This window comes from Paramisgurnus dabryanus, chromosome 21 (genome assembly GCF_030506205.2).
Source record: "Paramisgurnus dabryanus chromosome 21, PD_genome_1.1, whole genome shotgun sequence".
NCBI lineage: Eukaryota > Metazoa > Chordata > Actinopteri > Cypriniformes > Cobitidae > Paramisgurnus > Paramisgurnus dabryanus.
Genome location: NC_133357.1, coordinates 4,724,016 through 4,868,194, shown reverse-complemented (window position 1 = coordinate 4,868,194; position 144,179 = coordinate 4,724,016). Strand labels below are relative to the sequence as shown.

Sequence of the window (144,179 nt, the reverse complement as noted above, 5' to 3'; positions counted from 1 at the left end):
GTTAATACTATTACAATTATATAATTAATTTCCTTTTCTATGTAGGTTAGCTTGTTTAAAATGTTCAGTCTCAACGTTGGAAATGTGTTTCTTAAATAAATACACCACGCGGGCTGCTCTTTCATGGGAAAAACAGCACGCGCCTCCCTCCTTCAGCTGAACTGACTCAAGCGCACGCACAGCAGAACGTTGTCTGACAGACCGCTCGTTTCTCTTAACTTCAACCCGGTTCAATTTCACAAAAACTTATTTTAGTTGCTTAAACAGAATTTAAACTTGACATTTAGGGTAAAGTCTCACAAAAACTCGTCTGACTCGTAAGCCACGTACTATTTCACAAATACACCAGTTTTAAGTCTAAAATTAAGTCTCTTTAGGTGTTCTTTAAACTTTATTTTCATTGTCTTTATTTTAAGGTTTTATGCAACACATTTGTAATGGTGATGGTTTATTGCAGCGTTACCATGATAACGAAGATGACAGTAACTGTGGTAAATCGTAGGAATGTGTGTGTAACTATTGTAAATGATTGTTGTCAAGCTGCTGTTGCGTCACGCTTCCGTCCAACAGATGGCGCAAACGCACTTCGTGTTACATAAAACTACAGATGCAGAAGAAAAGTTCACAATACGAGCAGCAGTAAGTGTTGTTTTGGTGTTGTTTTTGCTTTTTTTACCAGAAATTTTTTATTGAACTTCCCAGAGTTATTTCTGCACGCAGGAAGGTTTTGTTTCTTGATTTTCAAAGCTGCAGTCTTTTATAATCCTATTGAAATTGAGTTTTTGTGTGAATATTATAATGGTGATGTGTTTGTGTTCAGATGTTCATCATGAGAGATCAGATGAATGTGACGTGCTGTAAATCAGTAGGAACTGATCTGTCCATGCTGGATATTGATGATTTGATGACAGAAATCTCTCAGCTGAAGAAAGAGGTGGCGTTACTGGAGTCAAAGCTCAGACAGAGAGATGAACTCAACACAAAGGTTTGCAAAAGTTAAAACACTTAAACACTCTTTGTCATAATGATTGAGGTTTGTGTGTTCAGTGTTGATCCTATAGTAAAAGTACATCATCACTAGCCTGGTCCAACCAGACTCTCGTACATTCATTTCATTTGTACAGAGAGTCTGGCCACGCTCCATTGCAAAGCGTTACTTCCGTTAAGGAGGCTCCATTGTTGAAGTTTAAAACTATTGGATCTGCCCAGAGTCACTCAGGATCTGCCAAAGCCAATCGCTAACGTGTGGTCGTGACGTATATCATGCACCGAAACCATCCGGAAACAACAAGTCAGAATAATCAAACAAACAAAACTTAGCAAACCTGGTTCTTGCTCCGGCTTTAACTTCTGTATATTTGGCAGTTTTGCAACAATGGACCAAATAGCTTTTCTCACGTCTTTCTCCGCTGCCATTACTGAACTACAACACAAACTGACGCACGACCTCAACTTCATCATTCTTAGCCACCCCCATCTGTTCGCTGATTGGTCCTGCAGATTTTTGCAGGAGAAAACGAAACTCTATAGAGAAATCCCAGATGTACTGCTGAAGCAAAATGAAAATTAAGCGGACGCACGTAGGAGGGCGGAGCCAGGCTACATCATCACAGCTGTTTGTTTTAATATTATTTCCAGGATGTATCTGGTGTCTCTCTCTGTGGCTTTACTGATCAAACATCTACAGATCTTCTGGTTTCTGTCTGTAATGAAGACCAGAAGACATCAGTGAATCTGCTGGACTGTGGGGTAGAAGTGAAACAAGAAGACACAGAAGCAGATGAAGGTGATTTGATTTATGTATTTGATTTATTTTATAATTTTATTTTTTCCTGTGTCAAAATTGGTCTTTGGTGGTGGTTGATGAACATGTTTATACACTCACACACATTAAGAGAACCACCCATGTTAAAGTCACTATCTGTCACTCCGATTGGCCAGCTAATCTGTACGTTGTGAATACCTCACTACCATGTTTGAAAGATTCGCTCACAATGCAATGCTGACAGGAGTTAACTTACAGGCCATGAATCAAGACACAAACAAAATTATAGTTGCAGAAGTGCTGTCAAATTCTTCATAATGATTTTCTCTGTTCATTTCAGATCTGAAAGTGGTAAAGGAGGAAATTTTACAACTCAATGAATTGGAGGAGAAACCTCATCATTTGTTACCCAAGGAAGAATCTCTGAGCTGCTCGATTACTGTGAGGAATTTGTCACCTAAAAGGAACAACAACCAACAAGCAACAACCAATAATACTCTTATTTGCCCTCAGTGTGGAAAGACCTTCACATATAAATCTGGACTTAATGAACACATGAGAATTCACACTGGAGAAAAACCTCATAGATGTGATCAGTGTGGAGCGACCTTCACTCGCAAGTCTAACCTTAATGTTCACATGAGACTTCACACTGGAGAAACACCTTACAGCTGTGATCAGTGTGGAAAGACCTTCAAGAATAAATCAAACCATAATGTTCACATGAGAATTCACACTGGAGAAAAGCCTTACAGATGTGATCAGTGTGGAAAGAGTTTCATGCGTAAAATCAATCATAATGGGCAAATTAGTCTTCACACTGAAGAAAAGCCTTATAGATGTGATCGGTGTGAAAAAAGTTTCATGTGCAAGATCGATCATAATGGGCACATCAGAATTCACACTGGAGAAAAGCCTCATAGCTGTGATCAGTGTGGAAGAACGTTCACTCACAAGTATAGCCTTATTGTTCACATGCGAGTTCACACCGGAGAAAAACCTTACAGCTGTGAGCAGTGTGGAAAAACCTTCACTCGCAAGTCTGATCTAAGGAAGCATACGAAAATTCACACTGGAGAAAAACCTTACAGCTGTGCTCAGTGTGGAAGAAAGTTCACTCACAAGTATTGCCTCATTGTTCACATGAAAGTTCACACTGGAGAAAAACCTTACAGATGTGATCAGTGTGGAAGAAAGTTCACTCACAAGTATTGCCTCATTGTTCACATGAGACTTCACACTGGAGAAAAACCTTACAGATGTGATCAGTGTGGAAGAAAGTTCAATCGCAAGTCAGGCCTTCGTGTTCACATGAGAGTTCACACTGGAGAAAGACCTTACAGCTGTGATCAGTGTGAAAGAACCTTCACTCGCAAGTATTGCCTTAATGTTCACATGATAATTCACACTAGAGGAAACCCTTTTAGATGTGACCAATGTGGAAAGACCTTCAAGAATAAATGGCACCTTAATGGTCACATGAGAATCCACACTGGAGGAAAGCTTTAAAAAGCCTGTCAAATATGAGATAATGATATTAAGTGAATGCTCCTAGCATGTACTGTATTATATGATCATTAAACACTTTAGCTTCAAATCAGCTTAATCCCAGCCTCAGGTCATTCAGAAATACTGGTTTGTTGGCAGAATCCATTAAGAGTAAGATAAAAATGCTCATTGGCATTGTTAGGCCATTTTAAGGGGGGCTAATAAACCTGTTTGCATGGTTTATGGTAAAAATACATTATTTTCCATATACCGTACATTTTTGTAGCTTCAGATATCCTGGAAAGGATAAATCGTGCCATCGTTTACTTAGGGATTGTACTTTTTGCATATCGTTAATGTACTAATTCACACTTACAAACCAAAGAAAATGTAAATCATGAATTGGAGAATAGTTGCTCTTTAAAGTGCGCTATTGTTGGGTAGAAAGTGCCATGGCACGCATACAATGCGTATAGCTTTTATTCAAGGCGGCAGTTTGGTCCAACACAGTAAATCTCATCATCATACAGTAAGAAATTAACTTTAGAAATAAAAACATGGAGTTGAGTTTTGTTATAAAACAATAAAAAGTGAAAGAGAAAGCCAAATCTATAATCTTTATTCAGTCTATGCTCAGTCTATTCACATTTTTAGACTTTATTCAGGAAATGTAAAATCGTGAATCAGAGGATAGTTGCTCTGTAAAGAGGACCTATGGTCTGATTCACGTTTTACTTTGTCTTTTTTAGTACATGTTAATGATATGCAAAAATTTTTTAAACTGTAATAATTGCTCATTTTAAAGTAATATTATTTGTATTTAACATCAACTTAAATTTTTTTGTACGTTTCACGCTTAACTCTAACTATGATTTACTTAATATTTTTATTTCAGTTAATGTAAGCAATTTAAAAATCCCAAAAATCAAAGGAAACTGCGCATCGGACAACAAACACCTACAAAAATCCTGGTATGTGTTGAGTTTTTGACTACTTACACTTGTTTTAATGAAATATTGGTGTCCTTAAGGACTTACAATTTCCATTCAGTCATTTAAATGTAAAACTTATTTCACTAGCAGTTAATCATAGGTTAGTCTTACAGCCTAACATATGACAGAATCTGCCCACCTACATTTAAAGTCAGGTGCCACAACTGCAAATAACAGCATTTACCAAACATGTTAGATTTTCATCGATAAAAATAGTCAAGATTCACAGCCCCACTGAATCACTTCAACATTGCCGCCATATTGGGAAGGGCAACAACGCCCTGTTCAGTTCTCCGTAACCCACAACAATGCACAAACTTCTCAACAGATTTTTAAAGTTCACAATCTATGTAGTGTACAAAAGAGTTCTGTCTCTGTACTGTAAACCTAATGTACAATCTCGACAGGTAAAATTTTGAACAAGAGTAAACCTTAGAAAACAGAAGTGGGTGATTCTCACAAAATGTCCAGCTTCAGAATAAAAAAAAACTTGAAGCCAATTTCTTTTGTACATATAAGATTAAGTTCTGAACTTTACTATAACCATTATTTTTAGAGGATTTAAAAAACATATTTCCTATAAAATCATTTATATTTTTTTATATAATCATTATAAAAAATTATCATTACCGCAACATGATATTACATTACATATATGCATTTACAAACTCATGCTTCGGTTATGAGAACAAAGTTGTCGAGGTACTATGACAAAATTTAAATTTTTATTTGGAGAAAAAAATAAGAACTGCTAACCTGGTAGCCATCTTGAGTGTCACAGTCAATTATGTCCCTTCCAACTATTTTTTTTTGTTGAAAATGTTAGTTCTTTGAGGGCTTAAACAATGATTGAAAATTGTTGCGGAGGATGAGAAAATTGGTCTTAGACACATTTATATTCCTTATTATTGTCTCTACATTTACCAATGATCACCAAACACCACATGTTTCTTTACTGGAAATGTTTATAGTATAACATGCACTGAAGCTTTTTATTTTTCAGATTTTTTAATTATACCTTTTTCAAGTCAAAGAACCCAAATCCAGTCATGGACACGTTGCGGCAATGAAAATTTCCCCCTTAAATGTGGATGTAAGATGTCAAATCATGTGCAAAATAGTATGTGAAGAGATGTTTGTAACTGTATGCTTCCTATTTTGATACTCTTATTTTGCATTTAATTTTATGAGGTGTTTTCATGACACCTCATATGTCTAATTTCGTGAGAATCACCCACGTCTGTGTGATGCACATTCATAATTGATAGTATTTGATTGGATCATGTATTTTACACTACATTGATGAACTTGGTTATGCCTTTCTTTAGTGTTTATGCAAAAAATGTATTATGCCATTCTGGGAACCATTGACAAAGAAGAAATGAACCACATAATATTTTCATGTCAGATTTAATGGTAGTCATTAAGGAATGAATACAATCAATGTTTCCGTTTTATTGCTCATGGCCTCAACAAACAACATAAACATGTCCAAAGTCCAAACAACTTAGGTTAGACATGGCTAAGCAAAAACAAAACACGACTATATTCATGATAAGCTGATAAAATAAAAAATATAACTGGTCTCTCCTTTGGTACTGACATAATCTTATATTAATAATAAAAACACTTAAATGCAATCCGTCTACAGGCAGAATAAACTTTGGCAGTTCATATATTCCCAGAGCCTTGATTATAAGATATTAAATGGCATGAGAACAACTGATTCAGTTCATATAAATATTCGCTTCCTATTAAGACTGTTTGATTCTAAAAAATAAAATAATAGACACATTCTATACACATTTAATGTAATCTATTTACAATAAAGATAAAAGGTTTACATTCTGTTCTGGTGACGCCCACTGTACACTGAAAGAATGGCTCTGGAAATATAAGCATCAATCTTTTAACAGCGTGTTCCAATAGAATAGACAAATTTCAGACTTACAAATCAATTATTAATTTACTCCAATCTTCATTATTTTGCCAAAATTGCAAAGACGTATAAAAATATACTTGGCATTTTAAAGTGGGCAGGAATCCTTTCGAAAATGTTCCCAAAATTTAGATTTTTAACAACCACCATCTACACAAGCTAAAGCTTTTCATATCTGTTTGTTTGTTCCTTTCATTTATCCAATCGCTGTCAACTTGCATTCAATATTAGAAAGTAAACAACTGAAAACTGTTGTGTGTTGATAAACAAATCCAAAGACATATGTGGGGTAACTACTTTACACGCACGCGTCATAAAACCAAAGCTGATGTGTTAAAAAAGAATAAAAACATCAATGAGATGAAACAAAACTGTAATACATAAAAAAAAGAAAAACTGAACATTTCAAGTGCTTTGTATCTCTACACATGCAGAAAACAGATGGAATTGGTATGGACAAGATGATATACAATATTGAAAGATGTAGACCATATAGTACTAGTATGGCAAAATGACCCTTTCAGAACCTAAATGTAGTGCAATGCATTATGGGCTCTGGCACATGATTTATATATGATTTTTTTTTTGTGTGCGCTGTGTTAAGTTTTGGTAGCATTACGGTATTGTAAGTAAAGGCACAGAGGCTGACTTGTCAATAATTTTATTTACAAAAACAAATAGAAAAAAATCTTTGGTTTTTCATCACTAAATCACTACATGATAAAACTCTCACTTTGTATACAAAATATATAACTCACTGAGAAGAAGTGCATACCTTGCTTTTTGTTTTAAATGTCATTTAATAATGGTGCATTTGGCAATGGTTTGATTTTAAACATTTGTGTTTGCCTGTTTGAAAAACGATATTGAATGTTAGCAGTGGTACAGTGATCTAGTTTCCCTTCAAAAGTGCTAACTATTTGTTTTTGAGCATCTTGCAGACAGTAATGGTTTAGGATTTTGTTTAACAAGAGGATGAGGTTATTACTCCGAATACCATGATATGAGTGACTTCATTCATGTGAGCCGACATCTTATGAAATAAATATCCACAAGAGGGAATAAATTGACTTCACCTGTCCGATTCAAAAAGTGTTATGACGGCTCAAGAGCAAAAGTTTCTGATATCTTTGACACATGAGATCAACTTTGGACGAAATAGCTGGGAATACAATACTATTTACACATTGACTGAGATGGATGTCTGGTTTAATGTGGTCCATGATCCAGTTTTGCTCAGGAATCCAAAGGGGGCATTCAGTCGGACGGTGTTGGGATAAGGGCTCTTCCTGATGTGAGTTTTCCTTTATGTCTGACTTCTGCCATGCACTCCTGTCAGATCTTTTCTTATGATCTCATTCACTAAAGAAAGAGAAAAAACAAGATATTTAAGTGTTTGTGTAGCACAATTGATAAAGCATTGCTTTTTTAGGAAACAAACGTAATGGAAAGAATGTAGCGCTTAAAAATGCAATGCAAGTTGTTTTGGATAAAGATATCTGCCAAATGCATAAAAATGTAAATGTAAAAATAATAAAAAGAACTCTAGTGAAACATAAATATACACATTTGTCATGCATTTGGTATATTAATATTTTATACCTTGCATACAGGTTAAAATGTCATCTTATCTGTAATAAACAAAAGCCTCAGATGTAAATGTATAATTTCAGTCAAAACATGTTTATGTATTTAAGAATTAAATACATGCATGTGATCAAACATGACATCAAAATGTAAAATACAAAATATGAGTTTGAATCTTATAAATTTTATTAATTTTAACTGTTTAAATAAAACATAATTGTGCATGTGTTTTTCAAAGTAATTATTTTATAACATAAATATTTTCAAATGTATTATATTTTTATATTTGTCATTTAATTATTTATATATTTAGTACAAGCTAAGTAATAGTATAAAATATTATAATTACTAGTGTTTTTATTTTTCCCGTTTATAGTTGATGAGAATAAAATTATATTACATCAATATTTTTAAATGTATTATTTTGTATATTTGTCATTTAATAATTTATATATTCAGTACAAGCTAAGTTATAGTATAAAATTGTATAATTACTAGTGTTTTTATTTTTCCTGTTTATACTGGAAGTTGATAAGAATAAAATTATATTACATAAATATTTTCAAATGTATTATATTTGTATATTTGTCATTTAATAATTTATATATTCAGTACAAGCTAAGTTATAGAATAAAATATAATTACTAATGTTTTTATGTTTTCCCATTTATACTGGAAGTTGATGAGAATAAAATTATATTACATAAATATTTTTAAATGTATTATATTTGTATATTTGTCATTTAATAATTTATATATTCAGTACAAGCTAAGTTATAGAATAAAATATTATAATTACTAGTGTTTTTATTTTTCCCTTTTATATTGGAAGTTGCTGAGAATAAAATTATATTACATAAATATTTTTAAATGTATTATATTTGTATATTTGTCATTTAATAATTTGTATATTTAGTACAAGCTAATTTATAGTATAAAATATTATAATTACTACTGTTTTAATTTTTCCCGTTATACTGGAAGTTGATGAGAATAAAATTTTATTACATAAATATTTTCAAATGTATTATATTTGTCATTTAATAATTTATATATTTAGTACAAGCTAAGTTATAGTATAAAATATTATAATTACTACTGTTTTAATTTTTCCTGTTTATACTAGTTGCTGAGAAAAAAATGAATTAAGATCAAGGTGTCATGACATCAAGCATCCAGTAGGGGGAACAGCAGCATCTTTACATTGACCCAACAGATTAGGGTTATTGAAGCTGTGATATTGGACATGATCACTTCCTGTTGTTACTTTACATTTACAGGGGGCATAAATGGAAACTTTCACTCTAAAAATAGCTGCAGGATGCGTAGGGCTGTTAACACAATCACAACACCAAACTACTGCTTGACTAGCCGCAACTCTATTAACTATGATAAGATAAATTAACCTAAGATCACAGGTCATTCAAATCAATTTACACATGTAATACCAGGCTTTTTGATCAAAACCATTATAACCATTAGATCAAACTATGCCACAAAATGTTAGATCCTATAGATTTAAAGTTTAGTTGTCAATCCTTAAACTCACGTCATTGGTTGATCTAACGTTGCTGTGTCAGGATTTTCTTACAACCAGCAAAGCTTTATTACCGCAACGGTGCTTGCACTGGCACAAGGAATCAAAACTATGAGTGTTTTACTTAACTAAATAAAGTTAGCTTACAAGAAAGTATTATAACATTAAAACTCCATCCAAAATGAGACAAATATCACTCTTTTGAGAATAACACTGACAGGTTGAAGTGTCCGTTTGACAGCCGGTGAAGTGCAATCTACCCTCCTGCATGGTGTGAATAAAAGACGAGTAAATAACTTCACAGGAATATAATGTGGTCGGACCTGATTGGCCACATCCTTAACATCTTAGCGATTATCAGTGCAAGGTGCTTCAGTGACACACAGCACAGGACAGAGCAAAACAGACAATACACAGCACCATGCTGTTAATAATCGATAAGCTGAAATAACAGATGAACTGTATGTGTGTATTTTCTAAAGACTTGAAATAATAAACTGTTCGCCACACTGCAGTGTAATGGATACAATGCTGACTGAATTATTGATGTTCAGTCTAAATATTTTGTATAAAATAAACATTGCCCAACTGAGAGTAAAACCAAAACCCCAATCTGTATTAGATCGCTAACTATAAATAATGTGATACAACGCTAGCAAACGTGATAATGATATCAGACGGTACCGAAGACGATGAACTAAACTGAATCATACAGTGTTTGTTGTGGTAAGAGCTTGTGTTAGAAGAAGGAACTTAAAGTTTGACTGATTTCCCTTTTTCAGAAGTTTGATTGTGTAAGCAGAGAGAGGACACAGATATAAACTAAACATCCACTGAAAATACTGTGGAAATTAGGTTTTGTATATTTAGTACAAATAGTGTAAAAATATTAAAACTAGTTAATAGTGTAGTCTGCCTGCCTTTAAGGGCTGTACGATAGTGAGGGGAAAACTGACAATACAATGTATATTGCGATGTAAGAAACATTACTTGACTTTATCAGATTGCTTGAAAAGCTCTGTCTGAGAGGAATTAACTTCTGCCTAGCATTTTTTGTATAGCTCACAGATTTTTATCAGATACATTTTTGATTTGTCTCTGCTGTTTAAAACTGTTCTCATGTACGGCAAAACTGGCAAATGCATCCACAATAGTTTAACTTTTGAAATAAATGCTCTGGATATTCTGCGATTTGATAGATGTCGATTCTAAAACAATATATTTTGCAGCCCTGTCTATCTAAAGTGTCTGTCTATCTATCTACAATGTCTGTCTGTCTATCTATCTACAGTGTCTATCTATCTGTCTGTCTGTCTATCTATCTACAGTGTCTATCTACCCACAGTGTCTGTCTGTCTACAGTGTCTGTCTGTCTGTCTGTCTGTCTATCTATCTATCTATCTATCTACAGTGTTTATCTGTCTGTCTGTCTGTCTATCTATCTACCTACAGTGTCTATCTACCCACGGTGTCTGTCTGTCTGTCTGTCTGTCTGTCTACCCACAGTGTCTGTCTGTCAACAGTGTCTATTTATATGTCTGTCTGTCTGTCTGTCTGTCTGTCTGTCTGTCTATCTATCTATCTATCTATCTATCTACAGTGTCTATCTACCCACAGTGTCTGTCTGTCTGTCTGTCTGTCTGTCTGTCTGTCTGTCTATCTATCTATCTATCTATCTATCTATCTATCTATCTATCTATCTATCTATCTACCCACAGTGTCTGTCTGTCTGTCTGTCTGTCTGTCTGTCTGTCTGTCTGTCTGTCTGTCTGTCTTTCTATCTATCTATCTATCTATCTATCTATCTATCTATCTATCTATCTATCTATCTATCTATCTATCTATCTATCTATCTACAGTGTCTGTCTGTCTACAGTGTCTGTCTGTCTGTCTGTCTGTCTATCTATCTATCTATCTATCTATCTATCTATCTATCTATCTATCTATCTATCTATCTATCTATCTATCTATCTATCTATCTATCTATCTATCTATCTATCTATCTATCTATCTAGTGTCTATCTTTCTACCCACAGTGTCTATCTATCTATTTACAGTGTCTGTCTGTCTGTCTATCCACAGTGTCTGTCTATCTATCCAAATTGTCTGTCTGTCTACAATGTTTGTCTGTCTGTCTGTCTGTCTGTCTGTCTGTCTGTCTGTCTATCTATCTATCTATCTACCCACAGTGTCTATCTATCTATTTACAGTGTCTGTCTGTCTGTCTATCCACAGTGTCTGTCTGTCTGTCTGTCTGTCTATCTATCCAAATTGTCTGTCTGTCTACAATGTTTGTCTGTCTGTCTTTCTGCCTGCCTGCCTGTCTGTATGTCTGTCTACAGTCTGTCTATTTAAAGTGTCTGTTTGTCTGTCTGTCTACAGTGTCTGTTGGTATGTCTGTCTATCTATCTATCTATCTACAGTGTCTGTCTGTCTGTCTGTCTGTCTGTCTGTCTATCTATCTATCCATCTACAGCGCCTGTTGACTGACTGCCTGCCTGTATATCTGTCTACAGTCTTTCTATTGTCTGTCTACAGTGCCTGCCTGTCTGTCTGTCTGTCTATCTACAATGTCTGTCTGTCAATCAATCTACAGTGCCTGCCTGTCTGTCTGCTTATCTATCCATTTACAATTCTGTGATCAGTCTGATATGAAAACATATTAAAACATTCAAGAGAATCAATTCAGAACTGATCACACAACACTAAGTATGAGAGGTCTTCTCTCAACTAACAGCCTAAAGAAAATGAACAGCAGGGATACTGGATTTTACTACATGTAAAAGCAGTAAAACACTCCAAGTTTGCATTCTCATAAGAAAACGTGGGTGGTGATTGTCCATGCAAAACTCACTGCCATGATGCTCTGGTTAAGATTTGGCGCTGTCTTACCACCGCAGCCCGCGTTGATATAAATATGTAATATTTAGGGCCAGTCTTGGCCTAATGTTAGAGAAGCCCACTGCTCAGGTTTAGAGCGTGTGTTCACTACTCACTTGGATGAGTACAATGAAGAGGTCACATTTCAAGTATCGAAATTCTTGACAATCACTTCACTTTCAGGATGCCGTGGGCGATTGCTAGGGTGTTGCTAAGTGGGTGCTAGGTTGCACTACTGCAAGTCTGTATCACCTTCTGTCTTTTAAATATACAATAAAAACAGCTAATTTCTCTTCTTCAATTTAACTGAATAACCTAAAAATATACCCAATAATAATAATGATCTTTGCCTTGGCAAGCACCACTAAAACCTAAACGTAAAAACGATAATGTGAGAACGATATATGGATGGGCGAGTACACAGGAGTATAGTACAGAACAGGCATAGGAAAATTCATGAAGGGTTGGCACACGTCGGCAGTTTTTAAAAGCTGTCAAGGAAGTGCGCAGACTGGGCCGTATAATAGGTAAGTGTCTGACTGAGAATGCCTTAACCAATCAGAGAGCTTGTTTACAAACCACTGGCAAGCAAGACAGAGCAAAGCATTAGACTTAGTCTGTGAGGTTACTTATTGAAACGTTGGGGACAAAACTGTTGTCAGCAGTTAGCTAAATGTGACCAACCTTTATTAGATGTCTCCAAATGTAGAAATGAGAAACGAGATGACGATGCTTTCTGATGTCAAAAGTGAACAGATGTGGTCTAGCAGTGTGAATGTGTGGTTTGTGTGGTGGCTACCGGCTGGACTTGTGAGAATAATAAAGCTACAGTGCAAGAAACAGACAGAAATAGTTTACTGAGGTGATGGTCCACAGATGCTGCTCATTTCAACTTTCAAAGAAGCTGAAGCTTATCAAGACACTATTTTCACAGCCAACGGCTTGGCACACACGTGCATGGTGCAAAACTGGATGCAAGTGATCTGAAACTAATGTGCATGGCTTACGTGCTCTATCTACCTGTAAATTATTCCTGTTGCTCTCTCCAGCTGGAAGAAATGCAACTACTGTTGCCTCAGGCTTCAGTTTTAGTCTGGGAAGTCTATCTATGTTGAGCCAGTTCAACAAGGGAAGATTGAAGCCCTTACAACTCTCGAGAATAACATTTGGTTTAAATGGTGTGCAGTTAAGGGAAAGCTGTGCATTTAAGAACAAGACCTTCACTGCGTGACTGTTAACTGGTTGCTCTTCTGATTTATTACTTTCAGTTTTTATGGTCTAGACGGTTTACCAGCAAGGTAGGCTTGTTAAGAAAGCTTAAACAGCATACCCAAGAAAAGGTCCCATCCAACAGCCGCTGTTTAGATAAAAGTCTGCAATTCTTGCAAAAGAAATGCCCGCCTTCTGAAACTGTAGTTGATGTTGTGAAATGCAAAACTGCATGTTCATAATGAGATGGATGAAGGTACAGTTTTCTTACAGAAAGCCAGCCACAGAAACCCTGATACCCCTTTCAAAAGCCACCATCGAAATTCTGAGCAAGATGAACTCAAGTGTGACTCATACTACAACTAGTTAAGTGTTAATGTCTGGTGGAGGACATCAAACGTTGAGATGTTGGTGGGTGGATCAACACACCTTTACACCTCCGCATTGGGACTTTTTGCGGTTGTTGTCTTTCCTGTTCTCAGTGACCTGGGCTTCGTCTGCACCCCAACAGTTGCGCAGACACAATTTCGGCAGAATTTTTTACTTATCAAGTTAAAGATCTCTAGGTTAACTTGTTGATCTGTCAACAGTGTATGTAGTTATGGAATCAAAGGTAAAATAAGTGGTTAGGGGTGTCACGATTCTCCAAATCCTTAATACGATTACATCTTCGGTTCTAAAGTCACGATTCGATTAGATTCTCTTTTTTTTTCTCAAGATTTGTGAATCCAGTTCGGGGCGATTTCCAATCAACAGTGAAGATAAAAAACAATTTTTGATCATTCCACAGTCTTTCACAGAATAATAGCTGTGACTTTTTTGGTTTTTGTATGGTGCCATCTAGCGGTGAAAATGACATATTGTGCCTTTTAATAAATATATAATTTTATATGTACTGTATAAAAATTAACCATTGGTTATTAGCTTTGGGTGACCAAATCCTGCAACCGTTATCTCTGACCTTTAGACCTTTCTTAGTAGGTGTAGTGTGTTTTGTGCGACTGCTTCAATTCCATATGGTAGCGTTTAGTCATCTCAGCATTTGGTCTGGCTTTAGGAGCCTTAATGAGGGAATACGCTTGCACCTTTATGAGCTTACAAGAGTTGTGTTAAACTCTAATGACGCTACAAGAAAATCTTGGATATGAAAAGGGGGCCAACACATTCATTAGAGAGGTTCTAAACCAGCACCTTGTTATTACAAACATCAAAGCTTCTAAGCATCTCATAGTAACGCTCTATTAATGCAACCACGGTTATGGCGTTGCTGTTTACTCAGGGAAACCCTATTAAGAGTATCCAGAAGAAATTCCATCTTTGGCTCCCTATCCTATCCGCTTCAGTTTTTCCATCCAACATGGCCCTTTTCCCTTTCCTGCAGACTCCCGCCCATCAGTATCTTGTTCAGATCGCGCTGAAGAACAGCACCAGCTGCAAATAGGACTTCTGTGCTCCAGATTGGCAAGAGCGCGACGTGGAAAAAAGCAAATCCTCTCGCGGGATCTCCCCGCAGTATTGGGGGGCGCGGGGCCAAGGTGAAGCCCTGGCCAAGTATAACAAACAAAAAGGCTTTCCCCAGCTCTCCCAGGCAGCCCATTTCACTTTTTGACAATGGGTTACCATGGCACTTGTTTTGCAAATCATAACAGTGTCAACATGTCCAAGAAATTTTGGAGCTGCTTAGTTCTCTTTTCTTTTTTTATTCGCAAGGTCAAATATGTACCCATTTCCTTGTCAGATAAAAGGCGAAAGTAATGCACGGATGTGGAGTAATGAAGACCAAAGAGAAGTTACTGAAGTGAATCGTATTTTAAAACATGGTTTGGCAGAATAATGGCAAACAAAGTCATTATAATTTCTCAAGTTAAAAATGACAAAATAACAGCTTATTCATTCCTCCTTTACTGTTCCTGGGTACTGGAAAGAAGATGCAAAAGCCAAGCAAAGAGAATCAATCTTTCATTCATCCATCCAGATTTATATAACACCAATGCTTTCTGTTATCCAACAGTTCCTAATGAAAAATAATCAGGGAACTACTACAGTAAGACTCTAGTAACCAGTTTTTGGAATTTATTTGCATTTTATTTTTAGTGTTACTACAAAAAAAAAATCACATGTAAAATGTTGGTATAGTGAGACGAGGGTAAATTTGTGGTTATTCTGGTTTTACTAGAATACCACACTTTAACTAAAGTTACTGTAGTAAAGCATGTTCGGTGTGAGAATGTGAGTGAAAGGGAACTAAAGTAGCACTGACTTGACAATAAAACTCTTCCTGCCATTGTCCGAATGCAGTTTGAATGCGATAAAGACAATGAATCTGTTTGCTAGATATGACTGATGGATTTCTACACCTACGTATTTTACATCAATATGCGTTGACAGACATCTCTGCAGCTCGGTGTGGAGTGATTTGCAAATATTTTCTAACTTTTTAAGTTTGCATTTACTCATTTGGCAGACCAACGACAGTCCCAAAAACGTGATCTGTAACCAATCACGTCATGTGTTGACTGAGTGGATCAGAGTCTAAGCTGGTATGATTAAGTTGAGGTAGGGGCTAATTTGCATATTTATAGTTTGCATATAGTAAATTAAGCAAGGGTGTAGAGTTACACTGAAGCTACTTTAAAGACATAAATAACATTATTTTTATATGAAAAACATTTCTTTGATAAAAGATTAGTTAGATTTTTTGACTACAAGGGGACATTTAGTCCAATAATAACTTGAAGTCTATACTGTTACAAAATGTTTTGCTTAAAACCATTTTTGTGCAGTAAATGGCCAGGTTTACGAAATTAGCGTGAAATCACGATTCCAAACTAAATATTGCTGGGAGAGGTCTGCGGTTGGTTTACTGACAAGGCGCACGTTAAAGAAACCAGGTGCAACATCTCATTTCCATAATGAACCACACACTTTTTTGGCGTTAAATATTGGCACAATTTCCAGTAAATTCCCAAGCGCAAACTTTAGTACATCACGTTGCATAATTCATTTAAATTCTCGCCTCCCAAAATTTTGCGTCTGGGAGGGAAACTCCTACAAATACATAAACAACAAGGTCAGTCGCAAAAGCAACCATGTCCACGCCTTTACAGTGCTAATTTTTTACTGCATGTTTTTTTAGTAAATCCTGACAGTAGTTTTTTAACGCCCAAAGATAGTTTGTGTTGGCGCAAGCTGTTGGTAAATCTGGCCAAAATTACTAAACATAAAAGGAAAATCCAGTTCACTGTGATTACTTATACTAAGCAATTGTTTCCATACCGTCATCAAGGTAGGCCTGATCCAAGTTCTCTTCCTTCACCGTGACTCTTCCAGGAGAGCTGGTTCTCTCTTCTTCTGCGGAGGAACATCTTTGGGGCTCAGCCTGGACAGGAGGCGATCTCTCCTTGGCCACCCTTTGCACGAATGGCTGCTGTTGGATGACCGTGGGGTAATTCTGTGGCTGCTGGGGTGCCTGGGCTTGGGCAGGGGAGCGGTTTGCTGCTACACCTTGGTTGTAGCCCTCACAATAAATGATGTGCTGATGTTCTGGAGTTTGTGGTGCCGGAGGATCTCCTCCTCTGAGTAGGTGGTGGTTGGTGGGTGAGAACTGGATGATCGAGGGATGCTGGTTGTTGGGATGTTGGGCGCCCAGGTGAGAGGACTGAGCTGGGGAACCCGTATGAACCAGTACTGAACGATGGGAGTCGGGTATCATGGAGGCTCCTGTCTGTGGGTATACAGATGAATTGCTTGCCAAGCCCTTTACAAGACGGGGGTAGATTACTGGGCTCTGTTGCTGAAAGCGGTGGTCTGGAGGAGAGACGCCCAGACGAGCCTGCTGGCAGGGGACGAGGGCAGGCAACAGTCCGCTGTCTGGGCCGATGACCCCGCGTGGGTTAAAGTACGACTGCGGAGACACCCCGAGCATGTGTGTCATGGAGTATCTCACCTGCCGAGATTCATAGTCATCAACAGGCTCGGTCTTAATAGAAGGAACTGTGGAAGTGAAATGGGGAAATGACTATGAAGGAAATTCTAAATCGTCTGGACTTTAAAGTGTAGGTATAATGGCAATACAGGATTTCTATTGATCTTTTGAAATAAAATACTTTAATATGCAGGGCACTCATTAATGAACAGAAGGTAGATTAACATTTGTAACAACTTGTAACCAATCACGTCAACACAGTTGAACGAGTGGATCAGTATTTTGAGTCATAGCTATGCCACACAAGCTCAATGCTGAAACGTTTGCAGCACTGCTGTGATGCGAGAATGCTCTGCTTACACGTACAGTGGGAATGCTCTAACATCGGCATGAAAAATGAATACATGATGCAAACACGCAACTTGCGCATCCAGACATAGCAGCTACATCTATCTTCGTTTATATTGGCATGAGCTGGTGTGATTAGGTGGAGGCGGGAACTAATTCACATATTTATTTTATAGTCTGAACTGCCGTAATTGAGTGGAGACAGGGACTAATTGCATATTTTTATCTATGGTCCAATCTGGTGCAATTAACTCTTTCCCCACCATTGACGAGTTATCGCGTAAATTAAGAGAAAATGCTTCTTTGCCAATGACAATTCTTTCAACCAGGTGGCGCTCTTCCGCAACCCTGAACTATCACCCTAGAGCAAACAGGATCACTATGAATCTGATCTCTATCCAAAGTCCTTCACAAAAATGGTATTATCTCAGCTTTTTGCACAAAATTTGGTGTTTTTGAAGAAACCTACACATATTTGAGAGGTGATAAAAAAAGAACTAATAAAGGTAGGATAAAACTTTTTTGGTTGAAAGCAGAGTGTCTGTTCTTTCATTTGATATATTGTTTGTTTGTATATTTTAAGAAGAACATTTTCTGGAAGGCATTAAACTTTTGTGAAAATCATGAAAAATGTTGGCGCTGGCTAGCAACTAGCAAAAAAATGCTGGCGGCGACAAAAGTTAAGTGGAGGCGTGGACTAAATAGCATATTCATATATATGGTCCAAGCTGGTGGATTTAGTGGAGGTGGGGACTAATTAGCATATTCATATCTATAGTCCAAGCCAGTGTGGTTTAGTAGAGGCGGGGATTAATCAGCATATTCATATCTATAGTCCAAGCTGGTGCAGTTAAGTGGAGGCGGAGACTAATTAGCATATTCATATCTATAGTCCAAGCCGGTGCGGTTAAGTGAAGGTGGGGATTAATTAGCATATTCACATCTATAGTCCAAGCCGGTGCGATTAAGTGGAGGCGGGGACTAATTTGCATATTCATGCTTGGCGTATACTAAATGAAGCAAGGGTGTAGAGTTACATTCAAGCTATTCTAAAGGCATGAAAATGTATTATTACAAGAAAAACATACTGTATGCTATTTTGATGCTCAAAGATAAGTTTTAAGTGATCATATTATCGACTACAGGTACATCAATAATACGATGCATACCTGGTAAAGGTGTATAGGAGAAATGCTGAGGCTGACTGCGCTTCCGCTTTCCGTTTATCACATAGAAGTTCACTTTGGCTGGAAGGCAAATGGACGGGTCTCTGTATGGAGGCACCTCGATGAACAGCATGCTCTGTAAACAACATCGATTTTTATTATTAAATATATATAGGAAGTTAATTGACTACTTCAGTCATTCACCAAAAAGAAGTTGCTGGACTTACTGCCTGACTTTTATCTTTGTCCACTGTGGCTTCTAATTCCCAAATTTGCTGCCCGTCTGTAAAGATAAATGTTTGTAAAATTAAACAAATACACTTCTGAAATTCAATGATAACCAACCATACAGTAAACAGTCATACAACCTCAGCACTATTCAATTTTTAGGAAATGCTGGTACTTTCATATCTTTTGAGTCTTTCGCACATGCTCATGCCATAATATGTCAAAGTTATATGGGGAAATACGGGTTTGGCCAACTATCTCTTGTTCCCTTTATTTGTGATGTTTTGACCTTCTCACTGGCAAACATCGCATCTTCCCCTGTTCATAATGACTCAACACCGTGGCTTTGTTGTGACAGGTAAAAGTGGGCGATAACGTCTGTGTACATCAATCCTTGCCACAGGTCACCGTCGTACTTACATAATCTCTCGCCTACTGACTGGTTCCCATACAATAGAGACTGCACGTGGTATGAGCCAATTGCATCTCTATCCACACCCACTTCCTCAAACATCACTGCTTACCTCAGAACAGGATAGCCAAAGCACACTATACAGTACAATATATATAAAATTGGTGGTGGTTGAGGAGATTCCCCCATTCATATGTAAAGCGCTTTGAGTGCTGCAGAAAAGCGCTATATAAATGTAATGAATTGTTATTATTATTATTATTATTATTAATAATATATGCCCATACGGTGTCAGAGACAAGATTTGTTTAAAGTGCACATAATCAAGAAAGTTTCAAATGTCTGCCTTAAAAACAACCAGATAAAATTTTCCATTTACACACTTGGCGGATGCTTTAATCCAAAGGGAATTACAATGCATTCAAGCAATACATTTTATCAGTATGTATGTTTGAACTCATGATCTTCACATTGATAAAGCAATTCTCTACAAGTTGTGATCTCCTAGCTGAAGTCACTTTTGTAATTTACTGTTTTCTACATAAAATCATCACACATAACATAAAGAACATTGTGTGAAAATATAACCTAGATATCTTTAATTTTGACTAAGAAAGGTCATGTCAAAGATTGAAATCAAAGCTAAATTAATGGATGAAATCAAACTTCGATGTTTATTATGAGACATGGATTCACACACAGGGTCACAATTGAGAGACGGGAACAAAGATTTGTTGTGTCATTGCATCCCAAACGACTCAAAATAGAAGCCACAAATTTAACACTATGATGGAATATTACTATATCGTGTTGAAAGAGTGCTTTACTTCCTGTTTTCTTCAAAACAATCACATCCTAATGATGAGCTCATGCTTGGATCGATAAAGATACAATGTGACTGCAAGTTTATGGGGGAGTGGGGACAATCGTGCTTGAGCACGTTTAAGATGATGTTGTTGCCGGAAGCTAGTTATTACGGTTTATAAAGTTTGAAATATGGATATTTTTCATAAAAAAAATCACATCGATTACCCGCAGAAGACCTTTTTGAACCTCTTGGAGCTGTGTGGATTACTTCTGTGAAGGATGGATGCACTTTTTTGGGGTTTAAAGTCAGAAGTTGTTCCCTGAACCCTGTTTTCTACAGCGTGGAAGAGCAAGGACATTTAATTTAACATTAAAATAACTCCAAATGTGTTTTTTCTGAAAGATGATGGACCTGTGTATCTCAGATTGCGTACATCACTGGGTAGTTTTGATATTTTGCTGGAGTTTCCCTTTAATATCTGCTCAACGAACTGCACTCAGATTGAGACCCCGAGGAGGATGACGAGCATGCAGATGAGCTTCCCTGAGACGGTTTCTGAAAGTTTGTGCAGAAATTCTTGGGTTATGCAAACCGATTGTTGCAGCAGCTGTCCAGGTGGCTGGTCACAGATAATCTTGGAGATGAAGATGCTGGATGTGGATGTCCTGGGCTTGTGTGGTTACACATGGCCGGCGGTTGGATGTACTGCCAAATCCTCTGAAATGCCTTTGGAGACGGCTTATGGTAGAGAAATGAACATTTAAAGGCGCTCAAAGCGAATTGACGCGTTTTAGACCATAAATTTTTTTTTGTTATACACAGCAAACATCTCCTCACTATCTGCTTTCTGCCTGTCCGCTGATCAAACTGTAAAAAACGCGATCTCTGTAGACAGCCCAGGCTTCACAAACGGCAATAACAACATAGTGGGCAAACCTAGCACCACAAAACAAAACAAAGTGTTCCAGCCAAACGTCAAAAAGGATTTGGGGGTGTGGGTTGGGCGCGTTCATAAAAGCACGGAAGGGAGGGGAGGGGGAGGAGTTAGCTACGCTCCGTCTGTTTGAAAACAATTCAAACGTCAACAAAAACTAATGTCTCGCAGATTCGCTTAGAACGCCTTTAATTCACAGGCAACAGCTCTGGTGGATGCCAAATGCACTCTCCCTCAAAACTTGCAGCATATGTGCCATTGTGCTGTGTGATAAAACTGCAGATTTTCGAGTGGCCTTTTATTGTGGTCAGCCTAAGGCACACCTGTGCAATAATCTTGCTGTCTAATCAGCATCTTGATATGCAACACCTGTGAGGTTGGTGGATTATCTCGGCAAAGGAGAAGTGCTCACTAACACAGATTTAGACAGATTTGTGAACAATATTTGAATAGAAATAGGCCTTTTTGGTACATGACCTTGGAGTTCAGCTCATAAAAATGGGGCAAAAACAAAAGTGTTACATTTATAATTTTGTTCAGTGTAGCATTCCAACTGAATTAATCATTAAACAAGGAGCGATTTTGCATCGTATCTTAGCAACGAGTGGGAAACCCCTCATCAGGTTGAAAATGAGACACATGTGGCTAAAATGAGTCAGCAACAGAGAGGGGGATTCCACAAGCAGTGCCAGGATAACGTCTTAAAAACTGCTTTATGATCAAACTTCTCTGTTTCACCCGAGACAGGTGGCAAGAGCTTCTTCCTTGGCCGTTCTGTCCGATCGCAGTTCGTTCCAAAGCTCCTTCATGAGAATACCATAGGTTTGTGTTTGTTTTTTCTTATAATTGGCCAATGAGGCTTTGAGAGTAGAAGCTCTCGGCAGAGAGTCTCTCATTTAGAGCCAACAAAACTCTGGCCAAAGACAGCTGTCTCCCATTTTTTAAAGATTTCACAGTTAAACAGATCCAAAACAGCCTGTCAAGGAGAGAAACACTACAAAACAGCCATCCCCTTCTGTTTTTCATTATTTCCACATTTAGAGCAGAATTGCATAACAAAATCAAGTATTTTGACAGTTGAGTTATAAGAAGATTGAAGGATTTTCTGTACACTGATGCACAAAATATCAAACAGAAGATGCTGGATCGTTTTCCAAAACTAACATCAAGTAGTCTCCAGCCTTATTTACATTTACTCATTTGGCAGGGCTTTTAGTGTTAATTTTTTATCAACATGTGTGCGTTTACTATTGTAATGTGTGCATTCTACCACACTTTAGTACACACCAAAAAAGAATCTGGCTGATTTTCGGCCGATTTTCCCTCTTCCGACAATCCTAGCTATGTCCCGATTATCTTGATGGTTCTACAGATTATCTTATCAGATTTTCCCTTGGTGTGAGGTGTGTTAAGAGTGTCCGAACCTGATCGAAAGAACATTGGAGCCGCCCGATCGCGAACCTAAAATATTAAACATGTTTACGATCAGAAATCCTAATGTGTGTGGGGAACCTTGAGGACAAACGCACGCTCTTGAGATTATCACGTGAAATGAAACAATATTCAATCAGAAAGTGAGATGATAGAAGATGGAAGCAGTCATGGCACAGTACGGTGAAGTTGATGCAAAGTAAACATCAACAGTCCATGTTCCCGCTGTCTCTATGACTTCACCCAAACCCTTTTCTTTATTTCCCTTGAATTTTCTATGAAAATCATTCCAAACACTATCATTGAAATTTCTTCCTGCATATTGTCTGCCATGCGTATTCTGAAGTCTCGCAAGATTTTCTGTGTTCACAGTCGAGACTCTGGTTAAAAATCTGTTCTTGTTGTGTGCTGTATTTGACACATCATGGCACACCACACACTATAGGTGCAAAACGGTTAAATCTAGGATTTTTTATCCTCATGTTTGTGGTCTATCACATTTTGAAAATCTTATAAGATGTAAAAAATATTTTGGTGTGTACCCACCATTTGGTGTCTAAATGCTTTATAATGCACTGTATTTAAGGACACAAACCAGTAAATGTGTTAGTGATGAACAAAAAAGAGATAACGTATTTTCGTAGTCAAAACCCGGAAACGAGTTAACATTTTAGCACCTCTGGTTTGCTCTTCCTAAAGTCAGCACGTTTTTAAATGGGGTTTTTGGTAAATACCTCAAGTAAGATCTTGGTTGAAGATATTTTACACATTTAATACACAGCAGTAATACCCCACTCGCAATTTTTATGTTTTTAACTACCCAGTCTCATGTAGCTGTATTGCATATGATACGCCAGTTCTCCCCATTCACTTAAACAGCACATCTTTTTGTCGTTTTATTTATTGGTTTCTAATTTTTTTTTCTGTTTCTTAAACCATTTCTGCTTGGATTTAGGGTTAGATTTGAGATTTGCTTAAGAAAGTTATTTAATATACAGGTTTCTTCATGTTTTTGTCAATTTTTAAGCCATGGTCACTTGGAGTTGGGGTTGGAATTGGGGTTTTGGTTAGGATGTCATTTTTATGTAACAAAAAGTTTATTTAACCCTAAACCCAAGCGACAATGGTAAAAAAAGCAAAAAATTGAGAAACCGTTTAAGTGAATAGGGAAAACTGGCGTATTATATGCATGCTAAATTGAAATTTGGCGTATGTATGGCACGATTTTCACACTGCTATTTATACGCAACTCCGTGAGACTGGGTTGGTTTTTACTCATCTTAAAAAGGGAGGTTGGTAAAAGTTGCTACATGGAACTACAGACGTTGTCTGGAAATCTTAAAAACAATGCAACTTAGACACAATTCCCCAAAAATTTACTCTATTCACGTTTTCCTTATTTCCTTAACTCTTTCACCGCCAGCATTTTTAAAAAAAGTTGCCAGCCAGCGCCAGCGTTTTTCATGATTTTCACCAAAGTTTAATGCCTTCCAGAAAATGTTCTTCTTTAAATATATAAACATACAATATACCAAATGAAAGAACAGACCCTCTGCTTTCAAACAAAAAAATCGTTTCATCCTACCTTTAGTGGTCCTTTTGTAATCAGCTTTTGAATATGGGTAGGTTTCTGTAAAAACACCACATTTTGAGCAAAAAGCAGAGATAATTCCATTTTTGTGACGGACTTTTCATAGAGATCCCATTCAGAGCGATCTTTAAAACAGACACGGACATGCAGCAGCTTGACATAGGGCAATACTTCCGGGTTTAAAAAGTTGCGGAAGGGCGCCACCTGGTGGATAATAGCGGTATTGCGGAAAGACGGAAAATCTTGTCATTGGCGGGGAAGCGTTTTCTCTTAATTGACGCGATATCTCGTCAATGGCGGTGAAAGAGTTAAGGACTGTTTCCTTATCAGGGGATAATCTTTTAAATGATTTTAATAAAGTTTGAAAGAGTTGTCGGAAGCTTGGAGGTGATGATGGAGTCGAGCAACCATTTCGACCTGATTTTGCCAAGTAAAAAATGTCCTCAAAGCAACATGTGTTGTTAAACATTCTTAAATAAAACCTAATCCCACCCCAAACTCCAACCCTAACAATAACTGAACCCTAAAATCAAAGGGAATTTATACGTTATTGATTGGTTAATTGAAATGTTGCCCTGAGGACATCAACCACTTGGCAAAATTAGGAGAGCCGATGGTGTAGTTCGTTTAAGGCCTAAGGTTAGCTTCTAATTTCTAGTAAATGCAATTTAAATGTAAATGCATAGTAAACTTTAAAACTAATAAAGGTTGTGTTTAATTGTGAAGATTATCTTAATGGACAAACGGTAGATATTGTAACCTTTCTTCATCACAGAGCTCGTTTTTCACAATAAACCAAAAGCCTATGGAAAAATCCCATTGACTTTTGCAGATGGAAACCATGTGAAGCTAACTTCTGGGTTAGCCTACAAAAATTAGACACTGTGAAAAGGCCATGCAACCTGCCAGTACTTAAAGCACAACACAGATCAATAAACAGAGCCTAGCATTCTACCAAACAAACAAATTCTAGCCGACACATCACGTACATCAATAAAACAGACTCTAAACAACAGTAGACAAACAAACTACATTTGAATACGGTGAATGAAGTAGAGGACCCACAGCAAGGACTTTGATACAGACTTTGTAATCACACAGCTGTGACAGGATTTCATTTGCAAGCCGAACTGCTAGTTACCACCTGTTCACATCAGAAAAGCCTGTCAATAATAGAGAGCCATCACAGCCCATGCACAATTCATCTGCCGCTTAGCATGCATGAAAGAACACAATGTGTGACAGAGACATAACAATGGCACCTGCAGGCAACACGCACTACACAAACAAAACAATAATCTCTCCACACACATTCGATGAACGCGCTTCTCATAAACCTGTCAGTGACAAGCAAAAACAAATATGGTTTTTGGGGAAGCTAAACTTTTCAAGATATGAAAAACTGACATGAAAATTTAGGCTGACTATAAACAGTTTGCAAGCCATTAACTTTCGTAAAATGAATAAAACAGGATATTAAATATAGAAACATAAATGCCATTGGAAAATGACTGGATCTTAAAAAGTTGGCTCAACGTGACTGGTGAATGGAGGAGAGGGGGTGAAAATTGGTAGTATCGGTAATGTCAGCTTAATAGTAACGTTGTTACATTTTAACAAAGATACTAGATTTAACAATATTGCTGTTGCTTTGAATGGGGTGACGAAAGTTAAAAGAACCAATCATCAATCAATAAAGACTGGGGGAGGGGCTCTAGACAGATTCGTGTGAGGCAAGACTTTGAATAAAAGGTGTTTTTAGTTTTTAAAGTTGATGTCAGGTTTAATTGTTGGTCAGAAATATGATGTTTAATGTGATTTTAGCAAGCGACTTTAGAGTCAGTACGACTCAAGTCAAGTAGATACAACTTTAGTTGTGTAGTGGCACGACTTCTTTAAACAGACTATTATTTTAAAAAAATTTAATCGATTTTATTACAAGACAAACACGTAAATCAATCTGGTAACAGGGTTCCCACAACTTAGTTAACTTCAAATTCAAGGACCATTCAAGGACCTTTCAAGGACTTTCCAGGTCCAATACCCTCAAAGTCAAGGACTAAATGGGTGGACACATTTCAAGTGAAAGCAAGGTTACATCGTGTTACCTTTTAAGATACATTGTTACAGTTCCCTTTCGAGGGAACTCACGCTGCGTCACTGCGGTGACACTTTGGGGACGCCTCCAGTAAGTGCGTCTGAATGTGTAAATCAAATTCAACCAATGGTGAGGCTTAACCACAAAGACAGGGTGATGCAGGAGCCAGGAAGTATATCGCTATCTGAAATATTGCCAAAGACGGCGTTACAGGGATGCAGAAAGTATGGCAAGAGAGACGCAGCGCCTCGTTCCCTTCTCAGGGAACAACAGTTATTTTTTCCCCAGATTCACAAACTTTCAAAGATCTCAAGAACCTGTGGGAACCCTGAATCAAGAAAGTGAAATGGATCACCCACTGTCAGTATGTGAAGCTGACACTGTATTCAATCAAAAACTGAATTATAAAAATTTCACAATTCAAAATAAACTCGCCACAAAGTTCTGCTGAGGTCTCTGTCATTAATAAAGTTGCACTTGCAACTTGAGTTCATGTGTGTGTGTCCGTGATAATTATGTAATTATTAAGTTCTAGTAGTTGTTGAACTCAAGTACATATTGGTTAAAAGAATGACTCATAAATGCACACACAGAAAGAGAAAGCAATCAGCCGACTGTGTGATTTTGGTCCACTGTGCATTATTTTTAAACAATTGTGATAGACCACACTCGAGAGCTGTTTTACGTGTTTTTGCCGTTAAACACAAAGGCGGCACACTCATCGACGCTCGAAAGATAAAACAACACAAAGGAGGGACAGTGAGGCTTGGCCTCTTATCTCTAAAATAATGCAAATTGTTGATGGGTAAATTTGTGTGCAAGTCAAATAAAATAAACAGAATGCACAAAAGGAGGGGTCAAAAAAGACTCAAAAAAACTTGTACAATAAAAATACAACAGTGAAACCTAATAGTTTAAAGCATTTTAGCAGTCAACCTTAAAAAAATTAGAGACCATAAAAATCTAGAGATGCACCGATATTACATTTTTTCACCAGTGCCGATTATTAAGACTGATATCGGCCGATACAGATCGCTTGGTGGTTATATTAACTTGCATTAACTTAATTCTGAAGATTAAATTTTCTAAATGTTATTCATTCATATAATTCCTGTTCTTTTTTGATTGACAAGATATATCGGCCATGACTATCTGCTGTTTTAAAACTAGCTGTTATCTACACAAATCTTGAGTATGTCGAAAGAGTTACAGGTTGTCCTTAGTTCACTCTTTAAAAAACTTTCCCATTACAAGCAAATAATTTATACAGCTTAATATGAACCATAAATGCAAATTTGTTTTATAATAATTTCATCTACACTACATATAAATGCATATAAATGCATTTGACAGACGCTTTTATCCAAAGCATCTTACAGTTCATAACAAGATATAAATTGTTTGATCAGTATTTGTATCTTGTGTTTGAACCCATGACCTTTTGTGCTGTTAACACAATGCTTTAACAATGAGCTATACAAGAGCAATTCATCCATGTACTGTACTTGAAAATTAAAATAACCCAAAAACAAATATGCTGACGTGAACTTTATTCTGCCAAAGAACTATATAGTAAACTATAATAAATAATATTAAATATAATTTTTTTTAATGTGCTCTGAATACACTTGCTCTATTTTACTGCGTACATGAAGATCATTTAATGAAGACACCAAGTGCAAATATTTGCTTATGTTGACTCGACAGGAAGATGCAGTCAAATCAATCTAACTGATATTGCATTCATTCAGTTTAGATTCATAAGCACAATCTCTCTAAAATCGAGCCAATTTCACAGCACTTACCCTGAGTTTTCTCTGTAAAGATGACTTTTGAGTCTGAGCTGAAGTTCTGACCGCTGAGAATCATCTGCTGACCCCCGAGAACTGAACAGGAGTCCATGTCCTGCTTCTCCACCATGGGCAGCTCGTGAGCAGATCTCTGGGCTAAAGAGGAACAAAGTGATTCGTACTTGTGTTTAGTTACATAAAATGCATAAATGTTATTTTTACTTTGCTAGGTATTTTATTGAGCTAAATTTTAGATATGCTTGGCTGGTCAAGCCAGACGAATCATCTGATATTCAAAATAGTAATATTTTTGTCTTGCATATTTAAATATATGTGAATTTTGGGTGCAAAAATACCACATTTGTTTTGTAGGTGGTTAAGCAATAAAATATTTAGGTTCCCTAAACTAGTGACACTAGTATTTGAGACTAACATTACCATTACAATCCATTTATTTTTATTTACTTTAAAATTTTAAATAGGGATTTGCATTGCAGTTTAATAAGCTATTACCATATGAAAGTGGTTTGCTTTGGCCAAATTGACTTAGGCCCTGTTAACAAACAGACGGGATGATCCATCACCTCTTTATTTACTTTAGGTTGAGTGAGCATAAAATCCTGTTTTGCAAGAAGATTAAATTCATGTTATTAACATCTGCATGAAACTAATCTCCTAACAACTATGATTCAATATCCGCTATAGTAACTATGATAAAGACCAATAAGAGAGACCTTTGGACAGTTGTGCACAGACGTGCTATAGTTTAACGATAAGTTAATGAAGCGTTAGCCACAAATGAGGATATGTCCAAATAGAGAATGTGAAATTATCTGAAAAATCAAGTTCAAGAAGTCATAATTCAGAATAGGGTTGCGTAATATATAATATCAGCGTAGACGTTGCAATGTGCGCCTCTGCAAAAGTTACATGGCAGAACATCCAGAACAGTTATTTCTAAAGGAAAACTATTTGGGATGTCTTTGCCAGTGTTACACAACATAAAAATGGTTTCAAATGACAGAGAGAAATCACAAAATTCTCTGTAAACAAATCTGTAACCTATTCAAGAAATGCAAAGCAGAAGTTAAATCCTCTCAAACAGAGCTTCATCTGGTGAAGTCATCCAATATTTATCATATCACAATTTACATCTCAGAAAAAAACAAAACATGTCGAGTTCCCCACCAATATCGTGCAGGCTTAATTCAGAAACGGTTTTAATCTATTGAGTTCATATTTCATTTCAAATTTTTTTTTTTTTGCTTTGTTTACCCTGTGTGACATCAGAAAACACAAATCTGAATTCAAGATGGGATATCGAACACAGGCATATGATGCATCTAAAGAGCATTGCAAATAGTCATTCAAAGACCTTTCAGGAAACACTAACCTTTAAAAGGTGAAACACCTTTTGATAAAAGAAGATTATGTATACAAATGTTTTTTCTTTGCAGTAACATGCACTGATAAATCACTCATAATAAAACCAGAAACCTAAATGTCAGTTTCATTTTGAAGTTGACCTTATCATGAACGATCTGAATCTGTCATTTCAAAAATGTACTCACAGCACTCAATGGGATGTGAAGTCACCTGGAGAGACACATTTTGGCCGCCTGGCTGTGGAATATGAACACGGAACACCAGCCGAACACGAGTGTTTTTCCGGCCAATGTCCGTCTCCCCTTTCCGCAGCTCGATGTCTGCATTTCGAAGCTTCAGAATTCCGGCACAATCAATTCTGTGAGAGAAGAAAAACCATTGAGAATTTCTTGGCATAAAATAATCAAATCCCATAAAGAACGTGTTAAATAGATTGCTGCAGGGATGAGGTCCTTTTGTAGGCCAACCCGGAAGTTAGCTGGACACTGGTTCCTTCTTCAAAAAGCCCATTCATCTTTCCCATATGAATTATCTCAAAAAATAAGCTTTGTGTTTAACAAACATTTATGACACATACACGTTTTGTCCAACAATATAAATTTTACAGATTTTGTGATTACAGAACACAACTTTTATGAAGTCTAAATGCGATAAAAAGCTAACCTTACTGTGGGTTCACACCAGACGTGTTGAAGGCGTCAAATTCCCGTCTACCGTGCGTAGTTGGACGCTTGAACATTTTGAATGTACTCGCTTCATTCGCGCATAAAATTCTAGTCATCGGGACATTCACGTGAAAATTCGCGACCCATGGGAGGGGCTTCTGTGACTCTGCTTGCTTCCTGTAATCACTTCACTACTACAGTAAGCTCCTGATTGGTTAACGCAACACGTTTTTCCCCATAATTCAGATTTTTCAATTTGCGCATTTTACGCGGCAACGCTCAATTGGCGCCAATGAGGCGGAATCGCGTCTACCGTGCCTGGCTAAACGCATAATTCACGCCGCAAGACCTCCAGACGCGTGTCAACGCAACACTTCTTTACATTGAAATCACTCACGCTTGATGCCTCTCCCGCGGCTGGTGTGAACGCAGCATTAGGCTACAAGCGAACTACACCACGATCTCTTGACATCAACGTTATCACCACCAAGTTCCGACAGCTCTTTTAAAATTTATTAAACAAATTTAAAAACATGTTCCCTAATAAGAAAATTCTCCGTGAATAAATCTTTATTGGGAATTGTGCCTATGTTGCATTGTTTTTGAGATATTCATGCATGATGACTTTAAAAGTACCCAACAAAGTGTGTAGTCCCATGAAGCAACTTGTTAGCATCCGCCCTAACACACCAGTAACACTTTACAACAAGGTTGTATATGTTAACAATTAGTTTATGTTTTATTTAACATGAACTTACAATAAACAGTACTTCTACAGCATTTATTAATCTTAGTTCATGTTAATTTATTAATACATTTATAAAATCAAGCATCTGTTAACATTAATAAATGCACCATGAACTAACTTGAATAACTGTATTTACATTAACTAACATTAAGAAGAATTAAAGGTATAGCATCATATTTTTTTTCTGGGTGGATCATCAAGACTATTGGTCATCCCAGTTGTCAATCATTCTGATGATATGTTGACGTAAGGCCGTCGTACGTGCTCGTCCCTAGGTTCGCTTTCTGCACATGTGCACTTTCAGGTGTATATGTGTGATGGGCTACGGTTTCAACTATTTATTGAAGCTTGCGTTCTCACCGTGTTTTTTTTTTAAATGTCTGAGGGTCGCAAGAGAAAGTGTCTACGAATTATATGACAAGAAGTGAAAGGCCTCTGAAGAAAGAAACAAGATCAGAGTGTTTTTGGGAGACTATTTCACACGCTGGCGTGCACTAAAAGCACAGGTTGGGCTTGCCACGTGAAGTTTCTACTCAACGTGTAAAGTTTGGCATGCTAAATCACTGCTAGTAAAAGTTGATGTAAGCTATGATTAGCGATGCTAGCCCTGGCACAAGTCACGAATTTCTAACTAGAGTTATGCGCATGTGCATTTTTTAAAACAAGTGGAGGGGCGGTTCTTTTCAAAAATTCGGGAAAATCTTCTGCTATACTTTTAATACTGCTGAAAAATGGTATTGGTCATGTTAGTTAATGCATTTACTAATAAAACCTTATTGTTAAGTATCAATAAAGACACTTTAAAGCTTTAAAAAGTCACGAGTGGATGATTACTGTGATGTTTTTTTTTTGTCATAGAATAAATTATGTTTATTCTGGGCTTATATATTGAGCTTATGTTAACCCAAGATCTTATTTAAGGTTTAACCAAAACCCCATTCAAAAAACCCATTGTCTTTGGACGATGGAACCGGAAGTGTTAAAATGCAAAAACTCCCTTCTGGGTTTTGCCTACAAATATACTTTATCCCTGCGGCAATTTATACAACTAAATGGATCTAGAAAAATGTAAATCTGAATCGAAATCTTACTCACATTGCTTTCATGTTATTCTTCGGCTCCAGGGGAATTTCTAGGACTTTGGTGCCGTGGATGATCTTCTCGTAGCTGGTGGTTGTGACAGTTTTGCCGGTGATGCGATGAACCTGATAGAAAGCGTGAGGCTTCAGGATCCGCTCGTCTGCTGTGCCAATAAAGATCTGCAGACCCAGAGGTTCCTTGCCCCTATATCCACGAAGCTACACACGGGACAGAGCAAGAGAAAATGATGACGTCTTTAAATAGCTCTGTAGTTCACAATGCACATTACAAGGTATCATTGAGATTCTTGGACTTGCTGGTACATTATATAAGAAACCTGAGTCATAACATCAGAGGCATTTGTGGGCTTTTTGATTTGGGGCAACCACCCTAGCAACACCCTGGCAACCGCCATCTTTCCACTAACAAGAATTATGCACATTTTCTAAACATATTACAAAAGAGGCAAACTAGCAGTAAATACAGCACTAGCCAACCACTAGGACTTATTATGATAATAGACGAAAATCATGAGGTTCTCAGATGTTCAGATGGTCTGTCAGACTTTCCTCTCCCCTAAATGGAGAACAAAGTTTGTTCAGTTTAGACTGGGCTGTGCTGCCAGAGCAACTATTTTAGCAACGCTCTGCTCTCCTGGTTGGATACTTAAAGTACACACGCTGCTGGAAACATTAGCATCTCCAAAAACCTTGAACGCAGGCCAGGAGGGCGTGTGCAGTCGGTCTCAAAGTCTGCAAACATTTTCACCGATTCATCTCTGTCTCTCAGACGCTACCGGAAACCCATCAGTCACTCATGTGCTTAAAACTGTGCCAAAGTTCATGGATTGTGGGACCAACAGATTGATCATGAAAGATAACATTTCAAATTTGAAACAAAAGGTGGATCTAATGCTCCATTATGGGAATTACATCTGATTTCCTTAAATTAAGGCTTAGAAACATATTTATGTATGTAGATGAACACAAAATTGCTCAAATGTATCTTACTTTGCTGTCTGCGTTCCTGCGATGAAGGTTAATAATTCAAATCATATTCGACACAAAGGCAAATGGGTCACATTTTCATATGCAAAGCATGGCAGGGCCAATGAGAAAAACAACTGCGGCCTTGTCGTTTGGTTGTAGATGGGATAGATATGCTGAAAAACCAAACAAGGATTATATCTGAATTGTAAAAGAGACGTTTTGGAAATGTAAAGAGTCATTTATGGGGGAAATCGAGGATTTGACCCTGTGTGCAATAAAATACAAAATACTAATGTGATATGATTGCGTCAAGAAAATCAGAATTTTAATCACAGCAAAAGCTATTTGTATTTGTATTAAAGCTGAAACTTTTGTAACTACTGAAAGCTGCATGTATTCCAGCTTTCTATCTTGTGTTTAAGTATTTTCGACAACAACTGGCGATTTGATGGGACATATTAAAGCCTACATTACTTTTCCTTCCAAATAACTAATACACATTGGGCCCTATTTTAACGTTGTGCATTGTCTAAAGTGCACGGCGCACAGCCTAAATGGGCATGTCTGATGCCGCTTTGCTAATTTAACGACGGGAGAAATGGTTTGTGCGCCGAGCGGCGAGCGCACGGTCGAAAAGGGTTGTTCCTTTTTTCCCTAATGAGTAATGGGTGTGTTTTGGGCGTAACGTGCAATAAACCAATGAGAGTCTTATCACTCATCCCCTTTAAAAGCCAGTTGCGCTGACACTATGTCTAATCCCTATTTAGATGACGGACTTTGTAAACTGAAAAACTAAGCGGAGGAAGAAGACCCTCAGTTTAAGAATAATGTTAAAAATGTGTTGTTTTCATTTTTACTGAAATTAAAATTTTTTGTTTTAAAACCTTTAAAAGCCTTTTTCTTTCAGTCATAGAAGTACAAATAGCAGGCTTTTAATTGCTGTAAATGTATTGATATCCTACATAATCAATGTAATCTCATAAAATAATTTGCAAATATGGAAGAAAAGGTTTGTATTCTAAAAATACAAAGAAGAGATAAAGGATTTACAAACATGTAGAGAGCCAAAGCATTTCAGCACTCGGACAGCGCCGTGAGTTTTTTAAAGCATTACTTAAAATGTTTCTCATCTCACCATATCCACAGGTACAGAGTCATCATAAACAATAAATCCGTAAGATAGCATTTAAAAAAATTTAAAAATAGATGCATTTGTTTAAAGCAAAGCATTTTTACGCCGTCTAACATCTCATAATTAGTCCTCATTTATGTCCAAGAGACTCAATAATAATCTTTTACATTTCAATCCTTTAATCTTTCATATTTAAAAGCGTTTTTGTGCTGCTGTGCATTCATGTATGTGATAAGCAAATCTGCGTTGTCATCCCGTTTATAGGCGCATATTACTAACGAGCTCATTAAATAACAAAAAACATATTGCGTAGTCCATTGTAGTTGCCTCAAAATAGCAACGCACCAACAATGCGCCTGAACACACCTCGTTTTCAGACCAGAACGCCCATGGGCGCAACATTGGGCGCAAATGCATTTGCTATTTAAACAACGTGGCGCTAAACGTGAAAATGATCATTGCGCCGGGTTGAAACTAACATACAGTGACGTTGGCCACCTAAACATCCGTTTGTCTCAGTTTGGATGCAAGTGTGCAAACGAAGGTTTTCAAAATATTCACTTTTGGAGTTTTAAGAAAGAATCGGTTTCAGAGGCGAAATCTACGTTTACGTGTAAACTAGGTTTGCAAACGAATGTAAACGTTTTTCAAAATAACCATGTACATGTAAACGTAGCCTAAGTCATCGACAGCTTTTTAATTTGTCAGTGAAAGATACATTTTGAAGTACATTTGAAGATTTAAATCACAAAAATAGGCAAAAATTTAAATAATAATAATAATAATTACATTTACAAAACTCTTTTTTTTCATTGGCATTTCACAACAAATAGTCCAACACACAACTAGTAATCTTAGCACAAGGTAAAGCAGTATATTCTCTGAACTGTGCACAACAGTCTACAGACATTACAGTCTACACTACAGTCTACATTACGGCTGTATTCGATGACAAACAGAAATGCAACTAACAAATTAGATGTGTGCTGAAAAAAAGCAGAATGTACATGGGAAGGAAGTGTGCAGAAACCACAGAGCATGAAGATGCAGCTAAATTTACACGGAGTTCAAAAGCAAAGTGAGCAAGCCAAGTGTGAAGATTTCAAATCATGCACTTTAATGAATTGCATCAGATAAGTCGCCCGAATCCGTACGTTATCATCAGCAATGGTCAACATGTGATTTTTTCCTAGAATGAACCATATATAATACCACTTCATTTTAAAGAGGCTAATAATAGCAAATTATATTTAACTGGTTATTTACAAAAATCTAAATAGGAACTGAGATATGTCACACATGAGATTACGCCCATATCTAAATATCTTCTTTCTATAACCCCCACGACTACAGCCTTTATGTAAAAGCACCATTATCATAATGTTTAGTTGATTATGGCCACAAAATGTTATAAATGCTCTCTTTGTACATGAAATAAAGGTCTGCTATGTCTCTTTAAGACACAGGTGAATGAGTCAGGTATAAGAGCTGAGCCTCAAAAACTGTGTAAACACGGCTGTTTCCATGCGCCATCTGAGAACCTGATCGCCATGGCAACCGGCGAGCGGTGAGTCATTTGTGAGGTTGGAAAAGAAAAGTAGAGGAAGGAGCGAGAGATTCATCCCGATCCCGAGTAACTCCCCGCATGTGATTGGTCAACGAGGGACTGGACTGACCACAGCGAGCGCCGGGAATGGAAAGCATTAAACATTTTGGCTTCGCCAAGGCAGTCTGCGATCTATACCAGTGAGATGACATCGGAAGGAAGCCGGTAGGAAGACCATTAAAGATGGTTTACACCGAGTGAGCAAAAAGCAATACCAGGGCTTTTACATAAACTGTTACCCGGGAAACATCAAACTTAAAGTGGTAAACAAACAGAAATATCATGTGTCTACAGAAAACAGCTGCCATTACAGCGTCTGTAAAATCTCTGGGTGAACACAACTTCCTGAGTCAATTTAAGTGACGTCAAAGCAATTCAAAAGTCACGTTTATTCTCTAAATGATAAATTGCACAACCTTGTTCTAATTATTCACAGCTTGCTGTAAAAAACTACAGAAGGTTCACACTAGATTTGCTCATTTTGTGAAAATTATACAAAACTAGGGTGTCATGGGTGGTTGCCAGGGCGTACCTACTCATGATATTACGCAGTGCTGAAAATAGTACCCTGCTATTGAAAGATACTAAGGGGACTATTATCGGCTGTTGCGTAATATCATTGCGCCTCCTGTAGCCATGTTACGGCAGCAAAGTCCTTGATTATTACGCCAGAATGAGAGTATAGTTCCTAACCATATCTGTCTAGAAAAACACAACTTATAATTTTCTGTCGGTCTTAGTACACGATGTAACTACAGAAGAGTCAAGTTTTAGATAGGAAAAATATTTAAACTCTTTGGTTATTTTTGAGCGCGATGCTAATGGTCTAATCAGATTCAATGGATTATGCTAAGCTATGCTAAAAGTGGTAGCACCACCCAGAGATCGGCGGAATGGATTCAAAAACAGTAAAAATCAAATGTTTAGGGGAGCTGGAAAATTAGCATATTTTACCACAGTGTCCCTTAAAAGCAGTAGGTACTATATAGTATAAATAGCAAAGTGCCCATCAAATGAACACCTCGGGATCTTGCCGGAAGCAGTAGGTCATCCGGGTAATTTTCGCCTACTGTTTTTCAAATACTATGAATTTGGACATACTACTCGCCACGCCTATTGCTTTTTGCCTATTATATAGTATGGAAGTAGGAGGTTTCGGCAATAGGTGGTTTTGAGCATTCTGGAACCTATGTTCTCAATGGTTCCTTACTGGCCCCGCCCCCATTAAAAATACTGTTATATATTTTAGTATTTACTATAGTAAACTGTGCATTAACTGTAACTTATATAATTAACTATAATAAACAAACTGTAGTAAATACTGTAGTATACTTTAATATTTACTATAGTAAACTGTGGAAAATGTTTATATACTGTACTAACCTTTGTTAATGTATCCTATGGCATTCTGTAGCATTAACTACAATAAATAATTGTAGTAAATATTGTAGTATACTTTAGTATTTACTATAATGAACTGTGGTATAGTATAGTATACTGTACAACATTTTTTTAAGTATACTATACTATTCAGTAGCATTAACTAAGTATAATAAATAAATAAACTGTAGTAAATTATAGTTTACTGTACTACAGTTTTTTTAATGTATACTACAGCATTCTGTAGCATTAACTATGTATAATAAATAAATAAACTGTAGTAAATACTGTAGTATACTTTATTCATAATTACTACAGTAAACTGTGGTAAATTATAGTTTACTGTACTACACTTTTTAAATGTATACTACAGCATTCTGTAGCATTAACTGTGTCTAATAAATTAATAAACTGTAGTAAAAACTGTAGTATACTTTATTAATTACTACAGTAAACTGTGGTATATTATAGTATACTGTAGTACACTTTGTTAATGTATACTACAGCATTCTGTAACATTAACTATGTATAATAAATAAAGAAACTGTAGTAAAAACTGTAGTATACTTCATTAATTACTACAGTAAACTGTGGTACATTATAGTATACTGTAGTACACTTTGTTAATGTATACTACAGCATTCTGTAGCATTAACTAAGTATAATAAATAAATAAACTGTAGTAAATAATGTAGTATACTTTATCAATAATTACTACAGTAAACTGTGGTAAATTATAGTATACTGTACTACACTTTGTTAATGTATACTACAGCATTCTGTAGCATTAACTTTGTATAACAAATTAATAAACTGTAGTAAAAACTGTAGTATACTTTATCAATAATTACTACAGTAAACTGTGGTTAATTATAGTTTACTCTACTACACTTGGTTAATGTATACTACAGCATTCTGTAGCATTAACTATGTATAATAAATAACTATGTATAATAAATAAATAAACTGTAGTGAATACTGTAGTAAACTTTATCAATAATTACTACAGTAAACTGTGGTAAATTATAGTATACTGTACTACACTTTGTTAATGTATACTACAGCATTTTGTAGCATTAACTATGTATAATAATAAATTAATAAACTGTAGTAAATACTGTAGTATACTTTATCAATAATTACTACAGTAAACTGTGGTAAATTATCGTATACTGTACTACACTTTGTTAATGTATACTATCGCATTTTGTAGCATTAACTATGTATAATAATAAATGAATAAACTGTAGTGAATACTGTAGTACACTTTATTCATACTTACTACAGTAAACTGTGGTAAATTATAGTATACTGTACTAGACTTTTTTAAGTATACTATAATATTCAGTAGCATTAACTAAAATAAGTAATTGTAGTAAAAATAAACGTAGTATTATTCAGTACTGAAACTGTGGTAAATTATAGTATATTACACTTTGTTAAGGTATACTATAGCATTCTGTTGCATTAACTATTTATAATAATAATGGAATAAACTGTAGTGAATACTGTAATACACTTTATTAATAACTACAGTAAAATGTGGTAAATTATAGTATACTGTACTACACTTTTTTAACTATACTTTAATCTTTAGTAGCATTAACTATAATAAATAATTGTAGTAAACGGTGGTAAATTATAGTATACTACTACACTACACTGTTAATGTATACTATAGCATTCTGTAGAATTTACTATAATAATTTAATAAAATGTAATAACTGTAGTATACTTTCATATTTACACTGGTAATTTTCTAAACTATACAGTTTACTATAGTACATCCTAAAGTATCTTATCATATTTTTCATGTTTGGAACTCTGCATGTTTTTATATAAAGTATGTAATGTAAATATACATTGTGTGTGATTTTTATTATTTTCATTCTCTGCCAGTTGAAAATTGCTCACTTAGAAATGCAGTATCACATTTCTTATAACATGCTGCACGACAGGTACTTTTCATGTTCGTATCACAAACTCAGGGGGAAAACCCTTCATCTAAGCGATAGTTGTCTTCTCTAAAACTATTAATGAATGAAATCTGTATAAGTTCAGACGTACAAAGAAGTGTAGCTGGCCATTTTCATAGCCCTACCCTGGAGCAAAATGACCTCATGCTGCATAATGATTAGGAAATATCTTCACACGCGAGCCTAACTAGGTTAGAGAATATAAAAGCCACGCCCACCTGGACCACCGGGTGACCTCCAGTAGGGGCTTTAACCGCCCCTCTGCTCCCTTCGGTTTCATAGTGGGCTCTGTGGTGGGGTTTGGGCTGAACCTCAATGTGTAGCTCATATTGATCGGTGCGACTTGGTAGTGGCCACTCCAGAGGTGGCAGTGATGTCACAGGGATGCTGGAAGAGATGACAGATCAGACTCACATTCATTTGATTCACTTTTCTGATTCATAACATATAGAAGCATGCAGTGCACCAAACATTGAGAGGTTTGTAGTATATAACTCAAAAGAATTAAAGGTCTCATCTCCTATTCATAGTTATTTACAAAAAACTGACATTAATATTTACCTGCATATCCCAGGCACCAATTGTTTAGGCCAGATTTGTGGAATTACAAAGAAAGGTTCAGAACCAGGTTTGGTCTTTACATCTTGGTCACAGGACAACAGGTAGCTCTCACTATGGTTCTCTGTATAGAGAGGATAGGCCTGCTGATTGGTCTTTACAATTTTGGGAGGAATGGAGCTAGCCTGCCCAACATTGAACCCATTCAAGGCTCCGGACAGGTTGTTCAAACCATAATGGCCACCCTGATGGTCATCGTGGCCGCCATGGGGCGACGGGCTGCGCGAGCGGGATCCTGGCACCAGGTTGGGGTTCCTGTACATGTCGTAGGTGCGTTTGCATAGGGGGGAGGTGGAACGTGACCCCGGCCTGGAGGAAGGAGAGCGCGGCCTAACCGAGCCGTCCTCGGCCAGGCTGGAATGAGGGGAGGTACCCGGACTCGTACGAGGAGAACCCGTATGGATGCCCTGGAGTCGCGGGCAGAGTTCCCCAGCTGCCTGGCTGTTGCTGGGGGATACGCAGGGCGACGCCCAGGGCGAGAGGTTCTCAGAGTGCCAGGAGGTAGAGGAGTTACTGCTGGCGGGACTCAGGCACGTGGGCTCTCGGTAGGCTAAGGGATCTTGACCTGGCACCGTGAGCCCAGGACTGGGGCTGGTGTTCACGAGATTGGTCTGGAGAGATTCTCGACCATGACTATAGTGCTCACGTGAAGGGGTGATTTCAATCCTGGGGCTCAGGGCCTGGTTGTTTGGCCTGGTGTGATCCAGGTAGCCCTTCGCTTCCAGTTGCTCAAAACCACCGAGACCCTCGGCGCTGACCTCGTCGTAGGTGGGCACGCAAGGCTTGAAGCCGTAAGCCGGAGCTTCCTCCAATGGATAGGAGAGGCAGGACGGTGAGTTGAGGTCTTTGTGTGATGAGATACTTTGCTCATCTAGACAAACAACAACAAAGGATAAAAAACAAAGTAGGTAAGCACGCACAGCGTCAATCCAAAACGGTGCGAGGTGATGTCACGGGTTATGTTAGGACAGAATAAAATTGAAGCATGTGTGAAGCAATATGTTATACAGAAGACTAGACTTTATAAGCAGTATTTAGTTTTTTTATTTAGACACAATATGTTTACGGCACATTTTAAATAATTTGCAAGTGTCAAATTTCTGTATACAGAAAATAAAATCTTATTAAAATGTTTAGTTTAAAAAAAATATGTATTCACTCAAATGCTTGAAGCTATAGAGGCAGATTTTCAATTCAGTTCAGTTCAATTCAAAGATTTATGAGTAGATGTTATATTAAATATTAAATTAGATAGATATTAGTCATATATTTAAAGCACTTCTTAACAGACATAAGATTAATATTAACATTTACAACATTAAACTTAAACAACAAATATACAAACTATTTTATTGGATTAAAACAATATGCTTTTACATTTTGAAAGTTAAAGGATTTTGTAGGGAGAATATGCTGAATTGAATTTTAAAGACTTTTATTAAAATAGACGTCTATCACTGGCCGTTTTTCAATCCGAAGGCTGCAGCCTCCGAAGGTCGCATATGCAGGCTGCATACGTCATTAAGACTGTTTTATTTAAGTTAATTGAGGATTACATTTACAAATAATAAGAATATTACAACAATTTACGTTTGACTAAGAATAAAGGTCAACTTTATAATTGTTAATATTTTAAAATAAGACAGTCGTAATGACGTTTACAGCCTAGAAATGAGACCTCCGTAGGCTGCAGCCTTCGGATTGAGAAACGGACACTGTAGCTATAAAACGAACCACATCTTATAGTCCACAGCATAAAGGATTGTTTTCATTCAACCAATAATGTCCTGTAGTTTACACTTCACTATCCAAACCCTGCATAAAGTTAAATAGAAACATTAAAAGCCTTCAGCACATCTCATACACGAGTTTAGTGAAAACAAACCTTGATGTCCCGGAGGAAATTCATATTCAAAGAGATAGTCAAACTCCAGCTCATCCTGACAGTTCACCTGACGCAGCTCCTCCGCGAGCCCTAACTCACTTTTATCTTCGTAAAAAGAGCTCATCTGTCTCAGTTTTTGATTTGCACGCGCACCACAATAACTTCATAAACGCGTCGCGAGGGATCCGAGCGCACGCAAACGCTTGAATGAGCTCGAGTCACAGATGCTCGTGACATTCGAGCGCAACTTTAACTTCCGGCTTTAACTTCACTCACACCCCCATTTACATCGCGACGCGACACAACGCTCCCCTACCCAATCAAAACATACGCAAACTTGCGTTTACATATAGCGGAATGGAATAGGACGCGATTCGAAACCCAATGTTCAACTCGACTCGTCGCCTAACAAACGCAACGCTCTTGACGCGACGCAACCGGCAAAAACATCCGTCTAAACATATCCGAAATAGCCGGTAACGTACGCCGGGAGCGCTTTGTTGCGTCGCGTCGCTCGCGTGCAGAGTACGGGCTGTCATTTTGAAGGTTCATTCAGAGGTTACGCTATAAATTGATGACACGCGCCTCCTGTTGATAGTTAGCAGTTATGACGGAAACAACAAAAGTAACCCGAGTTACATAACAATGTTTAGCAGTGATGGGCGGGTGTTTAAATAAACTTAGTTATTTTAAGTTGTGGCTTGGTTCAGCAATCTATCTATCTATCTATCTATCTATCTATCTATCTATCTATCTATCTATCTATCTATCTATCTATCTATCTATCTATCTATCTATCTATCTATCTATCTATCTATCTATCTATCGTGTATTTGGTTACCATAATTAAACTCAACACTTACGCCCCCAGGAAATTATTATATTTGCATAGTGACAGTACTGTATATAGGGTTATAAAACATTATCTGGGTTTTCCATGGCTGCATGATCTATAAATAGCCAGGAAGCCTGAATTTAGCAATGTTCAATACTCTGACTTATGATGACGTTCTCATTTTTGTACACATTATACAGTATTTTTTACTGTATGTAATTAAAGTATTAAATCAGTATAATAAAATGTATGCTTAAAACGTCTGTTTAACACCTAAAATTGCATTTCCTCTTTCTGAGCAAAAATATAATATGGTGCATCTCTACTAAAAAGACCAACTTAAACCTTAAGCTGGTTGGCTGGTTTTAGTTTGTCTTCCAGCCTGGTTTTAGCTGTTGGTGTAGCAGGCTATGTTTAGAGAGGTTTGGCCAAGTTTTTAGCTGGTCAGGCTAGAAGACCAGCTGACATAGGCTGGAAGACCAGGCTGACTCGCTTTGCTAGGATGAGAGGACCATCTTAAACCAGGCTTCCAGCCTGGCCATGCTGGTTTAAGTCTTCCACCCTAAGATTAAAAGTGTCCAAAGCCCTTCTAAAACCAGCCTGCTACACCAGCTTAACCAGCTAAAACCAGGCTGGGAGACCAGCTAAAATCAGTCAATCGGCTTAGGCTGGTTTTAGTTGGAAAGTATTATATATAATATTATATACGTCAATTCACCAAAAGTAAGACATAAATCCGTTAGTCATAAGATGTTAACATTTGACCAGCACATTGGCACAAAAAATTAAGTCAAATCCTTTGCCAGGCATTTGAATATGATATAATTTGAATGGGCTTGAATACTTTTTAATATGTGTAATGTATAAAAAATAAACTGTTATATCAATTTGAACAATAAGAGCATCTAACACTAAAAACTATTGAACTATATGAAACTGTTCATTCATTCATTATATGATCAGTATACAGAAGCATGGTTAAAGTTTCACTATAATATTGGTTGCATCGATGTAACTGTAACTAAGCATGCCCTGATGACGTAAGTCCCCTTTACTGTACATACTGTAATATAATGTACAAAACTGTACAGACATAAAGTCAATTACTGTCCCATACTACTTTACACAGTAGGGGTTTGCATTAAATATTAGCAAAAATGACCATAAAAATCTTTAACAGTTCTGGCATGAAAAAGACGAATTAAAAATCAAATTATTGATTACCAGTAATTCACAACAGTTCAGCACGCGCCATCCATACCTTGATCCATCGACCTCATGCTGTGGTAATGCATCAGTCTCCAAGTCTCTCTAAACATTTGGAAAAAAACTAAACAAAACAAACAAAAAACGAATTCAGCAATCAAAAAACAGCTTTTCCTCAAAGTTCATAGCAAGTAAAAAAAAAACTTTGGACGAAAATACTCCGTTGTAAGTGCAAAAGAGAGCTGACTTTAATAGTAGTAAAGCTCTATGTGGTGTGAACTTCTTTGCTGAGCATTGACTTGAGTATCAAGAGTGGCTTCCTTCCCCGGCACAGGCTGTTTATAATGGTCCAATGCTGTAAAATAACGGGATTCCCACAGTGTTTCCTCCTGTTTGTGCGCTCTGCCATGGAAACCTGGAGCGGCTCCATGCCGGAGAATCAGGGCTTTCCTTTGGAGCGCGCGCGGAGGAATCCATGACGTCTCGAGACTGTGCGCGAGCGCATTTCTGCGGCTGCGTCCACACACTGGCGCACAAGAGCTTCATTGTGGCCTTGAAGAAATCACAGTAACGAGGAGGAGGGCGTAGAAAAATGAAAACAGGAGCGAGGTTTAAGGATATGCATGAAAGAAACGAGGTGCACACAGCAGGGTTTTAAGGCACGGGGCTCGTTAAGTTCAAGTGGCCTGTAGATTTATGAAACTGTATACTTGTGTGAAGTTTACTGTTATTTAAAAGCCTTTTTCAATAAAGAATATGTGTCATATAATATCAAATAGAGTTTCAAATATTAAATGTATAAATTGGTGTGGCCAACAAAAAATAACATTAAAATAAGCAAAACAATTTTTTAGTCTTTGGTTATTTTTTCTAAAAAATATATTCATCCTTCTACACTGAAAAAAAAAACATTCATTTAAGTGGCTGCACGCAGTTAAATTATCTAAGATATATATATCTTTAGATATATGCATTTAGTTGAACTTGCTCAATTTAGTTATGTTAACCAATGTTACTATTATCTAATCATATTAGCTCTACTTGAATTTTGAAATAAAGTTATTATACTGCACATTATATTGCACAAAGGTAACCATTTAAAAATCCAACAATAAAACAGAAACTCTATCAAAATGATTTTCAAGAAAACATTTTCTTAGTATTTTTGTCTTGTTTTCAGTAAAAATATCTAAAAATTCTTAAATAAAGATGCTTTTTCTTGATGAGCAAAATGACGCAAGAAAATAAGTCTAGTTTTTAAACCAAAAAGATCAAATTTAAGTGACTTTGTGCATAAAGCAAGCAAAAAATGTTTTTCTTGAATTTAGTGTTTTTCAAAAAAATTCAAGATTTTTTTTGCTTACCCCATTGGCGGATATTTTTGCTTGTTTAATCCACAAATTCACTTAAATTTGATTTTTTTTATATTTGGTCTAAAACTAGACTTATTTTCTTGGGTCGTTTTGCTCATCAAGAAAAAGCATCTTAATGTAAGAATTTTTTTGATATTTTTACTAAAAAAAAAGACAAAAATACTAATATTTTTTTTCTTGAAAATAATTTTTTGCAAAACAATAATCCTTTATTTTGTTATTTATTCAAATTATTCAATCTCATGCTTGGAACTGGAAATCCCCACCTAGTTTTAGCAAAATTGCTTTAATACAACATAAATTATTCATGTAGTCACAACTTAAATAAGTCAAATTCAAATAGATTAATGTAAAACACACGTGATATGCCTAGAAACCACTTAATATTTTTCATATAACCAAAAAACAATATTATAATGGATTAAATAAGAAATGTTAATTATGTTCAATTTAATTATAGGGTCAGAAACTCTTTTAAGAAATTGTGAGTTTGGGGCCTACAAATATGGGGGCCTTAAAGTCAAAGAGCTTGAGATCCAATACAGTATTTAGGACCAGGTGGTTAAAAGTATTTTTAAAAAGGCCAATTAAAGTATGCAATGTTTTTTATATTTTGTTTCTAAAAGCAAAGTCACACATTTAAGTACTTTTTTGAGATCACTGTGTATAGATGCAATATATAAAATACATTCGATAGTAAAATATGTCTCAAATATACAGCTGTAGCCTCACAGGCTTTCAACCATACATAACAGATGGGAAAATACATGCAGTTATGTCTTGAATGGATCTTTTTGCTAAGATTTCAGATTGAGGTTATTTTTCCGATGGAAATTTGTTATTTGACCCACCTGACATTCAAGAAAGTCTGTTAAAAACAACTGGACCAGGGTTATGGTTTTGGTTGAAGTAACATAGTTTATACTCAGATACCTTGAGGAACCATGGAAAATATTGCATGGTTTATTTATGAAGCTTTTCCTCTTCTAATCCCAAAAGTTTCAAAGTTTATTTGACATGCTTTACTTGGATGGCACTGAAATGCGTTTGAAAAGGTCTTATATGAATGCAAAAAAGGTCCATTTATTATAAAAAGATGATTTAAAGTATATTAAGGTGTAAATGTGGTCTAATAGTAATCTGATATGTATAAATAGTTCCACATTTAGATTTAGTTTTGCATATTAATAAAACAGCAGAAGCTAAGTGGAGCAAGGATTTGATTTGCATCAAATAAAACTATAAGCATTAAATGATACAATGTAGCACATTAGCGAGTTTTTCAAGTGCCCAGTTGAGAACAGTGCTGAATTCTGGGATGGCAATGAATGCCAAAATCAACTACAAGGCTGTGGACTGAGCCTGTTTGGCCAAACTCTGCTGTAAAGTTTTTTGCCAGAAAATTCAGTGATATGATACACTGACATAAATGTTTAAATGAATGAAGTATACCCACTGACCTCTGTGTAGGTCTGAGTAAATGTCTAGACACAACCAGTATAAGTGTCCATTCAGGTTCAGACTGGTGCATGATGGTTAGTGCAGGTCACCCAGTACAGACTTTCTGGTGAAGCTTAAGCAAACCAACATCTAATGCCGTGGATACAAAACACAACGTGCAAAAAAAGCATAGATCTAGCATAAAACTGCACGAAATCTTTTCTTTACACTGTAATTGCTGTAGACTTCAATAGCACCATCAGTGACGTAAGATCCAGAATGATGCATAGGAAACTGTGAGCATCAGACGCTGTAAATTGACCAATGGGAATGCAGTGGAAGATTACTGCAGAAAGACAGCTATCTGGAAAAAGTGTAAGTTTTTTCGGGGACCAAGACAGCGTTGTCTAACAGATGTACATTCCTTCACTGTTACAGCACTATTATGCAACTCAAATTATGAATGAGTAAATTAATACTCCACAAGTTGGAAAAAGGAAACTTGTCATTCCAGGCGACGGAATTGAATTTTAGTTAAAAGAACACATGCACTTTTTCCAAGTTCACGCAGCACTTTCCATCTACTTTATGCAACGCATGAGTTTGGCTGTCTGGGTTGGAGCGCTAAAACATTTGAGTTTTCCAATTGCAACATTTGTGTTTAAGCTGGCGACTGTAGATGATATGGAAATGGCATATTATATCATGTCCCGTGGAGAAGTTTTGGCATGTTTGGGAAAAGGGAAAGCCTTTGGGCTATGCGTTTGATCGCTTCCAACATTCTCTGCTAGTTTAGTCATATTTCCCATCTTGCCCGGTCACTTTATGCAAGATGGTGGATGCTGCGTATTTACGTCTGTGTTGTCACGTGTTTGTTTATTGTGTCACCAACAGCTCTGACGTCAGCTTCAGCTGAATTAGACGGAAGCAAAGCTACAGAACATTTAAGCTTTAAAGTTATCATGAAACAATTTTTGCCATTTACATATTACATTTATGCATTTGGCAGACGCATTTATTCAAAGCGACTTAAAGTGCATAACAAGATATATATTTTTTCATTATGTGAATTCCTTGGAATTGAACCCATTGCCTTTTGCACTCCTAATACAATGCACTGAGCTACAGGAACACAACTTACTTGACTTTTTTAGGGTATTTAATGAGGAAAAGTAAAACTTTGGGAACAGATTTGAAATAGACTGTAAACAAAATTTTTTAGTTGAATCAACTCAAATTTACAAGTCATTTCAATTTAATATTATTAATCCTGTCTAAATATAAGCTGCTACAAATCTGATTCAACAAAAAAAATTAAGTCAGCACATTTTTTAACAGTGAATGTTTTAATAAAAAGTAAAAAAGGAAACATATTTTCTCATTTGAAATATTAAATACTGATAAATGATGGTAAATAAGACCAGAAATGTACACTGTAAAAAAATTTAGTTGTTTTAACTTATAAACTTATAAAGTTCATCTCTTGTTAAATGACTTGTATGAAAGTTTTAGAGTTTATTAAACACAAAAATTTAAGGCAGCAAATATTTTTTAAAAGTGCATTTTAATAAAAAGTAAAAAAAGGCAAACATAATTTCTTATTTAAAATATTAAATACTTATAAATGATGGTAAATAAGACCAGAAATGTACACTGTAAAAAAATTGCTCCTGAATTGTTTTTGTTTAATCAACTCAGATTTACAAGTATTTATCTTGACTAGAGATCAGTTGTCATCTTAGCTTATAAAATATATTAAATAAGTTGTAGCAGTTCATCTCTTGTTAAAATGACTTGTAAATCTGTGTTAATTAAACACAAAAATTTAAGGCAGCAAAAAATTTTTAACTGTGCATTTTAATAAAAAGTAAAAAAGGCAAACATAATTTCTTGGAATTTTAAATACTTGGAATATTTTTTTTTTGGAATATGGAATAAAATGTTGTTAAATAAACTCAGATTTACAAGTCATGTCAACATAGATGAGTTGTCACAACTTATAAAATATAGTTGAGAAAAGTCAACTTAATTTTATAAGTTATAACAACTCACCTGTAGTTATAACAGCTCATCTCTAGTCAAGATAAATAATAGTAAATTGAAATGACTTTTAAATACGAGTTGATTCAAAAAAAAATTTGAAGGCAGCAAAGTATTTTTTACGTAAGGGATAATGTAGAGGCAGCCGGTAGTTATTGGGAAATAAGCCCCGAGAGTGTGATCAGGACCCGACGCGAAGCGGAGGGTCTTGTATCACACTGAAGGGGCTTATTTCCCAATAACTACCGGCTGCCTCTACATTATCCCGCTTATTACACGGCTACTTGCCACATAAGAAAAAAAACTGGACATGAATATGAATTTGAAACATTTTATTGGCATATTTGTTTTAAATTAACATTTTTATCCTTCCGCGAAACTTTGCACAGTTGCATAAAATGATCGTAATACCTTATTAAGATCCTCTGCTTCATACTTGTCTGTCTCCATTTTTTCTCTTTTAGCCAGTCTTTGAGAAGTTTTAATGCCCATTCTGTTTTTTTGTGTGTTGGCTTCATAGCTGTCATGCTCTATTTTGTCAAGTTCAGTCTCAGTAAGCTCTCTGTGTCTTGTTGTTGTTCGTTCTTCTATCCACTGTTTAAATGTTTTGTTTTTTCCGTACATGTTAAAATTAAAGGCGGAGTCCACGATGTTTGAAAAACGCGTTGGAAAAGGAGACGGGCCGACTACCAAAACACACTTATAGCCAATCAAATCAAATCAAATGCCGGGTTGCGTATGTGTGGGGCGGGTCTATCAACAGAAGGTCCAGATTCTATTGGGGTAGGGGCGTGTTTGTTTAGGTGATTTCAAATATCAACATTGGCTTTCAAACATCATGGACTCCGCCTTTAATGTCAAAATGTTGTGGTTGTCCAGTGTTTGTCACAAGATGGCGCCAAACAGTGTCCTTTATTGGCGAGGAGCGATTTTAATCGTACAAGTAGTACCGGCTATGCGTTATTACTTTGGAGCGGTTATTATTTGAAAAGAACGAACCTGCAAATGTCTCAACTGTCCAATCAGAATCAAGCATTCCAGAGAGCTGTGTAATAAAGTGTGATAAATTATGGGAAATAAAACCTGTAATGTACACTGTAAAAATATTTGCTCCTTAATTTTTTTGTTTAATCAACTCAGACCTACAAATCATTTTAACTTACTATTATTTATCTTGACTAGAGTTGTTATAACTTATAAAATATAGTTGAAATAGGTTGTAGCAACTCATCTCTTGTAAAAATTACTTGTAAATCTGAGTTTACTAAACAAAAAACATTAAGGCAGCAAATATTTTTTTACAGTGCATTACAAAAGTAAATGCGGTAAATTTAGATTGACTTTAAATAAATAAATAAAATCTTCCACTGACATGCTACTTGTATTTACAGGACAAAATGTATGCGTTATGTAAACGGTTTAGGAGTTTTTATACGCCCCTTGGAAAAAATGAAAAAGTGATTTCAGACACACTTAAAATAGCATCAGTTCTCTCACGTAAAAGGAATCCGTATAAAATTCCAAAATTTTCCAGTTGGAGCAGCGAAACTTGAACCGGTCAACATCACCCATTCCGGATTAACAAACAACAACTGTCAGGTTTTGGGATTTGTCTCCTAGGAAACCAATAGGAGTGGTGAGTGAGTTAATAAGACTCTGATATGAGTGACGTCTACATCCCCCTTAAACAACATCTGTGACAAAACACAAGCAAACATTTATGTCTTACACTCCAGTAAGCATTTTCATTTTACACACCAGTGGGCCACCAATACAGCATCTCTGCTGTTTCCTGTGATATAATCCAAACGAATAATAATGTACGTGATATAAATAGCAACGTCAACAGAAGATGTGTTGACCTAAATTGGATTGAGCTGAAGTAAGTGTGCAAGACACCTTTTATAACACAAGTAATGAGCCATTACATGCACTGTTAGAAAGAAATGGTCCCTAGCTGTCACTGGGGCAATAACCTTTAAAAATGTCCTAATATGTACCATTTAGGTAGATATGTATACCTTCTGTGGTACTAATATCCTTAGATGCAAAGTTTTACTTTTTTTTTTACAATTATTTTTCTGAGAGTGAACCCATTCATCATTTTCATAGTATTGACACCACACCCCCTTTCATTTGGACGCCATCCTCCATTTGTTTATTTTACATTTACATAAACAAAAAACTGGACGTCACACCCACTGTATTTTTCCTCGCTCACCGCGCCACAATACGTGCAAAAGTTTAACTGTGTTCAAAATGAATCCTGCCTAATGCATCTCTCAGTCATCATTGTACCTTGAGGTGTGCCTGTGATTACAATCGCAGGAGAAAATCTTTGTCAGCAGAGCTTTAAAAGGCAAATGAAAACATATTAGTCTGTTGTGTGTGCGTGTGTTTATAAATAGCTCTCCGCTGGGGTGTGAGATCAGCTCAACACAAATTCTCTAAGTGATTTATCATCATCTGTAGTCACTGTTAATGTACACAATGGAATACAAGCCTGGATCTGCGTTTCATGGTTCAATGATTTTACATTACATAGTGCACACTACACATTCAAAAGTCACAGCTACTGAAGATCTGTTCTTGTGATTTTAACCCCTCTGCAACCACATTTGTATATTAAGAACAACTTACATTTGCAATACTGTGGATTTAATGTATAGTTTTTTTTATTAGTATGCATGCTCCATGCGGACCGAACCCTATGATTTTTTTACATTTGAAAACACAACATTTCAACTGAGCCATTTTTGCAATTAATTTTAATTAACCGGTGTCAAGGTAATTTTCAGTAGCTGTTTAAAGTCATTTTCATTAGCTGAAGAGTACCTAAAAGTGTAATCCCTAGCTGTCACTGCAGCAGCACACCTTTGCACCTATAGAGTTCATATTAGTACCCCAGCTAGTACGTCAAAGTTTCATAATAGTACCTTAGTTTTATATTAGTACCTCATAGGTGCATAATAGTGCCTCAAAGTTTCATATTAGTACCTCAAAGTTTCATATTAGTACCTCAAATGTGCATATTAGTACCTAAAAGTTTAATATCAGTACCTCAAAGTTTAATATTAGTACATCAAAAGTTCATATCAGTACCTCAAAAGTTCATATTAGTACCTCAATTTCATATTAGTACCTCAAAGTTTTATATTAGTCCCTCAAAGGTTTATATTAGTACCTCAAAAGTTCATATTAGCACTTTAATTTCATATTAGTACCTCAAAGTTTTATATTAGAACCTCGAAGGTTCATATTAGTACCTCAATATCATATTTGTACCTCAAAGTTTTATATTAGTACCTTGAAGGTTCATATTAGTCCCTCAAAAGTTCATATTAGTACTTAATAGGTTCATATAAGTACCTCAAAAGTTTATATTAGTACCTCAAATATTAACATCAGTACCTCAAAGGTTCATATTCATACCTCAGTTTCATATTAGTACCTCAAAGGTTCATATTAGTTCCTCAATTTAATTTTAGTACCTCAAAAGTTCATATTAGTACTTCAAATGTGCATATTAGTACCATAAAGTTTCATATTAGTACCTCAAAAGTTTCATATTAGTACCTCAAAGCTTCATATTAGTCCCTCAAAAGTTCATATTAGTACTTAATATGTGCATATAAGTACCTCAAAAGTTTATATTAGTACCTCAAATATTAATATCAGTACCTCAAAGGTTCATATTTATACCTCAGTTTCATATTAGTACATCAAAGGTTCAGATTAGTTCCTCAATTTCATTTTAGTACCTCAAAAGTTCATATTAGTACTTCATTAGTACCTTAAAGTTCCATATTAGTACCTCAAAGTTCCATATTAGTACCTCAAAGGTTCACATTAGTATATCATATTTGTACCTCAAAGTTTTATATGAGTACCTCAAAGGTTCATATTAGTACCTCAAAAGTCCATATTAGTTCCTCAAAGGATCACATTAGTACCTCAATATCATATTTGTACCTCAAAGTTTTATATTAGTACCTTGAAGGTTCATATTAGTCCCTCAAAAGTTCATATTAGTACTTAATAGGTTCATATAAGTACCTCAAAAGTTTATATTAGTACCTCAAATATTAACATCAGTACCTCAAAGGTTCATATTCATACCTCAGTTTCATATTAGTACCTCAAAGGTTCATATTAGTTCCTCAATTTAATTTTAGTACCTCAAAAGTTTCATATTAGTACCTCAAAGCTTCATATTAGTCCCTCAAAAGTTCATATTAGTACTTAATATGTGCATATAAGTACCTCAAAAGTTTATATTAGTACCTCAAATATTAACATCAGTACCTCAAAGGTTCATATTCATACCTCAGTTTCATATTAGTACCTCAAAGCTTCATATTAGTCCCTCAAAAGTTAATATTAGTACCTCAAAAGTTCATATAAGTACCTCAAAAGTTTATATCAGTACCTCAAAGGTTCATATTTATACCTCAGTTTCATATTAGTACCTCAAAGGTTCAGATTAGTTCCTCAATTTCATTTTAGTACCTCAAAAGTTCATATTAGTACTTTATTAGTACCTTAAAGTTCCATATTAGTACCTCAAAGTTCCATATTAGTACCTCAAAAGTTCACATTAGTATATCATATTTGTACCTCAAAGTTTTATATGAGTACCTCAAAGGTTCATATTAGTACCTCAAAGGTTCACATTAGTATATCATATTTGTACCTCAAAGTTTTATATGAGTACCTCAAAGGTTCATATTAGTACCTCAAAGGTTCACATTAGTACCTCAATATCATATTAGTACCTCAAAGTTTTATATGAGTACCTCAAAGGTTCATATTAGTACCTCAAAAGTTCATATTAGTACCTCAAAGGTCCATATTAGTACCTCAAAAGTCCATATTAGTACTTAATATGTGCATATAAGTACCTCAAAAGTTTATATTAGTACCTCAAATATTAATATCAGTACCTCAAAAGTTCATATTCATACCTCAGTTTCATATTAGTACCTCAAAGGTTCAGATTAGTTCCTCAATTTCATTTTAGTACCTCAAAAGTTCATATTAGTACTTCAATGTGCATATTAGTATCTCAAAGTTTCACGTAAGTTCCTTCAAAAGTTTACATATAGTACCTTAAAGTTTCACATCAGGTCCTCAAAAGTTTATATATAGTACCTTAAAAGTTTCATATTAGTACCTCGAAGGTCTATAACAGCACCTCAAAAGTTTATATTTGTACCTCAAAGATTAATATTCATACCACAGTTTCATATTAGTACCTCAAAGGTGCATAATAGTACCAAATGTTTACATATCTAAATGTTACATAGTGAGAGCTTGGGAAAATTTTTGACCATTTTGTTCTGAGTGTGGTTATCACATTTTTCACTGTAATGTTTTAACTGACTAAACTCTGCAGTTATTGATCTTAAATATGAATGTGAGAACAATTTGATCGGATTACGCTCCGATTTCAGCCCAATTTACAGTCCCATTACATAGACGTGACCTTGCTAACATATCTGTTTTCCTTTGATTCTCACAGCAGCTCTTTCTCTGGGTCTCATCTGATCTGCAGCACACGTGTCTGATAATAAAGAAAATCTGTCTTAATGCTACGTGCACATGGGCACTCCAGCGTCTGGCACGCCGCAGAGTTCACCACATCAGAAGAAGAGGACCGTTTGTGATTATATGGGCTGTATGGGTTTACCCAAGGAGCTCATTTCAGCAAAAACAGCATTATAGATGTAAGAGATGGAGGAACCCGGGGAGAAATATGTGAGGCACAAAAGAAAGTTGATCAGATTACACACACGGGCTGAAAACAGAAGCGTAAGAGGCTTTCCACTGTGCAATAGAAAGCAATGTTCAGATTTTGTGGTTACCATTTCAGCCAAATGAAAAAAAGTTGTTATTACTTAATCATCTTTATTTTATCCGTGAATTTGTAATACTGTAAAATGCCACATTAAAACACGTATATGGAGGTGATTTTCCACTCGATAGTCTAATATTTGATTTAAAGTGGAAAATTCCCTTAGGATGCAATCATCCACTATGATGTATTTGTACTTGGCAGTGCACTATGAAGAAGTGTAGACTGTCACTCCTGCAGTAATGCACGGATTCAAAGTGTGCATTAATATTTAAGACTCCCCCTGCTGGTGAAATATGATTTATCTGTTTAAAACACACAGGCTAAGAATGCAATACCATACTAATGTACTAACATATTTATATCAGCAGGTCTTCTGTTTGGATATAAAATCCAGCTGATCTACATCAATTGTCAAAATGTGCAGCAACATAAGTATAAGCATGAGAAGATTTGATTTTTTTAAACGTCTTAACTTTAAAAAATACCAAAAACTTCAAAAGTCATTTTAACACAAAATTAAAGTGAAAAAATTGAGAATGAGGAGAGAAAACATTTATAAAAGATGATTTTTATTTTAACACCTTTAATCCTGAGCCACACGTCTCTTTTTTGTTCTGTAAATTTGTGCAAATTCCAACACAGGTAAGAAAAACAATAAATAAAAGCCATTTTTACAGTTCAGTAGGTTACAATACATTATTAAATGAATTAGTACCAATCATAAAAAACAGTCAACGACAAAGTAGTCAGATGAAATTCATGACAACGAGAGTCCACATCACATCTGTACAAATTCTCTTCCATGCAAAGAGACTTACAATAAATAAAATAAGCGCATTTACCAAAAGAACGGTGTGCAGATGAGCGAATATGGCACAATTACTGCAAACACAGACACATAGTGAGTAATGGTAAGTGCAGGTCACTTTTTTGAGGATCATTTACAAACACACATCAAGATGCACACTGGCTTATGTCTCATAAAGTCTCATAAAGACACATAAAAAAACATGGAACGCTAAGATGCATCATAAGATTTTGCCCTTTAATCCACCGACTGAATGTTTTATAAGACAACCCAACTGTGTGTAGGTGTAATGGTCAAAACCCCGGTCAACTGAGGAGGTCAGGGTACAAAAGTGACCATGTTTAACGTCAGAGGTCACCACAAAAGAGGACAAACGTTTTTGTACAAGCAGACGTTCATGCTTTTAAAGGGATACTCCAGCTAAAAATCGAAATTAGCCCATGATGTACTTACCCCTCAAGTAATCTGTGATATATGGTTTATTAATGGTAGCAAACAGGAATCAGTCAACTTCTGACTTCAAACCCTCAAAAAGTGCATTCATCCTTCACAAAGGTAATCCACATGGCTAAAAAGGGTAATACAGTGTTTTTGCAGGTAACCGATGCGATTTTATAAGAAAAATATTCATATTTGAAACTTTTTAAACTATAGACTGCAAAAAATGATTTAAAAAAAAGTATTTTTGTCTTGTTTTCAGTACAAATATCTAAAAATTCTTAAAGATCCTTTTCTTGATGAGCAAAACGACCAGAGAAAATAAGTCTAGTTTTTAGACAAAAAAATATAAAATTTAAGTGATTTTGTGCATAAAGCAAGCAAAAAAATCGTTCAATCGTGAAAATTTTTCTGAAACATTAAATTCAAGAAAAATTTGCTTACCCCATTCGCAGATTTTTTTGCCTTTTTTATGCACAAAATCACTTAAATTTGATTTTTTTTCTTGAAAATAATTTTTTGCAGTGTAATAACTAGCTTCCGGTAATGACGCCAATGAGTTTTTTGCATTATAAGCTTGGAAGAGGAAGGACATTTATTAAAATAACTCCAAATGTGTTCGTCTAAAGGTGATGGATTGCTTGATGGTAAGTAAATCATGGGCTACACTGCAAAAAATGATTTTCAAGAAAAAAAATTCTTCGTATTTTTGTCTTGTTTTCAGTAAAAATATCTAAAATAAAATAAAAAAAATCAAGAAAAATTCAAGAAAAATTAGCTTACCCCATTAGCAGATTTTTTTTGTTTGATTTTTGCACAAATTTTTTTAAATGTGATATTTTTGGATTAAAAACTAGACTTGTTTTCTTGGGTCGTTTTGCTCATCAAGAAAAAGCATCTTAATTTAAGAATTTTTTGATATTTTTACTGAAAACAAGACAAAAATACAAAGAAAATGTTTTCTTGAAAATAATTTTTTGCAGTGTAATTTTGATATTTGGCTGGAGTATCGGTTTAAGACGATCAAGACATCTGAATCTGATAATGGCTTCCAGTTAACCTAGTTAGTGAGGTTGTGCATGCACAAACACGCAGACACATAATGTTACATTATAATAATAATAATAATTATTATTATTATTACTACATTATAATATGTGTTTTGTGGAGCTGTACAATAGATAGTTTTTTTATTTCACCTAATCTGAAGACTTTTTAAAGTTATTAAATAATAATGTTCAGTAGTTTTAGAAAAATAAAAATAAAAATGTACCAAAAGACCATAAAATAACTTATTAATTTAATTCCAGTTTCCATATTCCCCTATCATTGTGCAAATTTCTCCTTTTCATGAGAATATAAATACAAAAGAAATAAACTTGAGATGCATAACAACAACAACACATGATTAATTATAGAAAACCGTCCCAGACTTCCCTTTATGTCGAGGATAAATCCCAAAGCAAACCAGTTTGTTTAGTCTTCCCTAGTGAGAGTGATTCACTGAAAGTTAAACTGTAGTGAAATGGGATGATTCAGACTGAATGACTCTCGGTGAGTCTGCTCTTTAACACTGACTATCAAGAATACGCCTAAATCCAAAAATCTAGTAAAACTTACTAGATAAATAAAACCACACCTGCATTTTTAGCTTTAGGGAGTTCCGATTAAATTACCAAAGCAGAAGTTTGGAGGTTGGAGATGCGAGGGCTGGTACGTTGGTCTTTAAGAGGTCAGTTTGGAGTAGCTGGGTGGGGAGAACCGTCGCCGCAGATATTTGAGGATGTAGAGAGGCAGGCAGCTGACCAAAGTGATAACCGTGACCTTCCAGACGAAAGACAGGGTGGTGATGAAATACACATCTGCACGTGTGAGAGAAAAAAAGAGATGTAGGAAAGATCTCATTACAAGCAGAAGGCTGACATCATGTAAAGCATTGACTTTCCAATGCACAGTCAGAATCTCACGACAACGTCTAGACATTTAAACGCGCTTATGTAAAAGTCGTTCCCATCAAAGTAATCCTGTTGAAATTTCTGCTGAATAAGCCGCTGGGTCTTTATTTAAACATTGATTCCCAGAAATGCAAAAACACCAGAACAGAGTTTGAGAAACACAAGCAGACCACAGTCAGGTCAGGGGAAGTAACTCAGATTGAATGCTGAAATGTAAGTAGGCCACAGTTTGTTTAGTGTTTTCTGGAAACCAGCGTCACACAGTGAGAAGCAGTCCCAGTCTTTGTTTAATGTGGTAACGCGCCACACACCAACAGATTTTGCTCTGCGGTGTCGGGATGCCTCATCGACACGACTGAAGGAACACTTGTTCATGTGCTGTGAACGTGAGCCCGGGATGGACACAAGTCATCTCCACCATCATGGATCCATCATCTTCTCTGCCAGGGTTATGCATCCAGACCTTAGCCACGGTAGGTGGGCAAAAGTAAAGCGGTTGTGTTGATGGCATGGGTTAGCGTAACAAGTGATGAAATATCAAGGCCACACAAAACTACACGAGGTAACTGACAGGCTGAGAACAAGGGGAAAACTACACAGCTTTTGTGCAATTGATCAATTCAATCCCAGCGTTGGGTCAAAAAGAGTGTTTTTGTTTCAACAAAAAACTGGGTTATTTTTACCAATTGTTGGGTCAAATATAAACATTTATTTGGTTAATTTAATCCAACTGCCTGGGTTCGTCCCTTTTGACCCAACGCTGGGTTAAAAATAACCCAGCACTTTTTAAAGTGTACACTCAGAAAAATGCTGGGTTATTTTCACCTCAGCATTGGGTCAAAAAGGCACAAACCCAGCCAAATGGGTTGTAATTTAACCTATGCTGGGTTGTTTTATCCCAAAATGCTGGGTTGTTTCAACCCATAATGCTGGGTTGTTTTTACCAATTTTTGGGTCAAATATAAGCATTAATTGGGGACAAATCCAGCCAATTGGTTTGTAATTTAACCTATGCTGTGTTGTTTCAACCCAAAATGCTGGGTTGTTTTTACCAATTGCTGGGTCAAATATAAACATCTATTGGGTTAATTTAACCCAACTGCATGGGTTGGTCTCTTTTTGACCCAACGCTGGGTTGAAAATAACCCAGTGTTTTTTAAAATGTACACTTTCAACCGAGCGTTTTGCCAAAAAGTGACAAACCCAAATCTTCAAAAATTAAATCCCAGCGTTGGGTCAAAAAAGGACAAACCCAGCCAAATGGTTTGTAATTTAACCTATGCTTGGTTGTTTCAACCCAAAATGCTGGGGTTTTTTACCAATTGTTGGGTCAAATATAAAAATTTATTGGGTTAATTTTTAAAAATAACCCAGCATTTTTAAAGTGTAGTTTTTAACCCAGCGCTTTGTCAAAAAGTGACAAACCAAAAACTTAAGTTGTAATTTAACCTATGCTAGATTGTTTTAACCCATTGTTGGTTTAAATATAAAGATTTTATTGGTTCATTTAACCAAACAGCTAGGTTTGTCACTTTTTGACCCAACTCTGGGTTGAAAATAACCCAGTGTTTTTTAAAATGTACACTTTCAACCGAGCGTTTTGCCAAAAAGTGACAAACCCAAATCTTGGGTTGTAATTTAACCTATGCTAGATTGTTTTAACCCATTGTTGGTTTAAATATAAACATGTTATTGGTTAATTTAACCCAACACTGGGATGAAAACTTTAGCATTATTTTTTAAACGTCAACTAAAAATATTGCAAAATGAATGTTTTCACTAACCGATGTTATGCGACTAAAACATCATTTCGTTGTCTCATGGAAACGGGTTTGTTTGACTTCATACAGTGCCGTGCAGACCAACATGCTGATGACATCAAAATACAGCAGCAGTCGATTGCTCTGTATGCTTTCTAGTCACGCTCAAGGTATTTTGATGTCTTTAACATGTTGGTCTGACTCTGCACGGGGCAGTATGAAGACTAACACACCCGTTTCCATAAGACAACAAAATTACGTTTTAGTCGCATAACATCAGTTGATGTCATGCGCTTGACGGTTCTTGTGACGCCACATGAAGTCAAACACACCTTTTCTGTCTTGTCCTCCAATCAAACATACCAAGCCATATTTAAAGAACGATCATGTGACTTTTACGCACGTCAGGTGACCTGTAAATGCAGTTTTGCGATTTTTCGAATTGCCTGAAAAATCACCTCAATTAACTTTGTTTGCGATATATGGGAGCTTAAGTGTTTTCATTGGAACAGTTTCAATTTGCCATTTAAATTTGCGCAGTTTGAAGGGTAACGAAAACGCTGCCTAAGAAACCCTTTTAGAAAGTTTATGTGTAGATCACAATTATGTAAAACCTTTTCTTACACTTTTTTAAATAAAGGTGCTTTATGATGTCATAGAAGAACCACTCTGTGACATCATGAAGCACCTTTATAGATCAATAGATCACTAAGATCCATTGATCCATTAAGAACCCAGTAACATTGGAAGAACCTTTCTTTAGATTATAAAATCACGATTACATTCATGCATTTGGCAGACTTACAGTGCATGACAAGGTATACATTTTTATCAGTATGTCTGTGTTCCTTGGGTTCGAACCTATGACCTTTTGCGCTGCTAATGCAATGCTTAACCACTGAGCTATACAGGAGCACATGTATGTATGTATAAATTGTATAAAAAACAAATGGTTCTTTTAAAAGGATCTGACCGAATGTTTCTTTGTGGAACCAAAAATGTTTCTTCTATGGCAGTGGTTCTCAAACTGGGGGACCGCTGTGAAGAACCTTTTAAGCACATTTATTTTTAAACGTGTACCCATTAAAGCGTTTTAAAATGCATGAATAAGAAATACCATATAAGCGTGTGAAAATCTCTTTTGCTAAACCAGGGACTTTCTAAACTGATAAACACAGAGACCTTGGCTAGCACCCCGCATCAGGACTGCAGGAAATGAGAACAGACTTGTGGTATTTCCCTCTGTAGCGCTGCGGGTCGCTCGCTGGCAGACCCGTCAGGTACATATATACATAAGACCGCAGGGGCAAAGCGCTTCTGGAATGCTGATTCAGGGAGATCGGGAGGTAAATTTTATTAGCTCAAATATAGCTCACCCTACGGACAACAGGAATGGGTTTGGTGGAATGTGGCCGCATGCTTCACCTGAACACATCCGATATTCTGACGTCAAACTAGTTACATGACAATAAGACATCATGAGAATAATAGGATACTAAACATTTTATTTACTACTGGGAATAAAGATCGAGGTTAATATATTGACCTTTAAAAGAATGCGTGACAGCAGAAAACGACAATGTGACTGGTATACTACAGTATATCTAAAACTGTTAAAAAGTAACATTTTAACAATAATTGCCCAATTATTAATTGACTATATGGAGTAATTGCCACTTCAATATTGATAATGACATGTAAATGTTTGTTATTTGCCATCTGCTATTGCAAGTCTGTGTACTCACCGATGAACTCGTGTAAGAAGACCAGAGAAGCGATATAGCAGGCCAGACTGAGGAGCTCGCCGACAATCATCAGCCAATGCCACGTCTGAATGGTCAGGGCCACCATCAGAAGCTCGGTCAGGATCAGAGAGGTGAAAGAGATCGCCACAATGTGCACAAACTCTGACTCGAACAGCAACAGAGCTCCATACATGATGATGCTTCCTGAGGAACCACAACATTGAGATGTTTCCATCAGAACTGAGATGAGATCAACCAGATCTACACCACAGATCTCACATCACGACATCTGTTCACTTCTCCAAAGAGACATACGGTGCATTTTATCGGTTTGGGTTGTCTAACCAAACTAATGAACTTGGCTTTGCTAAAATTTGGCTTTAAACAGTAGTTAGATATAAATGAAACGTCTTGTGTGATATATATGGGGTATATGAGAGTTGACTTCTAAGAGGTTTTCAGCAGATATATGGGTCAATGACGTGATGTTAATTATTTTGTGTCCGTATGGATAAATTAAATTTAAAGGGTTAAAATTTCTCAAAATAAATTGGCAGATAACTTGCATACATTCTGTTTTTTGAGGACCAAGTCTAAAATTTCTGTTTTTATTTCATTTTAAAAAGAATATTTGGGGGATAATTGCAAAAAATGTCAATGTGGTGTAACCGGTCTGTGTCAAATGGTGTAACTAGTATTTTTTTATTAAAATAAAAATATATTTATAAAAAACGTGGAATAAAATATAATCATCTAGTTTAGTGTAATATGATTTTTTGTACATACATTTTTATATAATTTCTCAAAGATTATTTAGAAAACAGAGCTATTTTCAGCATATGTCAGGACAAAAATTACAAAACGCATTAAAATATATATTTAGAAATAACTAATAAAATGATATTTCAAAATTACTATTTTTTTGATAATTATGCTACCATGCCATCAAGGTGGATAAAATATTTAATATTTCTCATTCTTTGGCACAATTGGCATTTACACCATTTGACATTTTCAGGTCCATTCAGTCTTAAAGGACAAGTTCGGTATTTTACACTTAAAGCCCTGTTTTCAGATGGTTTTGACTGAAATTTCGACAAATGATGCTGGTCCGAGAATTTTCGGGTGTTTGTTGTTTCACCTTCCACCTCTACAAAGGCTGCATAGGTACACTGGAACAATCCTTCCTAAAATGCATTAAACTTTCGTTTACAAAGACGTGAAACTCACCGAGTGGTCAGGGGTGTTCACTGATATGCTCACACAAAAATCGCTGCAAAAGATGCTTTCCAACAGGTTTTATCGTAGTTTTTGCCAACTCCATTGACTTGTATTAGATGTGCTGTGAGGTACCGTATAACTCCGCGCCGGGAACGTTGTTTGTATTCTTGCAATTGGCAAAGGCGGATTAGCGCCACCACCTGGGCTGGAGTGTTTATTATTCAAGCTCTCAGCGGAAGAATGTACGGATGTGAGGCGTTTGGAAAAATAGGTCCACAAGTTTACAACAAATGCTAAAACACCTGTTGGAAAGCATCTTTTGCAGCGATTTTTGTGTGAGCATATCAATGAACACCCCTGACCACTCGGTGAGTTTTACGTCTTTGTAAACGAAAGTTTAATGCATTTTAGGAAGGATTGTTCCAGTGCACCATTAAACCCATTGTAGAGGTGGGAGGTGAAACAACAAACACCCGAAAATTCTCGGGGCAGCATCATATGTCGAAATTTCAGTCAAAACCGTTCAATTTCATCATAAACAATCTGAAAACAGGGCTTTAAGTGTAAAATACAGAACTTGTCCTTTAACTTTCATGAAAATGGTGCAAATGTAATTTTTTATTGGATAAAATTAACATAAACACACTATGTGCATTGAAATATACCTGATGCATGTTTTTAAAACAAGTAAAAAATTCTCATCTTGCCAAACCATTTTTTTCACTGACCCATATAAACTTTAAAACACAGTGGATTATTTACAACCCAGCATTGGGTCAAAAATGGACCAACACCAGCCATTGGGTTAAATTACTCAGAAAATGTTTGTATGTGTCCATGAATCACAAAACCAGTAAGAAGGGTCATTTTTATCCATTGATGTAGGATTTGTTAGGACAATAGTTGGTCAAGATACAACTACTTGCAAATCTGGAATCTGAGGGTGCAAGGAAAAAACATTGAAATATGGAAAAAAACGCCATTAAAATAGTCTAATAATGATTAATACATTTTTATATATTTACGTTAGAAAATTAAAAAAATATATGGAAGATAATCTTTACTTAATATCCTGATGATTTTTTGCATAAAAAATCTATAATTTAACCTATACAATGTATTATTGGCTAGTGATAGGAAAATAAATCGCTGAGGTCGTTATATCGGCCAATATTTAGATTTGTTTTATTGGCATTGGTCGATACATTTTTTTTCAATTGGTCAGTAAATTTCTCTAGTACATAAATTTAATGTTTGTAATAAAAAAAAGACACTCAGTGTCACTCAATGTAAAGCCAAAGTCTGACAGAGAGTTAAATGACCAATCATTATTCACTTTTTGAACATGACACAACACAACACTTATTCAAACAGTACTATGCCAGATCCACATTAATTATGTCTTGTAAATAATTCAAATACATTTAATTGAAATATGTTTTAAGTACTTTAAAATGGTATATTTATAAATGTTTTGCATAACTAATGTTTTTTTTAGTTTTCTGTTCGTCTCTTATTTACTGTGATAACATTTGTGTTATATTAGCCTTATATTGACCACACAGCTTTCTTAAAAAAAAAACCATATCGGTCGACCTCTATTCAGGGTTCCCACACCTCAGTTAACTTCAAATTCAAGGACCTTTCAAGGACTTTCCAGGTGCAATACCCTCAAATTCAAGGACTAAATATGGGGACACATTTCAAGTGAGAGCAAGGTTACATCGTGTTACTTTTTAAGATACATTGTTACAGTTCCCTTTCGAGGGAACTCGCGCTGCGTCACTGCGGTGACACTTTGGGGACGCCTCCAAAGGTAAGTGCGTCTACATGTGTATATCAAATTCAACCAATGGTAAAGCTTAACGACAAAGACAGGGTGATGCAGGATCTAGGAAGTATATCGCTATCTGAAATATTGCCAAAGACGGCGTTACAGGGATCTAGGAAGTATGGCAAGGGAGATGCAGCGTCTCGTTCCCTTCTCAGGATACAACAGTTACATAGGTAACCCGAGACGTTTTCATGTGTCAAACTCAACAAAATGCAAAAAAGCATTTTGGTATGAATCAACATTCACATACAGAAGATTAAGCATATAAAGCGAACAGTTCAGCACGTGTGTCTAGAATTTTTATGATTTTATGACTTCTTGCATAAAATAGATTCAAGCACTTTCTATGACCTGTATCTATGTTATATATTTTCAAAAACTTCCCCCAGATTCACAAACTTTCAAGGATTTTAAGGACCCGTGGGAACCCTGTCTATTGTTGGCTATTGCTACAAATACCCAGTGCTACTTATGACTGATTTTGTTGTCCAGGGTTACATATTTGATCCAACAATGGATTAATACAACCCAGCAGCACTTAAAAAGATAAACTGATATTAACTTTTACCCCAAAACTGAGGATTCACTTAACAAGTAAATAAGAGCAGTGACAGGAAGTGTAAAAGCCCTTCCTTATATTGATGTTTTTTTTAATGGAGCTTCCTGTCCTGAAGTGTTTTGTTGACCTCTGCACTTAAACACGAAATACTACAACCTTTAAAAACGTCATTAATTCATACATAACATCTGAAATGCTTTGACCTTGACGGCACCATATAAAGCACACATGTAAACATGCTACAGAAAAACAAATGCAAAGAAAGATCCAGAATAACCTGCATGTAGGTGAAAACAGCTCCTGGGCAGAGACTAATGAGGGATACCTGAGGTTTCTTTTGGAAACAAGCTATCAATAAAGGTAAAAAGTGCACTATAAATACTAAAACAAACAGAATCACCTTACAAACGAAAGGAATGCCCATGTGTGACGCGAAAAGATTTACACACAAAGAGCTTAGGGTGGAGCGCTGTGGCCATCCAGTTTCGTCTCAAACAGTAGTTGTGGAAAAGCACCCTGGCTTATTCGGCTTTTGCAGCCACAGACACAAATAAACCATTCAGAACGGCTGAGGAGAAACCTGTGCGTGGGTTTGTTTGGATGAAACAACATTCAGCACACACAACTCAATTTCGGATCTTTCCTGTTTTCTTAACAAGAGACTGTAAACCGAGTTACGCTTCGGTCAGACGAAGACGATGATTAACTCAATTTTGATCACGATTACCTGTTGAATTTAAGGTCATGGAGTAAAACAGTCTGGTTGGTTTATTGTACTGCATAAGAGTTTGCTTACCTTGGTAGATACTGATCAACACCCATATTAAAAAGGTTTTGAACGAGAGAGGTCGACCCTAAAAAAATAAAAATGGCAATTAATATTTACAAGTAAACAATAAGTAACTCAACTTTTAAGGATTTACATTTGCCAATAGGTTTTATGCTTAATGTCACATGAACAAACCAGAAAACATTTCATCACATCCAACAAGTGTTACTCGTGATACCTTTTAAGGTATTCAGCTAACTAAGTTGCTTTTATTTGTGGCTTTTTATTCTATTTTAGTATCTAAATGTAAGTAAGATCTACATATGCGATGGATATCAGTCATGTTTATCTTTGGTGCCTTCTTTAAATGCAACTTAAGTTAAACATCTTCATCTCATAAAGAACAAGCAAAAGACCTAAACTGGAAGTGATGTGACCTGTTGTACTGAATACGGTGGTTTGTTGTGCAAAACCCCTCATTGTAGATTGATGAATACCTTCAGAAGATCTTTATAAAGTTCAGGATACAACATGGCCACCTCAGATTTGACATCCTTATCCAAAACCAGAGAGAATACAGGAAACATTGTGTAGATAGTGGAGTACCTGTTAGACAGTGACGTACACATTTGAAAATATTATTAAAGGAACAGTATGTAAGAAATTTATATCAATTAATCATTAAATGGCCCTGAAATGTCACTAGACATTAAGAAATCCTTTTCATTTCAAATACTTATATCACTGACAACACCAGTCCGGCCAGGATATTGTCATTTAAAAAGTGGAGTTGCAGCCCTCAACTGATGTTTATGTTGTCGTTTGGTATATTGGCCACCAGCTGTGTGATTGCAGCACCAGTTTCAGCCACACGTTTTGTGATTGCAATACCAGTTTTGGCCACAATCCTACATAATGTTCCTTTAATATGAAGCTTTGAATGCAAATAGCTAATAGACATATTTTATTTAATCGCACAATTAGAAATAATAACTTTGTTGAATAATTATTTGGAAAACTGAAATTTAATCTGAAACTGAATTTTGGACACCCCTGTGCTACAGGGTGACCATGCGTGCCATTTTCCCGGGGTGCGACCAGGCCAGGATTTCAGGTGCGTCTTGCGGAATTCGTATTTGTCGACTGCATACGACTTTCAGAAAATGCACCCGAAATCCTGGCCTGGACGCCTCCCGAGAAAATGGCACGTATGGTCACCCTAGCTTATGCATTAAATAATGTTAACATATACAAACTTATTGTAAAATGTTAATAGCTGCGTTTCCATTACCCTTTAAATTTGCAAATTGAAAATGCGCCCAATGGAAACATGGCAATTTCGCATAAACTCCCATATAGTGCAAAAAAGTTGTTAAACACGGGTGAGGTGGTTTTTCAGGCACTTCGAACAAAAAAGTGCGTAAAGGTCAAATGATTGTTCTTTAAATATGGCGTGGTTTGTTTGATATGGCGTGGTTTGTTTCCATTACTCTTTAAATTGCGCAAATTGAAAATGCGCCCAATGGAAACATGGCAATTTCGCATAAACTCCCATATAGTGCAAAAAAGTTGTTAAACACGGGTGAGGTGGTTTTTCAGGCACTTCGAACAAGAAAGTGCGTAAAGGTCAAATGATTGTTCTTTAAATATGGCGTGGTTTGTTTGATATGGCGTGGTTTGTTTCCATTACTCTTTAAATTGCGCAAATTGAAAATGCGCCCAATGGAAACATGGCAATTTCGCATAAACTCCCATATAGTGCAAAAAAGTTGTTAAACACGGGTGAGGTGGTTTTTCAGGCACTTCGAACAAGAAAGTGCGTAAAGGTCAAATGATTGTTCTTTAAATATGGCGTGGTTTGTTTGATATGGCGTGGTTTGTTTCCATTACTCTTTAAATTGCGCAAATTGAAAATGCGCCCAATGAAAACATGGCAATTTCGCATAAACTCCCATATAGTGCAAAAAAGTTGTTAAACACGGGTGAGGTGGTTTTTCAGGCACTTCGAACAAGAAAGTGCGTAAAGGTCAAATGATTGTTCTTTAAATATGGTGTGGTTTGTTTGATATGGTGTGGTTTGTTTCCATTACTCTTTAAATTGCGCAAATTGAAAATGCGCCCAATGGAAACATGGCAATTTCGCATAAACTCCCATATAGTGCAAAAAAGTTGTTAAACACGGGTGAGGTGGTTTTTCAGGCACTTCGAACAAGAAAGTGCGTAAAGGTCAAATAATTGTTCTTTAAATATGACGTGGTTTGTTTGATATGGCGTGGTTTGTTTCCATTACTCTTTAAATTGTGCAAATTGAAAATGCGCCCAATGAAAACATGGCAATTTCGCATAAACTCCCATATAGTGCAAAAAAGTTGTTAAACACGGGTGAGGTGGTTTTTCAGGCACTTCGAACAAGAAAGTGCGTAAAGGTCAAATGATTGTTCTTTAAATATGGTGTGGTTTGTTTGATATGGTGTGGTTTGTTTCCATTACTCTTTAAATTGCGCAAATTGAAAATGCGCCCAATGGAAACATGGCAATTTCGCATAAACTCCCATATAGTGCAAAAAAGTTGTTAAACACGGGTGAGGTGGTTTTTCAGGCACTTCGAACAAGAAAGTGCGTAAAGGTCAAATGATTGTTCTTTAAATATGGTGTGGTTTGTTTGATATGGTGTGGTTTGTTTCCATTACTCTTTAAATTGCGCAAATTGAAAATGCGCCCAATGGAAACATGGCAATTTCGCATAAACTCCCATATAGTGCAAAAAAGTTGTTAAACACGGGTGAGGTGGTTTTTCAGGCACTTCGAACAAGAAAGTGCGTAAAGGTCAAATGATTGTTCTTTAAATATGGCGTGGTTTGTTTGATATGGCGTGGTTTGTTTCCATTACTCTTTAAATTGCGCAAATTGAAAATGCGCCCAATGAAAACATGGCAATTTCGCATAAACTCCCATATAGTGCAAAAAAGTTGTTAAACACGGGTGAGGTGGTTTTTCAGGCACTTCGAACAAGAAAGTGCGTAAAGGTCAAATGATTGTTCTTTAAATATGGCGTGGTTTGTTTGATATGGCGTGGTTTGTTTCCATTACTCTTTAAATTGCGCAAATTGAAAATGCGCCCAATGGAAACATGGCAATTTCGCATAAACTCCCATATAGTGCAAAAAAGTTGTTAAACACGGGTGAGGTGGTTTTTCAGGCACTTCGAACAAGAAAGTGCGTAAAGGTCAAATGATTGTTCTTTAAATATGGCGTGGTTTGTTTGATATGGCGTGGTTTGTTTCCATTACTCTTTAAATTGCGCAAATTGAAAATGCGCCCAATGAAAACATGGCAATTTCGCATAAACTCCCATATAGTGCAAAAAAGTTGTTAAACACGGGTGAGGTGGTTTTTCAGGCACTTCGAACAAGAAAGTGCGTAAAGGTCAAATGATTGTTCTTTAAATATGGCGTGGTTTGTTTGATATGGCGTGGTTTGTTTCCATTACTCTTTAAATTGCGCAAATTGAAAATGCGCCCAATGAAAACATGGCAATTTCGCATAAACTCCCATATAGTGCAAAAAAGTTGTTAAACACGGGTGAGGTGGTTTTTCAGGCACTTCGAACAAGAAAGTGCGTAAAGGTCAAATGATTGTTCTTTAAATATGGCGTGGTTTGTTTGATATGGCGTGGTTTGTTTCCATTACTCTTTAAATTGCGCAAATTGAAAATGCGCCCAATGAAAACATGGCAATTTCGCATAAACTCCCATATAGTGCAAAAAAGTTGTTAAACACGGGTGAGGTGGTTTTCCAGGCACTTCGAACAAGAAAGTGCGTAAAGGTCAAATGATTGTTCTTTAAATATGGCGTGGTTTGTTTGATATGGCGTGGTTTGTTTCCATTACTCTTTAAATTGCGCAAATTGAAAATGCGCCCAATGAAAACATGGCAATTTCGCATAAACTCCCATATAGTGCAAAAAAGTTGTTAAACACGGGTGAGGTGGTTTTTCAGGCACTTCGAACAAGAAAGTGCGTAAAGGTCAAATGATTGTTCTTTAAATATGGCGTGGTTTGTTTGATATGGCGTGGTTTGTTTCCATTACTCTTTAAATTGCGCAAATTGAAAATGCGCCCAATGGAAACATGGCAATTTCGCATAAACTCCCATATAGTGCAAAAAAGTTGTTAAACACGGGTGAGGTGGTTTTTCAGGCACTTCGAACAAGAAAGTGCGTAAAGGTCAAATGATTGTTCTTTAAATATGGCGTGGTTTGTTTGATATGGCGTGGTTTGTTTCCATTACTCTTTAAATTGCGCAAATTGAAAATGCGCCCAATGGAAACATGGCAATTTCGCATAAACTCCCATATAGTGCAAAAAAGTTGTTAAACACGGGTGAGGTGGTTTTTCAGGCACTTCGAACAAGAAAGTGCGTAAAGGTCAAATGATTGTTCTTTAAATATGGTGTGGTTTGTTTGATATGGTGTGGTTTGTTTCCATTACTCTTTAAATTGCGCAAATTGAAAATGCGCCCAATGGAAACATGGCAATTTCGCATAAACTCCCATATAGTGCAAAAAAGTTGTTAAACACGGGTGAGGTGGTTTTTCAGGCACTTCGAACAAGAAAGTGCGTAAAGGTCAAATGATTGTTCTTTAAATATGGCGTGGTTTGTTTGATATGGCGTGGTTTGTTTCCATTACTCTTTAAATTGTGCAAATTGAAAATGCGCCCAATGAAAACATGGCAATTTCGCATAAACTCCCATATAGTGCAAAAAAGTTGTTAAACACAGGTGAGGTGGTTTTTCAGGCACTTCGAACAAGAAAGTGCGTAAAGGTCAAATGATTGTTCTTTAAATATGGTGTGGTTTGTTTGATATGGTGTGGTTTGTTTCCATTACTCTTTAAATTGCGCAAATTGAAAATGCGCCCAATGGAAACATGGCAATTTCGCATAAACTCCCATATAGTGCAAAAAAGTTGTTAAACACGGGTGAGGTGGTTTTTCAGGCACTTCGAACAAGAAAGTGCGTAAAGGTCAAATGATTGTTCTTTAAATATGGTGTGGTTTGTTTGATATGGTGTGGTTTGTTTCCATTACTCTTTAAATTGCGCAAATTGAAAATGCGCCCAATGGAAACATGGCAATTTCGCATAAACTCCCATATAGTGCAAAAAAGTTGTTAAACACGGGTGAGGTGGTTTTTCAGGCACTTCGAACAAGAAAGTGCGTAAAGGTCAAATGATTGTTCTTTAAATATGGCGTGGTTTGTTTGATATGGCGTGGTTTGTTTCCATTACTCTTTAAATTGCGCAAATTGAAAATGCGCCCAATGAAAACATGGCAATTTCGCATAAACTCCCATATAGTGCAAAAAAGTTGTTAAACACGGGTGAGGTGGTTTTTCAGGCACTTCGAACAAGAAAGTGCGTAAAGGTCAAATGATTGTTCTTTAAATATGGTGTGGTTTGTTTGATATGGTGTGGTTTGTTTCCATTACTCTTTAAATTGCGCAAATTGAAAATGCGCCCAATGGAAACATGGCAATTTCGCATAAACTCCCATATAGTGCAAAAAAGTTGTTAAACACGGGTGAGGTGGTTTTTCAGGCACTTCGAACAAGAAAGTGCGTAAAGGTCAAATGATTGTTCTTTAAATATGGTGTGGTTTGTTTGATATGGTGTGGTTTGTTTCCATTACTCTTTAAATTGCGCAAATTGAAAATGCGCCCAATGGAAACATGGCAATTTCGCATAAACTCCCATATAGTGCAAAAAAGTTGTTAAACACGGGTGAGGTGGTTTTTCAGGCACTTCGAACAAGAAAGTGCGTAAAGGTCAAATGATTGTTCTTTAAATATGGCGTGGTTTGTTTGATATGGCGTGGTTTGTTTCCATTACTCTTTAAATTGCGCAAATTGAAAATGCGCCCAATGAAAACATGGCAATTTCGCATAAACTCCCATATAGTGCAAAAAAGTTGTTAAACACGGGTGAGGTGGTTTTTCAGGCACTTCGAACAAGAAAGTGCGTAAAGGTCAAATGATTGTTCTTTAAATATGGCGTGGTTTGTTTGATATGGCGTGGTTTGTTTCCATTACTCTTTAAATTGCGCAAATTGAAAATGCGCCCAATGAAAACATGGCAATTTCGCATAAACTCCCATATAGTGCAAAAAAGTTGTTAAACACGGGTGAGGTGGTTTTTCAGGCACTTCGAACAAGAAAGTGCGTAAAGGTCAAATGATTGTTCTTTAAATATGGCGTGGTTTGTTTGATATGGCGTGGTTTGTTTCCATTACTCTTTAAATTGCGCAAATTGAAAATGCGCCCAATGAAAACATGGCAATTTCGCATAAACTCCCATATAGTGCAAAAAAGTTGTTAAACACGGGTGAGGTGGTTTTTCAGGCACTTCGAACAAGAAAGTGCGTAAAGGTCAAATGATTGTTCTTTAAATATGGCGTGGTTTGTTTGATATGGCGTGGTTTGTTTCCATTACTCTTTAAATTGCGCAAATTGAAAATGCGCCCAATGGAAACATGGCAATTTCGCATAAACTCCCATATAGTGCAAAAAAGTTGTTAAACACGGGTGAGGTGGTTTTTCAGGCACTTCGAACAAGAAAGTGCGTAAAGGTCAAATGATTGTTCTTTAAATATGGTGTGGTTTGTTTGATATGGTGTGGTTTGTTTCCATTACTCTTTAAATTGCGCAAATTGAAAATGCGCCCAATGGAAACATGGCAATTTCGCATAAACTCCCATATAGTGCAAAAAAGTTGTTAAACACGGGTGAGGTGGTTTTTCAGGCACCTCGAACAAGAAAGTGCGTAAAGGTCAAATGATTGTTCTTTAAATATGGCGTGGTTTGTTTGATATGGCGTGGTTTGTTTCCATTACTCTTTAAATTGCGCAAATTGAAAATGCGCCCAATGAAAACATGGCAATTTCGCATAAACTCCCATATAGTGCAAAAAAGTTGTTAAACACGGGTGAGGTGGTTTTTCAGGCACTTCGAACAAGAAAGTGCGTAAAGGTCAAATGATTGTTCTTTAAATATGGCGTGGTTTGTTTGATATGGCGTGGTTTGTTTCCATTACTCTTTAAATTGTGCAAATTGAAAATGCGCCCAATGAAAACATGGCAATTTCGCATAAACTCCCATATAGTGCAAAAAAGTTGTTAAACACGGGTGAGGTGGTTTTTCAGGCACTTCGAACAAGAAAGTGCGTAAAGGTCAAATGATTGTTCTTTAAATATGGCGTGGTTTGTTTGATATGGCGTGGTTTGTTTCCATTACTCTTTAAATTGCGCAAATTGAAAATGCGCCCAATGGAAACATGGCAATTTCGCATAAACTCCCATATAGTGCAAAAAAGTTGTTAAACACGGGTGAGGTGGTTTTTCAGGCACTTCGAACAAGAAAGTGCGTAAAGGTCAAATGATTGTTCTTTAAATATGGCGTGGTTTGTTTGATATGGCGTGGTTTGTTTCCATTACTCTTTAAATTGCGCAAATTGAAAATGCGCCCAATGGAAACATGGCAATTTCGCATAAACTCCCATATATTGCAAAAACTTTGTTACACACGGGTGAGGTGGTTTTTCAGGCACTTCGAACAAGAAAGTGCGTAAAGGTCAAATGATTGTTCTTTAAATATGGCGTGGTTTGTTTGATTGGAGGACAAGACAGAAGAGGTGTGTTCAACTTCATGCGAAATCAACAAGCGCAAGACATCAAAATAATAATAATAATAATAATAATAATAATACGAGATAATAATACGTTTTAGTCATATAAAATTTTTTGTCAACTTTTTGTAATTTCGCAACAGATTTTTGTGAACATTTAGAAAGTAACGCTAAACCGTTTTTCTATATTTTACTGTATTTAACCATGTTCTTCCCAACCTCGGTCGCAGGAACATCATCACTCCTGACTTCGGAAATTGATGATGTTACTGTGCCCGAGGTCGAAGTGCTACAAACTAAGTGCTCTTCCACCATACAATATAGTTAGCATTTTTTATACGCTTAGAAAATTGCCACGATTTATTTTGTGTCACCATACTTACTCGTGTAACTACCGTATATACCCGAATATAAGACAAGGTTTTTGTACTAAAAATAGACTGAAAATGGGGGGGGGGGTCGTCTTATATTCGCGATATAGACAAAATCACGGGCGAACAGTAGAGGGCGCCAACACGATAGGTAAGATGTGTTTGATTAAAAGCAGATGTTTTTTTTCTATCTATCTTCACATTACCACAGATACATACATAAATGGGCCTAAATAATTATTGCATTTTTGGGGAAAGGTCATTCATTTTTGTCACTCATTCATTCATTTCTTAACTCATTCATTGACAGAGTGCACTTTATTTTGTGACAAATTAATCCAAATATTTAAAGTAACAGTATGTAAGAAATTTATATCAATTAATCATAAAATGGCCCCGATATGTCACTAGACATTAAGAAATCATTTTCATTTCAAATACTTATATCACTGACAACAGTGGTCGGGCTAGGATATTGTCATTTAAAAAGTAGAGTTGCAGCCCTCAACTGATGTTTATGTTGTCATGTTGTGTATTGGCCACCAGTTGTGTGATTGCAGTACCAGTTTTGGCCACAATCCTACATACTGTTCCTTTAATGAATGTGTTAAAATGTTTTTCCAATTAAGTATCACTAGAATTTTCAAATTAACTTATTTTCTGTTGAAAACCAGATTTTTTCCACAAAATCTATTTTTCTCCCCAAAATAATTCTGGAAATGGGGGGTCGTCTTATATTCAGGTATATACGGTACTCATGTAACAGTCTTTAAATAGGAAAACAGGGAAGTGTTTTGTGGCTTCTAAATTCATCCCTGTTTGGATCCTAAGGAATGAATGGGGCTAGGCTAAATGCTAACACATTCACGATGCGCTGTGGAAAGATTAAGTGCACGCATTGAAAAAAGAGAGATATGTATTGATTTGTTAAAGTTAAGGGAAGAACATAGTAACATTTTGAAAAATGGTGGTGTTTTCCTTTAATGGAAACACAGTTATTGATAAAATTATACAAAAAAAACCCTAATAACCAACACTGAAAACTACTAAAGAAAAGTTTTCTCTAATATACAACCTGTAACAGTTTGTTTAAGTTCAATTTAACTGGTTTGTAAAAGCTGGTGCAAAATTAACCACACATATGTTTTATTCACCATAGCATGAACAGATTTGGATAAAATTTCCGAACTCTTGGCAACGACTTTAATCAAGCAAGTTCAGTTTAACCGCTCTCATCTAATTTCAGACATCACAAAGAATCTTTTGATATTGGTCGGCTTTGGTGCTCTGATATTTGTGACTTCTGGATGGAACAAATCCCTAAATGTCAAAACTGACTAAAACACATGGCTGGAATGCCAATGAAATTTCACTGAGAGCAAATGAGTCACGCTGAGACTCACCCGATAATGAGGAAACCTTGATAAAGTGGAACGGATGCAAAGTAGAAGACCGAGGAGAACACAGCCTGTCGGACACAAAATGCAAGAACATCAGGCAATGCGAACCATTTCATACATAGAGATATACAGTCATGAGATTTTAATATTTACCACACTACTAGACATACCGATAAATACCATTATAAGTATAATACTACGTGACACTGTCTGTGAAATCTTGGTCTCATGATGAGATTTGGAGCATTAAAGTTTGACATGATCGTCATTATTAAAGATATCAAGGTTATTTTCACATTATGTTCTTTATGTAGGATGATTTTATGTAGAAAACAGTAAATCACAAAATAACTTTTGCTGGGTTTTCACAGGCAGGGTCACACTTACACTTACAACATATATCAAGGATGACATTTTAATACCATACTTTTCCTATGGGCTACCACAATGGATAAAACATGGAGGGATACTTTTTATACTGCAAAAAATGACTTTCTTACTTAGTATTTTTGTCTTGTTTTCAGTAGAAATTTCTAAAAATTCTTAAATCAAGATGTATGATCTTGATGAGCAAAATTACCTAAGAAAATAGGTCTAGTTTTTAGACAAAATATACACAATTTAAGTGAATTTGTGCTTAAAACGAGCAAAATTATCTGCCAACGGAATGAGAAAATTTTTCATAAAATTAAATGTTTAAGAAACCCCATTGGCAGATATTTTTGCTTGTTTTAAGCACAAATTCACTTAAATTGTTTATTTTTTTGTCTATAAACTAGACTTATTTTCTTAGGTCATTTTGCTCATCAAGAAAAAGCATCTAAATGTAAGAATTTTTAGATATTTGTACTGAAAACAAGACAAAAAATACTAAGTAAGAAAGTCATGTTTTGCATTGTATTTTCAAGAAAAATAATTCTTAGTATTTTTGTCTTGTTTTTTAGTAAAAAATATCTAAAAATTCTTAAATTAAGATGCTTTTTCTTGACGAGCAAATGGCCCAATAAAATAAGTCTAGTTTTTAGACCAAAAATATCAAATTTAAGTGATTTTGTGCATAAAACAAGCCAAAAAAATGCCAATGGGGTAAGCTAACACAGTCTCACCCCATTTCGTCAATATTTGACGACACTTGACCATTCGTCATATGTTGACGTGAAGGGTATACCTTTCGCGTCATTTTTTGACGAACTGGGGACTTCAATACTATTACGTCCGTTGCATTCTCTTTCCTATTTTATTACCATTTGCGCGTCGGTTTAGGGTTAGATTACGCAAAATTAAACAGTGTACGCGAAATTAAACAGTTTAAACAGTTGTCACCTGGCGTTGGGGTTAGAAACAGTTGTCACCTGGCGTTGGGGTTAGAGTTAGGTTTGGGTAGGGATGTCATTATGTAAATCTAACCCTAAACCGACGCGCAAATGGTAATAAAATAGGAAAGAGAATGCAACGGACGTAATAGTATTGAAGTCCCCAGTTCGTCAAAAAATGACGCGAAAGGTATACCCTTCACGTCAACATATGACGAATGGTCAAGTGTCGTCAAATATTGACGAAATGGGGTGAGACTGGGTTGGGTAAGCACATTTTTCTTGATTTTTTTCTTGAATTTAATGTTTAAGAAACATTTTCAAGATTTTTTGCTTACCCCATTGGCAGATTTTTTGCTTGTTTTATGGACAAAATCACTTAAATTTTATATTTTTGGTCTAAAAACTAGACTTATTTTCTTGGGTCGTTTTGCTCATCAAGAAAAAGCATCTAATTTTAGAATTTTTTGATATTTTACTGAAAACAAGACAAAAATACTAAGTAATTATTTTCTTAAAAATTATTTTTTGCAGTATACTGTAGTCTACTCAATTTTTTTTGTTTTACTTGTTTATTTATTTTATTTTATTTGTTGATATGTTTTAGTATTGTTTAAAATGTTAACATGAATAAAAGAAGCCAAGCTAATATAAAAATATGCAATAAATAAATATTACAACTGAGACTATTAATAAAATGTGCTTTGGCGGGCACCTTGCAGGCACCACGTTGGAGACCCCTGCTATAGGGCATGCAAAAAAACAAACATGCGACCCTGGACCAGAAAACCAGTCAAAAGTAGCACAGGCATTATTTTGTAGCATTAGTCAACAATACATTGTATTGGATCAAAATTATAATTTTTGTCAAAAACCATTATTTTGTTAAGTAGATATTGTGTACATTTACTACCATAAATATATAAAAATGATTTATCATTAGTAATATGTTTTGCTAAGGACTTGGACACAACTTTAAGGGCGATTTTGTCAATATTTAGATTTTTTTGCACCCTCAGATTCAAGATTTTGAAATATTGTCCTATCCTAACAAACCATACATCAATTGAAAGCTTATTTTGATCAGAAATTGACCCTTATGACTGGTCATAATTTGTGGTCCAGGGTCACACATTACTAAGGCATGTAAAAATGTCAAGTAAAATAATATGTAATACCAACAATACATTTCAAAAATAAGGTTTTAAAACTGCATCACATCCAAATAATGTTTCTTGTCTATGGTACATGCACAAAGAACTGTGGCATTATCATGGTACTTATGTGAATTTATAACACTTGCAGAGAAAACATCTGCATACAACATGTAATAATTTTCCAAACGTTAATAAAAATATGATTGCATTTATTATAATAAAAGCATCATACAAACTTTAATGGGTGTCGTGGGAACATGATGGGAGTTTAGCCAGGCACAAGTCGTTCTTTTGAAAAACACTAAGCCCTTGACATGACACTGCGCTTATTTGCAGGTACTGAACATGATTCACGTTTCTGATGGATAATAACACGCTGTACCTGCATGGTGCTGATGCAGAGACTGCGATGAATGACGAATTGGCTCAGGGCCGCCGAACGCTTGTAGCTGTTACGGCCGTGTACCATCAGCAGTCTGCCCAAGTGCTTAAACTGAGTGATGGAGAAATCTGCAGCTAGAGACGCCTGCTTCCCTTCCTGAAACACAGACAAATCAACAAACACCGGCACTTTTTTAGACCATGAGAAAGAGCGTGTTTTCTAAATTAAGACGGCTATAATAAGCATCTTATAGTTGGGGGTGACGGAGTGAACGCAGAGCGTAAAAAACCAACAGCCCACATTACCACGGCAATTCAATCAAGGTTTAAAGCATGTTAGTCACGAGTGACTCAATATCAATTAACCATGTCATAACGTCTCATTTTGATGACCTACAAAGAGCGCCTGGCACACCACAACTGGGTCAATCTTGGTTTTGTAGTATTTAGGCTGCGTTTAGACGCCACGTCGTAAAACCGGTAAAAGTTTCTGAAGATTTCTAAAAAGATTCCTGACCATCCAGAATTATCCATTATTTTGAAATATACTGTGGTCTAGGTCTAACTAAAAATGACTTACAGTGCTTTCTTGTACTTTCTAGAACTCAATTCTCAGTTTAAATTAAAAGATGTTCAATGTTACATTGTTTCAAAGAAGCTTAATAACACAACAATGAAATAAAATAAAAAAAACAGGAAAACTACAGAAAACTCTTAAATCCTTCTAGAGAAACAGGAAATTCAATGAGAAAAAATGTAGGGACTTTTTGGAATGTGAAGGGCTACTCACATCCTGAAATACCATTAGACTAACAAGCACTGATAAAATACCAAGCAACATATAAACATATATATTTTGTTTCAGGGGCGTATTTCAGAAAGATTGTATTTTTAAGATCTTTTCTTTTCTGTTTAGTAACCATGGTGATTTTAGTAAGGTCCTCATTTAAGACAAAAGCTATAACAACACCTAGGGCTCTATCTTGCACCCAGCGCAATTGACTTTGTCCGTGACGCATGTATCATTCGTATTTTGCCCCGGCGCACTGCGGGTTTTTCCCGTCACAGAAGCACGTCGGCAAACTAGGGAATGAACTTGCGCTCCCTGGGTGGTTCAGCGCAAAAAAAGAGGTGTGTTCCGGCGCAAACCATCCCTGATGCTATTTTCCAGTTTCAAAAAACAATTGCGCCACTGACCAGAAAAAAAAGTTTAAAGTCAGTGGCGCGTTGTTCATTATGCTATTTTAAGGGCACATGCTTGACCATAATGTATAGCGTGCACAACGCGCATACACTTTGCTTATCTAATCTACACAGATGCAACAGTTATTTTTGCAAATCATAAATTGTTACACTTAAAAATATTAATACACGAGATAAGGGGAATCATAGTGGTGAGCATTGTGGTGATAGTTTTTATTTATTCTCATGCAAATAACGATTAAAATATTTTCATAACTTTGTTGTGTGGCTGTATTACGTTTATTTTATGTAAATAATAATTAAAATGTTTTCATAAGAAACCTTAATGTATATGAACTTGATTTGTAAGAGTACTTTGGGGTTGGACCTTGCTTGCGTTTCTTGGGTCCGATTTCAAAGCCCACAAACCCTTTCAGCGGTGAGGGTGGACGCAGCGATGTCCTCTGCTGGCGTCAAGTCCTGAGGCAGATCCACCTCCCGTTACACGGCGTGCCCGATTTATGCTGGCAAGCGTGGGATTCCCCCGTACAAGGACGTCGGTCTCCTCGGCTGTGAACCGCTCCTGGCGTGCGTCTGGTAAATCCGTCATAATAATAGCAACCCGCCATGGAACTTGCGCCCTTGCGTTTAAAGGGAATGTTGGCTAGCGTTCTGATTGGTTTATTTGACGTTACGCCCAAACCACACCTATGAATAATGAACCTACTTCAGACCAACCCCTTATTGATTTGCGCCCGGCGCAAGAGTTATTTCTCACGCCGGGAAAATAGCAACAGCGCCCAAGATCCGCCCACAAACTCACTTGCGCGTTGCGCTTCGCACTTGCGTTTCAGATCGTTAAAATAGGGCCCCTAATGTTTCCTAAGTGCATTATCTTATCTTAACTGTAGATATGAAAGGGGTATTTCAGAAGCATCATTCATAACTTGACAAAACATCTTAAAAACGTGCTTAACTTTAGGGTAACCCCACAGGTGTCGTAACTAAAAACTTAAATGAAAGCCAGCTGAAACAATCACATTATGATAGACCTGCAGGAGAATGACATTGCATTTTTTAAAGGGGACATCTCATGAAAATCTAACTTTTTCCATGTTTAAGAGCTATAATTTGGCTTCTATCAACCTAGAAAATGTGAAAAAGATCAACCCAGAAACGTAGTTTTGGTAAACCATTCTCTGCAAGCATGTGAAAAAATAGCTCATTGACGCCGGTTTCACACCGCATGCGTGAGCAGCGCGTGTTTTTTTCGGCGCCCATGTTAACAAGTTAAAGGATGTACACCGCACGCGTGAGCAGTGCGTGCCTGCGTGGCAGGAGCGTTGCTGAAGCAGCAGTGCTGCTATCGTTTCGGCGTCGGCTCTATTTTTGCTGCGCTGCTCACGCTCAATTAAAGTGACAGGGCATTGTTTATAGTTTAAATGGTCGTGGATTGACGCGAAAAAGGGTAATTTTACAATAAAATCACGAATGTGAAGCTAAGTGTGTTTGAAACAGTCATGACTTTGAGCAATTTAAAAGAAAGCAATGAAATATTAACACACTGTTGCCAGAAGACTGGGTTCATTCACTTTCTGCCCAGCAAATGAGTCCTCATCTATCTTAATAATCTTCAGAGAAATAGATTAATCTATAAATTTAAATCTTATTCTTAAACTGTTGAAGGGAAACACGATCGACTGCTATATGCTGTCAATCACTGAGTGAATTCTTTATTTTATCGTAAAACTTCAGAGAAACAGATTTTATAATGTGCCATGGGCTTTTTATGTCTATAATTGTGTTTTGTGTCTATATCTGTCGTTACACGGACCAGAACAGCACGAAAACAATGTGGATTAAACAAATCACAGTTATATAAATTACACTGACCTTCAAAAAGCGTCTTAAAGAGGTTTTGCTCATAAATGCATGTAAAATAAAGTAATGTGAACTTGAGATTTTTATACTGTTATTTAAACTGCACAGTATGCGCTGCAAACGCAGCCGGTGTGAATGCACAATGGCCACGCGCAGCAAACGCTCTCCTCAAGCGCTGCTCACGCTACGCATACGCGTTGCTCACGCATGCGGTGTGAAACAGGCGTGAAATTTGTCTCCCCTTGTGATGTCAGAAGGGGATAATACCGCCCCTTAATCTGCACTATCCAAACACAGCGCTGCCATTTAGTGCAGAGATCAGCTCATTTGCATTTTAAAGGACACACACAAAAACAGCACATTTTTGCTCACACTTACAAGGTGGCAATTTTCACACGCTTTTAAAAAATTATCTATATGGTACTTTGAGCTACGTACTCTGGAGACACCATAGATTTATTTGACATCTTAAAAATGTCTTGTGAAATGTCCCCTTTAACAATGTGCAGGATGAAAAACAGCAACCTTCACAAATGGCAAATTCAATGTTTCTCACTATGGAGCGATCTTCTAATCTCTGTCATTCCTCATTTTAAAAAAACAGTTAAGTTATCTTATCTGTGAGCACTTGATGGGATCATAAGAATACACTGCAAAAAATTATTTTCAAGAAAAAAAATTCTTAGATATTTTTACTGAAAACAAGACAAAAATACTAAGTTAATTTTTCTTGAATTTAGTGTTTAGGAAAAATGTTCAAGAGTTTTTTGCTTACCTCATTGGCAGATTTTTTTGCTTGTTTTATGCACAAAATCACCTAAATTTGATATTTATTGGTCTAAAAACTAGACTTGATTTCTTTGGTCATTTTGCTCACCAAGAAAAAGTGTCTTAATTTAAGAATTTTTAGATATTTTACTGAAAACAAGACAAAAATACTAAGAATTATTTCCCTTGAAAATAATTTTTTTTCAGTGTACAGTAAACGCTCAACCCTAGCACTTATATCCATCCCTAATTTTTGTAATCACATTTGCTAAATGTTTAAATTAAATGGATGTGCACAGATGATGTGCAGCGCATTGACGCTTAAAAAAAAACATACTATGATTGCTATGAATGGAGGAGAACTGGGGCGAAAGTAACGCAGGACGAAAGTAACAAAGCGATTTTTTCTAAACCCTGATTACATTTGCATTTCAAACTATGACAGCATCTTTAGCACGCAAACCTTGACAGAGCTGACAAATATTGCATTATTTCGTCACATTTTCCGCTTGTAGGTCCGGAAAGCTGTTTTAGACCATGAAAAGTAAATTCCTAAAGGGGTCTTTTTTTCTTATAACGCATGGGGTTTTGTTTTACACTGCAAAAAATTATTTTCAAGAAGAAAATTCTTAGTATTTTTGTCTTGTTTTAAGTAAAAATATCTAAAAATTCTTAAATTAAGATGCCTTTTCTTGATGAGCAAAACGGCCCAAGAAAATTTGTCTAGTTTTTAGACCAAAAATATCACATTTAAGTGATTTTGCCAATCTGCCAATGGGGTAAGAAAAAAAATCTTGAAAATTTTTCTTAAACACTAAATTCAAGAAAAATTCAAGAAAAAATTGCTTACCCCATTGGCAGATTTTTTGCTTGTTTTATGTAACAAAAAAAAAAATCACTTTTGGCCTTAAAACTAGACTGATTTTCTCGGGTCGTTTTGAGAATTTTTATATATTTTTACTGAAAACAAGACAAAAATACTAAGACATTTTTTTCTTGAAAATCTTTCTTAGTATTTTTGTCTTGTTTTCAGTACAAATATCTAAAAATTATTAAATCAAAATTTTCTTGATGAGCAAAATGACCTAAGAAAATAAGTCTAGTTTTTAGACAAAACATATACAATTTAAGTAAATTTGTGCTTAAAACACGCAAAAATATCTGCCAATGGGGTGAGAAAATTTAGCTTGAATTAAGTGTATTTCAAGATTTTTTTCTCACCCCATTGGCAGATATTTTTGGTTGTTTTAAGCACAAATTCACTTAAATTGTTAATTGTTTCTTTAAAAACTATACTTATTTTCTTAGGTCATTTTACTTATCGAAAAAATGTATCTTAATACTAGATAAGAAAGTCATTTTTTTGCAGTGTACCGTACAGTACCGATCAATCTACAGGTTTATTAGTACTATAACACATCCTGAAGTTTGCCTTCTCAGTGTTTTTTAAAATAAAAGTAAATTGGGTATTAAAGTATAAAAGTAACACTTCTTACTTTTGTCCCGCAGCTAATATTGTTGTTAAGATCAGATGAGAATCCTAATGCTGGGTACACACCAAAAGATTTTTTACGTCTTATAAGATTTTCAAAATGTGATAGACCACAAACATGAGGATAAAAAATCCTAGATTTAACCATTTTGCTCCTACAGTGTGTGGTGTGCCATGATGTGTCAAAGACAGCACACAACACAAACAGATTTTCAATCAGAATCTTGACTGTGAACACAGGAAATCTCGCGAGACTTTAGAATAAGCACGGCGAAAGATATGCAGGAAGAAATTTCCATGATAGTGTTTGCAATGATTTTCACAGAAAATTCAAGGAAAAATAAAAGGGTTTGGGTGAAGTCATGGAGACAGCGGGAACATGGTCCATCTCTGCTGTCCACATCAATTTCACTTTGTGCTGCACCATGACTGCTTCCGTCTTTTATCATCTTGCTTTCTGATTGGATATTGTTTCGTTTCACGTGATAATCTCAAGAGCGTCCGCCAATTTGTCCACACATCAGGATTTCTGATCGGCCCGATTATCTTTTGGTGTATACCCAGCATTAATCAACTTAAGATTTGCTTCAGTAATATGAATTTGTAAAAAATCCTAATTTAACATATCATATCTTTAGATAGAAAGTTTCTGTAATATGCCCCATGGTCTCTACGGGGAAGTTACAGCATGCATGTGTGTGGGAAATGTTTTACATGAGAATATCCCTGAGCATTCAGTGTCTGTAATGTAAGAAATGTGTGAATCTTTAGGATGAATTAAAATGAGACTCTGGTTGGTGTGTGTTTGACAAAGTGATAGAGCAGATGGACAGAACCATCCGGAAGCAGGCGACAGGGTATATGATAGTGTATGTGACAGGATCGTGTGCAGGGAAGTGGTAGCTCTTACTTTGCCCTCCACTCCCACGCCACAGTCTGCTTCCTGGATCATGCTGACATCATTTCCTCCGTCCCCTGAGAGAAAGCAAACACTGTGAGATAAGCCAGTGACAGCCGGTGCCATGACCCAAATGCAGACCTTATGACAGGGTCAATAAAACACATCTACACGTTCTTTGTCACCTTAGGTAAAACCCTGAAACTTATATTTTAGCAATGCATAATGTAATGCTGGACACATCGTCATGTTACTAGTTACAAACAATGACCTGAATTGACCAACCTTAAATGCAGATAAAATCAGTATCATTTTGAGGATGTTTCAAAAATAATAAAAATCAAGTCAAATAGCTACCTGATCAGAGAAACGCATGAAGTGACCAGGTTTATAATGTCTGCTGTAATGTTTTTTTTTTTTTTTGTTTTTTTAGTTTTAGTTAGTATTAAAAAGCACATTCTGAAACGTAACTAATGCAACGGTTAAAAAATTTGCAAATAATTAGGTAAAATGAATTTAAAAAAAAAATGCTTGATTGTCCGGTACTCGGCCCTCGGCTGAGTGTTTCATTATATTTGGTTTCCGCTTTTGACAAGAATTTTTTTTGATGCATCCAAAAAAATATATTAATATTTTCTTATTAATATTATAATAATTGGTTGCTAAAAGCTAATACAATCCTATAATACATTTAAATATATTCATTTAGCAGATACGTTTATCAAAAGAAACTTACAAATGAGAAAGCTTTTATAAGTTGGTCAAAGTGTGATATGTCACAAAGTATAAAAATATGCAAGATACTATAGACATACATCCTTCATTGTATCTCACCTGTCAGCCACAAGTTAAAATAATTATTAATTTGCCTAATGTACTGTCTTTAAAAAGAAAAGCAAGAGTAAATTAATAACAAATGTGACCCTGGACGATAAAACCATAAGGGTAATTTTGTCTCAAAAAGCTTTCTGTTGATGTATAGTTTGTTAGGATAAGTCAATATTTGGTCGAGATACAACTGTTTGAAATCTGGAATCCTTGACAAAATCACCTTTAATTCATTTTTTTTTCATGAAACATAATATCCTAATGATTTTTGTCATAAAAAAAAATCTATAATTTTTACCCAATACAATGGATTTTTGGCTTTTGCTGCAAATATACCCATGCGATTTTGTGGTCCAGGGTCACAAATAGGATTTATGATACACCACATAATTTTAAATGCACATTTGCATTATTTTAATAATTTTGATTTATAAAAAAACACACAAGCCAAAACACAATACACAATCCAAAAATCACGTGCCTGCCTTTTAGTAGAATTATGTAATAAAATGCAAAAGCAAAATTATTTTAATTAATCGAATACAATACAAAATAAAAGTGATTTTTTGCATAATATATGTGCGTGTACTGTGTTTACAATAAATAAATAAATAAATGAATAAATAAATAAATAAATATATAAATGAGTATGTATACATATCCGTTTTTCTGCTATTACCTACCTGGAAGCAACCCCTTTAGAACAAATAGTAAGAACTCTGTGTATGTTTTGATCATCGCTCTGAATCTGATCTCTATCAAAAGTCCTTCACAAAAATTCAATTAACTAAACTTTTTGCTCAAAATGTGCTATTTTTGAAGGAACCTACCCAAATTTGGAAGGTGATAAAAAGAAAACAAATGATGGTAGGATGAAACTGGCAGGGAAAGAGTTAAAGTCCCTGCAAAGTCAATCTTGAAAATAGTTTTTAATCACATTAAAAAATGTAAAAATGTATTCCTGAAACACACCATTTCTGAGTTAAGGATTTTTAGGCGGGACTAAAACGGTGGCTCAAGTGTGTCATCGAGTCACCATTTAGGCCACGCCCCTAACACAAACCATTCATAAATCCATTCAGGCTGTAGTGTTACTTAAAAAGTTGATAGAAACAGCAGCTTTCCTACGAGTGGGCGTGGTTTCAGCACCAAAAGTGGACACGCCCCCACCGCTTGAGAGCCATGAATGCTGCCTATTTTCCAACATTTTGGCATTTTTACCATTATTCAAATTTGCTTGGGTGGATAATAACACACTTTTCTGTGGTGTGACAAAAATAATATCTGATTTAACAAGGACTTTAACAAAAGTCTGAGAAGTTTAAAATAAAAAAGACATTTCATCAAAAATAAAAGTTTAACTTGCCGATGGTTCTGCTTTTCTGTCTGTCATATTGATTAATCCTATATAAGGCTTAGACCAGTATTGTGTTTTGAATCATACACGAATGAATATAAGAGATAAAGATACAATACAAATACAAACCCAGTTTCTTTTAGTAATGTAAGTTTTGAAAAGGCCTGTATGAAGATTGGAGACTCACCAACAGCACAGGCGAGTTTGCCAGTGCGTTCCTGCAGCAGGCGAACTATCTGAGCTTTCTGTGTCGGGGCGCAGCGGCAACACACGACGGCCGGACACTGGCACGCCAACTCCATAAACTCATACTCGTAATACTTAAGACAGACCTGCCAAATAACAACAGCACTGTAAACAGACTGATCAATGCTAAAAGAAACAGTCGACTAAATAACAAAATTATAAGAGGAAAATCCAGCAGAGCACTTTTCAAGCAGCCAATTTATTAATCATATCTTGATTTCTATATCTGATTCATATATGTCAAAAATAAATATGTGTGGTGCTTCCATGCGTAAACTCTCCAGCCGTCTTGTTGAGCTTACTCAACAGCATGCATATCGTACACTCACACCTGACATTTCCTTTCATTATTAGGCCTTATGAAGCATCAGAATTAGGTCTTCATATTGGCATATTGAGGTTTTGTGCATGCTGGCGCCTGAAAATGGCATGCATGCGTTACCTCTAAAGAGTCTCCTGATATCACCAGAGCACAGTCGTGTTTCCTCCTGAAGGCGTTGAGCTCAAGGTGAGCTTCACTTCGAGTGGTTACCTGCAAGACAGAGGAGATGTCACTGTCAGGAGAAGTTTTCTCACACGAGCAGTCGCTCAGATACTGATCTCAGATAGGTCGACCACAGCAGAAATGAGATACTAACTTCAACCGTCAGTTGCGTGGCAGACCGTGTTAGCCCGAGTTAGCTATCTGCTTAACCGTCAAGAGCGTAAGGCTCACTTCGCCTGCTGCCTCGAAGACCATAAAAGAGTTTCACACAGGAAATTCACTATTAGTTGCTTTTGTTGGTTCTTACAGACTGTTTAGATGGCTTTGGGCAGATGTAGGCTTGCAGGGCAGCACAATTTTGGGGGGTGGGGGTTATGCCGCGCAATATTGATGAAACTGCGATAACTTGTTAAATAATGCTATAGATGACATGCTATACAATAATGATTTAATCTGTAAAATCTATTTAATTATATTAAAATGTCTTTCTGGATAAAAACATCACTCTCTACATCTCACCAGCTTCTGTGCTACCTACATCCACCTAAAACTTTGATTATTTGTAACTTTTTGATGTTTTAAAACCATTTAGTTAATGCAAAACATTGCAATATTTATATTGCAATATAAATAGTCACAATATTTTCGATAGTTTCATTTTGTTTTAATATATACACTGGCCTATTCTTTTGTCAAAACTTTGATTTTATAAAAACTTTGATTACTTGTAACTTTTCTAAGTTTTAAAATCATTCAGTTAACGCAAACCATTGCAATATACATATTGTGATATGTATATTTGCAGTATTGCAATGATTTTACTTTTATTCGGCATATTCCCTGGCCTATTGTTTTGTCAGGTTGTCAAAACTTTGATTTTGTCAAAACTTTGATTATTTGTAACTTTTTAAAGTTTTAATATTATTTAGTTAACGCAAACCATTGCAATATTCATTTTGGAATATGCATATTTGCAATATATTCGATAGTTTCAATTTGTTTTAATATATTCCCTGGCCTATTGTTTTGTCACGGTGTCAAAACTTTGATTTTGTCAAAACTTTGATTATTTGTAACTTTAAAATCATTTAGTTAACGCAAACCATTGCAATATTCATATTGCGATATAAATGTTTGCAATATTCACGTTCCTTTTAATTAAGTTATTTGGAATTTTTTAAAGATTTAATATAATTTAGTTAATGCAAACCATTGCAAATTTCATATTGCGATATGCAAAATTTGCAATATTTGCGGCCATTTTAATTAATTTAGTTGGAAATTTTAAAGATTTAATATAATTTAGTTAACACAAACCATTGCAATATTCATATTGTGATAGGCATATTTGCAATATTGCGATAATTTTACTTTCTTCTGCTTATTCGCTGGCCTATTGTTTTGTCAGGTTGTCAAAACTTTGATATTTGAAACTTTTTTTAAAGTTTTAATATAATTTAGTTAACGCAAACCATTGCAATATTCATATTGGAATATGCATATTTGCAATATATTCGATAGTTTCAATTTGTTTTAACATATTCACTGGCCTATTGTTTTGTCACGGTGTCAAAACTTTGATTTTATCAAAACTTTGATTATTTGTAACTTTTCTAAGTTTTAAAACCATTTAGTTAACGCAAACCATTGCAATATTCATATTGCGATTTGCATATTTGTGGTCGTTTTAATTAATTTATTTGGATCTTTTTAAAGATTTAATATAATTTAGTTCATGCAAATCATTGCAATATTCATATTGGAATATGCATATTTGCAATATTTTCTATAATTTCAATATATTCACTGGCCTATTGTATTGTCAGGTTGTCAACAATTTTTAACTTTTTCAAAATTTTAAATAATTTAGTTAATGCAAACCATATTTCTTAGATTGTTTCTTTTAGGTTTATTTTCTGGCCTATTGCTGTCTCAGGTTGGCAAAACTTTTATTATTTGTAACTTCTCTAAGTTTAAAATCATTTAGTTAACGAAAACCATTGCAATTTTCATATTTAGCGATATATGCGTATTTGCAATATTGCGGTTGTTTCAATTCATTTCGGTTTATTCACTGGCCTATTGTTGACGCCAACCATTGCAATATTCATATTGTGATATGCATATTTGCAATATAACGATTGTTTCAATTCATTTCGGCTTATTCACTGGCCTATTGTTTTGTCAGGTTGTCAAAACTTTTATTATTTGTAACTTTTCCAAGTTTAAAAATCAATCAAGTTAACGCAAACCATTGCTATATTCATAATGCAATATGCATATTTAGCAATATTTTGATTGTTTAGATTTCTTTTGGTATATTTGCTGGACTACTGTTTTGTCAGGTTATCAAAACTTTTATTATTTGTAACTTTTCAAAGTTTTAAAATAATTTAGTTAACGCAAACCATTTTGCATATTTGCAATGTTTCTATTTATTTCGATATATCTGCTGGCCTATTGTTTTGTCAAGATGTTTTAAAGCTTAAAGTAATAGTTTACCTAAAAATGACAATTGTGTCATCATTTATTCATTTGTTGCATTAAATCTTCAGGACTTTATAATTTATTATACATAATATTTAGAATTTGACATAGAAAGCAGTTGATATGAATATGAATGACACACTGGTAAAGAAATTGTTTCAGAATGGTCATTTTTGGGTAAACAAATTCTTAAAAAAAAAAAACTTAAATTTTACACGTATAAATTCAACTAAAACTCCATGCCAGCAGACAGTAATCTCTGACTGGTGGATATTTGGACCTCAGCAATTCATCTGTCAATTTCAAACACAAGAGAGCCTCAAACTGGATGCCGTTTGCGTCCAGGAGGAAGTCAATGCAGATGCCGATTGAATCTGCAGGGAATGAAGCGACTGGTTTTATGTTGTGCCAGCCATTGTGTTTTGTTTCCAGGAACTCCAGCAACGGGGAGACATTCAACCTTCCTCAGAGCGGCTGATCTTTCTATGGCATCGTGCCATAGGGGAACTCCACAAGAGCTTCTAAAGTCCAATTTCAGATATAGTGGACATATGGAGGCTTCAGGAAGACACTTTCCCCGTCTGGTTCACAAAAAGGTACCACTAAACTTTGAAGAACCATCTGCACGAAAGATTAGATTCACTGAGACTATGTATATATTTAGGCAATAAGGTACGGGAGGGCTATAATGTGAATATAACCGTGGCTAAAAATGACACACAAAGGAGTGCCTGCAATTCTTCAGTCATGACTATATCAACAATGAAGTGTTAGATGAAGTGTTGAAGACCCTGACATGCATGTCCAAAACCGCTACTTTTTAGGAAATGGAAAAAATGGTATTTCTATAAAGTTAAACACTGTGTGGTCAAAGTTTATATATTTGGTTTTATACAGGGTCCGATAATTCCATTTATAACATTTGAGCAAAATCAAACTCAGATGAAGTTACTAGGTTTTTGAACAGCAAATGAGGGATATACATGTACAAGTGAAGTAGTAAATGAATTACATTTATCAACCACAGTATTCAGAAACTTACAGGCCTAAACACATGGATGTCCTGGTTGCGGGTCACAAGGTGGGCGTTCTTGGCTGTGCAGGTCGCCGTCTCCAATTTGTCCCCAGTCAGCATCCAAACCTGGATGAGGAACAGGTTCTCTTAAAATACATTCTACATAAGACAACATCGCATTTATTTGATCAATAATACAGTTTGGGCAAATAATGTGCACTTTAATGAAGTCAGCAATTCTGACATAGATCATGGGTATGAAAAAGTGTCGCAAGCCCCATCCTTGATCACTTTATGCACTCAACTGTTGCGGCAATGGTGAAGCTATGAGATGCCGTTACTAAGGGTGTCACAATTTCGATTTTAAATGCACGTTGGGTGCCCGAGACCCCATTTCGCGTGGAGGTGTGCACAGCATTTTTTGTAACTTTACGCGCGGCTCCGCATCTGAAAATGACCGAACTCGAGGCGATTCTGTCCGAGCAGGCAAGCCTGTGACGTATCTCTTTGATCAATCCAAGCAAAACAATGTATATATTTATCTGACACTGTGGAAGTAAAGTGTGGAAACATTGCAGTTTAAAACACAAATTCTTCTACATGATTCAGAATGTTTGGCTTATATTTGTATTGAATGAACCACTGGACGAGAAATAAAATACAAACCTTAAGATGTCTGTACTGTTTGTTTAGTAAAAACGTTAATGAAATGATAATGTTTAAAGGGGAGGTTTAATGCTATTTCATGCATTCTGACTTATTAACACAGTTTAAGAGTTGTAGTCCTCATGCTAAACATAAGCAAAGTGTCAAAAAAGCAGTTGAGCTTGTAACAGAGTATTTCTGAGCCAAAATCACGCCTCCTTTTTCCTACAAGTTTCAGAAAGTTTTTTTCAAATGGGGGTATCTGTTACGACTGATTGACCCCATATTCCTTTTATGGGCCTTTACCCCCAGAAAAGCACGCCTGCCCTCCACGTCAAGTGAGAGCGAGAACGCGCATTAGCATTGCTCCGTCGAATAGAAGTCACCGGTATCATTGCACATCACGCAACAACTTTGTTTTAGCAAGATAGTTCGACAAAAGAAATGTGTTTTTGGATGTAATGAGAAGAAAACCATATTTAGCTTTCCCTGTCGTAAGACAACAGTGGATGCAGTTCGTTTTTCCCGGACAGCAACGTAATTGTGAATGAGTTTGTTTGTTCCCTGGCTGCATTTCGGAGAGGACTGCTTTACAAACAAGGCTCAGTTTGACGCCGGATTTTACACTTTTTTACAACTATTGGAGCGGTCAAAACTTTAAAAAGACCCTGTTTAGGAGTCACAACCACAGGCGTAAGTAATTCAAAATCTCACGGGTTTTGTTTGCAATCGCGCATACGTGCATGTAATGTAAACTACACCAACAACAGCACATTGTACTGCATTTACAACATTTACACCTTTTAAAACCGGCAAATGCAGTTAAAAACTGGATTATGTTGCTTTTTTATTAAAATAGCGGATAAACAAGCAAGGATTAATTACCTGATAGAGACGTCCTGGTGTAATCGTTGCTGCTATATTGTTCCTGTTCGTCCATTACTGACTAAGTATCCGATTCTGGATCATATTTATAATATAAGGCTGGTTATTTTTAAAAAAAGTTTTTTTTTAAAGTTTGATTTCTATCTATGTCGGCTGTAAATCCAAAATTTTTATCCCAAGCTGCGCGTACTCGTAACTCTTCAGCTCCGCCTACCGCACGCCTTCAAGTGTTCGTGCTTTTACGCCAAAAATCGGAAAGGCTGTTTTTTCTTTTATAAATCTGACTAAACGAAAGACTCTTTGGACATATGAATGATGAAATACTACTCTATATATAAGCAAGATTAACATTAGATTGGCAAAAACGTCTTGTGTTATGTCAGATTAAAAGCACCAGGGTTGTTCCAGCGGACGATGACTTCTATTCTCTTCTTTGTGTTTCTGTTTTAATTTGATTGCTCGCGTCGCCCCCTGACGGTTCAAAAAATAGTGCAACAGCGAGCGCGTCAACTATAAATGCCTCGTCCATTTGGTGAGACGCGCGCGCGATCCACGGAGGCTTGCGTTGCGGACCAAAGCGTGAGTATAAACAAAGCTTTATTGGGTTATAGTATCACAATCTCGTCTGACGGTAATAAAAGTGCCTTTTTAAGGTGCAAAGTACTGACCAGAATGTTCATCAGACAGGAAGTTTCGTTTTATCAGATATGTGTGTGTACCATATTTTCCACTGGCAGCACGACAAACATGGCAGGGCATCTCCGGGTTCAAGGTCAGATATTATATTTCATAAAAGTCTAGTCTAAAAATAGCATAGCATTTTTTGTGCTTTCAAACCGAGAAGAATCAAAAATGTAATCGAATCGAGGATTTGGAGATCCGTGACAGCAAAGTTTACCTGTGTAGACGTTACAACTTATTTTCTGCTTACTGAAGTCATGTTGAACAAAACAAACAAACAAAATAAATAAATAAAGGAAAACACCACAGTTTTTCAATATTTTGCTATGTTTTTACATCAATTGGACGATTCTACTCTTATGACATTCATTCACTAAATGGGTAGGTACACAGGGCCTAGTTTCTTTTTTCTTTCTTTCTTCTTCATGCCATTCCATCATCTAAGGCTATTTTCATGGCAAAAACCGGTATCCATACACAGATTAGTGATGGGGCAATTTGGTATCTCCAATTCACCTAACTTGCATGTTTTTGGCCTGTGTGAGGAAACCGGAGCACTTGGAGTAAACCCACACTGACACAGGGAGAACATGCAAACTCTTAAAGCAACACTATAGAGTTTTTGCTCTTTGCTCCCCCTACAGGTTAGAAGCGTAATTGTTCATTACCACTGTCATAAATACTGCAGCATAGCTGGCTCTGATTGCAGGGCTCCAGACTAACTTTTTTCACAAGGAGCACAGTGGCCCCCAACTGAAAATTTTAGGGGCACAACCAGAAAATTTAGGGGCACACACCATAAATCAACACGCTAACCAAATATTCACATTTCTACTAATTTCCACTGTATTACTAATAAATACTTTAATGATAGATGCAGAAAGTACAATGTGCTGTTTCAAATTTAGTGTCACATTTTATTGTGCACTTTTGGAAAAAAAGTCAAATTTACTGGTTGCACATGTGCGACTGGATGCAAAATTCAGTGGCACACTCTCAAATTTTAGGGGCAAAATGCCACCATTTGGGGGCAGTCTGGAGGCCTGGATTGGATTGTAGGTCTGTCGTAAAGCAAGTTTTTGTAGTTTTCACTCGAACTACAGGACCACGACCCGACGGTTGGAAACTTCTTTAGTGCGGTTTTGGCCGATAGAGAGCTGCAAAGCGAATGTGAAAGTGCCATTCACCCTGTTTCGAGTGGATGAACGACAAACTTTTTTGGAGACTTTATTTTAAGTTAAAAAAACTCTTTGGTGTTGCTTTAACAGGAAAGTCACCTGACATAGCCGAGGCTCGAACCGGAGACCTTCTTGCTGTGAGGCAACAGTGCTAACCACTGAGCCACCCCAGTGCCTAGTTTAAGTCATTTGGGACACAGCTACAGTCCAAAATAAAGATAACCTGCATTTTGGTTTGAAAAGACGACATGCCAGGTTAAGAGCAGTGTAAAAAGCCCTTGTGTGTAGGGTGTGACTCTGACTTTGATGCCAGCGTTGCGCAGTATCTCCAGTGTGGGTCTGACATCGGCCTGCAGTTGGTCCTCCACTCCAGTAAGACACAGAAGCTCCATCTCCATCTCCAAACTCTCAATCACAGTGGCAACCTTCAGCGAGCGATCGTGCACGCTCAGCTTGGCCTGGACGTAGCGAGACTGCAACACACATGAACACCAAACAGTTTATCAGAAATCTGTGATATACAATTTTGCATGCAACATCACATGCAAAACTATAACTTCTGGTATAAATATACAGTAAGTTTGGGGTTTTTATGCAACTGATTTAGACCACTTTAAAAAGCCAATTGTGCATGAGTCATGAATCATGCACGTACTCTATAGGCCCGCTCATGTGTCAATAACTACACACTGCAAAAACGCTTTTCATCTGATGCAGTGAAACACTGTGTTTTACATTCAGTATTTCATAGATGCTGGTACACAACAGATGCACCGAGTGAGAAAGTTCAGACCTCTAAATACTTCATCAGCAGAAAAAAATAATCCTCTGCACTGTCAACTTTACTACTTCATAAATCACACACCCTTATATTGACCCGTGAAGCGCTCGATGCCACGCTGCTGAAGGAAACCAGTGTGCTGTCCTGAGGGTACGGCCCACGGTCCGAGCGAGATAAAGTGCAAACAATGTGCGAGTCTCAAACAGGAACACACTCTCATTGCATGAGTCAGTCTCTGAGTCACCACTACCACCCACCCGCTTACACACAATTACACTGACAGTCCGAGACTATGAGAAGAAACAACTCTTTCTCTATGCGAGTGCATGTGTGTGTATGTGTGTGTGGGAGGGGTAACTGATACACTCTTTCATTTTTAGGGGTGCTCCCGGTGGAAAACATGCTGTTAAATTTCGTTTTTTCAATCACTGTTGACGACGGACGGCTGCTTGGCAACCGTTTAATCCATCTAAATATAGATTTGCACCTGGATATTGTAGCTATAAACACCCAAAGTTCACCGTCTGTGTCATCGGGCCCAGATTTTACATTGGACGTGTACTGGAGAACCGACACTGTACCAAAATTATATATTGTACAAAGCAACAAAATGATCTTTAAATACCTTCCCAGGCCCAACATTACGTAACACTAGATTTTTTAATCCGAATAATGCAAGCAAACCTGATGCTAGGATCATCTTTTTATATTAGTTTATTAAATTATATTGAATTACACTGGAAAATATGACGTTCTTATTTAGTATTTTTTGTCTTGTTTTACGTACAAATATATAAATATGTCTTTATTCATAAATATTAAGAACTTTTAGATATTTTTACTAAAAAAAACAAGACATAAATACTCAGAATTTTTTTTCAGCTTACACTGCAAAAAATTATTTAAGAAAAAAAGATTCTTAGTACTTTTTTTTTGTTTTCAGTAAAAATATCAAAAAATTCTTAAATTAAGATGCTTTTTCTTTATGAGCAAAACGACCCAAGAAAAGTCTAGTTTTAAGATCAAAAATATAAAATTTAAGTGATTTTGTGCATAAAACAAGCAAAAAAAATCTGCCAATGGGGTAAGCAAAAAAATCTTGAAATTTTTTAACACTAAATTCAAGAAAATTTCAAGAAAAAAATAGCTTACCCCATTGTCAGATTTTTTTGCTTGTTTTATGCACAAAATCACTTAAATTTGATATTTTGGGTCTAAAAACTAGACTTATTTTCTTTCGTCGTTTTGCTCATTAAGAAAAAGCATCTTAATTTAAATATATATTATTTTTACTTAAAACATGACATCATAAGGAGAGCCAAATTTCAACGACCTATTTTTTCATGTGCTTGTAGAGAATGGTTTACCAAAACTAAGTTACTGGGTTGATGTTTTTAAAATTTTCTAGGTTGATAGAAGCACTGGGGACCCAATCATAGCACTTAAACATGGAAAAAGTCAGATTTTCATGCCATGGCCCCTTTAACTTGCACCTTGGTTTTCTCGTAAAGCTCCGGGAAAATCATTTTGTTATATGCATGCAAAACTCAAGAACCTGTAAAATCAAAATAAATTACGCCATATAAGAAATAACACCATGTCTGTAGTTTTTTATTAGGTTTATTATTACCAAGCCATATCAATAAAGGCTTTTATACTGTTTTAAGAGAGTGCCTTGGAGTTTTTTTGGTTTGGTATACTAAGAAATAACACTAGTTTATAAAATGAATCAATGTATATATTTTATACACATTGCATACATTATATATTACACACCAATAATATACAGTATATTTTAGACTGATATATGTTTGATATATGCAATGCGACTATTGTGGATGCAAACATTGCGAAGTTAACTCTATGTTGCTTTATATAAATGCAATGCAAATGTTATTTCAGTTTTAGTTTTGTTTTAATGAAGTATCAGTTTATAATTGTACTACTGATAATTGTTTAACTCATATTTAGTCCTATATTTTATTTGATTTCAGTAGTTTTTTTTTATATACATAAAAAACCCTGTAATGTGGTTAGTTACATGGTCAAAAGCACACAGTTTTATTGTCTTCCAGGTAAAAATTGTACGTCTGATCGCATATTTCACTCATTTATGTCTGTTACACAAACAGTGTGAATGAGTTACGTGCTAAAGTTTAACCCTTCATTATTATATAAGCATAACAAAAGTTCTCGTCTCAATGTCAATCTCAAGTCATCTGAGAGTCAAATGGCTGCCAGCCAAGCTGTAACTTCCTGATGTGTAAACCATCTGTGAAATCCTCAAGGACATATCATACAGCTCGACTAGATCTTCAACCCAGGGTACATATGTATTTTTATTGTATTTGTAGGTCTGTGTTGCCGGCACCAGGGCTCCATGTGTAACAGAATTATTGTGCATGTAACATTTATAAAAGGCATAAAGATAGAGACGCACAACATTCCATTTTCCACCGATACGATACCGATGATGATAATACCGATAGTTTGATGATTATATTAACTAAATTCCAAAGATTACATTTTCTAAATGTTATTCATGTTATACTTTTAAACATTAAACTAGTGATGTTTCTTTACATTGTTTATACACAGAGCTCAAATTCATTACATTTTCTTTTGATTGACAGGATATACCGAACATGACTATCAGGTGTTTTTGTGTGAAAAATTGCTTATGTCGGCCTCTGCACTGTATCAGTCGTTATATCATGCATCTCTACATAAAGGGCCTAACTTTTATGTTCTATTTTTCATGCCACGCTCAAAATTGCTTAAATCACTTTCTTTCCCATTATGACATCCAGTTTGGAGTTCAGGAGATTGTCTTGACCAGGACCACACCCCTAAATGCATTGAAGCAACTGCCATGTGATTGGTTAATTAGATAATTGCATTAACGAGAAATTGAACAGGTGTTCCTAATAATCCTTTAGGTGACTGTATATAACACTGGCCTAATGGTTTTTGGATATTTTACTGCAAATATCCTATCCTCATAGATAGATTCACACTTTTTTTTCATATGAAACCCCCAACAACTTCTAAAATCTCCATCATTTTTCAAAAAATAAAGCTAGCATAAATATTTAATTTGTTTAGAGATAAACAAATCAGAAATGTTTTCATTATCTTAATGACTAATCGCTGGCAACTTACCTCAAAATCTTGGTATTGTTCTTCTGTAAGTGATTTCTTGGCCACCACCAACACCCGCAGGCCTTCCCTGGCCATATTTCCACACTGATAAAGACGACAAAAAACAAATTCTCAACGTCAAGCTGACGTCAACGTCATTCGAATTACATTTTGCATTTGTTTATGTTTGAGAAAGCGTTTGGTCACCTCTTCCTCCAGCCAGTCATTGTATTGAACGATTCCGGCCATCACGACGTCTGCACCCTTCATGTAAAACGTGATCTCTCCGGTGGATTCATCCTGTCCCAAACAAAAAAATATATATCATTAGGTTTATTGTTATGACTACAGTACACTCGGTTGTCCAAAACACATTATTTCAGACATTGAAGAATATCAGGCCCGTGTCAAGAATAATGTGTTCCCAAATATTTTATGATACTCATTCCATCATGGTAAACAGGAAAACTTCACAGGTATGCAGGACAGTCTATGCCCGTTTCCATAGCAATGTGGGAAATTAATTTTGGCTTTTCTCGATGGTCCTTAAAGGTGTTTTAAAAGGATTCTAGAGAGGAAACTAGGTTCGGTTACTGGTTTCCTGAGACACATTTACAGGCTTCACTCCAAGCCAACAACAATAGCACACAGCTCATACGGGGAGAGAGTTAGTCATCCAGCCCAGGGCAGGGTCACAACTTTCTCAGATAACAGCAAGTCTAGTCATGTAATCTTTAGGCTGATCTTCAATTTTGATATACTGCATTCAAGCATTGTTGACGAACTATATTTTTTACATTTTCTAGGAATGTGAGTATTGCTCACCAGTGCAAAACTCGTAGCCGTTCTGCTAGGGTGTTTTTAAATAATTATGGTATCTAAAAGTGTTATCAAAGATGTTGCTATGGTGTTATGGGTAGTTGCTGACCATCAAATAAGCCCTTCACAAATCTTAATGATATTCTGGGCTTTAAACATGACTCAGGTGCAACTTTATTAATTATTTATTTATATAGAGCTTGTTTGCATGAAAGAAGAAGACACCACAGAAAATGGAAAATTGTTAAATATTTGTGATCCTTGACCACAAAGCGTTTTTTTTTTAATTGATACATTTTTTGAAAGTTGAATAAATAAGCTTGATGTATGGTTTGTTAGGATAAGTCAATATTTGGCAGAGATACAACCATTTGAAAATCTTAAATTTGAGGGTGCAAAATCAAAATATATATATATAAAAAATACTTTTAAAGTTGTCCAAATGACACATATGACTAATGATAAATAAATTTTTATATATTTACAGTAGGAAATGTAAAAAAATATCTTAATATCCTAAAGATTTTTGGCATTAAAAATATAAAATTTATAATTTTGACCCATACAATGTATTGTTGGCTATTGCTACAAATATACCTATGCAACTTATGACTGGTTTTGTGGTCCAAGATTACATACAATATACACACTGCAAAAAATGATTTTCAAGAAAAAAAAATCTTAGTATTTTTATCTTGTTTTCAGTAACTGCTTAAATTAAGATGCTTTTTCTTGATGAGCAAAACGACCCAGTTTTTAGGCAATTGTTTGCTTGTTTTATGCACAAAATCACTTAAATGTAATATTTTTGGTCTAAAAACTAGACTTATTTTCTTGGGTCGTTTTGCTCATCAAGAAAAAGCATCTTAATTTTTACATATTTTTACTGAAAACAAGACAAAAATACAAATACATTTTTTTCTTGAAAATAATTTTTTTTGCAGTGCACAGCAAAAAATGACTTTCTTACTTAGTATTTTTGTCTTGTTTTTAGTACAAATATTTAAAAATTCTTATATTAAGATGCTTTTTCTTGATGGGTAAAACGACCCAAGAAAATTTTAGACCAAAAATATCAAATTTAAGTGATTTTGTGCATAAAACATAAAACATAGGCAGATTTTTTTGCTTGTTTTAGGCACAAAATCACTTGATATTTTTGGTCGAAAAACTAGACTTATTTTCTTTCGTCGCTTCGCTCATCAAGAAAAAGCATCTTAATATAAGAATTTTTAGATATTTTTACTGAAAACAAGACAAAAATACTAAGAATTTTTTTTCTTGAAAATAATTTTTTGCAGTGTGACATTATGTACTCGGGCTGCATAGCCCTTACGAAAATGAACCACGGTTTTACTACAAATAAAAAAACCAAAATCATGATGACCACACTTTTACTATAATAAAACAAAGATTAGGGAAGCGTACAGGTCCATTAGAAACCTGATGATCCATGTCATTCCGAGTGATTTAATGTAAGCCAGAAAGACTAAATTTTATATTTTTAAACAAAGGAGTTAACATGTACAATGCAGTAGTTTGCTTATGGCTGGTTCACACGGCAGGATAATTAGGCCGATTTTAGCCCCGATTCAGCCCTTCCGACAATCTTAAGGATGCTCCGATAATCGTAAAATAAACTGATCAGATATTCTTGCCGTGTGTGGTGTGTTTAGACTGCTCTCGTCTACTCGGAAGCACCTCGGGACCGCTCCGATCTTAAATCGGTGATATCCAACATGTTGGATTTTTTTGGCCCGATTTCTTCTCGTGTGTGGTGTCTCCCGGGGACAAACGAGCACGCAGCCTGTGGACTGTGACGTGTAGCCAATCAGAAAGCGAGGTGACGAGGCAGCGAGGATGTACCGGGAAACAAAATCACGGGTCACAACAACTCACATCCATATCACGATGTAGCAAGTATAGTCCATGCTCCCGTTGTCTTGTCTCCGCTTCTTTGACCATCGCCTTTTCTTTTGAGAACGTTTTTTGTCGGTTAAAAACAAACTGCAAACTATCGCCACTGCATCCTCTTCGTCCGCCATGATTGTTTACTCTGAAATCACGTTTGATCTCGAGAGATTTTGCGAGATTTCCCGTCTGACCTGGGACTGCTCGGGAGTCAAATCGGTTCGTGTGTGATGTGTTGATTTTGCCATGTGGTGGCGCACCACTAACTGTACGACCAAAACTGTTAGACCCGCGATGTTTTATCGCCGTGTGTGGGGTCTGTCAGGGTTGGAAAATCGGCCGACGATTTAAAATTCGTACCGTCTGAACCAGCCTTTATATGTGACCCTGGACCACAAAACCAGTCATAAGTAGCACAGGTATATTTGTAGCAATGGCCGAAAATTCAATGTATGATAGATTTTTGGGGTGAGCTTTTGTTTTATTTGCAGGTGTGATCAAAAATGTGCAGTTTTTTGGTGTGTCCTTTAAAATGCAAATGAGCTGATCTCTGCACTAAATGGCAGTGCCGTGGTTCTGACATCACAAGGGGAGCCAAATTTCAATGAGCTATTTTTTCACATGCTTGCAGAAAATTGTTTACCAAAACTAAGTTACTGGGTTGATCTTTTTCACATTTTCTAATTCGATAGAAGCAATGGGGACCAAAATATAGAGAAAAGTCAGATTTTTGAGATGTCCCCTTTAAGATATTTTGCAAATTCCTACCACACATATATAAGAAATGTATTTATCATTAGTAATATGTGCTGATAAGGTCTTCTATTGGACAACTTTAAAGGACAATTTTCTCAATATTTTTTTATATTTTTTTGCGCCATGAGGTTCCAGATTTTCAAATAGTTGTATCTCAGCCAAATACTGTCCAATCCTAACAAACCATACATTAAGCTTCTTTATTCAGCTTTCAGATAATGTATGAATAAAAATGTACCCTTATGACAGGTTTTGTGGTCCAGGGTCACAAAACTTGACTAGTGACCTAAACAATTTTTACCTAGTATAGTGAAAAAGTATAGTTGGGTTCTCCAGCAAGTCTTTCCAGATACATTTATGTATGTGGAATAAGCTATATAGAGACGTACATCGCATTTTAAAATACAAAATTGATTATCTACCGGCATACCTTTGGAATCAAACCCACAACATAGCTGTTGCAAGCACAGCGCTCTACCAGTGGAGCTAAACCCAAATTAAGGAGGCTTTGTGTTGTGATACTCACACGCACTATGATGCCCATGCGTTTGCTTTCGTATGTGAAAGGAAAAATCTGCAGTATAGTGAAGTTGAGGATTTGTCCACTAGGTGTCCTCAGCTGCATGGACGACTGATCTCTCCCAACCAGAGTCAGACCTACACTTTCTGTCCACTGAACCAGAGAAACCTAGACAGAGAAAGAAATCAAAATGTTCTCAACTTCTCCTCAGTTTCATAAACAAATGTTTTTGAATAACCGGATGTGCAACAACAGGATGCGATTTGTGCGGTCTCATTTGTCAACGCCATAAGAAAATTACTTAAACATGTCGCATAGAAAACAAAACAGCAAAACAAAGTGGAAATCAAACAGGCGTTTTGCTTTACATCCTGAGCTGTTTCCTGTGAAAGCAAACTGTTTTGGATGTGCGGTGCAGAAAATACAAGTATGCAACACAGGAGCAATTATAAGTGCGTCTCTTCTGGGAACACGTGAAGATAAAGGGAAACCACATGCCATCCATTAGTGCAATGCCAAAGGGGGGTATATCTGGGAGGCAAAAGTTATTGCCCAATAACTTCCAGACCAAGGGTTACAGAGATCAAAAACCCCGATTTCTAATGCCCTCTCTTACTAGCTGCTAATAACACATCTCTCTCACAATATCCAGATGGGCAGACCGCTGACGGACCTCGCTTTTATAAAATAATGAATGAGGCTTATCTATGGAGCATAAAGAAATGTTGACGCTACATTTAAACTATTTGATAAGAACCTGAAAAGTTTAAAAGTCACATTAGCCTTTGATAAAGGAAAGAAATATGTTTGCGTCAACGATTTCATGCTTTATTCAGGGCTCGAAATTGCAACCATTTTGGTCGCATATGCTCCTGAAATTTAATTGCCGCGACCTCAATATATATTTGGGAGCATTTCTGCGAGTGCAAATGATTGTTGTGGTGCTTTTAATTTCTTTACGAAAAATTTAACAATTTAACTTGAGACGGATGACTCAGTTTCGTGTTGTTTTTAGCACACGAATACATGGAGTTCATATTCAGAGGCTAAGCTGCTGTCAGTGTTCAAGCACATTTCATTGTTTCCTTGAGAAATGCGATCGTCAAATACACAACGACAACACATCAAAATAAACGTCCGTGAAACGTAATGAGGTTGACATAAATATAATAACTACTGTATTGTAAAATCTACTTTTAAAATAATAAGAAATAACACCCACAAAATATTTGTAAGTTAGTTTTTTATGTAAACAAAGTTTTGTTATGCAGCACTGTGACAAAAACTAAAAGTGCAATGTTTTACTGAAAATTATTTATTTATTTATTTTTTTGAGTATTTTAATTAGTATGCTGAAGTTGTAATGCTCCTATAATTTTCAATAAATGCTCCTTAATTTTTGCTGGTGCTCCTAATTTTTTAATTGGGAGGACCAGTACTTAAAAAGTTAATTTTGAGCCCTGTTTATAAAACTATTATGAATATTTTTCCTAAGCACTGTGACTTTTTCTACTTCACACACTGAAAAAAATGATTTTCAAGAAAAATATTTCTTAGTACTATCGTCTTGTTTTCAGTACAAATATCTAAAAAATCTTAAATAAAGATGGTTTTTCTTGATGAGCAAAATGACCCAAGAAAATTACTTAAATTTGATATTTTTGGTCTAAAAACTAGACTTCTTTTTTGTGTCGTTTTGCTCATCAAAAAAAAGCATCTTAATTTAAGCATTTTTAGATATTTTTACTGAAAACAAGACAAAAATACTATGATTTTTTACTATAATTTTTTTCTTGAAAATAAATTTTTGCCGTGCACTAAATAAAAAAATCAAGAAAAATTTGCTTACCCTATTGGCAGATTTTTTTGCTTGTTTTATGCACAAAATCACTTAAATTTGATATTTTTGGTCTAAAAACTAGACTTATTTTTTTTCGTCGTTTTGCTCATCAAGAAAAGCATCTTAATTTAAGAATTTTTTGATATTTTTACTGAAAACAAGAAAAAAAAACTAAAAAATTTTTTTCTTGAAAATAATTTTTTGCAGTGTAGCTTTTGATAAAAAAGAATGTTTGCGTCAACGATCTTATGCTCATTTTTGTGCCAGTCTTTATAAAACTATTATGAATATTTTTACGAAGCACAGTGACCTTTTCTACTTTACACAATAAAAATGCATTTGTTTTTAATCGTATGACACGCCTAGTAACACAACAAAACTACAGCAGATTAGTTCACCGATCATGTCCTAAAATGGTTTAGTTGTGGTGGGCTACAGAACGTGTGTTTAGTCACACAGTCAGTCTGGTGGCTTTCAGTGATTCAAAGCAAACCAATAATAAAGCAAACCATGATGCCTGCATAACCACAGCACTGATCATAGCGTGAGTCACGTGAAACCGCTCGCTCCTGGCACATGTGAATCTGGATTCGGCGTCCAGACGGTATCAAATGTGAGGCGGCACATCTGCCAAAGTGATCGACTATGATCTGGCCCCTGTGATTCAAACCTATTTTTGCTGTGACATCATTTATGAGGAATAAAAGTCATGAGTCATTTGAGAGTTGAATCAGTTTAAAATAAAACAAGAAACAAAAAATTATATGAGTATAGTAGTACCTCATCTGGACTGGATGCTTGATAAACCCTACAGGTGTCTTCATAATGTTGTTCGGCCTCGGCCTGGTCTGTCACACCGTTGGATTCGTACACCGGGGTCACGTTGTGCACCAGCGCGATGGCCTTCACTGCCTCGTGCACTCGACTGCTGATGGTCTTCCTCACTTTGGTGGCAGCTGGGGCACGGGAAGCCTGGTCTTGGGGAGGCTGTGAAGATCAAATGTAATGTGATGGTCTATACCAGGGGTCTCCAACCTCCAACAGATAAAACAATCTGGAGGGCTACTTTTTGATATTTATCTACTCAAAATGTTTTTGTTTTACTAGTTGATTTTATTTTATTTTACTTATTGATATGTTTTATCATTGTTTAAAATGTTAACATACATGGAAGAAGTCAAGCAAATATAAAAATATGCATTAAATAAATATTACAATTTAGACTATTAATAGAATGTGCTTTGGCGGGCACCTCACAGAGTCTTTGTGGGCAAACTGGTACCTGCGGGCATCATGTTGGAGACCACTGGTCTATACATTTAAAGGACAATCACGATAAAGGAAAAAGCTAAACATTCTACTTTGTTAAATGAGACTATGATTAAAGGTTGGCTAAATAATTTGTGATTGGGTGTCTCTAGCTGTGTTACCATTAAATATTTAGCATTATTTTCTAAATGTCTACTTCTCCATCTACCCATAAAATGACCCTTGTCTATCTATATGTCGACTAATAAACACTACCAGATGTGATACATATATGAACAACCACCTTAACATTTTGCTTCTATTTATATAGCACATATTTCCGAAGGCTAATGACAGAGTTCATAAGTTCGTATATTAGCGATTAACCTCTGCTTCCTGTCTGAATGCCCTCTGGTGTCAAATGAACAATACATGTCAGTCAGAGGTGAAAAAGACCGGTTTTATAAGGACTACGGGAAAAAATAACATGAGTGCACAAGCAAATAACACAGTGATGCCTACACGTGTGATGCTAAAGATGTCAATTAACAAATTTAGCTAGTGGCTAATCCTTACATGAACAAAGGAGCAACGTATAATTTTGTGATCCATGTCCAAATACTAATCTCATAGTACACACTTATCACTCGTGAAATACACACTTGCAAGTATGCAGTGATAGTCAATGGAAGTCAATGAATGCATGAAATACCTGAGTATAAGCACTGAACACGTGGCTCTGCACTTCATCCATTGAGTCCATCCCGTACGCCACGGTCCCAAGATGAAGTCGCCTGAACACCATCTCATTCTGAGTAAGGGTCCCTGTGAAAAATATTAACATTAATCTTATCCTGACGAAACCGACAGATCTGCTAATACAATTTCATTTCTTTTTTTAATGCCTTTACAGGTTTGGTTGAAATTTGCTGAAGGATATCCTGACCGGAATTGACTGTTATAAAACTGTGATGCCTTTGGTTGGACTGCTGTGGGCTTTGGTAAGCCTTATGGCAAAAACTGTAGACAAAAATTCATGCCAAAATGGATGCAACCAAATGCAATGCAAACAATTCGACAAAGTTGATTTAAAAAGTGTTTTATTTTTCTTTATGTTAATAAATGGATTGTCATATCCGAAGTTTATTTTTGGACTTTTGAAAGTTTATTAATTATTTTAAGCCAAAAGGAAACTGTACGTCGCAATACATGCGTGCAAAACGACTTAAATGTGCGCCAACAACAATATGGTTATGTTAATTCTTAAAGGGACACTCAACTTTTTTTGAAAATATGCTCATTTTCCAGCTCCCCTAAAGTTAAACATTTGATTTTTACTGTTTTGGAATCCATTCAGCTGATCTCCGGGTCTGGCTCTTCCACTTTTAGCATAGCTTAGCATAATCTATTGAATCTGATTAGAGCATTAGCATCGCTTGATATTTTTCCTCTTTAAAACTTGACTCTTCTGTAGTTACATCGTGTATTAAGACTGACGGAAAATTAAAGTTGTGATTTTCTAGGCCGATAGGACAAGGAGCTATACTCTCATTCTGGCATAATAATCAAGGACTTTGCTGCCGTAACATGACTGCAGGAGGCGCAATGATATTACACAGTGCCCGAAAATAGTCCCCTGCCATTGAAAGTTACCAAGGGGATGTAACTACAGAAGAGTCAGGTTTAAATACAAAAAATATCGAAACTCTTTGGTTATTTTTGAGCGCGATGCTAATGGTCTAATCGGATTTAATGGATTATGCTAAGCTATGCTAAAAGTGGTAGCGCCAGACCCAGAGATCGGCTGATTGGATTCCAAAACGTTAAAAAATAAAAAATGTTAACTCTAGGGGAGCTGGAAAATGAGCCTATTTTGAAAAAAAGTGGAGTGTCCCTTTAACTCACACGCTGCGGTTTACAGTCATGAAAACAAATGTACATGACCTTATCGTCATCTTTGCTGAGGCACAATCTAAAATATCTAAACAACATTCATGAATCCACCAGAGATTATATTTGGCAGCATGTTTTAACGTTCAACAGCTAAAAACAAATTGTTCTGAAACTGAAAAATATTATTGTTCTTAATTTTTTTATTGTTATAGTTGAGGTGTTAACTCCACTATTCTCGGCCACACCACCGAATGTTATCTTAGCGAAAACGTTGTTTTAACGATAACATAATTTTGGCAATACCACATTTTAAACGGTATCGTAAATTTAACGATACCATGGTTTTAACAATAACATAATTTTGCCGGTAACATGATTTTAACGATAGCATATATTTGACGTTAACATGATTTGAATGACAACTACTTTTTTTGACGATAACATGATCCCCCTTTTTGGACGGTAACATGGTTTTAACGATAACTTTTTTTATCGTTAACGTTATTTTAATGATAACATTATTTAAACAAAAACTATTTTAATTTGCACGTGTATCGCAGTATTCACAAAAACTTTAACCTTTAATGGCATTAACCTATTCTGTAGTTTTTCTTTAAAAATAAAATAAGTGAAAAAATTTAACTCCATAGTGTCATCTGCCTTTTCAAATATTTGAGCACTTTAAATTTGATTGGCTGTCAATGGTTTATCGTTCATCAGTTAGAAAAAAATACAAAGAATACCGTTCTTTGTATCTTTATCCTAATAGTTGTGGTATGAACTTCAATTTTCTTTTTATTTAGGACAATTTTTAAAAGGATATTTTTAAAATATATCCTAGAGCCATTAACACTTTAATGATAACATTAACTACATCAATAACTATATTTGCGTCCACACCACCGTAACAATAACGTTATTTTAATTTGCTCACATGATGCCGCAGTACTCACGAAAAACATTAACCTTTAAATGTCATTCATTATTTCTGCAGATTTCCTTTGATAAAAACTTTTGCAATTGTTTAATGTCAGTTACATCACTTTTCCAATATGTGAGCACTTTAAATTCAAATAGATTAGATTGGCTGTCAATGGTTAATCTTCTTCAGTAAGAAAAAAATCTCTTTAAAATCTTTTCAAAAAATATTGTTTATCGTTGTAGTTGTGGTGTGAACTCCGCTACTCTTTTTAAATTAAAACGACTTAAGTTAAAAATCATTGTCTATTGTAAACAACTCTTTAAACAAAGAACGCATGTTCTGTAATGAACACTACCATATCCTTATTAAGAAAAGCATCACAAACTCAGAAACAGACTGCTCAGAGGGTTAACTGTTCTGTTAACCCCTAACAATATTTCCAGATCGACATGAACTTCCTCTAGCCAAAAACACAAGGGAAACAATATTAACACTAATGGCTTGTTAATGACAAAGAGCTTTGGGTTCGTTTCCTTACACCTCATGCTCTTGCCGCTCTTAAACTGAGCCTTCTCCTAGTATATCATTCCGGCGTCGCTGGTCTACCTCGTACATTACGACGACCTCTGACCCCTTTCATTCACTGGATCAGTCAAGCTATATCAGCATCCATGCAGGAACAGGGCTATAATTTTGCAGACGGTCAAACGCATAAATTTGGGAGGGGGGAACGCTGAAGGTTTTCTTTATTAAATCTGTATGGTTAACGGAGGCGTGTATGTTAGGATGGGAACCTTCAGATCATCTCTGATTTAGGGCTTTAATAAGTGGCATGTCTGGGCTCACGGCACACAGCTTTAAGACCCTCGACGATATGTGTGCTACTGGTTCAAATCATAAAAACACACTTCAACGCCATCAGCTCTCTTCAATTCTGCATCTGTCTATTCAGAAAAACCCTGCGTATCATGGATAATAAATTTTACCATAGCAAACACTTAATTCATAAAAAAATTAAAATTCCTTTACTTAAAGGAACAGTATGTAAGAAATTTATATCAATTAATCATAAAATGGCCCTGATATGTCACTAGACATTAAGAAATCATTTTCATTTCAAATACTTATATCACTGACAACAGTGGTCTGGCCAGGATATTGTCATTTAAAAAGTGGAGTTGCAGCCCTCAACTGATGTTGATGTTGTCATTTTGTGTATTGGCCACCAGTTGTGTTATTGCAGTACCAGCTTTAGCCACAAGTTTTGTGATTGCAGTACCAGTTTTGGCCACAATCCTACATACTGTTCCTTTAAGTCACTGTATGATGAAGTTCTTACACAAGCTGTTACAGTTTGTTAGACACAATACGTTTTTGGTTACTGTCCATAGAAAAATAATAGAAATGGTTATAATACCAGTTTTGTCTGTAAGGAGATAAGAGATACGGCCCAGCTGTTCTGGTATGGTGCTTGCTCTCACGACCGTCCCCGGGATCTTTGAATCTTTCTTGATCATCCAGCTGAACACCATTTTCCCCATGTCCAAATTCACACGCAAACTAAAAAAAAAACATGACAAGTGTAGCATTACATGGTTGTTTTACCAGAAAATGATTCAGAACTTTGCCACCCATCTGAGCATCAGAGCTCAACACTTCACAGCACATGCCCTAGACACCAGCTATGAAAACTGGCATGGATTGTTCAAAAGATAGAAAGAAGTCTTACCTGATGGGCACGATGTTGGAAAAAAGCAGAACGAAGCGGAAGATTTGGAGATACCAGCGGCCGGCAAAATGCTGAAGAGCCACCATGACCAGCGACACTACGACCAAAGCACCGAACAGGATCTTCGTCAAGCAGTTCACCTCCAGATCAAACAGTCCAATCTAGAAAATATACATTCACATTTTTAGTTTTATTGTGTGACACAGTACTTATTGCAAGAGGCTGTCGTGTGCTAAAAAACATTACCTTATGTCTCGGGTTTGAGGTGTTCATCACACTCCTCAGCTCTTTACCGGTGTAAATCACCACTCCGACCACGGTGCCTTTGAATATGCAATTCAAATTATAATTATTAAATGTTGCAATATATCAAGAGCAGTGTTACACAACTGATGCCACTTTTATTATGCAAAAATGATACGATGTACAGTTTTATTACTATTGCAAGTGTTATAATTTGCAGGTTACCAGATGCAACGACAGTACTGGCCCAAAGAGTGTTTTCAATGCTGAGACTCTCATTGACCGGAGGATCTCCATCTTCCTTTCAGGTCAAAACAGTGAACATTACCTTTTGATCATTTTAAGGTCAGATAAATATTTATGTATGCGGTTCTGTCAGCACAAATTGACAAACTTACTCTGGTGAAGGTACCAATAAAGTTGTGGATGTCAATGTTTGGCTCTTCAGCATAAATGTACGATCTGATCTGCAGTAGATCCTGAGAAAACATAACATTGTGTTTTAAAGATGTAATTAGTCACAAAAAATACAACAATATTGTATTTATTAAACATTTCAAAGTACAATACTTGGGTGTGCATTATTTTCTTATAATTCATCAATTATTACTTACATGGGTCAATGACGTGACGTTAATTATTTTGTGTCCGAATGGTTCAATTAAATGTTAAAAAGGGTTAAAATTTCAAAATAAATTTGCAGATTACTTGCATACATTCACTTTTTCGTGGACCAAGTCTAAAATTTCTGTTTTATTTCATTTTAAAAGAATATTTGGGGGATATATGAAAAAATGTCAATGTGGTGTAACCAGTCTGTGTCAATTGGTGTAACTAGTATTTTTTTAAATTAAAATATAAATTTATTTATAAAAATGTGGAATAAATCAAGTTTAGTGTAATATGATTTTTTTTTAAATACCTTTTTTTACATCATTTGTCAAAGATTATTTAGAAATCAGAGCTGTTTTCAGCATATGTCAGGACAAATATTACAAAAACGCATATGTAGAAATAACTAATAAAATGATATTTTAAAAATATATATTTTTAAGATTTGATGATTACGCTTACATGCCGTCAACGTGGATAAAATATTTAAAATTTCTCATTCTTTGGCGCAATTGGCGGTTACACCATTTGACATCTTAGGTCCATTCAGTCTTTACCTTCATAAAAATGGTGCAAATGTAATTTTTTATTGCATAAAATCAATAAAAATGTCCATTGAAATAAGCCTGATGTGTGCTTTTAAAACAAGTTTTTTTTTTGATTTTTGAATTTCTCATCTTGTCAAACGTTTTTGTCACTGACCCACATAATAAACACCCCCTTCCCACCGTGCCGCATTACCACCTTGGGTGTGCATTATTTTCGAATATTCAACAGCCCGTCATCAATTATTCCTTACACATTTGTGTTTTTTTTTTTTATAATGCATACCCATGAAACATTTCCCAACCAATCAGAATAAAGCATTCAACAGCCCTGTGGTACAAAGCTGTATATTTTCAAACAGAGAGGAAATATTTAATTCATCATACGTATGATTGCCTCGTAACCCTTGTGTGATTGTGACATTTCACACAAGGCTTTGACTTGCAAACATTAATTCCACTTTCTAAAAAATACATATTTCTTTTTATTCAACACTATCAACAAGATATTCATCGTATAACCCAATTCATTCTAAAATGACAAAGATATGAATTTTGGCCAACATCGCTCACCCCTACTTTAAAATAATGTGCACTTATTAATTGGGCACAATAAAATCATCAGAAAAATCAAAGTAAATTAGCAAGTATATAGTCTTTTTAAGTAAAGGACTAATAAATAAACTCACTGCGGCTGTGGGTAATCTCTGCGTACAGGCTACTGGGAGGCGCAGTTTCCAATCCGTCTCTCCATCCAATTGATCAGTCCTCAAAAAGCAGGAGCCTTTATGACAAAAATAAATCTTAATATATTTTTAAAGCTTTAAAGACAGGCCAAAAGTCAGCTTTTGATTTTATATTCCTACGCAATCTATTTGAAAGCATTTCTAAACACAAAATTGTACTGTAATCCCTCTCCTGAGCTCTAGAGGGCGCAACAGTTCCATTCACATTTGTTTATTTAAATTTATTAGGCATTTCTGATAAAGCTAGTGTATCTCAATGTGCTGTATATAGACAAATAATTGCATAAAATAAATCAAAAAGTAAAATACCGAAGTTTAGTCTTCTAAACTCAAATATGTTAATATTAGAGTAGTTTTGATTTGCTACATACTAAAACAAAACTAATATGATATAGCCGTATGTTAAATCAACTAACAATATCTACCACATTTTTGGTGTTTAAACTAGTTATGCACCTTTAATTAAATCGGTTCTTTGGACAAATAGCACAATAACAAAACAGTTTAGTATTTTTTTTTACCAGCAAGCACAGCTTAACCCCTGAAGCAGCTGTACTGCTATTAAAACATGTCACCCACCCCCGCCCATTTAAAGATATGTCCCTCTGCTTTAGCCATTCAACCCTGGACTCTTAATAATTGCCTAATGGTGTCCATCTGCGGGGCAGATAACAATGCTCCCCTTCCCGGAAAACTAACACATCAACTACTGCCGGCTACTTCCAACCCCCAAGAAATGAAATCTCAACCAGGCGGAATTCCAGTGTTTCTACAGAAGCCCTTAACGGACAAACTTTTTTTACTAAATTGTCTCTGTCAACTACCATAACTTCTCAATGCTTTTCAAAAGCGAGGGGTGAGCAGTGGACTGAGCCGTTGGTTGTAATTCACAACCTCACCACTGGATGCCGCTAAAATTTACACACTGCATCTTTAAAGGACTCCACTTTCTTAAAAAAATCTCAATATTTGCCTCACCCCCATGTCATCCAAAATGTTGATGTCTTTCTTTGTTCAGTTGAGAACAAATAAATTTTTTTTAAGAAAAACATTCCATGATTTTTTTCAATTTAATAGACATTTATTCCAAAAATTTACAGTTTCAATGCAGTTTAATTAGCCGTTTCAACGCAACTTTTTCAGGGGACTCTAAACAATCCCAAACGAGGCATAAGGGTCTTATCTTTCAAAACGATTGTCATTTTTGACAAGAAAAAAAAAGTACATTTATTGTACTTGTAAGCGCGATCTCACGAAATGCGTAATCACATTGAAAGAGCACGCATGACGTATGCGAATCTACCGCCTTATTGTTTGCAAGTGTGGAGAAAGAGGACTGTTCAGACATTGTTGTGCGTGGAATGATACTAATTAATTTCTTTGTGTCAGTTATTGTTTAAAATGGTCCTCAAGTGTGAGTTTCATATATTTAAAGCATGACCTTTCCACGTAACCCATAATGATGCATTACGTTAGCGCGATACAAGGCTGGTGCAAGACACGAATTTGTGGTTTAAAAGTGCATATTTTTTATTTTTCTTGTAAAAAATGACAATCGTTTTGCTAGAAAAGACCCTTATGCCTCGTTTGGAGTTCTTTGAAGCTGCATTGAAACGGCAATTTTAAACTGCATTTAAACTGTTGAGGACCAGGATTTTTCTTGTGTGGATTAATCTTTTAATAAAAATTTAATGCTTAAATGTTACTGCGTGTTCACACCAGACGCGGTAGAGGCGGCAAAAATGCGCTATTCGCGTGTAGTTGGACAATTGAACATTTTGAGTTTACTCGCTTCATTCGCGCGTGAAAGCCACGCGTGAAATTCTAGTCATCTGAGACATTCACATGGAAATTCAAGTAATAGGAGGGGCTTCTGTGACTCCGCTCGCTTCATGTAATCACATCACTACTAGAGCAAGCTCCTGATTCCTTATCGCGGCGCAAATATCCGCAAAAGTTCAGATTTTTCAACTCGCGTTTTACTTACGGCAACGCACAATTTGCACATACCGCACCGCAGGATGCCTTTTTGCGTCTTTGTATTGACTTAACATGTAAATCACTCGCGCTTGGTGCCTCTTCCGCGTCTGGTGTGAACGCACACTTAAGCTTGATTTCTGACTTCTGAGAAAAGTTGAATGTGCCGACTAAAATTTAGGTATAAAACACAAATTCAATTTGACATTCATCCCTACTGTTTAAAATTACGAACTCTCTAAAAAAGAAAAAGTCTGCATTAAATCACTTCACAATGTTGGATGATATTTCAGACAAACAGAAGTTGCTAAAAGTATATACATATATATATATATTTTTTTTTTTTTTCAGATTAAGTTCAGTTATTTAAAAAATAAACCAAATAAACTTAGTTAATGTTTCTTACTTAATATAATAATAACACTCCTACCATTACTAATAATTCTATTTGTTTATTAAGTTTTCTTCATTCCTGAAAGTCCTGTGAATTTGTTTGTTTTGGGCATTCCTTTGATTTTCTGGGACAGTCTGCATGCCTTTAAATTTGAAAGACAAAAAGAATGTCATTCCAGATAAGATTAGATTATTCCCTGACACAGGATCAAAAAGAAAAAATTCCCAAAATCACAATGCATGCCATCTTTCTGGGCAATTTAAGCGTAGCTCATTAAATGACCCAAGATTTAGACTAATCCCTCCATCTCCACACAGTCGCCCTCGTGCTCGTATCGTTTCCCCTGTGTTTTTGTTTAGGAACTTTGGATGAATGACCGACAGATGTTTACCATTTCTTTCAGAAGTCCTCAGAAAAATCATGTCAGCTGGAACACGCTGGTTCTGCAAAGAGTTTGAAGGGAGAGATAGAGAGTTAAAACAAGATAAAATATAAAGACACAAACCCAAGTATGCCGTCAACAACGATCACCTCGGTTTAGTTGTACAGGCTCTATTTGGCTTTAATCTAGTCAATTACCAGTATTTGGCCTGTTTAAAGAGGACAGCCGACAGCAAATCATTGGGTGGTGCCCCGTGGCAGCTCTGACCGGGACTTCCACTCGACCTGACCCTCGCTTCACTCCCGGCTCTGTTTGTAGTTATTCGAAGGTGAATTCGCTACGCTATTAAACTCGGCAGATGTTTCAAAACATCGGATGTGACTTTGGTATCTCAAACGTTGGCCCCGCTTTTAATCATTTCAACTTTTACTACAGTATATATATATGCAACACATAACCCACGCATAACCTTTGAATATTCGAGCCAATTGGATTCTCCACAGATTATGGATATTATAGATCAAACGTATTACACCGAAAGTCTGACGTCATGCCAGAAATCACATACGTTGCAATTTCTTGTCAGAGTCGCATTTCACCCCTAAATTATATTAATATTATTTATCAGGAGTAAAACTATCAGTTCTAGATCTTTTAATTAATGCTTTTTTAACAAAACCACATTGAGCGCAACATGTGCAAATCGTCTCTCTGTGCAAAATCAACATATTTAAGAAAATTGGCCGGTGGGTAATTGGAGACCGAGGAGGTGTCTCGAATTTCATGCTCTCAGACTTTGTAGTGGGAAACGAGCATCGCAATTCCCTCACAATAGGCTTCAGTCTGCCCGGTAAAGAGGCAACTGTTGAACAAAAGGCAACACTAAATACCAGAATGGAATTAGGAAGGATTACTAATAACCAACCATTGGCCTCAGGTCACATGCTTCAGTCATTCAACATGATTGACAGCTAGTCTCTGCATTAAATCCTCATAGACACTACTCATCCATTATGTTAATAAAACATAACCTGCGTATGACTGGTAGATCCATTAGAAACAGGGCAAAGACTTATGCATGAACCATATTGTATAACGTTTTATTTTGAACATAGTATGCATGAGGAACTCATTTAAATTTTACATATAAAGCATGTTATGTCTTACAGGTCTGATCAGAGGTCAGATTGCCGTAATCTCAAGGGAAGATAAACAGCTGAAGCATTGAGAGAGAGATGAGAAGCCGTTTGTCTAAAGATCTCAATTCTTAACAATGACTGAGCTTATTAGCAAACCAACCTTTTCAACAAGGATAAGATCTCCAACCTGGATGCCACTGCTTTTTACCTTCACCGTTCCTGCAGAGAGAAAGAGAGAGAGAGAAGATTGACTGATGCATTTCAAAAAAAGTGTGAACAATGAGGTTGTTTCATACATGAAGATTTAAGCGTGAACACATTATTGTTAAATATCAGACAATCACGCTCTCAAAAAAAAAAAAAAAAAAACACTCAGGCCCTAAATCCTGAGAGCTGCATTCTGATGATCTGTCTCATCGACTGATAACTGGGGACAAATTTTTATTTTTATTTTACAGTCATATTTCTTAAAATTATCTACAGAAATAAAATACAAGTAGAAAAATAATAATACATTTTTTTTTTTACAAAAATTCACATTTCAAAGACAATGGGGATGCAAAAAAATCTAAATATTGAGAAAATTGCCTTTAAAAGTTGTCCAAATGAAGTCCTTAACAACATATATTATTAACAATAAATACATTTTTTTATATATTTACGGTAGGAAATGTACAAAATATCTTTATGGAGCATAATCTTTACGTAATATCCTATTGGTGTTTGGCATAAAAAACAATAATTTTGACCCATAAGAAATAAAATACAAGTCTTTTTTTTACAAAAATACAAATTTCAAAGACACTGAGGATGCAAAAAAAATCTACATTTTGAGAAAATCGCCTTTAAAATTGTCCAAATAAAGTCCTTAACAACACATATTATTAACGATAAATAAATTTTTTATATATTTACGTAGGAAATGAACAAAATATCTTTATGGATCATAATCTTTACGTAATATCCTAATGTTTTTGGCATAAAAAAAACAATAATTTGACCCATACGAAAAAATATACAAGTAAAATTTTTTTTACAAAAATACAAATTTCAAAGACATTGAGGATGCAAAAAAATCTAAATATTGAGAAAATCGCCTTGAAAATTGTCCAAATAAAGTCCTTAACAACACATATTATTCACAATAAAAGCATTTTTTATATATTTACGGTAGGAAATGTACAAAATATCTTTATGGAGTATAACCTTTACCTAATATCCTAATGTTTTTGGCATAAAAACAATAAATGTGACCCATAAAAAATAAAATACAAGTAGAATATTTTTGACAAAAAACAAATTTCAAAGACATTGAGGATGCAAAAAATCTAAATATTTAGAAAATCACCTTTAAAGTTGTCCAAATGAAGTCCTTAACAACACATATTATTAACAATAAATACATTTTTGATATATTTACAAAATGTACATAATATCTTTATGGAGCATAATCTTTAAGTAATATCCTAATGTTTTTGGCATAAAAAAACAATAATGTATTTTTGGCTACAGCTACAAATATAGCTTTGCAACTTGTGACTGGTTTTGTGGTCCAGGGTCACAAATGTTTTATAATCCCCTATAAAAGTCTAACATAAAACAAATCAACTCAAAGGATCATCTATTGTTCTCCACCGATGGCCCCGCATCTGCATATTTCATGACAAACCTCCAGTGAAGATTCAAATATTTAAGCCTCCTTTAAATCCCCATTCAGATTTGTGAAAAGCTCTGAGTGCATATGAGATTTCATTTGTTTTTAGACAATACCCTCCTCCTCAGCTTTACAAGAACACAGGAGAACCATCTCTCATTCCATTGAGAATGACAGGCTAAAATTGTTTGGAAAAGGTCAGGGACCTTTCACCCCTGCAGAGACCTTTACCAATGCATATGTAAGGCATTAGCACGTATGTATATGTGCATTCTTTTGGGGATAAATGACATTTCAATTCCTGCAATAATGTTCCAGATCCATGCCTGACATATATAAAGTGTATAAATCACATTTGGTGGCATTATCATTATCATCACTGTCTAAAGACAACCAGCAGTTGTGTTTACTCAATAACATGTAAAGCTTTATCCCCCCCAAAATAATTTAAATCTGTAGCAGGTAGAGAGGTTGGTCATTTGCTAACTTCCAGAATCCGGGAAACACCAATATTCCTTTCCGGAAGGTGTGACCTGTGACCGTAAATCCCACACCCAGCTTTAATGGTGCAGGTCTTAAAAAAGGAGTGAAGGAGAGGTTTAAATATGATGAACTTTGATGTTTTTATCCCTGTTGGTCTGGCCATGGCAATCATCGGCCCTCCCAGGCTGCTAACAAATGCCACAGCTCTGCTCCATAAGCCTTATATGGAGGCTGTTAGAGAGACGCATGCATACACAGAGTTTATGAGTAAAGAGAGACCGCAAGATCAAAGGAAAATGTGTGATGGAAACGACAGGAGGTTCTCTTGGTTTTTATTGTCACATGCTTTTCATCCCCCACTATATGATACAGTTTACATCCTTACTTCAAATTAAAGACAAACAGTAGCCTCCTTAAGGCCGTGTTTACACCGGGTATTAAGATGCGCTTTGGTCGATTGGATCACAAGTGGATGACGGTAAATACAGGTGTATACAGGGTGTGAAACGTTTTGAGCTCGTTCACTTTCGACCACGTTCAGAGGTAAACATACCGTATTGCATTTATGGTGTAGACGCTCATGTGGTCGAATGTGTTCGAGCAGCCACAAAAGATGGCCTACTCTCCACCTACTGATCCAATGTCTGATATTTCAATACAATGTTTTAACATCGGTCTTTAGGCTTTTATTGATAAAACTAAAGCGGCCGCTCTACGCTTCGAGCATGTCAAAGTTGTGCAAGCTTATTTCATCAATTAGGGGGCGTGCACACCAAAGCTTTAACGCTGGTGGCCAGCGTTTGTTTCCAATTGTTTCCAGTGGAAGCACAGCGTTTTTTAAAAAAACCAGCAGCTGGCGGGTTTTTTCGCGCAGAAAGCCAGCACTCAGCGTTTTTCCATGCTCAGCACTGAGCGGCGAAAGTTGAAAACTATTTAAATTTGAGTGAAAAGCTCAGCCCATCAATGTCAGTTCTCACACGGCCGACCAATAACAGTGGAGGAGGTGGCGGGACAAATATCAATATCAAAAATACAAGCGGCGCATCGTACAACAACGAAGAAAGCTGGTAAAACTGGCATTTTTTGCTGCGTTTAAAAGCTTTGGTGTGCACACCCCCTTAGTCTAAATGTCTGAGAAAACCCTTACATATACATGTAAGCGGTACTCTTACATGATATTTTAACAACTCGCCCATAGACCATCCCCTCAAAGTAATCAGGACAGAAATGGTTAAAAGTGGACAAAAGAGACGGATTAGAACTAGTGGTGTAACAATACATTGTGCGATTTTGCTTGCTATGCTTCTCAACAGATGGCGCTCTCGTGCAGAAACTCAATATGCGATACAGAAGAAGTACCAAAGAATATTTATAATGATTATGTTTGACGAGTGTTGCTCAAACCCACAGTGATTTTAGATTGATAAGGACTTTCTAATGATCAAATTAGGGCTGTTCCGAATACCATTTTTTGAGCTTCGAAGCTCTAGTAGAAATTAAATCGAATATTCGAAGCTTCGGAAGGAGGGGCTGAACATATTTTTCTCTTTAATAAAGGCAGGAATCTCTGTGTGTGTGTGTGTCTGTCTGTCTACAGTTTTATGTGGCGGATGTGTTGCTGAGGACCCAAGGGAGTGTAGTGCCTTTTTTTTTCGTGCAATATGGACATGTGACACGTTTCGAATTAATAAACTTTAAAAATACTACAGAACAGCGCAAGCCGGAAGCGGCGTGCCTGTCACGCGTCCTGCGAGAACAGCATTAGTGAAACAAAACACAAGAGCAATACTTTTAATAAGGTAGCCTAACATTTTTCCAACAAACAAACATTCCCGTATCAGAAATAAGCAGCACAGTTATTACTGACAACGTAAAGGGTAGGCTATTTAAATAAAACAATGAAAATAAATGAACGAAGTTCAACAAACTGTAATAAAACTAGCATACTTTCGAAATCAAGTTTATTCATACCACTTACACCATCCAATATGTTATTTTATCAGTAGAACAATAAAGAAGATATTTTGCAGAAACCCCAGAACTCTGTCATGCAAGTCAACCGATCCGCACACTTTAAGAGCTTAAGCATATATATCCAATCAAAAATAATCCCCCATAACTCTGTGTGACATATTGACGTCTTGTGAAGCAAATCAATCAGTTTTTGCAAGAAACTGAACGTTATTTACAACACTATTAGCGTGAATGCCAAAGCAGGAAGCGTGCTTTCTGTTCGAGGCGATCTCTTCAACTGGTGGCGTTTGGTGGCTGTTGGCTATGGATGTTGGTCTCTCTGTGCCACCTATAGAGCGGGAGCGTGAAGCGCACTTCCTGCTTGGCAAAAGCTCCGCATTAACACTGTAAAATATTTAAATATATATTCGAATCTCAAAACTGAAAATCAGTCAACCCACGGAACGAATATTCGAATATTCTGGTCCAGCCCTAGATCAAATAGACGTAATACACGAAAGAGCAGTACATATTATCACCCTGGTGATTCAGAATCAATATGGGCCAGGTATTACAGTGTGAAATATGGTTACACCCCTAGTTAAAACACAATGTATAAAGGGATCAGATTGATCAAAACGCATCCTAATACTAGGTGTAAACAAGCTCTTAGATGATTTTGCATGCTTTAACAGCCTTCATTTAAATAAAATAGCACCCAAATTGTAATTGGGCTGCTTTTGTAAAATGTGCAATGATGCGGCAGTATAGTATAGTTACATTTTTACACATTACACAAATTTTGTCAACAGAATATTACACGCCTACTGTATGTGCACCATGGGATTTTTGTAACCCAGCATACTTTGTACACACAGGTCGCGCATACCGAAGTATGTAGTATGTAGGCCAGGAGAGCTATGCCCCATTCAGATAACAAGCAACACACAGCAACAAAGTGTTATGGCCGCACAAGCGACAGTGACCTTTGGCGACCGGATGGAGCGCAAACAGCACAACGTTCACGCAGTAAAGTGGACAGTACTCATTTGTATATAACAACCAGAATTAGAAACAACCTCAATGAAAGAGACGTGCGACACACAGTGAGTGACAAATGTACCTGAATTGCTATTTGTCGCAATGCACATGAGTCTAATGCCCGTGTACGCGTGCGAGTCAAATTAACTATGCTTTGCAAGGCTGTGTATTCGTGTACAAAAAAAAAGGAACTATACTTCCAGCTTTCTTCCAGTATAAAAATAAAAAACGTTCTGCCTTTACATTATGAGAAATTACAAAAAATATAAACAACATATTTAGGGGTGCACCGATAAATGCCGATATACAATAATAATACGTGTCCGATAACTATTCTGAATTGCACAGCCGATATTATTCACACCTATTTCACGTACTACGGCTTTTGATCAGTAAGTCCTTATCGATCTGAAATCACTGTTAGTTTAAGTCGTTTATAACATGCATTTGAAAAAGCAAACATAATTATTATACATATTATTTATTATCATGAAAATACCTGAAAAGGTTTGAAGAACAGCAATATAAATATATCCTTAAGCCATTTTCTGGAGCTGCGCGTGTATGGTTCTTTGACTGCAGCGCATATTGAGTTTCTGCACAAGAGCGCCCTCTGGCATTGGATGTAACGGCATTTTACTGTAATTCATTGAGAAGCATAGCAAGCATCATCAGCACCCCTAAAAATATTTTGACTCCTCATTGCAAAAAATTTTCAAAACACATAATCAGGCCCGGTGCTAAAGAAAGTAAGCATGAGGTACACATTACACATAAACCAATAAGTTATTTATGTGTTGCCGTTTTTGAAATTACAGTGCTAATTTGTATGTTTACAATAACACAAGACAAACAGAATGTTAAGTAATTCATTGTTTTTTTCTCACAAACCTATTGTTTCACTCTAAAAGACATTTAACATTTATATTAACCCACTAGAGTCATTTGGATTACTTTAATGGTGGACGTTTTTGCTTTTTAAAGCTTCTCTTAAGTAGATAACATGACGGCACATTAATATAAAATTGTTGTGTTCAACTTAAGAAGAAAGTGACATACATTTGGAATGGCATGTGGTTAAGTAAATTATGAGAGAATTTTAAATATTTGGTTGAACTATTATTTTAAGAAATTAGCATAAAACCCATTAAGATCTACAAACAATGAGCGCCAAAGGAAAGTACAAAACAATTCACAAGAGCTTGAGAAAACCATCACTCACCTCTTGTGGACAGTTTGCTGTAGATCTGTGAATTGACCTCTTTGTCTCGCAGATAACATCGGATCTCTTCGACGGCTTCCCTCACAATTGTAATAATCAATACAAACCCCTAGGATCAAACAAACAAACATAAAAATCCATTACAATTTGATGGTGAAAATTAAGTTTAAGGCAGAAATATCATGCCGTGACGTACCAGAGGAACCCAGTATGTGTAGAGCGGACCCAGTCTGAGCTCATTGACAAACTGAGAGCAAGCCAACAGCAGAAAATAAAGGTTGAAGAAGTATTTGAACTGGTTGAATAACACCTTAACACAAAAGCACACAATCATTAGTCAAGCAGAAACAATTTTGTCTTACTTTGAAAAAAAACCCCACTTTGCTCTATTGTCAGACAATAACAAAGAAAAAACTGTGCTACAGAGATGATTTTTGAAGCTTATACAATAGTACTTTGATATATAAATGTACTTTCAATACTATACAATGTTGTCAAAACTATGATACTACTACAAAACATGTTTGCTTTTAATAATGCCTTAATAGGATTTTAAACTACACTTCATCATATTATTGCATTTTTTAAAGGATTCGACCTTGAAGTGCATAAAGATCAACTGAGGACAAGACATTTTTTTTGCATAACCACACATGCCTTCAAGTTTATGATGATGAGAGTTCTGGGTACTCATTTACAAAACACTGATCATTTTGTCCTTCAAATAGTTCAAAATAACTAGAAACTATTTGCAATGCAAATTATTTTTTTCCATACACCAATCTGGTCAAGGTTGTTTGTGATGCCTGCATGACAAGGAAAATAGATTTTTACATTTTTGGCACTTTTCCAAAGCAAATCCCACCTCCCAGATTCTGTGTATGCTGTGGCTGGTTTTGTGGGTTGCTAGGCTGTTATGGGTGGTTGTTATTGGGTTGTTTATTTGCCCAGGTCATAATCTTTGTAATATTACAAGCTGTAGATATGGTATTGGTGGCTAGCTCTTTAAAAACATGCATGGCCTCAACAAGGTGCACAATTTAAAAAAACAATCATTCATTTTCGTAACACAAATGGTGCAGGACGAGTTACATAGTGAAAAAAACGAAAAAACACAGATTTTAAAACTGAATTGGATAGTGCTGCCTCACGATTAGTCACGACTAATCGTTTGCAGAATAAAAGTTTTTGTTTACGTAATATATGTGTGTGTACTGTGTATAATAATTATGTATAAATACACACACATGTATATAATTAAGAAAAATTTGCATGTGTATATACATGTTTATATTTATAAATTTATATTTACATGTTCATTTGGCTATGTGTGACTAATAAGCACAATCAGTGAATAATTCAAAAATAAAAACCGCATGTAAACAGAAGTGAAGAGACATGTAAACATCTTACTATGATTAAGTCCTTAGCTGGAAAATGAGCTTATTTTCAAAAAGAGTGGGGTTTCCCTTTAATCTGACTTTTGGAAGTTATCACATTATTTATTAGTCATTTTTACATCGTGAAGATATTGAGCAACAAGGTATAAAGCATGCTGAATCATAATGTGTACATAAGGACGTGTTTGTCATTTAACGTAAGTAAATTAAAACAGTGGACAGTATACGTGAGTTCATAGTTTGTGCTCTGCATTGGGCTATGTGTGACTAATAATCACAATCATTGAATAATTCAAAAATAAAAACGGCATGTAAACAAAAGTGAAGAGACATGTAAACATCTTACTGTGTTTAAGTCCTTAAAGGGACACTCCACTTTTTTGAAAATATGCTCCCCTATGGTTAAAACATTTGATTCTTACAGTTTTGGAATCCATTTAGCTGATCTCCGGGTCTGGCGGTACCACTTTTAGCATAGCTTAGCATAATCCATTGAATCTGATTAGACCATTAGCATCGCGCTAAAAAAAATAACCAACGAGTTTAGATATTTTTCCTATTTAAAACTTGCAATGATATTATGCAGCGCCTGAAAATAGTCCCCTTGGTTACTTTCACTATTTTCAGGCACTGCGTAATATCATTGCGCCTCCTGCAGCCATGTTACAGCAGCAAAGTCCTTGATTATTACGCCAGAACGAGAGTATAGTTCCTAGCTATATCTGCCTAGAAAATCACAACTTTTAATTTTCCATCGGTCTTAGTACACAATGAAACTACAGAAGAGTCAAGTTTTAAATAGGAAAAATATTGAAACTCTTTGCTAATTTTTGAGTGCCATGCTAATGGTCTAATCAGATTCAATGGATTATGCTAAGCTATGCTAAAAGTGGTACTGCCAGAGCCAAAAATCAGCTGAATGGATTCCAAAACAGTAAAAATCAAATGTTTAACTCTAGGGGAGCTGGAAAATGAGCATATTTTCAAAAAAGAGTGGAGTGTCCATTTAATCTGACTATTGGAAATAATCACATTATTCATTAGTCATTTTTACATCGTGAAGATATTGAGCAACAAGGTATAAAGCATGCTGAATCATTCTTACCCCAGGCAAGAAGGTGAAGAAATTGTATTTTTGGTTGTTTATGACGTTTCTTGGGTACCTCTGTTCTCTCTTTTCCGGATGGCCTAACCAGACGGTCCGAGGTCGAAAATCGCCGCCACCACAGCATCGCGACCATGGGCAGCACCTGTCATCACAAATATTACAATGTCTAGCCATTTCTGAGCATTTGAAAACATTTGACATAAACATGCTCAAACTGACACTAACTTTAACCATAGAAATACTTTCAAACAGGCTACAGTTAATATTTGCCTTTAACATTCAGCTCCTACCAACACCTTAATCAAACAATCTCTTATCCAAAGCTACATCGACCTTACACCTGTAGATACTCAAGCTGAATGAAAGCATAGGAAATAACACAGCACTGACATAAACAAATAAGTCAAATGTATGTATGATGTAAATACATGATGTATGGAAGTTAATAAAATGTACAAGAAAAAAAAGATTTTACACATCATTATATGTCAGATGTATCTGCCCTGAAAGAATATAGCCTATTATTATGGTGTTAACATATCATATATTGGTATTTTATTACAAAGGTGGCGTATTTCACACATGAACATACTGTTGTATACTTACTTTAATAAACCGTGGCAAATTCTAGTAGTATATTATAGTAATTAGGGTACTACACTTTGTTAATGTATACTACAGTATTTTGCAGCATTAACTATACTGATAAACTGCTTAAGTGTAGTAGACACTGTAGTATATTTAAATATTTACTATGGTAAGGTTCAAAAAAGTTTACATTAACAGTTTCATACAGTAAATAATAAAGTAAACTACAATATTTGTATGGGAATTGAAAACCGCAGTGACACACACTATGTACTATGGTATTACCATGTTTTAAGAGCCTAATCAAGTGCAAGTATCATCACAACAGGCCCTGACACATTATACATCAAAAATACATGTGTAAAAAGCAATTCATGAATGGGGAAATGCTGTTATTTATCTCCTCGTGCCTTTATGTGCAGGCGTGTCTCTCATTTTCACACGATACAGCGTATATCGCGATCTCTGACAATTCACCTGCGTTAACATCCGGAACAAGGATGTGCCTATCCTACACATACACACACATCAAAACAAAGGCCATGCTAAATAACAAATATAGTAACGTTTGTAAATTAAATAAATACCAAGTCGTCATAAAATATCTTCATCAATAAATGAAATATGCGGATGTTGTTTATCGGGCTGTTAGCTTCTATGCTACCTCCTGTGTGTGTGTCATCCATAAACAAGCCCGCATTTACCAGCTGGCGTGTATTTGCATGAGTTTTAGGTCGTGTAGTGATCTTACCCGTCTCTGCGTTTACCGTCGTGTCGGTTTTTGTGCCGTACGGGCTGTAACGGGATATTGTCCGTCATGGTTGTCGGTTACGGAGCACAGCAGTGGCCCGTGTGTTGGGCGGAGGCTGACGGTGTGAGGAGATGATGGGTTGGGCTCTGAGTCTGAGCAGCAGCTCAGCATGATGGGCAATGTATTTCATTCATTTACAATCAATATTATCTGGCATTGTTTTTGTTAAATTACTTTGAAATTACATAATGCTACGATATTTTTCAAAATTCACCTGCACAAACTCACACGTGAAGATACTGTACTTTAGTATTTACTATAGTAAATTGCTGTAAACTTTTAATATTCACTGCATTTTATTAATGTAGGCCTATAGTACAGTATATAGTTGTTTTAAACATAGTGTATTGCTACACTGTCGTATTTACTAGTATATTAAAACACTATAGTATCAATTTATTTTACTGGTTTACATCTACTGAAAAATCCAGCTAAGACCAGCATAAACTGGTGAGCTGGTTTTAGCTGGTATAGCAAGCTGATCTAGCTGTGTTTTGGTCACTTTTTAAGCTGGTCTAGCTGGACTTAGTTGGTCAGGCTGGAAAACCGAGTGGCCGGATGCATAAACTTCTAAGACTAGTCTTAAAAGTTAAACTTTTTAGACTAGTCTTAAAAGTTAGTCATGAATTTTTTCTCCAAGACTGATCATAAAAGTATGTTACATAGAAAGGTAGATTGGTCTAATTTAAATCCAAATAATAAGACTGATTAGCTCTAACTTATTGCTAGTTAGTCAGACAGACTTAAGATGCAGTCTTAACTTCACGGCTATGTTTATGCAACTGGCCACAGGTGACCCACCATCTTGACCAGCTTTGCTAGGCTGGGAGGACCAGCTTAAACCAGCTACTGCAACCCTAAACCAGCAAAAACCAGCTACCAGCTTATGCTGGTCTTAGCTGGATTTTTCAGTAGGGATATCAAAACTGCAGTGTACTACAGTAATTTTGAAATGTGGGTGTATTTTGTCATAAGTTATAAGAAAAATAGTTTTTATGTAAAAATCATCCTACATAATAAAAAACATGGGGCAATAATTTATTATATAAAAATATCTCACTATTACCATGACATGTTCATATCGTATTATGTTCATATACCATAATCGTTTGTTTATTGTTTTTTAATAAAGGTACCTGATTTTATAATCGCATTCTTTCAAATGACCTTGTAAATACCATGGCATGTGATTATGAAATTCATTCAGTATTATAGGATCACTATTGGATACAATGATTGTTTTTTTTCTGGAAGTTATCATTCCTTAAATATTAATCATTTGTGACTCTGGACCACCAAACCAGTCATTAGGGTCAATTGTTTTGAATGCTGAATAAACAAGCTTTTAGGATACACCATTATTTGTCCAAGATGCAACTTTTTATAGATCTGGAATCTAAGTGTGCAAAAATCTAAACATAGAGAGAATAGCCTTTAAAGTTGTCCAAAAGTCCTTAGAAACACATATTACTTATGATAAATACACTGTAAATTTGCTATAGTTATTCAGCTGTTTGCCAGTAACTTACTGTACACTGTAAAAAATTGCTGTAATTATGCAGTTGGTTGCCAGTTACTTACTGTAGAAGATAATGACTGAAATTGTTCATTTAACTTTGAACAAACTGTTCCCAGTAAATAACAAATGTAAAATCTACAGTAAGTTACTTGCAGCTAGTTTCCAGTAATACTGCAATTTCTAAAAAAATTTTACAGTGTAGATATAAATTTATGTTATCTCGTTTTGGAACCAAACTCTTTATTTATAGGAATAGCCAACAATACATTGTCAAAATTGTTTTCCCCCAAAAAATCATTAGGATATTAAGTAAAGATCATGTTCCATTAAGAAATTTAATAAATTTACTACCGGAAATATAATGTACACTGTTAAAAATGTCTGCAGAAATTATGGTAAAACTGGCAGCTGTTTGCCAGTAACTTACTGTAGATTTAAATATGTTATTTACTGGCAAAAGTTTGTTCAAAGTTAAATCAACATTAACAAGTCTTTATCTTTAAATAAAACTAAAATAACAGCCTCATGCAAAGCATTCTGGGAATCAAAATCTGAAGGAAATAGCAGAAAAAGGTTAATAAGGATTTCTGGTTCCCAGACTGTGTTTCATGATGCTGTTATTATATAGTTTTATTCTGTAAAGACAGATACTTGTTAATGTTTATTTAACTTTGAACAAACTGTTTCCAGTAAATACAAAATTTAAATCTATAAGTTACTGGCAAACAACTGCCAGTAATACGGTAATTTCTACAGACATTTTTAACAGTGATTATATTTACGGTAGTAAATTTACTAAATATCTCAATAAAACATGATCTTTACTTACTATTCTAATGATTTTTTTTTGGGGGGGGGGGGGGGGTAAAAACAATTTTAACAATGTATTGTTGGTTATTAATACATATAGAGTTGGGTTCCAAAACGAGATAAAAAAACTGAGTTATGTTTGTCAAAACATGTTTATTATGATGTTATGTTTTTATTGTGCTACTTGGCTATATATATATATATATATATATATATATTTATTTTAGTTATGGAGGCTTAAATCAAAACAAACCAACTGCAGTTTGAGTGATATTAATTGGAATGCACAATCAAAAAACTAGACTTGAAAAATATAAAAAGTTATCTCGTTTTAGAACAAAACTCTTCAAATATACTGCTAAGACTTATGACTGAGTTTGTAGTCCAAGTTTACCGAAAGAAACCATTCTATACTCTTAATTTTTTAGCACCCATCACTAAAGTATTTGTCATCTAAAATTGTCATTTTTTAGCTTGCAGGAAATTAGATTAAAATAGTTGTGTTACTAAGAGCTCCAATCATTCACCAGAAATGTAACCATAATAAAAGATCATTATCCCTGTCGTAACCGAATGGTAAATGAGACTGTAAGTCTTTGAAAAGTCATCCATGGTTTTATTTTCAAAATATCAGAACGAAAGAGGGGTTGGAAAAAGCAAACATTCACAAAAAAAGTCTACACTGTAAACAAGCCTAAAACAGACGCAACATTTGAACAATCATACAGACACGACCCCATTTAACCAAGATCTGATCTTTCTTTACATCTAGAAAAAGGCACAACTTGGTAAATGCATAATAGAAAGAGAATGTACATGAGGAGTCTGCCTATTCTGAACAAGTGTTGTGCAAAGTGTCTGGTGATACATTCATATATATATATTACAAAAATCAGCAGGTTACAGGGGAGGAAGCAACCATAACGCCAAACACAATGCAAAAAAAAAAAAGGTCTTCTAAATGAGGTAGAAACTTGACCAGCTTAAAGCTCACGGTTACTCCGCGTGCACAGTTTTGTTAGTTTTACTCAAGGGTGCATGACTACGATCTCAAAAACGTCTCCCTGCGAAAAAAAAAGTACATTTTTGATGACAGTGATACAAGATATCCAGGCCTACATAGCTCACAAGTATAAAATGTGTGGTAATGGAAAAATGTACAGTTCTAAAAGTCATAGGTCGTAAAACAATGTCAAGCAAGCTAACGTTCTCCAAGCAACGCATCCAAAAACAATTGATCGTAGGATAATGCTCAGCTCAGATAATTCTTAGCAGAATGAGGAAAATAAAGTGCAAGGACTGATTATGAGTTTCAGTTTGTACTGGCCATTCGCATTCCTATCAAAGGTACCAAATGAAACCGATTTAAATCTAACTGGCATTTAATAAGGACCACTGAAATCCCCATATAAAATCATGGTGGACACCAGAAAAAAAAAAAAAAGGTATAAAGCACATCTTGGTCTAAATAAAAAATAAATCTGAAAGGCCTTGCTTGCAATCCCGTGGTGTCTTTAGGCAGAACAAAGTAAAAAGAAAAAAAAGCATTCGAAGACAGGCACTTAGCAAAATTATTTTTGGTATTAAGCGCAGATAGAAACTACAGAGTCAAAAAATACATAATAACTTAGTGAAATCCAGTTTCAGAACAAATGTCTACACTATAACTACTCGGTCTATTAAGGAATCAGTAGATAGTGGATAGACAACCTAATAGACAACTTAATCCTCCAGGCACATAATCCAGCTCTTTGACACAGATGATGTATCGTGAACAATTACTTATGAACAAAATCAACACACAACAGGACTGCGAGTAGTCAAGCAGAGACGCCCGTAACAAAATGTAACCGGTTAAAACAAAATCACTCTCGTCTCTGAGGGCTTCCTGAAGGTCACGCAGAGCAAAGCCCAATGAAACTCAGACATAGTGTGTCCATGGAATAAAGTTATTTCAAGTAAGACTTACATTCAACTTCTAGAAACAAAACTTTTGACAAAATACCCGCATATATTAGAAAGAGAAAAGGAAATAAGAACTACAGTAGTTACAACAGAATCATCTAGAAGCATCACTAGTAGGTAAAGGGTCCAAAAATGAAGGCGTGGCCCATTTAGGCAATGATTTAACAAGGCTATGTACATTCACAATTTCTTAAAAAGGAACGTTACACATAAGAATTGATTGTACCGACCGAGGACTGCCTTAATAAATAGCCTAGTTCGTAATATCTCAGGAGGCTCCCCACAAGCCGAATCAGCACAGAATAGACAGTCGATCGGGAAAATTAGTCCTCGTACGCTTTAATTCACTTTCCCTTCCTCCATAAAATGTGGAAATTTCGCTACACTTTCGGATCCATTCTTTTGCATTTCGGCGACTGTGCCAGGGATGCCAGATTGAGAAGATTCCATCTTTGTTATTCCCCCAGTAGAGCCCACTAAAGGACCTCCAGCAAGACTTCCTGGTAGAGGAATGCCACCATTTTGGATGACCGAAATCTCGTTGGTCTTCATCGTGAGGCCGTTTGTAAAGGCAGCAGCGTACTGGTTCCATACAGATGGGTCAAAACTGATTGGTGGGGGAATCAAATCCTTGGGGGGCTGCATCATGTCGGGCATCATCTTGGACTCTGTGCCCATAGCCATCAAAGCCATTGGGTTATCCAACGACAGACGCTGACCTCGCCTCGCTGAATTATTCCACATGTGAGTCCCGACATGCACCTGCAAAATAAATAACACGAGTCAGTGAGTTGCCACATACATAGTATTGGAATAATTAGAATTAACATGAACATCTGAAGTCAACCATTTACAAATCTTCATAAAATACAAACATTAAAAGATGTGGTTACCTTAAGGTTGCCCTTTGTTGTGAAAGCCCTGCCACAAATCGTGCACGCAAATGGCTTTTCTCCCGTGTGAGTGCGTTCGTGGATCTGCAGAGCACTGGCAGATGAAAAGTTCTTGCCACAGGAGTTGCAGATATGTTGCTTGGCAGACCGGCGAGGACCGTTAGCAGAAGCAGGCGGCGTTGCTGCTCCCTGAGGAAGTTGGGAGCTGTACAGGCCGTGGGCACCTAAAGGACTTTCAGGAGGAATCTGCATCTCCAGTTTGACCAGACTTGGAGGAACCCTCATGTATGGCAATTGAGTAGAGCCTATGAAAAAATGTATTACAATTATGAAAAACAATTCATGATAGCTTAGGCAAATGGTTCTTCAGTGTAGACATAAAAGAGAAACAACAAAAGATAAATTACCATATTCCCCATTAGAGAATGGCAAGCCAGGCTCCTCTTTAATGGGTTTTGAAGTAAAACTAGTCAAGTCCAGCGCTCCATTATTTTCACAAAAATCTTGAGGTCCACCATCAGAGTCCAACCTTGCTTTAGGTCCATCATCTGGGTGTGTGGATTCTGGTGATTTTGACTGCCCGTTACTCAGAGGACCATCTACTGGAGAAGAGGAGTGAAATGACATTGAATCTGACACTGCTGGACTACGGCCATTCTTGTAGTCAATCTCTCCAGACCCTAAAGGTGAATCTTTCAGCCCGCCATCACTCTCAGAAGCAGTGCTGCTTTGCCGCTGTAGATTCAGCGCGGAGGTGAGACTCTTCATATGGTTCTCCAGGGCAGCAATGCTTGTAAACATCGATGGTGGACCTTGAAAAGACTGATCTTCTTTGGTGGCAGGATGAGGCTCCGTAGAGTCGTTCAACTTCTCCTGATTGTCCAAATCCATGTCTTGCTCCTCCATGCTCTCCTCGTGTTCATTGGAGTCCATGTTCTTCTCCTCAGTCAAGCTAACATCCAAAGCTTCAGGACTTTCAAACTGACTCTCAGGCATAGGGGTGTTGGGGATCTGCCCACCCATGTGCATACGAATATGCTGCTGGAGAACAATTGCATTTGTGAATTTCTTATGACAAATTGGGCAAGAGTGTTGCATTTTGAGGGGGGTGTTGGCCCTGTGAACACCATAATGTGCTTTAAGGTTGCCTTTGGTGGAGAAGGCCCTGCCACAGATTTTGCATTTGTACGGTCGCTCGCCAGTGTGGGTGCGGTAATGCATTTTAAGGGAACTTTGGCAGCTGAGCACCCTGTGGCATATCACACACTCGTTGGGGTCACCGGTCCTCTTGTCCAAGCCATCCACCATTTGCTGAAGTTTAGCTGTGCCAGAGCCATTCTCACCTGATAGGCCATTACCATTCATGTGGTGCAACCCAGCCAACGCTTCAGAGGAATCCTTGTTTTGATCCAGTCCTGACATTTCCTGACCAAACATGCCGGAAGAAATTGATGCGCCATCACTGCCAGATGAAGAGGGCCTCTGGGAGTAGAGATCCCCACCCACTGGGACATCAAAGGAGGGCTTAAATCCCTGGAGCGTTGATGGATGGAGACCTGAGGAGGGAAGCCCAAGCACAGATTTATTGTCAGCAAAACCATTTTCTTCCATGGGCAAGGACATGCCGTAAGGGATGCCGTTGTTTGTCGGGACGTTGTCCAGGTGTTCTGGTACGGGATGTGGATTCATCTTAATGTGTGGATATTTGTCTTTGTGTCTCTGGAAATGCACTTTGAGGTTTCCTTTGGTCGTGAAACGGTTTCCGCAGATGTTACATTTAAAGGGCCTTTCTCCGGTGTGTGAGCGCAAGTGGATTTGGAGCGCGCTGTCATTTCCAAAAGTTTTCCCACAGTACTTGCATTTGTGCTTTAACATGTTCTCACCCAAGCTATTCTTTGCCTCTGCAATCACAGGTATTTTAATTTTTGCCTTTTTAGAAGGATCCACACCTGCTCCAACAGCACCAAATGGACTCTGTAATCCCATGACCCCTGGAGATTGGGGAAGTAATGCTGGAAGCCGGCTAGCAAGATCTGGGAGCCCTTTCAAATCAGTTTTTAAGGGCAAGGAGCCCAAACTTCCAGGAAGGGACGTGGGGATGACACTGGACTGAGGTAGTTTGGCTTGCTTCAGGGCCTCCAAAGACAAACTCTGAGTTCGTTTTCCGATGAGGGCGGCCGCAGCTGAAAGCTGTTGGGACAGATGCGCACCCAGTGCCTTCAGTGGATCCACAGCAGCACCCACAGCAGGATGAAGATTATGGGGTGCCATCATAGCCACTTGTATACGTATCTGCTCGGTTAGCTGAATCTGCTGCAGTTGTTGCTGCTGGAGGCTGACCAACTGTTCCAAGATCATCGGGATTGAAAGAAGAGCTTCTTGGTGCGGTTGCGAAGATTTCTGATTGGAGGAGTTGGATGAATGTTGCGTCACAGCAACTTTGGTAGCAGCCATAGACTCAAGGGTCACATTAGAGTCTTGCATTTTGGACGAAAGCATGTAGTTCATTTCTGGAGTGCCAGGCATCTCTTGTTCTTGATTCGAGGGATCATCCTGGTTCAGTTTGAGCTCTCCTTCCATTTCGTCCATCTCTCCGTTGTGCTTTGAATGCAGGGTACTGGCAGACTGACCATCACCGTTATGTTCGCTCAGGAAACCATCTGAAGACTGCTGGGTGAATTCACGGGGCATTTCACTTCCATCACCGTCTTTCATGATCACAACCTGCTGACTCTTTGTGCAACTCATCTCGTGTTCCAAAAACTCAGTCTCATCGAAGAACTCGCCACAACATTTGTCGCAAACCCTCGTCTCCTCAGATCGCCGCCTCTTAGCTTCATTACCACCATCCTCTCTTTGACCATCATGCAATATCCCTGCAGAAAGATAAAAAGCCCAAGAGATGAAATAGTATTCAAGACCAACTTCAACAAAAATAAAGTGTAAGCATTTATTATTACATATATAACAAAAGAAAGTTACGAAGAGGTTTTTTATGATGCATTTTAAAATAATAGTGCATTGCATGTGCACATAAAAAAAAACTTATATAGCTGTACTATCTGTACTACCCCCCCCCCCACACACACACGAACAAAGCTATTTAAAAACCTACCAGATGAGGGCAGTACATACAATACATAAAAATATCATCCATTTGAAACAAGAATTTAGCAATATCAAGCTATTAAAAATCTGAACCCAAACCATACAATTTTAGAGTTTATAAACAACACATAAACATTTATGCTTAATAAAAATAAAAGTTTTTTTTTTTTTTTTTACATATGTGGGCTGTGGCATTCACTATTGTTAAAAGACCAGAAACTAGATCTGATAATGCAAAGCAGTCGCTCCAATTACAGAACATGCGAGACAAATCAGATTAGTCTATAGCAGAGCTATTGGGAGGTCTTTTAACAGGGCCACTGTTTAATGCAAATGTCGCCATCTCTTATGAATGAGAGAGACCACCTGTTAACATTCTGACAGTGGATCTGGACGTGTTAATTGTTCCCTTGTCAGCTTGAATCGCAAATAAAAAGTTGCAAATGTACGCGCATTGTTCTCGTGCCCGCACACAGTATGAGACATTTAAACTAAGCCAGGGTTAACATGCAACTATAACCATCCTCTCAAAAGTGCATTAAACTTTTTTCAAATGTGGTTAATCTACAATAGAAGCTTAAATAACTTGATTAGAAATCACAGAGTGACTAGACACGTGTTAAAACGTGCGTTTAAATGAAAGATACAATGTAACACCTGTGCATTCCTCAACTCACCACAAGAGGGCGTCTGATCAATGTACAGGGGATACAATGCATCTTTCAATACCTTAACAGCGCTGATTGTACGTCAACATAAGGGGGAATTCGGGCCATTTCACATGCAATGTCCCATTAACCACAGACTTTGATAAATAGTCGTTTAAAATATAACATGACACACTCCACGCATCATTTCATGTATAACCAATAAATAAATGCTCTCTCTGCTTTAAAAGTGAACACTTTAACATGCCATGCATAATATTCATATAGTTTACATTTGGGATTCGACCCCCTCCGCAACTTCAATTCCATCCCCCAATCCACGTCTCCATATGCGACCAAAAGAAACTGTGGGGGATTTATTGCTTTGTGGTCAAGCTTGTTCCCGACTCACATTTCATTCCGACCTGTTGAGCACCTTTGTTTAACGGTGGTCAGTGATACCAGCATCAAATATTAATACACGAGCACGCTCTGGAATATATGCATGCATCTATCAGCCAGCAATCCAATGCATCTCAAAGCATAAAAAGTCATTTATCTATAGGCTATATATAAAAAAAAAGAGATGCATGTATTCATTTGATCAGTGAATGTTCAAAAAGGCATAGTTAATCGATATCACCAAACTACAAATCATGTTCAACTGATAATACTACGAATTATTAAAATAATAAAACCACTAAAACTACGTAAAGTACAAGTTACAAGTGATGTAAAGGGAAAACAATCATTGTACAGTAAAAAGCTGACGAAAAACGCGTTTCAAATCCAATGCTACCGAATATTAGGCACACGCGTAAACAAACAAACTATCACAGTTAACAAAATCCAAACAGCCAAAGTGTCTCATTTTTACAAACCTCGTTGTCGCAACATTTGAAGTAAATATTCTTCCATCGCAAACTTTTGCGACTGATTTAGTAGTCTACCTAAATTTATAAACAGGCACGGGCAATCTCGAAAGGTCGTGATCCCCATCCAGGTCCGATTACATAATTCAGGTACGACTCAAAATGTACAAACTATACATATTTTAAAAAACCAAAAGAGGCATAAAGTTTGTTAACCAAACTTACCATTTTCTGTCGAAGCGGGCTCATCCGAATTAATGTGCTGTGGTTTGGATTGCTTGCGCCGCGACATGGTAACCTACGACCATCAGGGGCAAATAGTAAGGCTATTTAGTCCCTCTCCTTTAGAAATTCTCCAGGTCGGGGGAAATTAGCCCCTCGAGTAGAAATGCGCATGTCAAAGTAATTATTATTATCAATAATGCATTGCGATTTATCATGGTCTTCTGACAGCTGATTGGCTCTGGTCCAATGTGCTCGAGCATTATTCAAATGAGGCTTCATTGATGAGAAATGCAGAGTCGAGAGAAAGGGGGAGGGATATGTGAAAGAAAGAGCCAAAGAGAGAGAGAGAACGAGAGAGGGAGGGAGGAGTGATGCTGAAAGGGAGGGAGGCAAGTGCGCACGCGAGGCGAAATAAAAATGCAATCATTTTACAGCATTGACACAATCTCAGAAATCACAAACTGTAAACAGATTTATGGTTTGATTTTTAATGTAGTTTTTTTTTTTACGAAAATGTGATTTGTGTGTTTTACTTGATTATAATTTAAATGTTTTCTTGTATATTAGCCTACTAAACGAAGCACGTTTACATTAAATTGCATGCGTAAATGTGATCAGATGTGTGCGTGCCTTTACGCGCTGCCATTTAAATATGGAAATCACAACTGACAATAACCAACATCACATGAAACACAAACCTCGGTCTACCACATTGTATGTGCAGTGTTGAAAACCAGTAAAGTACAAACAAGTGGGCATATGGACAGATATTTGAATTAGAAAAAAAATACTGATGAGGAGTTTACTTGAAACGCATTATGAAAACATTTGCCTTTATTCACAATTTAACATTTGCATGTGTATTGATATTCCAGTTGAGTAAAAAAAACTGAGAGAAAAAGATTAAGCCAATACTTTTTAATACTTTAGGGTATTTTTTTAATACTTTTATATACTTCAGAACAGAACTGTTTATAAGCAAGGAATACAACAATGGATACCACAATCTGGTTAGTTACTTTTTTGATATAGTCTACTCAAAACTTTTAATAATTGTTTAAAATGTTAACATACATAAAAGAAGCCACGCTGATTTGGTCAAAAGTTGGAGACCACTGCTTTAGGGTATATATTTTAATTATACACATTCTTTAAAGGTTGCTTAAATAAGTATGAAGGTATGAGGGAGCAAAAAATAAAGTCAGTGTATTTTCCCACAACATTTTTTATGATATCATTGACCAAACATAAAAATAGCTGTTGGTCAGTGGTCTTTTGTTTGGTCAGGATTTGTCACAGATACCAAAGATGTTTATTGGATAAGATGGCGAGTGAGTCAGCGACAGGATTTGCAAGACAATGATGAGTTTAAAGTCTATGATAAATTTGTTTATAAATTCTTTAATGCAAATGTGCCCGCCGCCGTTTTATGAAACACAGATGACCAGGCTTTAAGAGCAAACAACTTCCACGATCCATTTTTCTTTCAATCGCAGCACATCACCAGATGTGCCAGTAAATGCTGTTTAAGTACGCACCAATTGGCACATCCTGTTTTGTAATGGACGGCTATGGTTCTGTAAATCTCACAGTTCGGAATGGCCAGAGATTTTTTAACCCCTGCTTCCTCCCGCCCCCTTTTTTCATAAGGCAATGTGAGAACGGCAAGTGCTTTGAGGGTGCGAAAGAATTTATAGCTTTTGTGAAAAGAAGATAGGCCTGCATACAGCCATCACCCCCTCCTCAACGTCATGTCTCACTGTCAACCGTGTGTGCCCTATCTCACGGGAGATTAATGCCCCGAAAACTTAATGGAGGGCCTCATGACTAAGAACAGGAAGAAAGAATATTTTCAATCCATTTCCCAATCCAGACACATAAGTGTTGTATCCATTAAAATCAACAGAGGGCTGGGGTTAAAGTAAGCATTGTGACTCATGGATCTTACAGGAATTCAGCCTCAAGGTCTTGGGGAAAATACTTTGGAGTTTGGAGCGCTGAAACACTTTATGAATGGTTCATAAAAGCTCAAACCTCAAAATTTTCTTCATGTTGTTTCACCAACAGCAACGTTTTAAGAACTTGTAAACTGGTCCATCTGTCCATCATGACACAAAGGGCACTCTATATATTTTGTAAAAACAAACGTCTATCACGTACGGACTGAAGGTGCAGAAAGGAGGGGTGTGCAGTCTAGACGCTTTATGACGGCAATAAGAAACTTCGCTTGGCTTCAGTGTTCCTGTTGTGTTCAAACTAAACAATTCTCACTTTGTTAGACTGTGTTGAGTCATAAATCCTGCACGGTGGGAACGCGAGGGTCTCATCTTATATTTTTAACTTTCTTAAGATTGACAGATGGGGGTTTTGTTTCATTTTAAGGTAATTCTGAGGGAAGGTCAATAAGTAGCTTTATATTGTAAATGCATATACAGTAATTCTGCGACATGTAGTAACTTATGACCTGTTCACTAGGGAATGGCTATTTAGTTTTGGACTGTATATTTTCCAAATGCATTGTGTAAAGTCCTTAAGAGGTTCTTTACAGCGATGCCATTTTTTGGTTCCTCGAACCATTTAGTCAAGGTTCCTTAAAAAAAAAAATGTTTTTTACCTTTTAAGGATCTAAAAAGAAATGTTCCAAAAATGTATCCAAAAATGGTTTTTCTGTGGCATCGTAAAGCACCTTTATTAGCAGAAATTGCTAGATTTGAAACACGAAGAACAGTTGTGTGTAGATGATCAGTGTGCATCTGCGGTCAAATGTCAATTTCACTCGTGTTGTCTGAAGATTCATGCCGATGCGGTGAATTGATCAATGATACATGGATTGATGTTTCTGAGATAAAGCTGCCTAAGAAACAAAATGTCAATATGTGTCAAGAGAAATGATTGTGAGTCAAGCTTTAAACTGAGACTTTGAGATTGCACATCAAAAGATGTTTATTTGTATTATAAAAAAACATCTATTTTGAATATTAAAGATTGTTCTGTAGACCGTTTCATCGGGCGCACGTGCGGTGACGTCTGGTCCAAACTTTACTTCCGGTTTCTGTCTAGTTAAACAAATACCTCGTCGAAAATAACAAATGTTTTGGGTTCCTCTGTAATCTACGTGTTTTTTATTTTGCTTGTTATATAAATAAACTGCTTTAAAAGGACTTTGTTGTTATTTATTCTTCACAGAGTTTACCGGAAGTTACGTGATGACCACGAAAGCCGCGTTTTATGTGGTTACCGTTGAACCGTCTATAGGCCATATGATAACATTGATAAAGATATAGATATGTTGATAAAATATTGTACTGTATGTAAATATATTAATATATTGAAAAATAAGTAAGCATTTTGTCTTGTGTTCCTGTCAATTGGTGGATCATTAGCATTAGCAGCGCAAAAGGCAGTAGCGGCCGGTGACATCTTTTTTGAGGGCGTTCAATGCGAAGTTCGTCACAACATGTATGTAGCCCGTCATGTGTGTGGTTCGTAATTTCAAAATATGTGTTCTGCGCGTCGAGTGATCCTATGTGCATTACGTGTCTTGTCAAAATAAGTGCCTGCTGCAGGGTTTATGATAAAAGAGACGCTTGCGTTTGCCAGATACTCACATAATCTCATGCGTAACCAGAGTTTAGTGTTAAGGGAGTGTCTTTCGTGTATTTTGTAAATGTGAGCGTCTCTTTTATCATAAACGGTTTTGACGCTTGTGTGGCAGACACTTATTTTGACAAAACACATGGTTTACATGACGCAACAAACACATATTTTGAAAACACGAGCAACACATACAGTATGATACTCCAAACATTTATTTTGAATTTGCGCCCCTCGGATGAGCATTCACGAGCCGCCACTGTCAAAAGGATGTAGGTTCGATCCCAATGCATACAGTGATATCTTGTAATGCATTATAAGTCGCTTTGATGCCAGATGCACACAACAAAATACAGGAACTGTATTTTTGAGACTTAGCATTTTATAAAGTGGCTTGCGATGTCCGATATCTCCTATAACAGTGACAGTGTGACACTTGAAGTGAATCTGTAAATTAAACACATGTTCCCGGTGTCCACTTACTGTAAAACATGAAAAACACAAACCAATCGAACACCACTGCAATCTTTCACATCAATTGGTTTTTCACATGTAGCTAGTTTGTCATCCGAGTGCACTGGAATGTGAGCAACATTCAACAGTCATTATTGATCTATTCAAATGATTTTATTAAAGAAATGCATGTTTTGCATAGTGTATGTGTTTGATTTGGTATCCCGAGAAACACACAAAATATTTTGCTGTGTCAGCTCAACATCAAACAAACCGGAAGCTCTCGTTGGTCAAATACTGACGAGATCAAAATGAATCGAATCATACGGTAGAAAATAACCAAATCAAACGAACGCTTTGAGCAATTCATAGTTTGCAAAGCACTCATGTTTCCACGTTGGCATGATTTAACTCTAAAAATAATTTGTTTAGCTCACCGACTGTTCTCCTCAAAGGATTAAACATACAAATAAAGAAATGGAAAAATTGATTGATTTAAATAAATGGCTCGCACGATCATTCGCCCCTCTCCGCGGGTGCATGCCGTTGTTTCTGTAAACAATTTCATCAAGGAGCGAACGTTGTTTCTTTATGTTTCGACTTCAGACGTAATTTGGTATTTGTCTTCATCTGGCTCGTAACTAAACTCTCTTTGTGAGAGACATTATGAAAGGAAATACTCAGACCTCATATTTATGTGTTTAGAAATTTGCAGGCATAACATTTCACACAATAGATGAGAATAAATGATGTGGGGAGAGCATATGAATATGTTTACGATACAGCTTTTTGAGGGCCTACGATCGATGCCATCCGTCCTTCCTGCTCAGTTAAATGCTAGAGTTTGACTGATGAAAAATGGGATTACTATTATTTTTTTTTGCATGCATTATTCTCATAAAAAAAGAAAATATATATGATAAATAGTGTCATTTTAACAACCTTCTTTTCTTATTTAAGGGTTCTTGATGAGTGAATTCCCCCGCTGTAATAAAATATTCAGTATATGACTGGCAATAACACGAGACAATACAGTCATATTCACATAAATGTCTCACAGGAAGCCCTCATAGAGATGTGACCCCTTTAAAGATAACAAGTAAACTGTTTATTTGTCTGAAACGGCCATCACGGGGGAGGTGAGGGTGGAGCCGGGGGGAAATGATGTTACAAACAACTTTGGTTTCTTTGTGGTGCTGGACATTCATGTGTGTGAGATCGGTAAAGTGTATGAATATGAATATTAGTTTTATTGGAAAAACTTTGATTGCTTCGTCTCACTTGTTTCAATGAGATTAAACGGAGAGATTTTTGCTTAAGTGCTCAGGACTTAATCTCATGTGTCAATAAACATCTCAAACTGGGCTCAGACTTAAAGGGATAGTTCACCCCAAAATGAAAAATCATTATTTATTCACTCTCGTGTTGTTTCAAACCTGTATAAATGAAGAAAGATATTTTAAGCAATGTTTGTAACCAAACTTATGATTATGAGCACCATTCACTTCCATAGTGCGAAAAATAATACTATGGAAGTGAATGGGGCCTATGAACGGTTTACAAACATTCCTTGAAATATCTTTTTTTGTTTTTATCAGAACGAAGAAATTCATACAGGTTTGCACAAACCTGAAAGTAAGTAAATGATAAGAGAATTTTCATTTTTGGGTGAACTGTCCCTTTAACAAAGTCTGTAGGTATACATTTAAGATATCAATATAAACATTTCTTATCAAATGACATACTTTAGCTGTCTTGCTATGTGACCCTGTCTGTGAAATCCAGGTTAAAGTCTAATAATCTAATGTGGAGCATCAAAGTTTGATTTCATTCATTGATTTCGTATTGATCTTATGCAGTCAATATTAAAGATTACATTTTCATTTTATATGTTCTTTACATTATGTGATTTTATGTAACAGTACATCACTAAAAATACTTTAGATTGTAAGATAAACATCTGAGATCTTTTATTGTATATTCATTTACATTTTATTGCGTTTGTAAATGATTGTTTCTCGTGTCCTTCTACCCCGTCTTTCTCGTGAGGAATGGACAAAATAAAAATTTCACACATGACAATAAAAACTCTTCCAAGTCTTCCAAGCTATAAAAGACCAACATCTGCCCGATCCAAGTTATGTGTCTAAGCATGCTTTAAAAGAATAAAACAAGAAATCTAGTGGAAATTAACTATTGAATCTCACACCAACTTTTAAATGTGTATGTAAGAGAGATGGGGGGTGGGTGAAAGGATCTGGATTCCACACATGGCTGTAATTTAATGGAGAATTGCCCACCATTGGTTCCTGTGCAGAGGTAAACAGAATGATGGGCCTGCTTTTGTTATTGCCAGAGTATGACAACTGCTTCCATCAACAAACAATAAAAGTGTGAGGCGGAGAAAAGGCCACACAGTCAGCGGAGACCCCTGCCGAGGGCAATTCTCACCATAAACCCCCCTATCAGATGTATGCTGTGTCTGTCACATCAGTCTAATGAAGCCAAACACATCCGTACCGAAGCAAGATAACACATTTGTGAATAAAAATATAACATACGCGCTTTAAAAGTTCTTATATATATAAATCTTTAAATATCTGATTTGGTTATTGAGACATTTGAATTAAAAGATATGCAATATGAATGTGAAACATTATGGAGATGTGTCTCATGTTATGAGATGGATATTTGAGGGGGATTGAATGAAAAGCGATTGAGACACATGATGGTCCTGCCGTCAGCGCCACACTGTGAACCAACAGGGGGTCGATTCTTCAAATCTGAAGAGCGGGGCTATAAACATTCATCGGGCGGGAGGGAGTCTATCTCTAAAGTTATATGCTAATGGTCAAACACACAAAATTAACACACCTGCACTGAAAAACAAAACAAAACAATGCAATACTGCATATAAAGCCAGATAAAGCATTTGTTAAGCTATGGGTCATTGTAACCGAGTCAGGATATGCAAATCGCGAAGATATGCACTTTTATTTTTGTCCTTTGCATGCAGTGAATTCTAGAAGCATAACACAATCGAAATTATAGCAATATATATATACAAAAGGCTGGAAATAAGCAATGCAATACATAAAGAGCCAAGAGGATGTGCATGTTTGAACAGGAGGATCTGTGTAAATTGTTATTATTTTGTGTTCTTGGAAATATGTAAATATCCTAATGCTTTCCTGAAACTGCATAAGCTATTTACATATTTCCAAGAACTCGAATGTGCAAAAGATGCAGGAAATTCAGGGACCCACACACAACTATGACAAAACATACAAACAGTCATATAGACAAAACACAATGTTTAGAAAGAAATATATAGTTTTAAATTAGCAAATTCATTTAATATTAATAACATACACTGTAATATTAATTATGGCACTTACATTTTAAAGTTAAATCAACTTGAATTTACAATTCTTTATAGCTTTCTTGACTAGTGAGGAGTTGCTATAAATATTATTATAAATATTATTCATAAAAATAAAGTTAGCAAGTTAAATGAAGAACGAGAAAAACTGATCTAAAGATTCCTATATCAACATATAGCAATATGCAACTATTTCTTATCCAATACCAAATTTTTTTCAGTCTATGCTCATAATAGTTCACATGAGTTTATGTGCATTATATGTAAACTATCATAATGTTGTTTCAACAGAAAAAAAGTCACAATATTGAAGGGTTGAACAAAAAAGTAGGACAAAAACAAATTCAGTACATTTTGCGTTGAGTATTTTAGAAATTATGTAAAGGCAAAATACTTGATTCACATAAAACGCCAAATTTAGGTAGAATTGAATTTCTATCAGATATGTGAAGTTCAGGATCCTTTTAAGTATATTAGTCCCACAACACACAAATGAGATAATATCCACAGAAGGATATTTAGGTCTTGATCATTTTGCTAAATGGACTAAGTAAGAATTTTAGCAATTACTTAAGCAGATTGTAAAAACACATGTCCAATGATAAGGCTGATTCTCGTGCCAGTCCGAACAAGGATCAATACAATCGCAAAACCAAACTAATACAATTGTAACACATCCCGTCATAAAAAACACAAAATGCACGGTCAAAAAATTTCCAAAAATGGTCCCTAACTGTCACTGGGGTGGTACCCTTTCAAAAAGTACACCTTTGTACCTAATGAGTTCATATTAGTGCCTCAGGTTTATTGCTATCATAAAGTGCACCCTCAAAGGTAACAATTTTACACTTAAATGGTACATATTTAAAAAAAAGTCAATGTCCCAGTGAAAGTTTTACCATTTTTATGACAGTGTGCCAATAATATAGCAAGCCCATAAATGTCATTGAATGATATGAATGTCAAGGAATGAGAGATCTTAACATGATAATAACATCCGATAAAACACTAAACAGCTAAAGGAACTATAATGTAGTCACCGCAGCTAAAGTCACTCTTAAATATAATGTCACCGAATTATGATATTCCA

At 36.2% G+C, this 144,179-nt stretch overlaps 4 protein-coding genes across 6 annotated transcripts in view; 1 reads left to right on the top strand and 3 right to left on the bottom strand.

Moving 5' to 3' along the window:
• LOC135775131 (uncharacterized) overlaps positions 1-4,096 on the top strand; it is a 19,028-nt gene extending 14,932 nt beyond the window's left edge. The window contains exons 8-9 of the mRNA XM_073813048.1: positions 1,639-1,786; positions 2,106-4,096. Of these exons, the coding sequence (XP_073669149.1) occupies positions 1,639-1,786; positions 2,106-3,274 (1,317 nt within the window). The 3' untranslated portion in view covers positions 3,275-4,096. The remainder of the gene's footprint in view (positions 1-1,638; positions 1,787-2,105) is intronic.
• Positions 4,097-5,808: 1,712 nt separating this feature from the next.
• Positions 5,809-44,022, bottom strand: nfatc2a (nuclear factor of activated T cells 2a). Of its 3 annotated transcripts, XM_065285233.2 has the most exons (11): positions 41,594-42,118; positions 39,652-40,579; positions 39,309-39,477; positions 32,023-32,225; positions 29,700-29,872; positions 28,144-28,284; positions 19,064-19,119; positions 18,840-18,972; positions 16,674-17,390; positions 7,787-7,815; positions 5,809-7,546 (listed from the first exon to the last, which is right to left on the bottom strand). In XM_065285233.2, the coding sequence occupies exons 1-10, from the start codon at positions 41,715-41,717 to the stop codon at positions 7,799-7,801; spliced, it is 2,661 nt and encodes an 886-aa protein (XP_065141305.1). In that variant the 5' UTR covers positions 41,718-42,118; the 3' UTR covers positions 5,809-7,546; positions 7,787-7,798. The 3 variants fall into 3 exon arrangements, with proteins under 3 accessions (XP_065141305.1, XP_065141306.1, XP_065141304.1); XM_065285234.2 differs by lacking the exons at positions 7,787-7,815; positions 41,594-42,118 and adding an exon at positions 43,690-44,022; XM_065285232.2 differs by lacking the exon at positions 7,787-7,815 and having other exon boundaries at positions 41,594-42,114.
• A 10,992-nt stretch (positions 44,023-55,014) lies between these two features.
• On the bottom strand, positions 55,015-125,694 carry atp9a (ATPase phospholipid transporting 9A). Its single transcript, XM_065285239.1, has 28 exons — positions 125,562-125,694; positions 124,220-124,364; positions 121,911-122,024; positions 121,715-121,823; positions 115,522-115,580; positions 114,232-114,283; positions 111,413-111,507; positions 109,965-110,045; positions 109,792-109,867; positions 109,570-109,646; positions 109,324-109,484; positions 109,012-109,154; positions 105,492-105,604; positions 104,312-104,518; positions 101,698-101,859; positions 97,893-97,985; positions 97,707-97,790; positions 94,066-94,236; positions 90,402-90,500; positions 86,831-86,920; positions 86,330-86,474; positions 83,970-84,034; positions 77,738-77,893; positions 74,889-74,953; positions 65,931-66,039; positions 65,461-65,518; positions 61,051-61,254; positions 55,015-57,452 (listed from the first exon to the last, which is right to left on the bottom strand). Exons 1-28 carry the CDS (start codon positions 125,627-125,629, stop codon positions 57,316-57,318), a joined length of 3,138 nt encoding a protein of 1,045 aa, XP_065141311.1. The 5' UTR covers positions 125,630-125,694; the 3' UTR covers positions 55,015-57,315.
• A 2,868-nt stretch (positions 125,695-128,562) lies between these two features.
• On the bottom strand, positions 128,563-135,868 carry sall4 (spalt-like transcription factor 4). The gene is made up of 4 exons (XM_065285240.2): positions 135,661-135,868; positions 131,216-133,684; positions 130,809-131,113; positions 128,563-130,677 (listed from the first exon to the last, which is right to left on the bottom strand). The coding sequence occupies exons 1-4, from the start codon at positions 135,725-135,727 to the stop codon at positions 130,255-130,257; spliced, it is 3,264 nt and encodes a 1,087-aa protein (XP_065141312.1). The 5' UTR covers positions 135,728-135,868; the 3' UTR covers positions 128,563-130,254.
• Between the last annotated feature and the right edge of the window lie 8,311 nt (positions 135,869-144,179).

What these genes read in the sequence shown, in the direction of transcription:
- nfatc2a (XM_065285232.2), bottom strand. Translation starts at nt 41,717, where the DNA reads ATGAGCTCTTTTTACGAAGATAAAAGTGAGTTAGGGCTCGCGGAGGAG. An exon ending in TTCACATCCCATTGAGTGCT is followed by an intron (nt 28,285 to 29,699) that starts GTGAGTACATTT and finishes GTTCCTCTTTAG; the next exon opens with CCCAGAGATCTGCTCACGAG. An exon ending in CTTTACAGAGAAAACTCAGG is followed by an intron (nt 19,120 to 28,143) that starts GTAAGTGCTGTG and finishes TTATCTTTACAG; the next exon opens with ACGGGCAGCAAATTTGGGAA.
- atp9a (XM_065285239.1), bottom strand. Translation starts at nt 125,629, where the DNA reads ATGACGGACAATATCCCGTTACAGCCCGTACGGCACAAAAACCGACAC. An exon ending in AACAATACCAAGATTTTGAG is followed by an intron (nt 94,237 to 97,706) that starts GTAAGTTGCCAG and finishes TGTGTGTTGCAG; the next exon opens with TCTCGCTACGTCCAGGCCAA. An exon ending in CAAACTCGCCTGTGCTGTTG is followed by an intron (nt 84,035 to 86,329) that starts GTGAGTCTCCAA and finishes GCTTTCTCTCAG; the next exon opens with GGGACGGAGGAAATGATGTC.
- sall4 (XM_065285240.2), bottom strand. Translation starts at nt 135,727, where the DNA reads ATGTCGCGGCGCAAGCAATCCAAACCACAGCACATTAATTCGGATGAG. An exon ending in GCCCGCTTCGACAGAAAATG is followed by an intron (nt 133,685 to 135,660) that starts GTAAGTTTGGTT and finishes ATCTTTCTGCAG; the next exon opens with GGATATTGCATGATGGTCAA. An exon ending in ATTCTCTAATGGGGAATATG is followed by an intron (nt 131,114 to 131,215) that starts GTAATTTATCTT and finishes ATTTTTTCATAG; the next exon opens with GCTCTACTCAATTGCCATAC.